General features: G+C 43.0%; 1 protein-coding gene and 1 long non-coding RNA gene across 5 annotated transcripts; one reads left to right on the forward strand and one right to left on the reverse strand.

Annotated features, from left to right (window-relative positions):
- Positions 1-15,687: 15,687 nt before the first annotated feature.
- On the reverse strand, positions 15,688-52,786 carry LOC148537990 (uncharacterized). The gene is made up of 3 exons (XR_015872756.1): positions 52,758-52,786; positions 17,085-17,143; positions 15,688-15,791 (listed from the first exon to the last, which is right to left on the reverse strand). It is a non-coding gene; the product is annotated as an uncharacterized LOC148537990 (long non-coding RNA).
- Positions 52,345-98,841, forward strand: FAM3C (FAM3 metabolism regulating signaling molecule C). 4 transcript variants are annotated; one of them, XM_088457666.1, is made up of 12 exons: positions 52,371-52,479; positions 60,624-60,726; positions 62,489-62,549; positions 77,415-77,463; positions 82,594-82,698; positions 85,130-85,162; positions 87,455-87,578; positions 88,167-88,225; positions 88,740-88,790; positions 89,144-89,228; positions 95,664-95,790; positions 97,405-98,841. In XM_088457666.1, exons 4-12 carry the CDS (start codon positions 77,451-77,453, stop codon positions 97,495-97,497), a joined length of 690 nt encoding a protein of 229 aa, XP_088313792.1. In that variant the 5' UTR covers positions 52,371-52,479; positions 60,624-60,726; positions 62,489-62,549; positions 77,415-77,450; the 3' UTR covers positions 97,498-98,841. The 4 variants fall into 4 exon arrangements, with proteins under 4 accessions (XP_088313794.1, XP_088313792.1, XP_088313791.1 ...); XM_088457668.1 differs by lacking the exons at positions 52,371-52,479; positions 60,624-60,726 and adding an exon at positions 52,345-52,364; XM_088457665.1 differs by lacking the exon at positions 60,624-60,726.
- The last annotated feature ends 35,263 nt before the right edge of the window (positions 98,842-134,104 follow it).

The following is a 134,104-nucleotide window of genomic DNA, read 5'->3' on the forward strand; positions in this document are numbered from 1 at the left end:
TTTTTTTACCAATTATCGGCCAACTGATTATGTTGTAGAGCTCTATGGACTGTTATCTATAATGGGATTGAGTGTGTACTCTGAATGGTGGGATGTGTATACAGCATACCAGCCATGACACTTTCCTTTGTTGTGAAATTAATATCTAATTTGATGCTACTAACAAGTATCTTGGGACACTATGGCTACTAGCTGGATTAAGTCTAACAAGTCTACCAAACCAGTTAACATAATTTACCTGTTAATGCTGGCCACACACATAGCGATATTTTACCCGATCCGGCCGATTCTGACAAATTGGTACGACAGATTGTGTAAAATATGGCCAAATCCTGAGTAAATCGTGAGTCCCCACTCACGATCACGATGCGATGCGCGTCCCCCGCTGGTCGCACATCGCATCTTCAGATCTGCCGTGCAGTAGGGTAGATCTGACAATCTAGGAGGCGATGCACTGTGACAGTCTGACTGCAGGAGAGATCGTATGAAGATTGGGCACCAAATTGTGTGCAGATCATGTGGAGATCATGTGCAGATCTGCCCGGGAGAGTTTCAAGGGAAATCGTGCACTAATCGTACACATCGGCTGATCGTGTGCAGATCGCCATGTGTGAGAGCTTGATTACTTTTCCATTTGCTTATATTAGGAGAGCCAATAAAACATCTAGCTAAGATATTACAGTAAAAACTCTGGGCCTGATTCAGAGCCGCTCGTAAGTGGCCGCTAATTCGCTCTGAGTGATGTTCGCACAACTGCGCATGCGTATGGGTCGTAATGCGCATGCGCAAACCAGTCATTGCGGTTGGAAATCGCGCGCTCGCAAAACAGCGAGGGGCTGATAATTTGATTGACAGAATCTACCGTTTGTGGGTGGTAACAGGGGAAGGTGCTTGAAAACCGTGGAGTGGAGATCCGAACACAGGCGTGCCTAATGGTCAAAAGGGCATTTAATGGGAGTGCATAATTAGTAAAGGAGCGTCATCGACCACGTCACTTGGTTGTCTTTTAGCCTGAACTGCTCGCAGTGATAGCGGTAAGAAAAACCTACCACAAGCACTGCGAGCAGTTCTGATGCCTTTCGATGTACCCAATTAATCCAATAAATAATGGGGATGACGTGTGATGCGAACGGCAAAGGGGCGTCTTTACAAAATAGCGAGCGCATTTTTCGTTCGCTCGCTCAGACATAGAGGCCCGGCTCAGATCACTTTTGGGTTTAGAGTAGAACAGAGTGCCGGCTCGGGTCTTTTCTTCGGAACTCAAATTTAAAAACCAAATCTCAGGTTTTAGATTGCATGTAAACTATATGATTTTAGCTATTTTTATCACTTTTAAAGAAATTCATAAGCAAAACTGAAACTGTGCTAAAAGACTTGAGAGTGGTTTTGCCAAAACCAAAACATGGAGGTCAGAGCACATCTCTAATATTAACAAGTACTTGCTTTATTGAAAACAATGGCCCTGATTCAGAGCCGGATTCTCTGACAGAGCGCACGCTCTGAATCAGGGCCGTCCCTCCTACTTTGTGGAGCAGCCTCCTATAGATGTGTAACTATAGATGTGTCCTCATACACCTAGCCTCAATATGCCATGCGGTGTGAGACACCTGGCATGAGTGAGCAGCCTAGTCCCATGTGACTCTGCTTGCGCAGGGGGGGGGGGTGTGGCTCGTGGATGGTGGGGGGCCAGGAGATAGAGAAAGAAAGAGAGAGAGATAGAGAATAAAGAAATTTTTAAAAAAATAGTTAATAAGGAACTCACCTTTCACCCAGTCCTTGTGCAAAGACGCTACAGTATCTACAGCAGGCATCTTCCCCTGGCCAGCACAGCAGGGCAAAGCCAGAGCCCAATGAGTGATGGAGGAGACCAGGACCAAATACCCTAGGAACACAGGCCAGACTCTTCTCAACTGCTTTTTACGCCGGGGCCGGTCACTATATGTGACGACAGGCCCCCGGCAACAGCAATGTGAGAGAGGAGAAGGTAAGAGGAGAGGAGGGGAGGGTGGAGGGGGGTCGGATCACCTCCTTCTCCTTTGTTATGGCCCGCGGCAATGTACTGTAATGAGTCAGTCTGACTCATTACAGTACTGCTGTCAATGTCGCTGCAAGAACCCTCATATACATTGAATGACCATCATCTTCCAGGCAGCCACAGGTCCTGCTGCATGTGAACGGGCAGTTGGCAGACTTGCTGATGGACAGATATGTCTGCAGATATATCTATTTTGGCGAGCGGCCAAAATGATGGTCGCGATGGTCAAGACCATCGCGACCATCGGGCCTGCAAGCCGCAAGCCCTGGAGTGCTTTTGGCTCTATCAGAGCCTAAAGCACTCCCACTGCCATCACTAGTGATGTCAGTGGGGCCGGCCCCAGACGGTAGGTGTTCCCATGGGAGCGCCTCCATCTGGGCAGCCATGCCCCCGGCACGCCCACCAAAGGGGGCGTGCTGTCAATCACCATCGACAGCACGCCCCCTTTGGTGCGAGACCCATAACGACGGCTTGGCCATCATTATTCGGGTCTATCGCATGCGCACGACAGAGCCGCCTCCGTTGGGCGTATGCGCACTTGGGCAACATCGACCTGCTTGCGAGCGCTCGCGAGCGGGTCTGAATCAGGCCCAGTGTTCCATATTTATTAACTACTTAAACTGGTTATATTAGTAATTATAAGTATTTCATATCTTGTGTCAGTCGTTATGAATGCTTATTATATTCATGTGTATATGTTTTATGTTTTAAAACACTGGCTGTGTGATCTATTGTATGTACTGTTGTTTTATAATTTTTATTTTAATAAGTATCTAGTGCTGACAGTGCTTCTATTATCTTTTTTATTTGTCTTTTTTGGGGTTCCAGTTTCCCCTTTTTGTTTTAGAAGCAGCAGTCAGCCTGTGTTGGTATAAGTTACATTTGACTATTGGCTTACATAGAAGGTTAGCGCCTGATTTGTTTCTTGCTTCTTTATTATGACATGTCTACATAGAAGCCTCCTACTGTCAGAGAGACTCCCAGTAAATAATTGGGAAGGTGTCCAGCAATATACAGGCTAAAATAGTATTTGTTATTACTGCAATTTATCAATGAAATCTTGCAGCAGCATTGGAGCTATACCCACCTGCCGTGGTGATACTGGCCTGTAGTGATAAGACATAACTTATTGTTTTGCCAGACCAGTCTCTGCCTATAGGTGAATGAGCAAGCGGTTTACAATTTCTGCTAAAAAAAAACTGTCACTGTGAAAAACATATTTAAAGAACAAATATTAGTTTCTATTATTGGCTAGATAATTGGTTGATTCTTGTGAAACATCTGGAACTCACAACCCTTAACAATGTTCCTGCAGTACAACAAACAATTTAATTATTATCCATTGTACTTCCTCCCTGTGTGGCTGAGACTAGCCCAGTCAGTGTACCAGGAGGTAAGAGTGCAGGAATAGGATGTACAGGGAAGAAGTAGAAGCAGGGCTAGGTTTCACATTAGATGCCTCTTTAATCCTCTATGTTGTTGATGTGCAACATATAGAGTTAATACATGTGTTTATACTTCCTACCTTATGGGAATATTGCCTGACTATTTTTCTATGCTGCTGATGTGCAATACATGAAGTTATTTCATGCATGTATACCTCCTATTTTCTTGGAACATTGTTGCAATATGAAACATTCAGGTTTGACCAGATACCTGATTATTCCTCTATGTTACTGATGTGCAATACATAGAATGAATACATATATTCATACCTCCTACTTTCTCAGAATATTGTTGCAATAGAAATATTGTAGTTTTACTGGCTAATTATAACTTTCCTTTGTTTTCAAACTTGGATACAAAGTCTAATACTGACAGTGTAAAAACTACAAGCATAAGACATTACCATGTATACTATGTTTATTTCATAAGTAAGTGCCACATTTTCTGAATGGGTCATTAGCCCTATGTTTGTATAAAAAGCATTTTATTCGCTATCAGTCAAGCGTTAGACAATGATTAAAACTAACAGATATAATATGCAAGAAGGCTAAATAATCAAATCTGAACCAAATATACCCAAACCAAAGCTCCATTGGGGATCCAGTTATAATCAAAAAACATTTTTGATATATTTATGATTCAGAGCTATATAGCTCCTAACACAATCCCTCTCCCTATTATATTTCGCCTGGGAAATATCTTTCCCTGATTGTGCATCTCTACTAAATTCCTCTTTAGGACAATATTGTGTAAATACCTAAGATTTATTTATTTCCTTTACACAATGTTTAATATATTTACACTGAAGATGATATTTTATCACTAAAAACTAATAAAAGTTACGTTTTAAACTAATTTAACAACACACATCACAAAAAAAACATTTCCTTCATTAAGAGTGTCCCCAAAAAGTCATCTTTTTTTTATTTTACAAATCTGTGATTACCTGACTCATGGGTGCACCACCAGCCCCTAATCACATGTTCAGTCATTTTTAAGTGAAATCTTTCTGTGCTCTATGTTGGTACCGTCTACAATGAACAATATTTATTTGTCTATACATTGAAGATCCTGTGTGGAATCCTCACCCAACCCTTTTTCATGTACTAACCATATCTGTTCCTCAAGCCCACTGCCTTGGTATCATCCTTCATTCCACCCTTAGCTTCACCTAACAGATCCAGCAGTCCCTTGCTCTGTATTGTCCCCTTACAAACTATGCCCTTTTATCAGGATGTTACTAAGGGCTCTATTTATTAACATTATTTTTACTCAAATAAAATGAAAAAGGGTGTTTTCACACCCTTTTCACATTATTTTAGTTTCACCTAAATTTACTAAAGGGAAATAGGAGTATAATTTGTACAATTCTAATCCAAGCCCTAATTATCAAAAAATTTTTGTAAGCAGATCGCATTTTCCATAATTGAAATGGGAAATGTGATCTGCCTGAGATTTACTGAAAATAAAATGTGAAAAAATACCGGGGGAAGCCCTGTGATAATAACGCTACCTGGAGCTGGCGTTATCCAGGCTTTCCCCCGGTTACCGGACTCCTGCTCAGCTCTAACAGGCAGAGCAGAGATGGGAGTCAGGCTCCAGTGATCTTCTGTGTGGTCTAATAGGCCACAAGCTGATCAAAACTAATAAAAAAAAAAAAGTAAAAAAAAAAACTTACCTGAGTCCAGGGCCGGTGATCGGTGCTCTGGTGATGTCCTCCAGGGCTCTGGTCAGCTGGTCTCGTGGCTCCTGCACTGTGACCCTGGTCAGCTGTTGCATAGAACAGCTGACCGGGTCACAGTGCAGGATAGGAGACCAGCTGACCGGAGCCCCGGAGGATGGACATCACCTGGGCAGCAATGTCCGGAGGTAAGTAAACTTTAGGGGAGGTTGCGGGGGCTCGCACAGGGGGGAGTCATGATCGTGGGGAGGGGAGGGGGGTTGGTGTATCGATGGCCGGGGATTCACAGGGACAGAGCTTTATCGCAAACTCTGTCCCTGCAAGGGATTTTTAATAAATCCCTGTCATATTGCCTGAATTCGCAATGCGAATTCAGTCGGAAATATCACACTACAATCTGCATTCTAAATGTGGATTGTAGAAAATAGAGCCCCAAAACTCTTAACTGATTCTCTCATCATCTACTGCCTTGATCATAGAAACCCCATTTTATCTGGCCTTTCTCTAACCAGTTTTTCATCATCATCATCTTCTCTTGCAACTTCACATCCGATGCGCCACTCTACAAATGCCTAGAATGGCTCCGCATTTCCTCCATAACTCAGTTCAAGCTACACGCACTAACTACTACATCTCTGACCTCAGCACAAGATAAACTCCATCTTGCCCAATGTACTACTCCTCTCCTCCTTCCCCCTATTTTTCCCTTATGTAACTATAGATGTGTCCTCATACACCAAGTCTCAATATGCCATGCGGTGTGAGACACCTGGCATGAGTGAGCAGCCTAGTCCCATGTGACTCTGCTTGCGCAGGGGGGGGGGGTGTGGCTCGTGGATGGTGGGGGGCCAGGAGATAGAGAAAGAAAGAGAGAGAGATAGAGAATAAAGAAATTTAAAAAAAAATAGTTAATAAGGAACTCACCTTTCACCCAGTCCTTGTGCAAAGACGCTACAGTATCTACAGCAGGCATCTTCCCCTGGCCAGCACAGCAGGGCAAAGCCAGAGCCCAATGAGTGATGGAGGAGACCAGGACCACATACCCTAGGAACACAGGCCAGACTCTTCTCAACTGCTTTTTACGCCGGGGCCGGTCACTATATGTGACGACAGGCCCCCGGCAACAGCAATGTGAGAGAGGAGAAGGTAAGAGGAGAGGAGGGGAGGGTGGAGGGGGGTCGGATCACCTCCTTCTCCTTTGTTATGGCCCGCGGCAATGTACTGTTATGAGTCAGTCTGACTCATTACAGTACTGCTGTCAATGTCGCTGCAAGAACCCTCATATACATTGAATGACCATCATCTTCCAGGCAGCCACAGGTCCTGCTGCATGTGAACGGGCAGTTGGCAGACTTGCTGATGGACAGATATGTCTGCAGATATATCTGTCCATTGGCTGTGCAGCACAGTCGACGCGATGTGTCTGTGAACGACATCGTTCACAGACATATCTCTGGTACACACTGGCCGACGGGCACCAGATATATTGGCCTATCAATTGATTGGCCAATATATCGGTCAGTGTGTACCCAGCTTATGGAGCTGACTAGTTAAGTACTTTATCTCTGTCCGCTTTATCTCTCTACAAGGCATAATCTGAGTTTAACAACACACTAGACAATACTGTATTACATTTATATTTGAAGGTTATTGTGACAGGCTGCTGTGAGGATTTGCCGCATCACTTCAGATAGAACAGAAGCCATTTCTTTGTGTAACGAACCAACAACCAAATTTTAACAACCTGCATCACAGCTTGGATTAAATTGTTTCCTGTAATTCAGATGGTTTATATGATTGGCAGGATTTGTCCCTTAATATATATGTTTTCGTATATTTGTCATTTTGCTGGAAATGTTTCACTTTTCTGCCTGACCTCTGTTAGTTGTATCCATTATGCATTGTATGATATATTTTCTACTTGTCTTTCTCATCCTTAGGTTGATTGATGCTTTATGCATGCTCTGTAATTAGGTGAAGGGTGCACCTGTTATCTTAATTACATCATCTCCAGCCGCGTCTGCGACGAACCGGGGGACGTCTCCTCACTCGTGGTGTAGAGCTTATAAGGTAAGCCATGTTTGTATTGTCTTTTATATCCTGACAAAAGAACTCATTAAAGTTCTGAAACGTTGATGCAAATTTGTGGGTCTGTATATCTGTTTATGTAAGACGTCCCGAGTGCCGTCTGCTGATATCACTATATATTTGTCCCTCACATCCGTGAGAGGTAAAGAGGAGGGCACCAGACGCAGCTGTCCCTTTGATAACACGGGAGTGCCAGTCGACTTTGCATATATATATATATATATATATATATATATATATATATGCATATATATACACATATACATATACAGTCAGGTGCATAAGTATTGGGACATTAACAGAATTTTCATATTTTGGCCTCTATTCACCACCACAATGGCTTTGAAATGAAACAAACAAGATGTGCTTTAACTGCAGACTTTCAGATTTAATTTGAGGGTAATTACATCCAAATCAGGTGAACGGTGTAGGAAACGGTTTCTACATGTTAGATTGCAGTTCTCACCAGCGAACACTATCTCCTGATTTGAATTTTATTTGTATCACATTTGAATTGGTCTCATAGATACATGCTTTTTTTTAATCCAGTGATACTTTTCTGATACTTCAGTTGCTGCTACGTGTAAGTTGTGTCCATCTATAGGAAATCAACTACACTCCTATTATGTTATTGGTCTATTTTGATCCATATCCCAGGTATTAATTTCTGGCATTATGCTATTACTATTCTAATGTCTTCAATTGTTATCTATTTACTCTTACAGCTATGTGAGATGATATAATTTGTAATTAGTTTGAACATTTTTCCTGAAATTTCCTGTCTCTCACTTTCCTCCTCTCTCTCTTCAGATCTTGCCCATCCTCTTTCAGCCTCTTCTACTCCGTCTCTCTCTCCCCACACATATTGTTTTTCTCTTATCATCACTTGATTTTATTATATATATATTAATCCTTTTCATTACTTTTTTTCTTTTTATCTGTAGTATTGTACTTTTTGGAACAACCTTGTTTTTTTCTCAAGACTGTATTTTCTTATCTGCATGCCATTTGTGTATCTGTGTACTTACTTTTATACTTTTATAATTTTCTTGTTGTGGAATTTGTTGTGATATTATTGGTTTAGTTTAAGCAGTTTCTATGCTTTTATCATAAGGTGGCAGTTGATGAGTAAGTATGGGAAATAACAGAAGTATTTGGAGAATGTAGATGTGTGTTATGCCATAACTCTCTAGAAGTAACATCACTAGAACAAGTGGGACGGGTAAGAATTTATACCACCTGACTTTAAATTCCAACGTGAATACAATTTTATATCACTACTTACCCTAGCTTGAGAAAGGAGTTTTTCTCCAAAATGTCGCTGCTGAGCCTTTTTCCATATAATTTTTATTGTAAAGTCCCTTTTGAGTGTATTCTCTTCTTAATACTATTTTAGTCACATCTATCTGCTGTGATATTTTGTGCACCAATGCATTTTTGATTGCTGGTTAAGTTGTGCCTCTCTCTCTCTCTCTCTCTCTCTCTCTCTCTCTCTCTCTATCAAAATAAATCCTTGCCTGTCTGGCACTTACTATATATACAGTAAGTCAGTGGCATAACTAGGGTAGGGCGAGCGGGGTACGTGCCCTGTGCACTGTCGGACCGGCAGCGCAGGGGGGCGCCGCCGGCCACGGTACCGGCCCGCCCTAGTTAGCCAGTGTAGCGCCGACCGCAGTGAGTGTGGTCAGCGCTATACATTTACACAGGACCGGCGCTAGGCATCCAGCGCCGGTTCTGTGCTGCACAGCTGAGCCCCTTCCCTCCCCCTGAGCGCTTGCCCAATAGTACCAGGAGGAGGCTGGCAGGCGGGCTCAGACTGTGCATAACACACACATCGCCACCAGCACTGGCGGTGATGTGTGTGTTAATCAGCAGCCAATGAGAGTCAGACAGACTCTCATTGGCTGCTGCTGCTGCACACACATCACTGCCAAGCGGCAGCGATGTGTGTGTGAATCAGCAGCCAATGAGAGTCAGATAGACTCTCATTGACTGCTGTGCGCCCACTGCAAGAGCCGGGCTTCCGTCCGGCTCCTGCAGTGGTATTGGGAGAAACATCATGATGTCATGATGTCTCACCCATAATGCAGAGCAGCCCGGCCCGGGAGGATGAACATGCGGACGGCGGCGGGAGCAGGAGCGTGGATACAGGTAAGTATTTTTCTTTTGTTTCATTTTAGTGTGTATTTCGGGGGGGGCGCTCTATTACAAAGAAGAGGACTACTACTGGGGGGGATACTACTGTGGGCACTGCTTCAGGTGGGGGGGGGACCAGTACTGGGGACTACTACTGGGTGGGGGATCTACTGGGGGCACTGCTTCGGGGGGGACCACTACTGGGGACAACTACTGGGGGGCGATACTACTGGGGCACTGCTTCAGGGGGTGACCACTACTGGGGGGATACTACTGTGGGCACTGCATCGTGGGGGACCACTACTGGGGACTACCACTGAGGGGGGGTATACTACTGTGTGCACTGCATCGTGGGGGACCACTACTGGGGACTATCACTGGGGGGGATACAACTGTAGGCACTGCATCATGGGGGAGCACTACTGGGGACTACCACTGGGGGGATACTACTGTGGGCACTGCATTGTGGGGGACCACTACTGGGGACTACTACAGGGGGCACTGCATCAAGGGGAAGTCCTACTGGGGGAACTATATAAAGGGCACTGTATAGAAGGGACTACTACTGGGGCACTGCACAGGGGGGTCCACTACAGGGGGCACTGAAAAGGGAGAACCACTACAGGGGCACTGCATAAGGGGGACAACTACTGGGGGCACTGTATAAGGGGCACTGTATATGGGGGATCACTACTGGGGGCCTGCATATGAGGGATCACTACTGGGGGCACTGTATAAGGGGAACTAATGGGGGGCTGCATAAGGGGGACCACTACAGGGGGCACTGTGTAAGGGGCACTGCATATGGAGGACCACTACTGGGGGTCTGTATAAGGGGAACTAATCGGGGCCTGCATAAGGGGGACCACTACTAGGGGCACTGCATAGGGGGGACTGTATAAGGGGCACTGCATTAAGGTGCAAATGGAAAGAAATGTTCCCAGTGACAAGAAAGGGGTGACACGCCCCATTTTTCAGTGGCCACGCCCATTTTTCGACGCGCGCAACTGCGGCGCATGCACATAAGGGGGGGGCTCCATTTTCAAATTTGCCCTGGGCTCCAAATAGCCTAGTTACGCCACTGCAGTAAGTCTCCCTCTCTAAAGATGGAAGAACCTAATGTTCAACTCCCACAAAACAGCATTTGTATACATCAGTTATATAAAGATATAGCAGTGTCTCTCAACAGGTATTTCAGCCTGCATCTCAATCAGTGAGAGACTGCCCAGACAAACTGGCGCACCCATTATCAGCCTCTCACAGGTGGTCTGGCACCTGCACTGCTCATTACCTACAAAATTACCACACAGAAGATAAGAATATGGGGCATATATACCTCCCATAAACAACTTCCACTTTGCTTTTGTTACGTATCCCTACCTCCTGTGGAGGAACACTTGTAATCCCTAAACAAAAGGCTTGGTATAAAGCATCTGCATTGTGGATTCCTGGCCTATGTTCCACTGAGAATTTAACATTTTGCAATGCCAAGAACCATCTAGTTATTCTCCCAATTCTCTCTTTATTCTCAGACATCCATTTCAAAGAAGCATGATCAGTAATTAACATACATTTTATTCCTAAAAGGTAGTACCTGAGTGTTTCTAATGTCCACTTAATTACCAATTAATCTTTCCTACAGTGGCATCATTTATCTAATGTACATTCAGTTTCCTACTTAAATAATAAGAGGATGCTATTCGCTGTCTTTGTTCTGAGACATAATAGCACCTATAGCTACATCCGATGCATCTGTCTGTACAACAAATTCATTTTTAAAGGCATGTGTCATCAAATCTGGTTAGGTGCACAGTGTTATCTTTAATGTTTGAAAAGCCTTTCCTGCTTCAGGATCCACTTAACCATGACTGACTATTTACTTTTGGTAGGGACAGCAATGGTGGTAAAATTGGGTATAAACTTTCTATAATACCCCATGATTCCCAAGAAAACTCTCACCTTTTCTTCTTTAGAGGTTGTGGCCAATTGTGTGTTGCCTCAATTTTATTAGATTGGGGCTTTATAAAACCTCTTCTCATGGTGTATCCAAGGTACTTCACTTTTTCTATCCCTAAGCTACACTTTTTCAGTTGGATGTTAATCCTGCCTCACAGATGAAGTCCAACGCTGCTTGTACCCTGGGTAAGTGAGACTGACAATCAGGACTATAGATGACTACATCATCAAGATAAGAAGTGTCATACTGTCTACGGGGCCTTGGAATTTGATTCATCATCCCCTGAAAGAAGGCGGGTGCACAATGTAACCAAAATGGCAACATCTTCTATTGGAACAGACCCTCTGGTGCAGAAAAAGCTTTTCTTTCTTTTGCATTGTCTGTCAACGGCACTTGATAGACCAGGGAGGCTGACAGTGTTACACTTTTCTTCAAAGATTTTATAACATGTACATGGTAGATCTGTTCTACAGCAGTGCGACACGGCTTTCACTGCCAACTACACTTACCAGGTGAGCAGATATATCTGCATGCAGCAACCCCCTGGTTATGGCCACTAACAGCGGGTTGTGAAGGTGATCATTAAACCCGGTCTCCCCTGCACTCTTAGGGGTAAATTTACTAAGAATCAAGATAGGTCGAGTTTGTTTGTTTTTTATCTCGATTTGCATCGCCTAAACTCGGGTGGGTTTTTTTTTTTGGCTTTGAAAATTTACTAAGAAGCGAGTTTAGCTGAAAGTCAGTTTTCCGATGGTGAAGCAAATTGAGATTTCTAGGGTCGGTTTTCCTTTAATTCGGGGGAGATCTCTCTTCTGTTGAAAGTTTGTTTTTTGGCGGGTTTTTTTTTTGTTTTCCAAGTTCCGTCTAATTAAGTGTAATAACTCGCCCGAGAACACCGGATACCTTTTAAATACACCTTTCATATTAGTTTTGATTGGTGAAAATGGTCACATGTTTTGGAATGTTTAGACAGAATATAAATACGCCCTGTGACAGACCTTGTGGGTTTGTGGCAGGAGTTAGAGAAGAGAGGGACAGTGAGGAGTTGGTGGTATATTGTAAGGAGTTGCTGTTTTTGATTGGTGAGTTAATTTTGTCTTGTGTCTGTTTGTAGTCTAGTTAATTTTTTGTAATTGTCTATATTTTTGTCTATTGTCTTTTTAATTTCGTCCTGTCAGTGGTCATCTGTGTGTGTGTGTGTGTGTGTGTGTGTGTGTGTGTGTGTGTGTGTGTGTGTGTGTGTGTGTGTGTGTGTGTGTATGTGTGGTACATAGGTAGTGGTGGTGGCTTTGTTTTGTGTTCGTTTGTCTTTTATTTTTAAGTGTTATTTGCATATTTGTGTAGACCAGTGTTGGCTAACCTTGACACTCCAGCTGTTATGGAACTACATAACCCAGCATGCACTGCTACAGTTTTGCTATTAGGGCATGCTAAAACTGTGGCAGGGCATGCTTGGATATATAGTTCCACAACAGCTAGAGTGTCAAGGTTAGCCAACACTGGTGTAGACGCTGATGTCTGCCCAAGCAGGAGAGCCAGGGAGAGATAGAGGGTCTGGAGGTGTCGTCTACCCTGCCTCATGTCACTTCCAGTGAGGAGAGTGAGGTTGAGGCACACCACAGGGGAAAGACAAAGACCAGCAGGAACGTCAAATTTACATTTGACCAGAATATGGCACTTGTGGGTGAGGTTCTTAAGCAGCAGCACTTGTTGTTTGGTAGACAGGCTGTCCGCACCTCTGCATGCCGTAAAGCTGCTATTTGGGCTGGAGTGGTGCATGCTGTAAATGCAGTGGGGCCCACTAAGCGTGATGCCAACCAACGCAAAAAACGATTTTCGGATATCAAGTGCCATGTTAAAGGCAAAATGGCGGATGAGCTGAGGTATGCCAGTGGTACTGGCGGAGGCTCCCCATATCATTCTATTTATTTAGAATATGAGAAACCTGTCAAACAGATGATCCCTCCTGAGATTGACACCGATGCCCATATGCAGACATATGAGTATGTTTTTTTTGTTTAATTTTTTTATCAATGTAAAATGTGTATTGGTTTCCTTAATGGTCCAGTGTAATTGTCTAATGTTTTTTTGGGTTTTTTTTCCAATATTAATTAATTTGAGTGTGGTAACCAACAGCAACCAATGTTCCTTTATTTGTTTTTTCCCTACTATCTCATGCATTGTCTTAGGTGTTTGCACACAGCTTGCTGTGTTTTATGCATTTTTTAGGTAGAAACATGTTTTCATTTCGGCATGTCAATTTAGGTTTGACACTATTTTAAATAACAAGCAATAAAGAAGACAACCACACATGTGAAATATACAAATTGGGTTACCAACATTTATAATGTTTTTGTAAAATTTTCAAGTGTACAATTAAATGGTCAAAACAACAGGTTCAATAATCCAGGATACGTAAAGTACATACCACTGCAACACATATTAAGAAACATGAATCATTTTCTTAAAGGCCTGTGTCATTAATGAGGCATCACTACACTATTTATTATGGTACATTCTTAGCACATAGAAATGGCATGCATTTGGACTTGTTTAGTGTAAAAATGTGTTCCCTTTTATATACTAGCAAAGAAAAGGAGAAAAACATCTGATCCACAAAGGGAGCAGCAACAACCCCAGCAAGAGCAGCAGCACCAACAAACACAGCAACAAGAGTCCGAGGAGGCTGGTAAGTTTTCGGCCCACTAGTTGTCTGTAGACACACAGTAATGTAAATGATACAATGAAAATGTTAATGTTGTTCTGTAGGACCATCAAATCTACCACCTAAAAAGAGGCGTCTAACAACCCAGTTTTGATGCAGCAAACACCACCAAAAATATGTGAGGAAGTTGTCTTGTTTTCTGGTGGCCCCTCTTCACCTCTTCTGGATGGTGAGTTTGTGTGGATCTGTTAATACAAATATATATGCATAATTATTAGTACATATTTTGATACTTGTTTTTTTTTATAATTTTTGAATAAATTGTCAGCTTAAGGAACACAAATGTTTGTATGTTTGCTTAGCTGGTTCTGGTTTTTTAGTGATTTTTATTTAACACTCGTTTTAAGGGGATTTTTTTTCAATCTAAAATTTTGGGCCTGGAAACACAATGATGATTATTGATTTGACTTCCACTTGCAGTATTGGGTTCGTTTGTAAACTTAGTTAGGTACTTAAATGTAAGGTAAAACATGTTAATTTAAGATTGTAAAAGGATAACTTTGTCTGTTTCCTAAAACTTTCCCTGTATAAAAACTAAAATTAGTTAGTATGTTTATGAGTTTATAATTTGATATGCGTATGAAAGCATCTTAATGTCTACACATATATTTCAGTTTCATACCTACATGATTAGGCTTAAAAAGCATCCCTAATTGGCAAGATAATTTGGTTATTTTATGGTGGTTATGTTACCTTTGTGACTTTTTTCGGTCATACAATAGAGTCGTATGTCCTGAAAACTACATCATATGTTGTTTGTGATTTTTGGTACTTGGGGATGTCCTGTTGCATCTGTTGAGGTGTTATTTTGGAATGTTTCTTTTGGGAGGGTTGTAAGTTTATTGGTCGGTACATAAACAATATTTGCATGGTGTAATCCACGTACCATTCACCTTCATGTATTTTAGCTACATGACATTCATTGTAATCCACCCCAAACAATAAAACACCAGCCCACAGGTGTAGATAGTCTAATTTGGACTTTAAATGAGTGTAATCAAAGATAATGATTTACATGTGTCAAATTTTTTAGGCCTAAATAAAAAAAAACTGGTTTAGACAAAAAAAAAGTGTGTTTTTAATTTTTATAAGAAAAATACATACCCAAATTTCTATTCTAGATTCGCCAGAACAACCTGGTCTTCCTACAGACACCTTTTCGGATGATGATGGAGTCTCTGAAAATTAAAACACGGTTACATTAACCATAATCCCTCCAACTCCAACGATGCCAGCATCAAATATTCTGCCATCCACTCCACCCATTTTGCTGTGTACAGAATCCACATACTGGCAAGAAATGTCTGTTTGCCAACAGCAACAAATAGAATTATTGCGGACACACTTTAACCAAAATTAAACCATAAACAAAATTGGCCATAGACATATCAAAAACCAGATGGCTCAGAGGGTGGAGCTTACACGTATGGCCAACTCGTTGGAACAAATGAGACAGAGCATTGGTAGATTGGAGGGTGCACAATTACAACAATCAGAGGTTTATAATAGGCATAGGGAAAATTTTATGCACATCATGGAAAACCAAACCTCTGCCTTTAGGGAGTTTTCTGCAGTTTTGCAAAATTTAGGGACCCAAATTTTAGGTCGCTTACCGGCAACAACAGCAGGTTTGACCTCGAGCAGCACTTGATAGGCACCAACACCAATTGCCAGAGGTTGCAGCAAACCAAGTCAGGGTGGCAGGGGTCACTCTAACTGATTTCTGGGAATAAAAAACAAAAACTAATTATGGTAAATATAAAACACATAGATTGCCATTACTTACATTCCAAAATAATTTTTATGTATGTTAAGGTTTGAAGGTATTTTGTATGTGTTAACCCACCCAAAAAAAGCAAAAAGGGGTGTGTCCAGTTTTGTTTTTTGTGTATGTGATGATTGTAATATATGTCACTTATTTGCACATTTTATTGGTAATTATGTGTTTTGTGAATTCACAAAGTTGTATTGAAATTTTATTTGAACAAATACAATTTCTAAAGAATTCTTTAGGAAAAGGACAAAAATTTAACTGAAAGTTAATTCTGCTTGTTTATGGAAAAAAAAAAAAACATTTCCAAAATAAAGTTTTGGAAATGCAAAGACATGTCTTTTAAAAAAAAAAAAATACTACAAAATAAAAGCAAATTACATTCTAGATATGTATTAAGGTTTGGTTTTGGATGTTAAAGTTACAGGTTCCTGTAAAGGTTGTGCAAAACAACATAGTACAAAATAACTGTACAAGAAGCAATGTTGCCCCACATGTGTGGACGGAACCCAGAGACAACACATATTTTGTGTTACAAACATGCACAAATAAATATAAAGCAGAAAATACAAAGCAAAATACATATTGTGGTATATTTTAAGTACAATTGTAAACATTTAAAAAAATAAAATAAACTCAAAAAAGACCCATGCAGGTATTTGAAAGGCAAAACACAAAGCATTTGGAACTACGGTCACTTTACATATGGCAAAACAAGACACTTATGCAAATATTTTGTACAAGTAAACATAGGACACATTTACTAAACAAGGTGAGGAATGACACTTACCAGTAAAATGCCCTCAATCAGATTCTGCCTCACCTGTCTTCCAGTTTCTGTGCTCATGCTGTCGCCTGATATGTCCAAAAATCCAGCCTGCTGCCTGTCCTTCACATAATCAGCGGATAAAGGCTGCTGCAAACACATATTATGCAAAAGACAGCAGCAGGGCACAATATCTGACACTTTATTGGGCGCATACAATAAAATTCCACCAGATTTATCTAGACAACAGAATCTAGACTTTAACAGGCCAAATGTACATTCTATCACACATCTGGTGGACTTATGTGCATCATTATACTTGTGCTTATCTGGAGAATTTGGCAGCGACAGTGGAGTCTGTAACCAAGAGAAACACCCATAGCCAGAGTCACCTATTGTGCAGAAGAGAGAAATCAAATGTAGATCAATGTGTGTATTTCAAATTAACTTTTACAAAAAGGTAAGTTCAAAATACTTACCCAGAAGCCATCCTTCCGGCATTTGACCAGCCTCGACTTTGTCATGGAGGGATGACTGACTGAGGACAAAGGAATCATGACATGAGCCAGGGTAACCGACTACAACACTCATGATTTTGAGTTTTGCATCACAAACCACCTGGACGATGGTAGAATGGGCATGGTGCTTATTCGAAAAAACATGTGCCCTAGCCAAGATGTGGTCTCAGCTTAATGTGTGTGCAGTCTATTGCGCCCAGGACATTTGGCATGCCTGCAATGTCATAAAAAGCTACCTTGACTGCATGCCGCGTGACTCTTGGTAAGGGAAGCAGATTGAGGCTTGGAACAGAGGCTGAAATGAGGCCATGACCTGTGTTAAATACCTGGAAAATGTGGACTGGGAAATTCCAATGACCCTACCAGTGACAGACTGAAAGTTTCTTGTAGCAAAAAAGTGCAACACACTCAAAAGCTTATGCATTCCTGAGACAGCAAGTGAGCAACCTGTCTCAGAGTCTATGTCAAGTTTGACAAGGTCATACAGATGGAATATGTTGGCTCTATTGAGCCTGAACATCTGTATGACCTCGCCATCAACCAATGCGTTCAGGTTCAGACACCCTCTAAAAAAACGCTGCCTGCGCAACCTCCGTAGTTCCTGCATAACCTCTTCAGCCTGCTCAGTTTGTTGCTCCATATCTTCTCCAGCTTGGTGGTAGAGCCTCTGGTATCCCAGCCACACACCCAACACACCAGCATTGACAAAAAAAGCCATCTTCCCTCAGTACAACCCTAAACAAAAACCAGGCTCCTTTTATAGTCTGCCTGTGTGTGTCCTCATTAATGGAAGTGCAAACACATGTTAACTTTTGAAAAACAGGTGCGAGTTTCGTGGCGAGTTTGCATTTGCAAGCTAATTTTCAGTGGTTTTGCTATAACCCGCAGCTGACAGGCACGTCTGTTTGAATCGGGAAAACTCGCCCAAGATAATGAATATCACAGGCGAGTTTATAAACTCGTTTTTTGGTAAATTTGCAAGATGTATATCTTTCATTTAAAAAATTACCGATTTTTTCGATGGCGAGTAAAGGCGAGATTGTCATCTCGCCGAGAAAAAAATGCGAGAAAACCAAACTCACTAAAAAACCCACCCAAGTTTGCACTTAGTAAATTTGCGAGATGAAAAACATGCCTGAAAACATCCGAGATTGTCATCTCGACCTATCTCGATTCTTAGTAAATTTACCCCTTAGTGTCTAGAGGCAGGATTAAGACCTTGGTTAGCCTCATGTAACCACAATTACACCTATATGAAACTTTTTATGGAGCGGCAGCTCATTAAGTAATAAAGAAGCTATTGGAGTCCCAGTAAGGATTAACCACTATTGGATACATTTTGTTTGCCGCAGCAATACAATGTTACATGCATATGCCACTTTCTATTTTATACCTTTTTGGATTGACTGGCACAACAGAGCTAATTTGAAGTTGTAACCCATATATTACTGGAGTATACAGCTGATGTTCCTCTAACACTTGTGGATAAGACCGTGATTTCTGTATTTGTTTTTGTTACATTTTTTTTTTGCATGCAGAATATGATTTCTATGTACTTTTAAGATCAATATACCATTTTTACTATTGAATAACCATCTAATGAGATAAGAATACCTAAGGAATTGTCTTTTCTATTGCAATAAATACATTGTTATATTTATATTTGTATATGTGTGTCCTTTGGGTCCGGTATAGGCTTATTGGTGCTACCATCAACTAGTAGATCTGTTCTATCTTTCCTTTCCCAGGCTCATACACATTATGGGTAAGGTGTTTTTTTGATTGCAGGTGTATGCTAAAGGTGCGTTTTTTATGTTTCTTATAACTCCACTTTGGCAACTTTTAAGTATAAACAAAAAATATAGTAGTTGCTCAATCAGCTTAATGATATACTACAGGTGCTTGTAAAGGGCGGAGTTTACACTGAACACAGAAAAAAGAAAATTTCCCCCCATCACACTGCAGATAAATCAAAAATACTTGATAATAGAAATTCAGAGGTATTGGTTTACATACATTTACAAATATATGAATAAGCGTTGGGCCGACGTCAAGGCTCCTCTATACCAGCGTCCCTAACATTAAGGGGTTCACGTCCGAGAAGCAAGGCACCCCAAAAAATTCCAGCCAAGGACCATCCCCAAGGCATCACACGAAAAGGGGAAAAAAGGTGATAGTGAAGTGTAAAAGGATAGATGTGTAAAAATAAATCAATAAGTATGCATCCATTTTCAAGTACCCCAAATTTGACAGGAATACTTATTTTCTAAAAAAATACTGCTTTATGCCATTCTTCACCACTTGTGCAAAGACGCTAATTAGTGACAATTGTGCGAACTTAAGTACCCCAAACTGTTTCATTAGGACTAATCGGGCACTACTACATTGATGCCCAATGTTTACGGATGTTTTTTGGGGGGTTCATGCTGATTTCTACGATTCAGACACTACTTTTCGCCTTTTCTGACTTCGCGTTGCTCCGTTTTCGTGTCTTTTGGAATTGAATAGGGCGAATTGCAGTACTCGCCCTATAAGTTTCCGCGGCTAAAAGACGCGATGTAGGCAAAAACTCCGGCAGGTGAAATTTTATCGCATATACAAAACTAATTGAATACGGGATTGAAGAGAGAGACAAAGTAGTGGGATCGGTGGTCGCGATGGTGATCCCAGCCTGCGACCTCTGTCCTACACCTCCTTCTGCATTTGCATAATAGCAAGGATCGCAATTGCAAATCAGCTTACATGCAACTTTACAATTGCGATCCTTGCTGAATCAGGCCCTTAGTGTGGATCCAACTTTTTCAATATAATTCCTGTGAAACTGGCTTTTTTTTTTATAAAAGCCTACTTTGTATGGATCTGGCTTTTACCCAAAGCCTTTGCTTTGTCATGTGTATGCAATTTGGTCCTACTGCTTCTAATTTCCAAATGAACTTACCTGGATATGAATATGCCAGGGGCATATCTATAATGGGTGTAGGGTGTGCAGTGCATACAAGCCCCTGGGTCCATGCAGACCCGTCACTAGGGTTGGTGTCAGCCGGTGCTGTAATGCTTGGTGACACCCCCTCCACCAAAAAAAATAAAAAAATCGAGACCAAGGTGTGCAGCTCCACAAACCCCTTACCAGTCCAGCAGTCACACTGTGCCCCTCCCAGAATGCTGGGCGCACCCGGCGGACATTATGACGCCACGCTCGGTATTCTGGGTAGCAGTGCTTAAAATGTTCGTAGAGGTGGAATGACCTCCCTTCCTTGGCAATATATCAATAAAAGGACAGTGTGCGCCTAAGGCACATGGCGCAAGACAGGGGCGTGATCTCAAAAGAAAGGGGCATGGTCATACAATACTATACCCAATTCAAATTCTGCTATTCATTAGCACAATCTTATTCACATTACACTGCACATAGTGCTCCTGATGCACATTATACCATAGTTTCCCTTATTTATGTTACGACACACAGTAGTGACCTCTTTTACACAATGCCCACAGTAGTGCCCCTTCTACACAATGCCCACTGTAGTAGTGCCCCTTATACAATGCCCACAGCAATAGTGTCCCCTCCCTCTTCCCACACAGTACAGAAACCGTAAGTCAGATGTGCGGTCTTCAGCAGACTACAGGTACGGCGTGAACCGACCCCAGACAATCCAGCCCTGTGCGGCCACACACACCTCTGCTTATGGCCCTGTATATCTTTAGATTTTAGTGTGTGTGTGTGTGTGTGGGTGTGTACCAGGCATGTGAAACTCAAAATACCAACCGGGCCGAATATTCAAGGTCTAAGAGAGTGTGAGCCACAAGAAAAAAAAAATAGTCTTATATGGAATTTTGAAAGGGTGAGTATAAATGAAAACCAATGTAGTGCCCCCGGTAGTAGTGCCCCTTATGCAATGCCACCTGTATTAGAGCCCCTTATGCAATGCCACTGCAGTTGTATCCATTATACACTGGGGGTATAAGAGCCCCTTTTGCAATGCTCCCTGTATAAGACCCCATTATGCAATGCCCTCTGTATTAGAGCCCCTTATGCAGTGCCACCAGTAGTCCATTATGCAATGCCCCCAGTAATGCCCCTTATGCAGTGCCCCAGTAGTGCTGCTTATGCAATGCCCCCGTATTAACGCCACTTACACAGTGCCCCCAGTAGTGTCCATTATGCAGTGCTCCCAGTAATGCCCCTTATGTAGTGCCCCTTATTCAATGACCCCTGTATTAGAGCCCATTATGGAATGCCCCCATTAGTGCCCATTATACAGTTCCCCTTATGCAATGCTGTCTTACCCTTCTTCTGTTCCAGGCTGCTGCTCCATAGTCACTGCGGCTCCTCTTTCTTCTCTTCAGTGCCGCTGTCCACCGTGAAAGAGCCGGGTGCCTGTCAATTCCCCTATACATCTGTATAATAAAGTTTATTATCCGGCGCGTGTGACATCATGATGTCACGTGTGCTGGGTAATAAACTTTATTATACAGAGGCAGAGGAGGAATGACAGGCACCCGGCTCTTTCACGGGGGACAGAGGGCTCCAGTAAGGCAGATTGTCTGGACAGGCAGTAGCGGCGGCGGTGGAGGGAGCGGCGGGCGGGTGGAAGGAGGTGTCAAAGTGCTGGGACAGTAATCCCGACTGTCCCCCTCTCCTGCCCTGGCAGGCAGAAGTGTGGCGGCGGGCATGAGTGTGTGCCCACACCCCCCGCACCCTCCTTGTGACGCCACTGGGTCCATGGGGACCCACACCACACACCCAGCACTTTCCTAATACCTATCTCTCTGAGGGCTCGTCGGATGTCTCAGCTCTGCCCAAATGACCAAAAATGGCCACAGCAGCCATATTCCTGGCATTTTGTCCTTGCGCAGTGAAGAAATTGCCAGGAAAATGGCGGCTGTGCCATTCCCCAGCGACCTGTGCATGTGCAGTAGACTATGGGCGCAAACTAGTGCCCAGAGTCTACTGCTGCTGCGGCTGCCGGCGGTCAGCTTTCAGTCTGCTGGTGGCCATTGGGGAGAGAGGAGGGGCCCATGTGCATTTCCCTCTTAATATGCCCCTGGAATATGCTATTAACATTTTGGATATAGAATGATTTCATTATTAAATTACATTGGGTATATTATTATACATTAATTTGAGTGTGCATTTTATACATTTTCTATGACTTTCTAGGTCATGCAGCTGCACGCCGTCCCGCCTGTAGTGTATTGTGTTCTGCAGAGACTAAAACAACTTTTAAACCACAGCTAAAACCCGGGTTATTGCAGGTTTAACCCGGGTTGCTGCTAGATGTAAAAGGGGCAAGGGTTGGACTCTCAGGTTGAGTGAGATATATACATTCATTTAGGATCATTAGTATAATTTCCCTGCATTGGTTATAAGGCACAATTATCCCTATGGCTACATGTATTTTCTGAATAGCATCAGTGTGTTTTCTTCAACAGGGAGCTCTTATTAATGTTTTGGGGCTTGTTTACATTTGGATGTAAGTCAACTTTCTAACACGCCTCCAGGGCTGGTGCTCGGTTTCTAGGCACCCGTGGAAAAGCTTCACTCTAGTGCCCCTATTTACCCCCGCCCCCCCAAACTGTTTTCGGGGGTTAATCACAATATTAGGTTTCCCCTAGATGCATTCCAGATATTGGCACCAGCAGCTAACGCCATCTGACTACATGACTGTCTACACTTTTCATAATTAGTCGAGAGAGGGTTACTCTGGAACCCTCCCCCCGCAATGGCGAACATGCATGTGCAGTCAGTGGGACTGCACATGCACAACAGCCCTGGGGCCACTCCAAGCACATCGCAAGGACAGGATCCTTTCAGAGCCCGTGTCACTGCATGTGCCGGATGGTACATTCAGGTGATATGATTGCATTTTGCAATGCGATCATGGGCGGTAATATTATGCCCAAATCGCATTGCAAATGCGATCAATAATAAATGGGCCCCACTGTATACATATGCGATGTCAGATTCCCCCCGAGGAAGTTTTACCACTGTCCTTGCTAGTTCATTAAAAATAAACAAATACAGACTGTTATTATTACACAGTCTGTTTGAGGACTGTTACTTTGCAAAAGTACACAAACATGTACTACACTAGCTGCTTATACTTAACTAAATCAGTGTGTCACTTATCGTATCCTCAGATTTCTTTCTTTCTACGCCAATCAGGACAGAGGATGACCTCCGCAGGCCGTGATCTCCATGTCTGTCCCACAGTCACGGAACTGTTGAGGAACAGAAACGGCCTCCTCAGTGCCTAGTAGCCGGCCCCGTTCTCAGCATCTCTGCTTGAGGTTATCATGCCGAGCAGCTGCAGCCTGCCGGTGGTCACACATTGGCGTGTAATAAGTACTACCTGATACCGGTGGTGATACTACCACCAGCTGCACAGTCTGACAGCTCTCAGTTACAGTGATAAACAGCACACAGGTGGCCACCAATAGGATATCCAGACCCAGTCCTACATGCCAAACCTGTTACTCTCGGCAACCCTGCCACTATCATTCTTAGCACTTGGTACATACACATTCACATTACATATATACAGCCAGGCATCAGTATAGCCTGCACAGCCCCTTACCACAGCTGTTGCACACATCTCACATGTCCCCAGGATAGCAGCAGCCTCTCTGACAAGTGACACCTCACACCTCCGGTACAACAGTCTTTCTTTTCTATCTTCTCTACTATGTCGAAGCGAAAATTTGTCCTTCTGTCTTTCTATACAATTCCACAGTGTACAAGCCAAGATTTACATATGAGCGTAATAAAACACGGCCGAGGTAACTAAAAAAAATTGAAATCGAAATTAATTACTGTTCATTTTTATTTAATTAAAAAACACAATTTTTGCTGGACGCTCATTGTGGGGCCTTGCACTCAGTACTGCTGGCTGCTGCCTCCAGTGGTGATATTTAAGAACTTTCTTATCTCTACTATTTATACTATTTCTGTCCTTCTGTCTAGGGATGGACATCGGAAGCCCACCATCATATGATGGCAGTGCTTCCACCATTGAATCTTTTGATGCAATGGCAACTAACCATCGCATCAAAAGCATTCCATGGTAAAAACTATTCATATGAATAGTAAAGGGGCTGGGTTGGGGGAGGGGCTCGGACACGAAGCAACAAAAAAAAAACCCAGGCAAGGCAGGCAGAGCTGACTGAGGATGAGGAGGAGAATGAGACACACTGTCACTGCCACGCTGCTCTTGCTGTGGGCACTTAAAGCAACAATAAACTGAAGTCTAAAAACATGATTAAATATACTTATAACACAAAGAATGGGAACCTCTTACAGCACCAGCAGAGAAATCACTCCCCATTCTCTGCTGGTATAAACGTTGTTAGCTGTCACTCTGTGTGTCTGTGAGTGACTGCTGCTGCTGGGCCAGGCCTGCACACTGATTGGCTCTCACAATCTCAGAGAGCCAATGAGAGCTAGCAGAGAGGGGAGGGAGGGACAGGTCTGAGGCAGTGAGAGACAACCTCCAACGATCCCAGCAGCATGAGCCAGAAAGGTTATCAGAGGCAGAGACACAGCACACAGCAGCCATGGGAGGCATAGCTTATAGTATTTAAAGAAAAGAAGCAACCATCGAAACACCATTGAATGATTACCATTCAATGGCAGCAAACATCGGAATGCTGCCATCAAATGGTAAAAACACTAACATCGGAAGAAAAACATCGAGGGTCGGCAAACATCCACCATCAAAGGGCCTGATTCAGAGCCGCTCGTAAGCGGCCGCTCGTTCGCTCCGAGCGATGTTCGCACAACTGCGCATGCGTACGGCTCGTAATACGCATGCGCGAACCAGTCAGTGCGGTCGAAATTCATGTGCTCCCAAAATAGCGAGTGCCTGATAATTTGAGTGACAGGATGAGGCGTTTGTGGGTGGTAACAGGGGAAGGTGCTTGAAAGCGGGGAGTGGTGATCCGAACGCAGGCGTGCCAAAACGGGCATTTTAAGGATGTGCATAATTAACAAAGCAGCGTCATTGACCACGTCACTTGGTTGTTTCTTAGCCTGAACTGTTCGAATGATTGCGGTAGGAAAATCCAACCACAAGCACTGCGAGCAGTTCAGATGCCTTTCGATGTACTCGATTAATCAAATAAATAGCGGAGATGACGTAGGATGCGAGCGGCCAGGGGGCGTTTTTATCAAAATAGCGGCGGCAGGTTTTGTTTGCTTGTTCAGACTTAGAGGCGTCAACAGACCGCAAAGAGCGAGCACTTCATTTAAATAGCCAGCCCATTTTTCAGAACGACCGTTTGCAAATAGCGTCCGGCTCTGAATCAGGCCCAATGTCCATCCCTACTTCTGTCCTTCTGTCTTTCTATACAAATCCACAGTTTACAAGCCAAGATTGTGAAATTTTACATACGAGCGTATTAAAACACGGCCGAGGCAAGTAAAAAAAATTGAAATTGAAATTAATTAATTAAAAACATAGATTTTTGCTTTACACTCATTGTGGGGCCTCACAGCATATGGGTAGGGCCTCAGAGCCAGCCTTTTGTGTTGTCATGTTTTGTCATGATCTTAATGTTTATTATCGAAGAGAGCTTTAGCAGGCTTTCCCAGCATTCTCAGCTCTCTGACTATACCAAATTACGCAACAACATTGATTTTTTTCTTCCAACTGTGTCAAAATGATGACTTTGCAAGGACCCTGCTGTACTGTGAGCTGCCAATATATTACACATGGAATGCTTCTGGAAAAGTTTTTATGCGCAGAAAACAGGAATCGCTGTAGATCAGGGGTGGGGAACCTTTTTTCTGCCGAGGGCCATTTTGATACATATAGCATTATTCGCGGGCCTGGTGCAGGCCTCACCCCGTCCATGTGACATCACATGGGGCGTGGCCATAATCGCCGTGATTACAGCAATTCCCAAAGCAATCTGAGGAAGCTCCGGGGAGCTGTAAGGGCAGCGAGGTGACCTTCTTAAGCATTCTAAGGATGCTCCAGGCAGCACTACTGTATAGATTCTGGCTGCAGGGTGCCATTCTAGGCACCTTGCTAGCCAAATGAGGTTAGCAGAGAAAAGCTCAGAGGGCCATACCAAATGATTCCGGGGCCCTTATACGGCCCCCGGGCCTGAGGTTCCCCATCCCTGCTGTAGATGGTCATCCTGGTATCAGAGCAGCAGAAGCTCTTGGCTGTGTTTACACTGTACATCCTACAAATTTTGAATGCTTCTATCTCCGAAGTTTTCTTTACACCGGTACAGGTCCTACTTCCTTCGAAGACCTAGGACTGTTGATGGGGAAGTTTGTCACACTTTTCGTGAGGCCTGCCTAAGGAGAGGTTGGTTGGAGGATGATGTGTAAACAAACATTCTTAAAACCATGGGCAACGCCGGGTACTCCAGCTAGTTCCATATAAAAGAAGTATGAAAGAAACTTTTTTTTTTTCTGTGGGTACTATGCCGCGCCCTCTGGTGGCCGGCGCTCTAGGCAGCTGCTTAAAGCTGCCTAGTGGTAGTGCCGGCCGTGCACGCCTCTCAGATGTAGCGGTACACGTCTTCTTTACCACCACACTTATAGTGTTGTTTTCACAATCTCCCTGAAAAGCTTTTTCAACAGTAGGCAAGTATGGCTAAGCCTCATGCTGCAATATTCTGTCTTTGGGCCTGATTCAGCAAGGATCGCTATAGCAAATGCAATAGCGATTACTCACGCAGTTCAACTGAGATAGTATGTTAATCCATTGCGATTTATACGCCGCTGCAGCACAACATAAGAATGCCCACTTTACCTTACACACATCTGTAATGTTTAGCAAGACTGCGAAACCATCGGTACAATCGAGTACCATCGCAGCCTCATGTACACTTGCACAAGGTCAGGCCTTACTCAGAAATTGCTAACTTCATCGCACGCTATGAGGCCTCAGGCTGCGTAAGGTATCGTAGATGATAATTTATGCAACAGTGTTCAAACGCACTGGCACTCCTGCGTTTCGCTGACCATCCCCCGTCACCACTGCCAAATGGTACTTCCTGCCAATCACTCTGTGATGGGTCTGCCTAGTCCCGATCGCAGTGACTGGTTCGCACATGCACACTGCGATGCATATGCAGAATGAAACAATCATCTAATTGTGTGTATATTAGCAGTTGTGATCCAAGCTGAATCAGGCCCCTTGTCAATTTCTTTGTGGGTAAGTAAACCACTCTTTGTTTTTGCACCTAATTTTTAGACTACCGCCTATAGTTTTTTTTTTTAACTTAACATTTAGGCTATTTCATAATTTGCAGTCAGATATAATTTGAGGTCACAAGGGGTAAATGAGTACCCAATACACTCTTTACAAATACCCTTTTTACAAGGAGCCTTTTCCACTATGCATGCGTATAGTTATAGTTGTGATGGAGGAAGGAGGCGCACAGTTTGCAGAGATTGACAGGACCTGTTAATATATACACAAAAAGAAATAAGAAAGTCCTCTCAGATGGATGCACCCATCAGATATGACTTCCTTGTTTCTTCTTTGTGTAAATAGCCTTTTTTTCAAAAAGGTTTGAATGAAGTGTGTCCAGTGATTTGAAGAAGGTGTAACAACCCCAGACACTAAGGGGTCAATCCAATTACCCGCAAAATGTGCAAGTTACCGTTGCCACGGTATTGAAGCACCAGCAGCGGCACCGCATATTGCACCTCTTGCGGACTGCTCTCAGCCCAAATTCATTCATTTTTGCTCGCAGTCCTAAGGGGCTGCTAGCAGTTTTGAGAGAGTTCAAGCTGCTGCCGCACTAACTCGCACCGGAGGTATATGTGCAGGTAATTGGATTGACCCCTAAGCAGGAATGTACTACATACAAGTGACAAGCTAGGTAGAAGGCAATTGCCCAAGGTAGCATGCACCACCATCAGGGTTGGACTGGCCCACAGGGGTACAGGGGAAATTCCCGGTGGGCCCCACTGCCTAAGGGCCCTACCACTTGCTCTAATGTCAGGTTTCACCACTTGCTCTAATGTCAGGTTCCAGACTGTGCACTTGAATTAAACAATGTTACTCTATTAGAGGGTCAGTTACATGGTCTCTAATGTCTGTCCAAACCTCTGTGGGGTCTGGCCTCATCCCCTGTAGCAACTGACCACACCCCAAAGCATGGGCACCTACCATTGCATTTCCCTGGTGGGGCCTACATGCTCCAGTCCAAAACTGACCCCCATCAATGCACACCGCCGTCTGCAGGGGCAGCCATCATTATGCTAAAATATTATGGTGATTGGCTTCAGACAGCACAAGCAGATTAATGGAAACTGCATTCATCAGTAGTAGTTGCGATACATCTTATACAGAAGGGAATACTATTAGGGGTGATTTGTTGAAGAGTTACTAAGTACATGTGCAGTGTATGAGAAATCCATGATGCATGTGTCAGAGCTGATGAAAGGAGAGAGTAACAATGTAATAAGAGAAGAAGAGGCTGTGGCTCTCACCAGTAATTTCTGAAAGTACTAATTACAGAGATAAGGCATGAATGAAAAATGCTGAGTGGCAGTTGCAGTTTCATTGTTGTTAAAATCTTTGTTTACAATATACAGTATGAAGACAGTTTAAACCTGTTTTTCCAGTGTGCAAATGCTGGGCTTGATTGTTGCCAGTACAGCTCAACAAGTACTGGCAAATGAAAATATCACAGCAACTAATTTGGTTAATTTTTTTTACATCAACCAGTTAAAAGATTTTTATTTTTAATATTTGTTTATAAAAAGGTTAAAAAATACAGTACATAGAAATTGCCAATACAAGGTAGTGGAATCAGGGGGTCATTCAGACCCGCTCGCGAGCGCAGGACGCTCGCAAGCAGGTCGATGGTGCCGAATTGAGCATGACGGAGGGAGCTCTGTCGTGCGCATGCGCGAGACCCGAATAACGACGGCCAAGCCGTCGTTATGGGTCTCGCACCAAAGGGGGCGTGCTGTCGATGTTGATCGACAGCACGCCCCCTTTGGTGGGCATGCCGGGGGCGTGGCTGCCAGACGGAGGCATTCCCATGGGAACACCTACCGTCTGAGTCCGAGCCAAAATCACTCCAGGGCTTGCGGTCACCGAGACCCTACCGCAGGGTCTCGTCGCAAGCCCGATGGTCGCGATGGTCTTGACCATTGTGACCATCATCATGGACACTCGCTATAGCTGTGGGTGGTAACCCACAGCTATGCGAGCGTCCATGAGGCCGCTCCAAGTTGAGGGAGGAGGGCCCTGATTCAGAGCGAGCGCTCTGGTCAGAGCGTCAGGCTCTGAATCAGGCCCTCAGTCCATTGTAACAAACAACTCAAAAGTGATAAACAACAATAGTAAAAGGAGAAACTGCAAATAACTGTGATAAAAGCATACTAGTATATCAGATGGGGGATGCCAGAGCCACAATGTTTGATAACACCAAGTAGCCAAGGCAAAAATTAGGGATTTAATCGGCTAAAATCTTAAGGTTATACCATGGCGGTAATTGGATCAATGCCCTTAGATAGACCAAATCTGGAATGGTAGGGTGAGGACATAGGGGAGCTGTACGGAGAAAAAACTATCAGCCCTGCCTTCATTGTCTATGGAAATTTTTGTCCAATCCATGTAAAAGAGATTGGATAAACAATGTAAAAGGAGACATGCTCGGTACATCTCGGGAGACAGATTAGGAGAAAATGGTCTTTTTTGCACTACTTTAGCAAGAAGGAGCTTATTACCATGGGTTAAGGGCAGGATGAGGGATATAGATTCAGTAGTGTTTCTGAATTTATTATGTCAAAATGGATTTTTAACTCACAGCGGATATAGGGCCTGATTCAGAGCCGGACGCTATTTGCGGACGGTCGTTCCAAAAAAGGGGTCGGCTATTTAAATTGAGCGCTTGCTCTTTGTGGTCTGTTGACGCCTCTATGTCTGAGCGAGCGAACGAAAAATGCGCTCACTATTTTGTAAAGACACCCCTTTGCCGTTCGCATCACACATCATCTCCGCTATTTATTAGATTAATCGGGTACATCGAAAGGCATCTGAACTGCTCGCGCTGCTTGTGGTAGGTTTTTTTCTACCACTATCACTGCGAGCAGTTCAGGCTAAAAGACAACCAAGTGACGTGGTCGATGACACTCCTTTACTAATTATGCACTGCCATTAAACGCCCTTTTGACTGTTTGGCACGCCTGCGTTCGGATCTCCTCTCCCCCGTTTTCAAGCACCTTCCCATTTTACCACCCACAAACGGTACATTCTGTCAATCAAATTAGCAGCCCCTCGCTGTTTTGCGAGCGCACAATTTCCATCCGCAATGACTGGTTTGCGCATGCACATTACGACCCATGTACATGTGCAGTTGTGCGAACATCGCTCATAGCGAATGAGCGGCCGCTTGCGAGCGGCTCTGAATCAGGCCCATAGTCCTGGATAGTCAGCCAGAACCTCTGTAGACTACCATAGGACCACATGCAATGCATGCAATTGCACCCCCAGTAATGTGCATTTAAAGAAGTTAGGGGGGGGGGGGGGCGTTTTAAATGTTTTCGCCAGTGGCTGTCAGTGCCGGACGCCTGACGGAGCAATTCAATGAACAGACCCCAGCGCAGAGGAGGCAAGCAGAAATGTGTGATCAATTCTGGTTTTGGGCACCCAAATGGGAGCTTAGGCACCCTAATCTGGACTTTAAACGGGTTTAGATGTATTACGCGGCTATAATTAATGGACACCCAAAACAATTGAACATTGGGCACCCATTAATTACCACAACTTAAAAGACAATTGAATCACCCCCTTAGGGGTATATTTACTAAAGTGTGGGTTTAAAGAGGTGGATATGTTGCTCTAAGCAACCAATCAGATTCTAGCTAGATGCTAGATAAATGATACGTACAATTTGCTTGGTTGCTATGGGCAACATCTTCACTTCTGTAAACCCACACTTTAGTAAATAGACCCTTTAGAGCAGGGGTGGGCAATAAGCAGCCCTTCAGGTGTTGTTGAACTACAGATCCCAGCATGCCTTGCAACCGTTTTAGCATGGCCAAATAGCAAAACTGTTGGGATGTGTAGTTCTCCAACAGTTGGGGGGCGCTTATTGTCCACCTCTACCTTAGAGTCAGGGGAAGGCTTCAATGAGACATCTCAACCTAGGGGTGAGGTAGGAACTGTGCAATAACTTATAATGCATTTCTTTTTCCTACCTTTTTTTTACTAAATATGTTTTATTCACAGAGTTACACATTAATATGGGCTTTTTCACTTTTATCACAAGAAATTATTTGAATAGGGCACAGTCAAATAATATATTCAAAAATCAGTTCCATGAATATCAAATAAATATATTTTACAATTACCACACTATTAACGAATGTTACGAGTGTAATATAATATCACTATATAATCACTTAACATCACGTTTATACGACACAGACACTAATGTTCTAAACACATATCACGATTGTCTGAGACATCTATATATTATACATGCTATATCTGTCTATAGACCAGAAACCTAATTATCTAATTTAAATAGGAGAAGAGGGATTACTTATCAAGAAGTAATATCGGATATATGTTGGATAATTACATATATTGACATATTATCCCCTAGACACAACTCATAAGGAGCTACATTACTAATATTACAGCATTGCTCCATAAATGTGACTGTACCTTGATTTAAAGGATGGTATCTAGAAGTACTGGAGCTAAATTTAAAAAGTGGGAGGCACATATAGAAACCGTTGTAATTCCTACACCGTTCACCTGATTTGGATGTAATTACCCTCAAATTAAATCTGAAAGTCTGCAGTTAAAGCACATCTTGTTTGTTTAATTTCAAAGCCATTGTGGTGGTGAATAGAGGCCAAAATATGAAAATTCTGTCAATGTCCCAATATTTATGCACCTGACTGTATATAAGTTCAAAACATCTAACGGCTTATTGTTTAGTAAGAACGCAGATGCCCTCCATTTAAAGCTTGGGACTGACATAGAATAAAGTTAACCACCTAAATTTGCCTTGAATAAACCGGGTCACATGTAATTAGTTTCATATGACTTATAGAAACCATTTCAATATGGTCACAACTAAAATCCAAAACTAATGATATAATTACAATATGCCAGGTCCATATTCATTTTAAGCTGACACTATATAATTAAAAAAGTGATCAATAAAGGTATTTATAAGTAAAATTATTAGAACTGTAATCTATCGATTTGCAAAGGGCTTAATTAGGTCTAAATAATGATCAAAGAGAAGAGGAAAATATCCATTTATTAAGGAGAATAATGGATATATATTCCAGCATACAAATAAAATAAGGAATACATTGTCTTTTATCATAATATAATAAAAAATCTGCTTCAATATTACGATCATACCTTAAATTGGAAGATTATATATACATGTTCCCCACTGGAGAGGATAAACATGCTCCCTTACTACAGTTGCCTAGGACAGGGATAACGCCCCCTAACAATAGCAACTGAAGGCCAGGTATTTAAACTGAGCGAAGCCCATCACTCGGCTTGCCCTGAGGAAGCCGGACATCCAGCGAAATGCGCATCGGTGCCTGAGACCGCGAGGTCACGATGACGCACATGTCCTAAGAGAGTGGCGCCTGAGACCGCTGGGCTATGCGGACGCATATGTCCCAAAAGAGTTACAAAAACGTCATAAATACTGTTAAACTGACCACCGTATGGTTACCCTATTGCATTGATAGAATCCCAGAATAGAGCCATAATGGAGCGGTGTAGAGATAGCTGGCTAATGGCATTTATGCCTCAAAGCTACATAATCAATCATTACATTGCACTACTATAATCCAGTATTACTGCCTCAATGTATGAAAAAGATTGCTTACATTTCTATTAAGGGATTATATTATGAAACACATGATGCATAATGCTATATGGGTATAACAACCTGATATAAGGCGCATTATGCACAGTAGGTGAATGATGTACAGTATTTAGACATACAAAACCAGTGTATTGACGAGTGAATCATTGCCTGAGCTGAAAAAGACTCATACAGTCTGTATAAGTAGCAGAATTGTATCAGATACATGTAAATATTTTGACTCACAGGCATAAGTGAAACAAATGTAGCTAATGATTCACAATACTGATGATTTGTTCTGTTCTGAGTGACAATAAACTGTGAACACTGATAACAAGATAACAGACAAATCTACATAGATCTTATAACTCTAAGCGACCACTCCCAATGAACACAAGTGACCGATGCTATAATCAGGATTTTTTTAATCACATTTTTTCCTACTACTTACACAATGTCTATCATTTTATGTATATAATTTTTTCTTTATTTTTTCACAATATTATATAGAGGTTTTAAAGAAAGAATTAATAAAGGTTAATTTTTATAAGAAAGACACAATAAAATTAAATAAAAATAATAAAAATAAACAAATATATAAAAACACGGCATCAGTGGAACCTTACTTTTTCTACATTTACTCTAGAGTGCACCCGACAGTCTCACTGTTTTTGCTTTCTGTAAATTAGTACACCTGTGACATTACCATAAGGCGCGCATTGAACGAACCATTTCTGCATGCACTACTAGCCACCTTCCAGTCACCGCCCAGGAGTGCTCATCACTTTTCTACTACCTTTCTGATACTGGGCCTGATTCAGAGCCGGATGCTCTTTCAGAGCGCTCGCTCCGAATCAGTGCCCTCCCTCTCTTTTTTTAGAGCGGCCTCCTGGCCACTCGCATAGCTGTGGGTGACCACCCACAGCTATGGCGAGCGGCCAAAAAGATGATCGCGATGGTCAAGACCATCGTGACCATCAGGCTTGCGACGAGACCCTTGTGGTAGCGTCTCGTCTGCCGCAAGCCCTGGAGTGCTTTTGGCTCTATCAGAGCCAAAAGCACTCCCACTGACATCACTTGTGATGTCAGTGGGGCCGGCCCCAGACGGTAGGCGTCCCCATGGGAATGCCTCCATCTGGCCAGCCATGCCCCCGGCACGCCCACCAAAGGGGGCGTGCTGTCACTCACCATTGACAGCACGCCCCCTTTGTAGCGAGACCCATAGCGACGGCTTGCCCGTCGCTATCCGGGTCTCGCGCATGCGCATGATGGAGCCGGGTCCATCATGCGCATGCGCACTGGCCCAACATCGACCCGCTCGCGAGCGGGTCTGAATCAAGTCCACTGTCTGTCTCCAACGCAACAGCACCTTTGTGCGCGTGTGCAGTTAAAATTATTAACTATGTGAACACTGGCATTGTGTGCGGATTTTGTGAGACTAAAAGTGCCCACCCACTAGACGATAAAGTAGAGCAATTGAATGATAACGATCGTTCAATCGTTCATAAATCGTTTGCAAAAATGTCTAAAACGACCAGCGATGTGCGTGCCCGCTGGACGTTTAGACATCTATCATTGTGCAAACATGCTGGACAACCTGACAATAACGTCAGATTGAGCATGTTTGCAGATGATTGATGAGCCTGCACTGAACGACTGCTCGTTCAGTGCAGGCTCATCACAGACTGACAAACGACTGCACGATTACAATGTCGTAATCGTGCAGTTGTTTTCTTGTGTGTTAGTGGATGGGCATCTTTAGATTCATGAGAAAAGTTGAGAAAGTTTTAGAAAAGATTAGAGAATACCAAGCTGAAAACATTAACTGATGGCTTACTGTAAAGATCTACTACTGTAAAGATCTAAGTTAAGATGTGCAGTCGCAATACAAATTTGACATGTCAGCCAAAAAAAGAGACGATAGAGTTGAGGATACAGTATGTCTAATGTTATTTGCAGGTCCTCTATCCAGTGTTGGACTGGGGCATGAAAGGCCAATCAGGGAAATGCAAACTGAGGTGTGTGGCCAGTTGCTGGAAGGGGTGTGGCTATCCAGCCTGCGCGCATAGGCCAGTCATTATAGGAGCGCCATAATATAGTATTTAACTACTAATAATTATTATTATTTATTTTTATTTTTTTTTAAAAACTCAATAATTTACTTTTTTTTTTAATTAATGAATTGTCTGAAGAACATGTATTTTAACATTATCCAAAAAGATTTAATTGAAAAAAAATAAATGTAATATTTGTAAAAAAAAATTGGGTTTTCAAACATCTGAACATCGTATCACCACCATCGGAACATCTGCAACATTACAACCATCGCAGCTTTCCTTTTGCCTAGCGGATGGTCCTGCAAATACTGTACACTGGGCCTGATTCAGACCCACTTGCAAGCGTATAGCGCTCGCACGTGTGTCGATGGCCGGGCGTGAGCCCCGGAGCGAGCAACAAATCACTTGCTCCGGCGCTCACATCCAAAAGGGGCGGCTGTCGATGTTGTTCGACAGCTCACCCTGTTTGGTAGGTGGGTCGGTGGGTTGGCTGGCCAAACGGAGGCGTTCCCGAAAGAACGCCTGCCATTTGGGGGCAGCCCCACTGACATCACGAGTGATGTCAGTGGTAAGCTTCCAGCTGTATTAGAGCTGGAAGCTCACTGGGGCTTGCGGAAGATGAGACACTACCACAAGGGTCTCGTCGCAAGCCCCGATGGTCGCGACCATCGTGACCATCACCTGGCCGCTCATTAAAGCTGTGGGTGGACACCTACAGCTTAGCAAGCGTCCTGGAGGCCGGACTCTAGAAAAGAAAAAAAAATGCCCTTCAGACCAGCGAGCATGTCTGAATCAGGGCCACTGTACTAGTGTTTTCACCTGGCTACATACTGGCACATACTGTATACTACTGTTCTCTGGGGGTGATTTGGCAAGGATCACAATTGCAAAGCTGCACATAGGCAGATTGGAAATTCCGTCCTTGCTAATATGCAAATGCAGTAGAAGGTGTATGTCACAACAATGGTCGCGATGGCGGTCAGCGCCGGGTCGCCAGCCAGCTGAGTAAGCCGCAGCTTTCTCAGGCTGGCCAGCTTGCGAGGCCAGGTCACTGCGTTGGTCGATGCAGTCCCTGGCCTTGCCACTCCCGGAAAACAGGGAGGACACACCCCTGTTTCCAGGAATGCCAGCTGATCCCTTCCCTGCACAACCCCTTAAATGCCTCTGCCTGTCAATCAGGCAGAAGCACAGAAGGGGCTGTGTGTGACTACACAGGACCCATTCTGCACACTCGCACTTGCGTGCACTGTTGAATCAGCCCCTCTATCCATACATCTGGTACATATGCCGTTACAGACATGGGGCCAAATGTAATTGGGTGAGAGTTTAGAAAATATGAGAGTTTGGCAGTAAACACAGTTGGAGATATACCCAGCTCTGCAAACTGCAAAAAACATACATCTTTTCTTCTGGAGCATTTTATGCTACATGTTTGGTGCAAAATCTGTCCAGCTTAACATTGGCCCCTCAGTATTGTATGGTACTCAGGGCCTGATTCAGAGGCACATGCAATCGACACGCAATGCCGATGTTCACGTAGTTGAGCGATTTTATGCTCTAAAACTTGTATGGCTCATGTATTACACAGAGTGTACACACAAAGACGCTGTTGCAATTGAAATGGACAGACAGAGTAGGACATGGTCAGCCAAAGGAACCGAACCTCTCTCTGATTATCACTTAGATTTAATTCAGCCCTCCCCCATTTAAAAACAAATTAGAAAGTTTTAGTTTACACAAACACTTTTTACAACATCATGTCTACATATGGGCAGCTTTCAAAGAGGAATAATGTCTCTGACAGGTGGAGACCGAGGATTGGGGAAACACTTGTTATTGGGATCAATGGTCAATTGAATAGAGAACTGTGGGCCTGATTCAGCAAGGATCGCAGTAGCAAAGACGCACGCAATTTTTTGATTAAATCACATTGCATATACATTGCAGTGGGCATGCGCGAACTAGCAATTGCGATGGGAACTGCATTTGCAGAGGGTACGCAGAACCAGAGCACATTGATTGACAGGAAGTGCCATTTGTGGGTGGTGATGGGGGGTGGTCGGGCGAACGCAGGCGTGCCAGTGCGTTGCAATGCCGTTGCAGGGGCATGCATAAATTATCCACTGCAATACCAAACACGGCATGAGGGCTTATAGCGTGCGCTGCAGTTAGAAATTCCTGAGTGAGCTCTGACCTGCCTTAGCAGTACGTATGGGTCCAATGTTACAGATTAATTTGCTATGTTGCCCAAGTATATGGATGTGTGTAAGGGGAAGTGGGCGTACTTATGGTAAGCTGTGATCGCAATGTGATTGCAAACATTTGCATTTCACTGCTAATATTTACACATTTACACAGTTCCGGCGCTAGGCTTCCAGCACCTGTCCTGTGCTGCACAGCTGAGCCCCTTCCCTCCCCCTGAGTGCTTACCCAATAGCGCTTGGAGGAGGGTGGCAGGTGGGCTCATGCTGTGCATAACACACACACTGCCGCCAGCACTGGCGGTGATGTGTGTATTAACCAGCAGCCAATGAGAGTCAGACGACTCTCATCGGCTGCTGCTGCTACTGCAGAAGCATCACCGCCAAGCGGCAGTGATGTGTGTGTGAATCAGCAACCAATGAGAGTCAGACAGACTCTCATTGACTGCTGCAGGCCCACTGCAAGAGCTGGCTCCTTTCCGGCTCCTGAAGTGGGTAATGGGAAAGATGTCATGACATCTCTCCCATAATGCAAAGTGCACCAGCCCGGGAGGACTGACGTGCGGCGGGAGCAGTGGCCGGAGCTGGAGCGTGGATTCAGGTAAGAATATCTATTTTTATTTTGTTATGTAACTTGTGTGTCTGCACTATGGAGAACGGGGGGAGATACTACTACTACTACTACTACTAGGGTCACCATTACTGGGGGGGGAGATACTACTACCACTACTGGGGGCACCATTATTGCGGGGGTAGCTACTACTACCACTACTGGGGGCACCATTACTGGGGGAGGAGATACTACTACTACTACTGGGGGCACCATTCCTGAGGGGGGTGAGCTACTACAACTGGGGGCACCATTACTGGGGGGACCTCTACTGGAGGTGGGGCACTACTGAGGACTACAACGGGGGGGGCTACTACTGGGGGCACTGCATTGGGAGGGGGAAGCTCTACTGGGGACTACTACTGGGGGGGGAACTACTACTCGGGGCACTATATAAGTGGCTTTCTACTAGGGGACCGACTACTGGAGGCACTGGATAGGGGGGATCACTGCTGGGGCCTGCATAAGGGGATCACTACTGGGGTCACTGCATGGGGGCTACTGCTGAGGGCACTATATAAAGGGCACTGCATAGGGGGTACCACTATTGGGGGTACTGCATAGGGGGGACTACTACTGGGGGCACTATATAAAGGGCACTGCATAAGGGGGTACCACTACTGGGGGCACTGCATTGGGGGGACTGCTACTGGGGGCATCATATAAGGGGGACCACTACATGGGCACTGCATAAGGGGGACCACTACTGGGGGCACTGAATAAGGGGACCTAATGAGGGGCTGCACAAGGGGGACCACTACTGGGGGCACTGAATAAGGGGAACTAATGATCGGCTGCATAAGGGGGACCACTACTGGGGGTACTGTATAAGGGGCACTACTATGAGCCTCCATAAGAGGGACCACAACTGGGGACAGTGCATACTGGGGGTACTGTATAAGGAGCACTACTGGGGTTAAGGTGCATATGGAAAGGAATGTTCAGAGTGACGATAAAGGGGTGTGTCATGTTGACACACCCTATTTTTAAATGACCACGCCCATTTTGTTTGCTGCACACATAGGGGGGGGGGGAGCTCCATTTTTAAATTAGCCCTGGGCTCCAGATACCCTAGTTAAGCCACTGGTATACACCAATGATTTTAAAACTTTTTCAACTTGAGGCACACCAAACAAGATTCTATCATTGCTAAGGCACACCATCAGTCTCACAGGGGAAAAAACATGCACACATTGGCCCACACGAGAAAAAACAAGCACACTGTCCCCTACGGGATAAAACACATACACATTCGCTCTCATGGGAAAAAAACATTGGCCCCCGCACAAAAAAAACACACATTAATTATTGACCAAGCCCCCCACAAAAGATCAACTTGTCAGTAGCAAAGAAGAGAGAAAAGCTTCCAGTCCATCCCTCAACTGAGATAGGGGGTAAAGGACTGGGAGGGAGTTGGGAGGAACAGCAGACTGGGAGCAGGAATACTGGGACTGGAGGAATACTGGGACTGGAGGAAGGAGGAACCAACCTGTCAGTAGCAAAGAAGAGAGAATACTGGGACTGGAGGAAGGAAGAACCAACCTGTCAGTAGCAAAGAAGAGAGAAAAGCTTCCAGTCCATCCGTCAACTGAGATAGGGGGTAAAGGACTGGGAGGGAGTTGGGAGGAACAGCAGACTGGGAGCAGGAATACTGGGACTGGAGGAAGGAGGAACAACAGGCTAGGAGTAGGAGCAGGGGTGCTGGGACTAGGAGGGAAAAGAACTTCAGATTGGGAGATGGGGTTCTGGGACTGAAAAGGGGAGGAACAGCAGACTGTGGTCCTGGGACTGGGAGGGGAAAGGACAGCAGACTAGGAGAAGAAATGCTGCGACTGGGAGCAGGGTTGTTGGTATTAGGAGAAGTGACAGCAGACTGGGAGCAGGGAAATAGCAGCAGACTAGGAGATGGGGTGCTGGGACTGGAAGCAGGGGTGCTGAGACTGAGACAAGGGTTGCTCAGACTGGGAGAGATAACAGACTGGAAGAATGTGTGCTGAGACTGGAAGCAGCGGTGCTGTGACTGAGAGAGGGGGATACAGCAACTTGGACAAGGGGTGCTGGGAGGGGGAGACAGCAGACTGGGAGCAACACTGTACTAACAAGCATGGCCGGTCTTCGACTAAAATTAGGCCCTGGCATTTAAAGCACACAGGCCCACCTCACGTCCGCACCTGGCTCCTGGCATAGACTGCTCCCCTTACTATTCCCAACTCCTCCCACTTCTTAGTTTATGCGTCTACAAATATAATTAATATTAGAACATAGGAGTGTACATCATTCTCTGTATTAAAGTACACACAATAGAGTTCATCCTGCAACGATTCAAATGTGCCATGGTTGGTTCTGTTAGGTAAAGCTGGCACTTCATTGGTGGAGGTCACACACAAAGAAAAGGGAAGGCATTTTCCCAATTGACCAAGCCATAGCTTAGCAATTGTAGAGGATTAGTCTTTACTGTAGGATTTTTTTTAGGGCAGGGCCCGGGTGTTGAACATATGTGCACACCAATGCAGTGCCATTACTACATATTTTGGTGCCCCTTCCATAACTGAAGTAGGGAGAGTGTGCAAAAAAAACAGGTGTGGTCTCACACAATAGTACCCTCAATGAAAATTATGATACTCAGTAGTGCCCCTTAGTCACATTACACCACACAGTAGTGCTCCTTAGTCACATGACATCTTACAGTAGTGTCACTTATTCACGTTACGCCACACAGTAGTGTCCCTTACTCTCGCTACGTCACACAGTAGTAGCCCATATTCACGTTATGTCACACAGTAGTACCCCTTAGAGCTCATTCATGTTATGCCACATAGTAGTACTGCTTATACACATTATGCCACACAGTAGTAGTGCCCTTTTTAACACATTATGCCACAAAGTAGTAGTGCCCCTTCTACATTATGCCACAGTAATGCCCATTATACATCATGCCACACACAGGGCCTGATTCAGAGATGGACGCTAATCCAATCACAACTGCGTTTCCATACGCAACGCAGTTGCAAAAATATGCTGTTTGCAAAAGATCACCTGAGCATAAAGACGGCCACTACTGCCTTCTCACCTGCGTGCAACTACGCATACCTACATAAACTTTGGTACTATTGAAGTTCATAAGTGGCCATTTTAGTAGTAGCACAGTAGTAGTACCCCTTATAACATATTATGCCACACAATAGTGCCCCTTATAGCATTACACAACACAGTAATGCCCCTTAGAACATTATGCCACACACTAAAGCCCCTTACATTATGCCACATTACAATGCCACTTACATTATGACACAAAGTAATGCCCATTACATTATGCCACACTGTAAAGTTCCTTACATTATGCCACACAGTAATGCCCCTTATAACAATATGCCACACAGTAATGCCCCCCCCGGCAACTCATCTCCCCCTGTGTCCCACCAGCAGCCTCTTGTCTCCCCCTGTGTGCCATCAGCAGGTGTGGATATGGTGTTGGAGGCCAGCCACAGGGTGTCCAGCTTGGGAGGGCTGGCTGGTCTTCAACCAGGAGAATGCCTTATTCAGCATGTGCATGCGGGCCCTCTCTTTGGCCGCGTTCGACTGGGACTTTCTCTTCTTGGAGGAGCAAGGAGGCTGCTTCTTGTCCAGGTGCTGCTGACTACCTCACTTCCTACACCAGCCGCTGACCAAGGGCCTGATTCATTACCGATCTCACCTGCGATTACACATGCAGTCGGCTGATTATGGTGTTCTACGCATGCATCGCAGTGCGTATGCACGAACCAGCCACTGCAATAAGGACTGCAATCGCAGTGACTACGCAAACCCATCGACAGGAAGTGACATTTGTGGGAGGTGCCTGGGGGTGGTCAGTGAAACACAGGTATGCCAGTGCATTTGAACGCCGTTGCAGGGCCATGCATAAATTATCCACTGCAATGCCTTATGCAGCTTGAGTACTCATAGTGTGCAATGATGTTAGCAATTCCTTAGTAAGGTCAAAGCTTGTGCAAGTGTGCGTGAGGCTGTAGTGGTACTCGATGGTACCGATGGTTTCACAGTCTTGCTAAGGTTTACAGATGTATGTAAGATAAAGTGGGTGTCCTTATGTTGTGCTGTGATGGCATAGCGATTGCGGTGGTTAGCATACTATCAGTGAGACTGCGTGCGTAATTGCTGTTGCATTCACAGTTGCAATCGTTAGTGAATCAAGCCCCATGTCTGCTGATGCTGCCGTGAGAGCTGTAAGATCTAATGACTGGACTGTGTCCTCGGCTCCTCGTACCAGTGTCTGGCCACGTCATAACGTCACTACACGGCTGCACATGAAACCCCACCCACTTAGCACAGTGCTGCCTATGAGGCGGTGCTGCCAGGCAGCCCTGCATACCAGGTCGTAGGAGGTGTCTGAACTTTTCATACCTGTCCCAGCTGCATCATGATGTTGCTACACAATAACGTGGCTGCACATGAAACTCCACACGCTGAGCATTGTGCTGCCTGGGCAGTTCTTCCAGGCCAGAAATGCCTGGCACTAACTAGGAGATGTGTAAAGCATGCACTGCTGAGGGTCCATGAGGACTGCAGTTGGGAGACAATTTTCTAGTCTCTGGTCATTTTAATTCATCTGATCCAAATTGCATGCAAGGAACATAAAAACTGTAGAAGTGCAAAAAATATCAGTAAAACCTGTGTGTGTTACTTTGTAAGTACAGTACTTCCCCCTTAAACCGTTGCTCCCACTTTTACTCTTTACCCTCTCTCCTCATGGTCATTGGCCCCTTCACTGCTGTCCCTTCCCTTATTGTCTCTCTCTTTATACCTTGCCCTAGGTCTGCCTTCTCCTTACTAGCTCCCATTCATATCTTCGCCTATCTCTTGGCTCACCTCCCTTCCCTTATTGTTTCTGCTGATGCATCCCAACCTATTCTAACAGTCTCCCTCACATACTCACTGTTACTCCCTTACACCACTCCAGCACATCAACCCTGTCATCCTCATGCCCCATTCTCACTTCCTCCCTGTCTCCTGTGCCCTCTGTAATGCCAGATCAGTTTGAAACAAACTGGCATTCATCCACAAACACTTTGTCAGACCCTCCTCACCATCACTGAAACTTGGCTCTGCCAGTCTTATAACACATTGCCCGCCGCTCCTTCCTTTCTCCCACATTTCTTGTGCATCGTAATGATGTGGCTGGCCCTCTTTCCTCTTGCTGCACATTCTGCATCCTGGCACATGAACTCTCTCCTTCTTCTAAGCCCACTCTACAACACTTTTTAACCCTATTCACCTTTGTGGCGTGATCATCTACTGCCCCCCACCCCTCTGTGACCTTCTTCCCAATCCCTAGATAAGTCTGTCATCTGACTTCTCCAATTCTTCTACCCATAATGGGGGGCATCCACTACAAGATCTGAAAAAGACTGCACGATTACGACATTGTAATCGTGCAGTCGTTTGTCAGTTGTGTGATGTGCCTGCACTGAACCAGCAGACGTTCAGTGCAGGGTCATCCATCATCTGGAAACATGCTGAGCCTGATGATATCGTCAGGTTGACCAGCATGTTTGCACGATGATAGATGTCTAAAAGACCAAATTTTCAAACGATGTTCAAACGATGTTCAAACGATGTTTGAACGATTATCGAACAATTTTATCGTTATCATTCAATCGTTCATCTTTATCGTCTAGTGGATACCCCCCTTGATCCTCCCTCTCTTATCCTTGGTGACTTCAACATTGCTCTGGACAATCCTAACGATGCTGCTATTTCCAAGCTGTGCTCCACACCTCTTCCTTTGACCTCATTCAATGGACCTCCTCCCATTTCCCCTCCAGCAATCACTAGCTTGATCTAGTCTTCTCCCACTATTGTGATATCTCAGACTTCAATATGTTGCCCATACTCTCTCTTACCACAATCTGCTTATGTGGAAACTACTGCTTCTGCATATATAACAGTCCTATTCAGCTTGATGACCAGCAGCTAACAAAGAACTTGCATCGACTCGGATTACCTGTTCACACTTCACACTGCCCAGTAACCCGGGTTGCTGCACATTCACATGCAATAACCCAGGTTATTGCTGGTAGTCTAAAAGGGGTATTATTCTGTAGTCTACAGTGCTATAAACTGCTCCTGAGTCCTGCCTCTAATTGTACAGTAGCCTCCATGATGTTGCATAAAGTATACAGATCAATGGAAATGATGAATAAATATAAAAATATTCAAATCTGGAACTGTGGCAGTTATATGTTTATCGAAATCACATATATAAATTAGTTCACAATTGCCAAGACATTAAGATAGCTTTCATGCACACTTCAATGTGAGACTGAAGGTAGAAGGGAAGCCAAAAAGGTGGAATCTTCATGATATGCTAGAGAAATGCAATTATCCATGTGGAAGTGACTAGTCTTCTGAAGCACTATGAAACCCCTGACCCTGCTTTGCACATTGCATAAGTGGCACTGGCAGGTGTGACTGGTACCTGTGCACTACTGTGAGTGGGACACATCTTCCAACAACCCCAGCAGCATTTGGAGAAGGAGGTGATGATTGTCTTGATAGTCCCCTAGCATTGGTATAAGCCCCCTAAAGAGAGACAGTAGGGAAATATGACAATACCCATCTGAGCCTGCCAGTAAAGCCCAGGGTACAGAATGGGGTGATTTGTAAAGTGTGCAGTTTATCAGTACTGAAAAACAGGATCAGACAGAATCTTAAAATCCTGTCCCTGGAAATGGAGGACTGTTGCAATCTATGGCATATACACCGATCAGCCATACTCTGATAGGTGAAGCGAATAACATTGATTATATTGCTACAATGGTACCTGTCAAGGGGTGGGATATATTAGGCAGCAAGTGAACAGTTGGTGTGTTGGAAACAGGAAATATGGAAAAATGTAAAGATCAGTGTGACTTTGAGAAGGGCCAAAATGTTATAGCTAGATGATTGGATCAGAGCATCTCCAAAACGGCAGGTCTTGAGGGATGTTCCTGGTATGCAACAGTTAGTACCTACCAAAAGTGGCTCAAGGAATAGCAATCGAGAACCGACAACAGGGTCATGGGTGCACGATGCTCACTAATGTACGCCCGTCTGTTCTGATTCCACAGAAGAGCTACGGTAGAACAAATTGCTAAAAAAGTTAATGCTAGCTATGAAAGAAAGGTGGCAGAATACACAGTGCATCTCAGTTTCCTGTGTATTGGGCAGCTTAGCTGCAGTTTCGTTCAGAGACCCTGATTCAGAGACGGACGCTCTGAAAGAGTACTTGCTCTGAATCTGGGCGTTTTTTTTGTGCGGCCTCCTGGCCGCTCGCATAGCTGTTGGTGACCACCCACAGCTATTGCAAGCGACCAGGATGATGGTCACGATGGTCAAGACCATCGCAATCATCGGGCTTGCGACGAGACCCTTGTGGTAGGGTCTCATGGCCGCAAGCCCCAGAGAGCTTCTGGCTCTAATAGAGCCGGAAGCTCTCCCACTGACATCACTGGTGATGTCAGTGGGGCCGCCCACAAATGGCAGGCGTTCGCTTGGGAACGCCTCCGTTTGTGAAGCCACCCCCCCGCTACGCCTACAAAATTGGGCGAGCTGTCGATCAACATCGACAGCCGCCCCTTTTGTAGTGAGCCACGCAGCGAGGTGTTCTCTCTCGCTCCAGGGCTTGCGCACACACAGTGCGGCCGCTGCGTGTGCACAGAGCACACCATCGACCCACTCGCGAGCGCTCAAGCGCTTGCGAGCGGGTCTGAATCAGGCCCAGAGTGCCCAAGCTGACCCCTGTCCATGGCCGAAAGTGCATCAGAACTGGACCATGGCAGTGGCCTGGTCTGATGAATCACGGTTTATTTTACATCATTTGGACAGCCGGTGCATGTGCATTGTTTACTTGGTGAAGAGGTGGCACCAGAATGCACTATAGGAAGGAGGCAAGCTAGCTGAGCAGTTTGATGCTCTGGGCAATGTTCTGCCGGGAAACCCTGGGTCCTTGCATTCATATGTTACTTTGACATGTACCACTGATCTAAGCATTGTTGCAGACCAAGTTCACCCCTTCACTGCACCAGTATTCCTTGGTGGCAGTGGCCAGCACGGTAATCTCCCAAATTTTTGGGTAGCCTCCCGCACCACTGAAAGAGTGTCTGGATCTCCAGCATCCCTCCCACTTCCTAGTGAAGTGGGCAGGATGAGAAGATAATTGTTGGGAATTTAGGCTCTGTATGGAGGGGCAGGTCTAAATGATGCAAAAGCGCGTTATTTATGCCCTTCTCATGGTCCCATGATTTGCAGCAGTTTATCGTGATGGAGGTGGGGCCTAATGACAAAGGACTTCTTCCAGAGAAGAGATATAAACAGGAAAGTATGAGGATAATGTGCCCTGCCGCACTGCAACACTTTTTCTTGCATGATTTGGAGAACATGACAATGGGTTCAAAGTGTTGACTTGGCCTCCACATTCCTCAGATCTCAATCCGATTGAGCATCTGTGGGATATGCTGGAAAATAAAATACGAGCCATGGATGCCCCACCTCGTAACTTACAGGACTTAAAGGATCTGCTGCTAACATCTTAGTGCCAGATACCACAGGACACCTTCAGAGGCCATGTGGTGTCCATGCCTCGGGTCAGAGCAGTTTTGGCGGCACAAGGGGAACCTACCCTATATTAGGCAGGTGGTTTTAATGTTATGCACACTTGCCGACTTATTGGCTGCCACCTTCAGACAGCAAGGTCGACTGTGTGGGGGGTATTTAATTGAAAAGTAGGAGAACTAGTAGTTTAATGATGCAATTGTGATTACTTGCATTGTGCAGTGGTCGGTGGGGCCACGATTCAGAGTGAAATTATTATTATTATTATTATTATTTATTTATATGGCGCCACAAGTTTTCCGCAGCGCCTTACAAAGTACATAAACAAATAGATTGATATACAGTGACTTACAGTACAATACAATACATTACAGGACATGGATAATGTACATTGCTACATTCATGACCATAACACCCAGATAAGCAACAATGCAAAGCAATCAAGTGTTCGGTGCCCTGGTAGAGAGTAAGAAGTAGATGAAGGTATAGTAAGGAGATGCACAAGAGGGTAGAGGGCCCTGCTCATAGGAGCTTACATTCTAAGGGGGAGGGACAGACAAACAGGGATGACACAGATTGGGTAGGCAGGGAGGAAGGAGTATGTAGCAGCAAGTTAAGATGAGAGCTGGAAGGCTTTGATGAAATAGTGGGTCTTGAGAGCCCGTTTGAAGGATTGTAGAGAGGTGGAGAGTCTGATGGGAACCGGTAGAGAGTTCCAAAGGTGAGGAGCAGCATGGGCAAAATCTTGGAGGTGGGAGTGGGAGGAAGTAATCAGCTGGCATGAAAGGCGGCGTGCATTTGCTGAACGTAGAGGGCGGACAGGAGAGTGAAGGGAGATGAGATCAGAGATGTAAATGGGAGAGGAATGGCTGAGGGCTTTGTAAGTGAGCGTGAGAACCTTAAATTGGGTTCTAAAGGGGAAGGGGAGCCAGTGGAGGGCTTGTAGGAGAGGGGAGGCAGATGCAGAGCGTTTTGAGAGGAAGATGAGCCGAGCAGCAGCATTAAGGATAGACTGGAGAGGAGAGAGATGGGATTTGGGGAGGCCAGATAGGAGAAGGTTACAGTAGTCCAATCTGGAGATGACCAATGAGTGTATGAGGGTTTTAGTGGCATCCTGGGTGAGAAAGGGTCTAATCTTGGAAATATTTTTAAGATGAAAGCGACAGGACTGTGAGAGATTCTGGATATGTGGTTTGAAGGAGAGGGTGGAGTCCAGGATAACTCCAAGACAGCGCACTTTGGGGCTAGAGGAGATAGTTGTGCCATCAATTGATAAAGAAATGGTGGGAAGTGTGGTTATGTAGGGGGGAGGGAAGTTGATTAGCTCAGTCTTAGACATATTAAGTTTAAGAAATCGCTGGGACATCCAGGAAGAAATGGCAGAGAGACAGTTGGAGACACGAGTGAGGAGAGAGGTCAGGGGAGGAAAGGTAGATCTGAGTATCATCAGCATAGAGATGATATTGGAGGTCGAAAGAGCTGATGAGTTCACCTAGTGAGGATGTATAGAGTGAGAAAAGGAGAGGTCCAAGAACAGAACCTTGGGGAACACCCACTGTAAGAGGCTGTGGGGGAGAAGAGGAGTCATGGGAGGAGACAGAGAAGGATCGGTCAGAGAGGTAGGAGGATAGCCAGGAGAGGGCAGTGTCATGCAGACCAAGGGAGTGAAGGATTTGCAGAAGGAGAGGGTGGTCCACAGTGTCAAAAGCAGCAGAAAGGTCAAGGAGAACGAGCAGAGAGTAGTGGCCCTTGGATTTAGCAGCAAGGAGGTCATTGCTGACTTTTGTGAGGGCAGTTTCAGTGGAGTGGAGAGAACAGAAGCCAGACTGAAAAGGGTCAAGGAGGGAATGAGAGGAAAGAAAGGTGGTAAGGCGCTTGAAAACAGCATGCTCAAGGAGCTTGGAAGCAAAAGGGAGGAGAGAGATGGGACGGTAGTTGGAGAGAGTGTTGGAATCAAGGGTTGGTTTTTTTAGTATGGGGGAGACAAGGGTATGTTTAAATGCAGACGGGACAGTGCCTGATGATAGGGAGAGATTAAGGAGGTGGGCAAGATGGGAGCAGGCAGGAGAGAGGTAGCGGAGGAGACGTGAAGGGATAGGGTCAAGGGGGGAGGTGGAAGGGGGGGGAGGACTGGATGAGGGACATGACTTCCTCTCCAGATACAGGGGAGAAGAAAGTTAGAGTTGGTAAAATTGAAGGAGAGGGGTGATCTGGGAAGAGAGGAGGTGGATGGCAGGGGGACTGGTGGGATATGATGTCCTGACATATGGAGTCAATTTTAGATGTAAAGTAGGTAGCAAAATCAAGGGCAGAGAGCAAGGAGGGGAGGCGAGGAGGGGGTGGGCGGAGGAGGAAGTTGAAGGTGGTAAAGAGACGTTGAGGATTTAAGGACTGAGAGGAGATGAGGTTCTTGAAGTATGACTGTTTAGAAAGGGAAAGGGCAGCACTGTATGATGAGAGCATAAATTTGAAATGGAGAAAATCAGCCTTAGAGCGTGATCTTCTCTACTGTCGCTCGGCAGTTCGCGAACACTTTTGCAGGTATCTGGTGCATTTGGAATGCCAGGGTTGAGGTGTAAATCTGCGGGGGTTAATAGTGATCGCCGGAGCAACAGAGTCCAGAGCAGAAGTAAGGGAGGTATTGTATAGAGAAATGGCTTGTTCAGGGCAAGAGAGAGAGAATAGGGGAGAGAAGTGAGTCAAGCTGGGAAGAAAAAGAAACGGTGTCAATAGCATCAATGTTACGCTTAGTGATAGTGGCCAAAGGAGGTAGAGGAAGGGAAGGAGAGAGGGATAGGTTAAAAGAGAGAAGGTGATGGTCTGAGAGGGGGAATGGAGAATTGGAGTAATCAGAAATATCACAACGGTGTGTAAAGACCAGGTCAAGCGAATGGCCACTCACATGGGAGGGTGAGGAGGTCCATTGGGAGAGACCAAATGAAGACATGAGGGTGAGGAGTTTGGAGGCAGAGGCTTCTGTGGGGATATCAATAGGAATATTGAAGTCACCTAGGATAATAGAGGGAAGGTCAGAGGAAAGAAAGTGAGGAAGCCAGGAAGCGAAGTTGTCAATGAATTTGGAAGGAGGGCCAGGGGGACGGTAAATAACAGCTACTCTAAGGTGAACTGGTTGGAAGAGGCGTATAGCATGAACCTCAAATGTAGAGAAAGTAAGAGATGGTTCAGAAGGTAGGAGTTGGCAGGAGTAACCGGGGGATTGAAGGACCCCTACCCCACCACCATGGTGACCCCCAGGCCGAGGGGTATGAGAGAAGATGAGACCCCCAGAGGAGAGAGCAGCAGGGGAAGTGGTGTCAGAGGGTGAAATCCAGGTTTTAGTAATGGCTAGGAGATTAAAGTTTTTAGAGATGAAAAGGTCATGGGTGGGTACGAGTTTGTTACATACTGATCTGGCATTCCAGAGGGCACAGGATAGAGGGACAGTGTTTGTGGGAGAAATGTGAATTAGATTATTTGGGTTGCTGTAGCGAGAAGGTGAGTTTAATATGGATGGCCGAGATGAATGTAGTGGAGAGATTATGTGGGGACCAGTGCTGGGAAGGGAGCCTGTAGGTGGTTGGCAGGGAGGGAGTTTAATATGATGGGGGTGGTATGGGGTGACATGGAGAGGAGGTTTGGAGGAAGGATTATCAGTGGGGTAGTAGGACAAAGGAGGGGGAGAAGAGAATTAAAGTGTAGTAGTGGGAGAGGAGAGGCGATAAAGGAAGGAGGAGGTGGAGGAGACAAGGGGGAAATGATATAGGAGGAAATAGGGGGTAGAGCAGAGTATTAGGTAGACAGTGAGTGGAGGGAGAGCTACACATGATAATGGTGTGGAAGAGTTGGGTAGGGGGAGGAAAACTAGATGTAGGAATAAAGTATGAGTGCAGAGAAGCAAGTAATAGTACAATGGAGGAAAATGTGCCTGCAAAATTTCCAAACTATTATTGAGCAGAGGAAAAGAGGAGAAATGGAATATTAAAGTAAACTGAATTAGAAGACAGATGACAGGCTAGGAAAAGAAGAGAGGTGGGAAGATATTATTTCTAATACATATACTAAAATTGGCACTGAATACAGTAAGCTATGAGTTGTTTGTGAAACTAGCGAGTCAGTACAAATAATAGCAGGTGTAAGCTCTTATAGTGAGCAAACAGAGGCCAGTGATGATTGTCCAGGTGATGAAGACAGCAGTTGCTTGTAGTGTAGATATCGTGAACTTACATTTCTTGATTATACTTTGTCCATATGTTCGTGTTAAAGAATAGTTTAAAGTTAGAGTGGTCTCCTTCAGTTTAACTTCGGTATAAAGCCGGTATAATGCCGAATTCGGTAAGAAATGCACTTTTACAAATTATGCACTTCTAATAATTATGCCCTACTCAGTCCAGGGGCCTTCAGCCTTGCTATGAACTTAAATAGTCAGTGATTGCATGTGTATGCAATGAATCCAATCATCCCCCAATACCCTCCCACTAATATGGCTAGCAATAAATGTCCTAACATAAACAAACAGTGAATGCCACAAGGCTAAGAAGAACTAGGACTAGTAATCTATTCAGTTTTCAAATAATTAAAAATGAGATGATCTGCAGAAATGAGGTTACCTGCCAATTAATTAATTAATTAATTAGTCATTGGCTGTCCGGACCGTCCACTTCACTCGGTAAGTAGATGGCTGCGGGCAGGTGGAAGTTGGCTCCAGGAGACTAGTCTACTCCTCCAGGTGTCCAGGAGCGCCACATGACTTTTGTGAGCCTCCGGGAGATTCTGGGAGAGTAAGTATGATGTTATGGCTGATCGGTGTACATACTAGTTACCTACAGACCATATCATGGCATCTCCCATAGATTGTAAGCTCCTAGGAGCAGGGCCGGCTTGAGGCATGTTCGACCAATGCAGTCGAACAGGGGCGCCACCTCACAGAGCGTGCACCCCTCCCAGCCATTCCCGAATTCAGTGTGACAGTCCCATTTTTCGGGCACTGCCCCGCTGTTCCCCCCGCGGGACAATTTGGTCTGGAGGTTGGACACCGCCACTGCTGCAGCAGTGCTAGGCCCGAAGAAGAGGAAAGGATGCCGCCCGCATATTCAGTGCAGGAAGAGGGCTAGAGGAAGCCCAGCTACTGACGTATTGCTGGGCTCGCATCCAGCCTGACGTTAACGGGAGGCGTGCCATAACGTCATTCAGGGGGTGTGGGCTCTGGTAATTAGGCCACACACCCATTTTCGCTCACACGCGGTTAAGGGGCGATGATTACCCATCCTGCACAGGGCGCGGCTCCTCCTGGAGCTGACCCTGCCTAGGAGCAAGGTCCTCCTCCATCCTGTTCTCACAGTATTGTGTACTGAGAATTGTGGCGCTAATTGTTATCTGTGCTCTGTTTATGTTTCGGCTATTGTATTGAAATGTAATGTTCTGTGTACCCTGTACTGTCCTTCTGTTGCTGTATGTATGGCACTGCGGATCACTTGTGGCGCCTTATAAATAAAGTGTAATATTAATAACACATACAATGCAAACATAAGTGGGAGATTTATCATATCTTGGAAATAAATAAAGTTGCTCTCAGCAACCAGTTAGCTTTTGTCAGTTATCTAATACTGCCTGTAAAATTATCATTTAGAAGCTGAATGGTTGGTACTTTATCTCTCTCCAAGATTTAATAAATCTCCCTGTAAATATTTGAAATGCAATTGTTCACATTGAAGCCTGCACCCCCGCTATGCCATGTAGTACAGCAGAATGTTATTGTGTAACCGTTCTGTACATTATCCTGTCATATTGCACATTAGGAATAAAATGGCGGAGAAAGAGTAGCAGCAGAAGGAGGAGAGTGATATATTATTGCTGTGTGTGTGTACTAGGGCTAATCTGCAGGAGGCAGCAGCATCACTGGGAGACAGGGGCGGGAGGGGGAGCTGTGTCTGTATGAATAATAAAGCTGGTAGAACAGGTCGGTGTTCCTGCTGGTGCAGCAATGGGTGATGGGTCTTGTAGTTTCTGTCCCAGTTAGCGGTCGGTAGCTTGGCGGATGGTGGTAGTCAGAGGCACCCGGAGCGCATCAGGAGGTCAGTAATCAGCCATTTACCGTCTCCCCGCACTAATAAGACATTACCAGCCCGGCGGCCTAGTTACATGTACAGGCGTACGGCGGCGCCCGATGCCCGTCATCCTTCCCTGCCCGCCCCGCAGCGATAGTATCATATATGTATATATTATATAGTGTGGCAGTCCTAAATCCCCTGTATGATGTCCGCAGCATATGTCGCTGCCCCGGGTCCCCGCAGGCTCAGTGACACAGCCAGCGTCTAGCACTGTGCTCCGGGACCGCTCTGCTGTCACTTACGCTGCATCATGGAGAGCTGTAGCCCGGTGCTGGCGTCTAACTTTGGGCGATGTCACGGGACAATATTTGTATTTGATGCTGCTGCCCCTCCTTCCCGGGGCTCAGGGCTTCTCCTTGTCCTGCGTGTGAGCACAAGCCATGGTAACCAGGAAGGGGGCACAGGGGAGAAAGCTGGGGCACATAGTATTATCACAGAGGAAGCCAGACTGCTGGTGTTAGGTAGGGGGGGAGGAGAGGCTGCTAATTATGGCTGCTTGATGTGCGGTAAGTGCACCTACCTAGCTATAAAGGATAGAAAGAAAAAGTGTTCTGTATAGACATATGTTCCAATTCTTAAGAATGATGACTTTTATGCAATACTTCTAGTGTCATTGATTTTACAGGAAATTTAGTTTCATATTTTAACTTAAAAACATAAAATAATTTAAAGTCTTACACTCTGCAGCTTTACATATTATTATATTTATACTAAATGGATTATTTATATCCACCACCTGTGAGAGGTGGTGAAACTTGTATAAAAGTGTGTTGGGGAAAAGAAACCTCCAGAAGAATGAAGGACCACACTAAAGTTTTCTACCTATGCACTAAAGTGGCTAATCACCGTTGCACAGTATACAGAGATGTACAAATTCACCATTTATCTCAAATTCACCAAGTGTCCTGCCAGAGACTTACTTTTTTTTTTTTTTAAATATGTCTAATGCCACAAAAGTACAGTGCAAGGGTCCCTGACTAGTGACACTGGCATGTCATGTACGTCTGTGTGTGATTCAGTCACTAATCTGGGTGAGAAGGCAAAAGACAGAGTTCGGATATAAGAGCTGCTGCACCAGCACAACTTATCATTATGCTTAATTTGCAACTTTTATTCCAGTTCCTTTGCAACAAAAATACAAATTTAGTGTGCCTGATACACTTTAAGCGACTTTGTATGTGGCTACAGTGTGAATAATACTCAAATTCAGGAAAAGTACGAATTGCTACCCATGGTGGAGCGTTTAAGTTGTGACAAGCGTCTAGCTCAAAATGCTAAGTGAATGAGGACACATCTGTAGCTCATAGTTTGAACGGTATATCCGCATTTGTATGAAACTGTTTCTTGATCCTTTGCCTCACATGCCTTAGCAACATGAAACAAGCCTTGCTATTGTATGTCAATTAATTAAGGAGTGTCCTTCCTACAGCAAATAGTCAAATGTTAGTTACATTTAACCAGTTTATTGAATTGAATCCATAAGCCTGTTTTAAGGTGCATACACACATGATTTTTTGAACTATTATCGATAACGATATCGTTCAATCTTTGAAAAAATCGTTCACTTTCTGAGTTAAAACAATGAACGATTATCGTTCATTCACGTTTGTAGTTCAGTCAGACTGACCAACTCAACGATTTTCAGTAAGGGAATATGCAAAAATCGTTTCTATTTAAAAAAATAAAATAAAAAAATCATTCATTACATTTAGTAAATGAAACTATTTTCGTTCATTTTTCCCTTGAAAAAATGAAAAATCGTTCATTTACTAAATCGTGTGTGTGTGTGTATGCACCTTTTAGAAATAATTTAAATGCTCCTTAATACACGTTGTATTATTCAGGACATTTATATACTTGTCATTCTCTTTCAGCTGTTTACCACACCCATTTTCTTTTAGCCTTACGTGACTGTTTATTGCAAATGAGCCTCACCTATTTTCAGTGGGTGTTCAATGAAGTAGCCGATTTTAAGATTTTTATTTAGTTTTTTGCCCCTTTCCACCCCCCCGCAATTTGTTCATGTTATGAGAGGTGTGTTTGTTTCTTGGTCTTTGGATTTGACTACAAACTATGGGCTCCATTTAACAAGTAGTCTTAATACCAGCGCATATTTTGTCTAGTATCGCAGTGATACTAACGAATGTGCTGTTGGTATTCAACATTACTTATCTCTGCGAGGTCCAGCGACAATCCCCTCTTCAGCGGCGTCTTCTGCTCTGTTGCTGGCAGCCTATTGTTGCCAGCAACAGGCTGCTGTGTCATGCACACAGGCGAAGGCCAATCTACACATGCGCATGACTTTCACCCAATGTGAATTCGGCAATGCCCAGAAGACTTCGCTGAAGCCAGTAAAGGCTGCTGCTGCCGGGTCCCCATTGCCAGCAATAGGGACCGTATCACTCTCACCATCTAAAGATTGTATAAGTGATAGTGACAAACAGCAATCCTAGTTTTTCACTGTTTGTTGAATACTGAAAGGAGGACATAAGCCCTTTAGTTAATGCTAAAAAGGTTGTCTCTTTGTTTAGTGGGCTCTTTGTTTCTGATTTACCAAAGATACAGTTGTGTAAATTTATTATAGAATATGTAGGGAGGTATTCAATTAGGAGCGAAAAGTCCCTGGACTTTTTGCTCAACATCGGAGGTTTTACGGGGATAAAGTATTGGCGCGCGCCCACTTTATCCCCAAATTCAATTGGGAATGAGCGAAAACGGGAGCCGGCGGAAAAGTAAGTTTCGCAAAAAAACGGAATTTCCAGACATGGGGGATCACTATGGGTACCCCCGTTTTGGCTGTTGAAGGGAAGACGGATTTTTAAATAGCCGCGGCAGGTGCTTTTTTGCGCCTGTGAAGAAGGGGTGAAGAATAGCACTTGGGGCATAGATTTTTTTTTATTTTTTTGCAAAAAAAAAAAAAATCAAATAGTGTTCACTCTAGCTCCAGCGGCAGACAGGACACCGGAGCTAGAGAGGGCACCTCTCGAGTGCGCGCGTCCGAAAAGGGGGCGTGTCTATAAGACACGTTCCCTTTTAGTTACTCATGGGGGCGTGCCCGGCACTTACGGACGTGCTGAGTAGCCCCAAGCGCTGCAGACAGAGAATAGAGGCCGGGCACATGCGTTCGGCGTTTATTCTCCGCCGATGACTGGGTCACCGCACATTTCTCCACCTGCGGGAAACTGCGACCCGCGGGTGAAGACTGCACCCGCACGCTGTGAGGGCAGGGTGCTTTTTGCCCTCCAGAAAGATGGCAGGGTGCCGCGCCCCACTAAAACAGCCTAGCGGGAACGCTATCAAATTTGGGGTATATGAAAATGGGTGCAAGCATATTTTTAAGTCCCTAAAGTGCATTTCGATAATTCTTCAAAAATGCACCTGCCACTACCACTCGCATTCTTTTAAACACCTGCCGCATACTCGGGAAACCCCCCCCCCCCCTGAATTACTTTTGTTATTTAAAAACTTGTTTCCCCATATTTTATTTTATTTTTTACCCCAAAATTTTATTTAAATATTTTTTCTGGGGTGTCCCTATTTTTTTTTTTTTGACAGTTCTTTTTTATGGGCTATTCCCAGGGGTGCAGGCTATTTTTTTTAAGCCTGCACCCCTAAACCCCAATTCTGCACTTTTTTTCGCCATGTTAAACATGGTGAAAACTTATCCCCGTTTTTTTCTCAAAGACTTTTTGCACCGAAAAGTCTTTGAAATTGAATACGGGGATAATTCAAACATGTGAAAATGACGTCATTGGCGATAAATTATTCAATTAGGCTGCGAAAAGTCGCAATCGGCGATTCCGACTTTTCGCAGCCTAATTGAATACCCCTGGTAGTAGTGGACAAGCTTAGAAATTTCTAGTAAAATGTAGTAGTCAGTCATTTAACTTCTAAAGGTGCATACACACGTAACGATTTTGTAACCAACGATTATCTGTCAGATTTTTACAACGATGAATGAAAAATGTTCCTTCCCTTAATGAAAATCGTTATGTTACACAGCCTGAAATGAACTACAAACGGGAGCGCGCTTGAACTATTTTCGTTCATCGTTATCACTCAGAAACTGAACGATTTTTTGAATGATAACGACATCGTTATAGTTAAATCGTTCAAAAAATCGTTGCGTGTGTATGCGCCTTAAGAAAAAAGTGCTAAATTCTGCAAATGTAAAGAAGAGTCTAGTTTCTCGTATGTATTTTGTGTGCAAGGTTGTGTTTCCCTTTGTATAAGTGTGTGGGCTTTGTACAGGATTCACAAATGTTTGTTTTTAGAATAGTTGGTATAAACATGTCAGTATTTTTGAAGTTTGTCTTTTCAGATCTAGCTTCGTCCATATGGGCAAAAATTACAGAACTGGGAGGGTCAACTTTAATGGCCTGTATTTCTGTACCTTCCTTAAAGCTACCAGTTGCTTTATTACACACCCAACATACATAAATACAGTCACAAAACTTGGGCAGTATCACAGTGCTAAGCACTTTTCCCTGCGCTATCTGGCAATGTGATGTCATCACTGTTTGCAGTTGCTGAGTGCTCTAAAATATGTAGTCACTATCCAAATGTTTGAACATGATAGGGGGTGTGTGCAGGAAGTGATGAGGTGGATCCTGCAGTGTGTGTGATTATTTGGAGGGCTGGGTGTCGTGATTTGGTAATGTTGGGGACAGATGAGTGTCACGTACATGCTAATATGTCCATGACGACAGCTTTGCTTTTAATTAAAATTTACTTCTCTATTGTGAAACAAGCCAGTTCTATCTGAAATAAGAAGCGACCAACAGTGTATGCCAAGACTTTTCAACAAATCCATCTTCTGCATTTTGGCTATATACAGTAACTGTTTTGTGATTATATACAGCTGATTTGTTTTATCTGAATAATTATGATTCTTCATTAACAACTTTTCTCCCAACGAGCATTTTTATTTTTTGCAAGGGGTGAAGCTGCAAGTTACTATTCACATGTATCTCTACACACATGCAAACCCAGGGAGAACGTACAAACTGCACACAAATAGGGGCTCTAGGACCAATTTATCAATTTTAGACTTGTGGTAAAAGTTGAAGATCATATTGATACATATAGGTGAACTGAAGTAATCTTTGTCGCAATGATAGTCAGTCATATATTTTGCATATTATTGCAATCTTTGATATAGCTCCTCACCAAATATGTGCGCAGTTGTACATCGCTGGGATGTTTGGTGGCACATTGGCAGTATTTGATGTGCCACCTAAATCTAAAGCTACCCTACACACGCTTTCAGTATCGCGCTTCCCTTTTTTATTTGATTAAACCTGGTCTTTTACTTAGAACTCCAGTCGGTCCACTTGTAGATTGTGTGTAATTGTACAGTTGAATCCTTGAAAATATTGTTAATGCAGACTGTAACCCCACCTATCATGTCACTGCCTGATGCCTGATGAGGATACATTTGCTTGCTGTTTTTGACCACTTCATGAAGTACTGAGAAGCTTAAACCCCACACCAATATTTGCTTTCATATCGCAGTGAAATCTCTTTCATTTGAGCACCTCTCTGGTATCACTTTATGAACTTTGTGTTATGTAGAGGTATACTGGCCAACTGTGCTGGACTTGGATACCAATGTCCAACATAGGGCCATATTCAATTAAGTGCGAAAAGCCATTTTCGGTGAAAGACTTTTCACCGGTGCGGAAAGTCAATGCATTGGAATCAGGGCAGTTTCTAGGGTCTGAGGCTCCCAGTGCAAGCAGTCAAAATGCGCCCCCCCCCCCCCCTCGAAGCAGTAATATTGTGGAGTGGGCGTGGCGTCATCGTGAGGGGGTGTGGTATCACAGTAAGGGAGCGTGATCTAGAAAGATCACAGAATGACAGCCACCGTGACTACTGAGTACAGGGGTGTCTAACCTGTCAGAGGCAAAGCGCTGAAAAATATATGTAGCTAAACAAAAGATAGACAGCATGTGCGTGCCGGAGGCGCGCGCTCAAAAAATGGGGTGTGGCCTAGCTGTCACAAGCCCACGCCGCATTTCTGTGTGCATGCCTGTGGTGTGACATTTGCAGAAGTATGACCTTGCATCACACCCGGTTTTAGTCGCGTTGGGAGCGAGCCCAGCCAGATCCACATAAAATACAATGCAACAAACCACTTCCACATAAAATATATTGGAAAAGCCAGAGGCACATAAACTACGTTTTAAAACCACATCCACCTCAAATACATTATTAAATCCAGAACCACATAAAACACATTGAAAAAACATGATTCACATAATACACACTTCATTCCAGCCCCCTCCCTTACCATTCCATCCCGACAGGTCTTAGGCTTCCCCCCCACTGGCTCTCAGGCAAAAGTGCCCATTATGCAGTGCCCCCTGTAGTTGTCCCCATATGCAGTGTCCCCTGTATTTATGCCCCTTATGCAGTGCCCACAGTGGTAGTGTAACTTATACAGAGCCCCCATTAGTAGTGCCCCCTGTAGTCATGCCCCCATCAGTAATGCCCCCAATAGTAATGGTCCCTGTTGTAGTGCCCCAGTAGTAGTGTCCCCAGTTGTATTGCCCCCAATAGTAATGCCCCCTGTAGTAGTGTCCCCTTTATAAATTCCCCAGTATTAATGCCCCTGTATTAGTTCCCCCAATAGTAATGCTCCCTTTGTAGTAGTGCCCCAAGTAGAAAAGCCCCAAGTAGTAGTGCCCCCAGTAGAAGTGCCCTTGGCCCCTGAGTAATGCACCCAGTAGTGGTGCCTCCTAAGCAATAACCCCAGTAGAAGTGCCCCCCGAGTAATGTCCCAGTAGTAGTGTCTCCCCCAGTAGAAGTGCCCCCAGAGTAATGTCCCTAGTAGCTGTGCCCAGGTGCCCCCAGTAGTGGTGGCTCCCCCAGCAGAAGTGCCCCCAGTAGTAGTGCCTCCCCCCAAGTATTGTCCGGGCTGCCTGCACACAAAAAAAAACAAAAACAGTAACACTTACTTACCTTCAGCCCCGCTCTGGCGTTCGCTCCGCTCGGTTGCTCCTCTCTCTGCACTATGGGAAAGACGTCATGACGTCCTCCCATAGTGCACATTGTGGGAGCTGGAAGCAGGAGCCTCCGTCTCCGTCTCCGGCTGCTCTGCTCTGCCGGGCGCCCTCTGGTAACTGAATCTCAGCGGGCGCCCGGCAGTTAACATGCTGTTTCTACAGCAGGGGTAGGAGGCAGCGCGCCCCGTGCGATTGCACGGGTCGCCTGCCCCTAGAAACGGCCCTGATTGGAATAGGCGAAAAAGATTGGTCTATGAAAGCTGTCGAAAAAAAAGTGCAGAATTGGGGTTTTGGGGAGCAAACTTGCGGGAACCACCCTGCACCCTTGGGACAGCCCCCCAAAGGTAAACTGTGTTTAAAAAAAATAAATAAAGTTTAAAAAATACTTAAGAACACCCCAAAAAAGTACTTTAATTTTTGGGGCGAAAAAAAACTAGCGAAATAGACTCCAGGGAGGTCCCCAAGTATGCCCCAGGTGTTAAGATTGCAGGTGCTTGTTGCAGGTGGATTTTTTTTTTTTTTACATTTGTTTTTTTAAAACTTCCCATTAACAACTTCAAAATATACTAGCACCCATTTTCATGTACCCCAAATTTGCTGGGACTAGTTATTTTGATGAAAAAATACTGCTTAATGCCATTCTTCGCCACTTGTGTAAAGACGCTAATGGCAAGCTTTTGGATACCCCCCCCTCCCAGAATAGCTTTATCAGGGGTACTAGAACACCCCTCTAGTGATCCCCTATGTTAGTGCAGCTTTTCAGGGGGTACAGACTGTTTTTCCAATTTTGACAGTACTTTTCGCCAGTTCTGAATTCGCCGGGTGCCGTTTTCACTGATTTCTAATTGAATACGGGGATAAGCAGGGATGCACGCGATTCTTTTCCGCCTGGAAAACCAGCGATGACTGCGAAAAGTCTGGCATACGAAAAGTACGGAACGTTTCGCACCTAATGGAATATGCCCCTAAGACTTGTTTTGCGGAGCTGTTGTAATGTGTAATATTTTCATGGATTCATAGATACATTTACACTCTCTAGAACATGTATCTGGAAATCTGTGTTGGTCAGAGAATGAAAATGTACTCTTATTTCTCTCTTAGGGGGCGATTTAATCCTTCACACCAGCAGGTGCCCGATGGAGCTATTCAGTTGTTTCTCCATTCGATAGTTGCCGGAATTTCTGCTCGCCCACTCCTTTTGGAGGTGAGCACAAATGTGCGATTAAGTCCTGACTTTTGGTGCCCAAGCTACTCTTTGGCCGCCCTAACCGGGACTTTAGACGGGTTTAGCCATTTTACGTTGCTAAACCTGACCTAATATGGTGCTTCACACATGATAATTAATGGGCGCCCCCCTAAAAACAATCAAATTGCAACAATGGGCGTCCATTAATTAGAGCACCTTAAACAACAATTGATTCGCCCCTAATAAGCCATTTCAGGTTGGGGCCCAACTTGTAACTTCTTAGGATGTTGGGGACTAGCATCCTGAACTGTCTGTGATTTATGCTGCATGTATATATTCGGTCTTTGTAAAAAAAAATACTACAAAACTGTCAGTGATAGCGTTAGCATTATGCAGAGGCGTGCAGAATTATTGGTCGATTCAATTAGTCGCAAATTACTTGAAGCCAGCCGCGGGTAAGTTTGGCTATATGCCGCATTTACAGTAACTGCGGAGTCGCAGAGTTTAGTTCCCAATAGTCCTGCATACAAAAATCCATGAGTCGCTGGCGAAATCAGGCCGCGAGGTGGGTGAGTTGCGGTGCTGTTGGCAGTAACTCATTCCCTTGCGTCTAATTGAAAATATAAATGGATAGGCAGAGCTTACTTACATATACTTCCAACCCATGGGTGCAAAATCAGGCCTTTGTGACCTGAGGTTAGCTTGGCTGTATGGTATTACAGTTTCTAGCAACACTGAGCTTATAACTTTTTGTAATATTTTAGCAAGCGAGTATAAATATGTAAAAACCCAAAGCTGTCATTACCCAGATCCCCTGCTAGCCTGAGTGAGATGCTATGGGCCTGATTCAGAGCCGCTCGTAAGCGGCCACTCGTTCGTTCCGAGCGATGTTTGCCCAACTGCGTATGCGTACGGATCGTAATACGCATGCGCGAACCAGTCAGTGCGGCCGAAAATCGTTTGTTCGCTAAATAGTGAATGCCTGCTATTTTGAGTGACAGGAGGAGGCGTATGTGGGTGGTAACAGGGGAAGGTGCTTGCAAACGGGGAGTGGAGATCAGAACGCAGGCGTGCTTAAAGGTCAAAGCGGGCATTTTATGGGTGTGCATAATTAATACAGCAGCGTCATTGACCAAGTCACTGGGTTATTTTATAGTCATAACTGCTTGCAAGATTGCGGTAGGAAAAACCAACCACAAGAATAGCGAGCAGTTCATACGCTGGTCGATGTACTCGATTAATCTAATAAATAGCGGACGTGACGTAGGATGCGAGCGGCCAGGGGGCGTAGTTTCCAAAAAAACGACCGCAAGTTTTGTTCGCTCGTTCAGACATAGAGGCGTGAACAGACCGCAAAGAGCGAATGGTTCATTTGAATAGCCACCCCTTTTTTCAGAACGAACGACCGCAAATAGTGTCCGGCTCTGAATCAGGCCCTAAGCTGTATATTTGTGAAACAGTCTTTGTTTGTTTTATTTATTTTTTTTTACACGTGAAGCAATAGTGTATATATTATATTTTGAGCTAGGACAAATCCAAACAGCCATGTTGCCTAGGAACCTAACCTTTAGAGGTCATTTCTATTGATGTTAATAACTGCATATATTTGCTGGCTACTGTAAAGATCCTACTGGCTTCTACATTTTATTGGTTCCTAAATTCTACAGTATTTTATTCACACTTCATGGGAATTAAAATTCTTGCAGAGTACACTAATTATATTACTGTATTAAAGAAATGTTTCTATTTTTGTTTTTTCTCCCACCCCTATCACAAATAGTGTGAGACGTTCACTTGGAATAGGAGCCTGCTGATCAGATTTCTTTTTGGAGGATCATAAGGTAAGCCACTTTGTGTATTTCCCTTTATAATCCTGTGTTGTTTTTTTTTACTAAGTGCTGTTTTTTCTTCTCTCCTTCTGTATATTACACTCTCTAAGCTTCGTTCTTCCTGACTACTTGTGAATTCAGTAGCACTTTATATTATATTTATGTACTCTTAGATTGTTTAAAGCTCATTTATACTTGCAGTACTGCAGGTACTAATGTCATATTCTTTGACATGTTTCATAATGTTGACACTGGTTCATAGTAAATGTCATTGTGTTGTATAATAATATAGAGGAAGTTACAATTCAGTTGGAGTAATCTTAATATAATGCAAGCAGTGTTACCCACGGATTCATTATGCTGCCTTAGAAGACTCTGTGGGTACATTTTTGCAAAGCCATTAAAACCTAACAGGTGTGTATGTAAGCAGTGAATGCAATGGGTTCAGAAGTGTTTAGTGCCTTATGTATAAGCAATGTGATAAGACTTACAGAACAGAATCCGCTTTGGGGAATGTTTTGTCATTTCAGTTTCATACCTCAAATAAACTATTCTTATGTCGTTCTACTCATTGTACTTCTGAATGCTAGTGTGTAGGTGGATATACAGGGTGGAAATGTTTTCACAAACAATAGTGTAGATTTCTTTAAGTTGCGCTAGAGCTTTTCCAAATAGATTGTGACTTAGAGAACCTTGTGCCATCTGTGACACACACATGTGCCCAGTATAGGCTTTATTATTCATGGCCTTAATATTTATTACTAATGCAATATCTGATTTTATACTCTTTACATGATTACTAGAACACAATAAATGTTTTTGCGAAATTCATCAGGATAATTGTAGGAATACAGTTGTATATAGTGTTTATTTTAGTGTTCTTTTATATATGAGTTGTTGTGGAGTAAAGGCACTTCAGCGTTTCTGTAGTCCACAATAGTTGTTGTTTGCTAATTATACAGCGGCTGCAGTAAGCGCACCTTCCACTTCAGCCACTGAGTCAGGTCTCCTGCTGCCTGGTTCAAGTCGGTGAATTAATTTGACCATCAGCCGCTAAATGAGAGATTTGAAAAACGCTTTTCCGACTTTCACATTACCAATCTCTTATATGAAACAATTCTGATATTTCAAGATTGATTTTCACAATGTTTCCATGACAATCTGGTACAGCTCAGTGGGAAATTGGTCTGAGGAAGAAAATGAAAGGAGATGAAACATTGTGGTACAGGTACATCTACTCTCTCTCCTTGGTGAGAAACAAAGAAACATAACTGGCATGTAAACCAGAAAAACTCAATGCAATTGAATGTACAATTTAACTCTTTATGATCATAGCCACTGGAACAGGGAAGCTAAATATGGCCGACCAGTTTTTATGCACAAGAGCTTTGTCTCACGTGTTTTAAATAAGACTACGAAAATCAATCATTAAACGGTCTTTACTATGGATTTATGTTAGTGGTACTGTATTTTAGGTACATGTTATAATTATATATCTATTTTGTATAATGAGACTTGTGGAACTATAGCCATAAAGCAGAATTGAGTTGTCGTTTAGGAAAAATTCAGTGGCTGAATATAAAGTATTCAGGTTGTAAATCAGTCACTTAGTCCAGCAAGGTGCATGTCTTACTGTCTCTTGCTTGAATCATTCTTATGTAAAGTAGACTGTAAATATCTTATTTATGTACAGGTGAGTTGGTAAGCTGTCATTTAACAGTAGGTTTTGCTGTATGAACCTTAATATATATTGTAAGCAAACCAGTTAAATGTTCACTTTTCTTTGGTCTACAAGATGTATGTATCTTCCATAGAAAGCATACAGAGCCCGCACTTAGAGGGCCTAATCCTGATGCCTGCAACAGATGGCATGCTAATGCGAATCTATGCCAATGTACCGTCCCATTCTTCCATTCACAAGAGCAGCTATCATCCAGATTTACACCTACACCATGGTAGTTTCAGGAGATCCATCTGAGTATGGCTTCCACTCAGAATAGTAACACTGGCAACACACCTACAACACACCCACGGAGTCATTGTTGTGTTTGCTAAAGCACCGTTGTCACCCAGGAACGCCATTTTAGTCATTGCAGTGAAACTGCTGAAATGCGTACGACTCCAATCGCTTGTAAGTTCACAAAGATGCATATACAGACCGCCATGCAGTTTGCTAAAAATTCCTAGGTGTGGCTGCATTAACACACTGCATCAGATCCAGAGTGTGCATATGTCCAAATTCTATGTGTGAAGCAAAGTAGTGAATTACATTTTAATGCTCTGAATAATGGGGAGTATGTGTGGCTTTGTCGCTTTTATCCTGGACCAAATAAAAAAATATTTTTGTTGCTTTTAACATTGCTAGCTGAGTAAAATTGTAATCCTTTTTAAATTAACCATTTCATGCTACCATCATTTTCCTGACCAGTATGGAATGCTTTGAGAAAATTCTTCCCTTATCTGAATTCTATTCAGCTAAGCATAAGATATGGAGGATAAACATTGGAGGATGGTTCCAAAGTTTTTTTTACACAACAACCAGTCTCTCTGTGGATGCAAACTATCCACAATATGCCACTCAGAAGTGCATTTTGGGGGGTATGAATTGTTTTCTTTGCGGATTTAGCTAATGGGTGCCTGACAGAGCAATTCAGATCGGGTGCGAGTGCTGCGGGCGCACACAGCTGCTCGCTGCCTCCTGAGGTGGTGAGCGGGAATTTGTGAAAAGTCTGTGTTTTGGGCACCATAACCTACACTTTAGATAAGTTTGGCCTCTTTACGAGGCTAAACCTGGCACTTTTGGGTGCGACAAGCGCGATAACTAATGGGTGCCCTAAACAATTTAATTGCTCAGTTAGGAGCCCGTTAATTATAGTCATGAAAAAGCAATTGAATTGCCCCAAATATGCCTTTCACACTTCTTTAGCTGACCAATGACTAATTATACCCCAAATCTGTGGTTCCCAAACTTTGTCAAATCATGGCACACTAGTGCTTCAGCATTTTTTTTCACAGCACCCCTGCGCCAAATGTTTCTTGTTCAGATAATCAATAGAAATGTTTAAATAAAGTAAATAGTGCTTACCTGTCATCTTTAGGTTCAGTTATGCAGTTGCACATCTGTTTGTCCACCATTGGCAGCCACCAGCACCAGTTTTGCCTATACTAGTGTTCATTCTAGCACCCTACACCTGTTACAACCCGTGCAGTTCCTCTTTCCTGCCTGGAGTGTCGGTCTCTGTTCTGGTGCTTCTAGCACACTTTGGTCTGTATCTCAGTGGTTTGCTGCATTATCTGAGTGTGCTAGAAGCATCAGAGCAGAGAGCAACATCCCAGACAGGAAAGGGGAACTGCACAGGTCGTGACAGGTGCAGGGTGCTAGAATGAAGATTACCTATACCATTTACCATAAATCATTTGATTTGTGACTGGATCACCTACCCGTGGCACCCAGTTTGGAAACCTCTGCCCCAAAATAACTTCTTGCAACTTTTCATTTATAACCCCAAATGAATAGTTCTCATAATGATCACTATTTATATAGAGGGATATGTACAGTGTAGATTAACACAAGTTAAAACATGACAATATGAACCCTTTCATACGTGTATTCAATGCCTGTTTATTAAGGTTTCAACTCTCCCAGCACTGTAGCATACAACAATTTTTAGAAACATACTACCCAAATTGCCTTTCTAAAATAATGTATCTTAGTTTGTTTTAATTACCATTTTTGACAGTTTCTATAATTTTATTAACATTGAGGTTGGAACCTATGGCCTTTCAGGAGAGTTCTAAATCCTCTCTTAATACTGTCCTAAAATATAGAATCAAAGTTCTACATTCTATCCAAACCCAAAAGTATGGTCTGTCCTCATACGCAGATACTGTTCCTGGTTCTTATTCCCCACCAATAATAGACCTGGCCTCAATCTCTCCTCCTTAAATTATGTTCTTTGCGGGATACTTGGGCAAGCTGCTACTTCTACTCAGGTGGTGTCGTTCAGTTCTGCCTTTCCCGCGAGCATGGCGGGTGCACACCCAGTGGTGGGGCAGCAGGGGTATAAGAGCAGATTGAAAGATGGCCAGAGGGCTGCATTGAAGCAGGCGGCGGGCCATGTTTTCCCACAGGCCGTAGTTTGGATGCCCCTGGTATAAAGGAAGGTTTCAATTAATGGCTTAGTCATGCACGCTGTTTAATATATGCCAGGGGTAGGCAAGCTTTGACTTTGTGTGTCAGACCATCGACATTTCAAGTTCTAAACGTTTTCTGAGTACCAACCCATTCAAAATATTGGGGGCATGCAGTCTCCCCTTCACAAGCAAAAAGGTGTGAAGCAGAACGTAAGCAGATCAGTTTCCCAAATTCGTTACTGCTGTGCCAGATTCAGGACAGTTGGCGGTGTTCTGCTCTTTTATACCTATTCTTGTAGCTGCACTAAATGCGGTTCCTCTTGTCTTATGTGCGGTTAGTGATTATCTAGGTCATGGAATATTGGTGCCAAGTTTGCAAAAATAGGCTAAATACATGAAACATGGACATCTTAGCAATGAGTGAATATTATTGCCCTCATCAAGCCCCATAGTTCAATCAATAACGCAGGAATCCCCTTTAATAATCAGATCTCACCATTAAATTAGTATATATCCCTGTCCCTCTACAGCAAATCCATATGAGTCTTCCCTCTCGCACTTACCTTCTTTTCTTGTCAGTCTGTGTTGGAAAAGCAGACTTCTCTGCCTCTCTTGCTCCCAGGAATACCAGCAGTACTGTACACCTGAATGGCGACAGGTCAGGTGGTGTGCACCATCACACAGGTGAGCTGTCTGGCCAGTTGGTGGAGAGCGGGCGGGTGCACTCAGATTGAGTGTGAAAGTTAATGGAGGAATGGCTGTTAGAGTTATTATGCCACACAGTCGTATCCCTTTATATGACATCAGAGCCCACTCAGTCATGCCCCGTTATATGCCTGTCCTCAGACCCCGCTTCTGTCATGTCACTCTATATGCCTCCTTAGAGCCCCCTCATACCCTTATATGCCAGCACAGAGCCCCCTTAAGTTCTTCTGTACCAAGGGGGCTGTAGACTGGCCCGGTCCCGAAGTGTCATCGCCGGGTCACGCCAAGCATTTTCAACTTTGGACAGAGGTTTCCAGAGCTCCGTAAGAATGACCAGATTTTAGCAGGGGATGGAACCTGTGTGCTTTTGTGTAATACTTGTGACTAGTGCTGTGCAGGAAATAAAAATACTGCATGTTGGGTTGTTTTATGGCACTTATTGTTTGCTGGTAATAAAATATGCATAGTGTTTTTTGAGAGCCTATTATAAATCTCTTATACAAGACAGTTTTGCAGGCAGTTGAGAAAAGACTGTCTATATGTGTGAATAGCATGCAAGTATGGTAATAAAGAGTGTGGTATGACTTTTAAAAGTGCTTTTACAGTATTTCATAATTGTGCATAAGCTGAGTGGATGAGTATTCTTCTCCGTATCTCTGCTATGAACTTGGATGGTGGGCTTAAAACCTTGAGCAGGCTTAACTGCACTAAATTTCTACCTAGATACCATTTCCCCTGTACACAGTATCCAGTCAATTACATATTTATCATGAAACCTATTTAAACTGCACATAAAATCCTTCCTGAAATGCACACAGACTACACAGCGCTCCAAATAAATTGAAGACCTGCTCTCTTCTGTATACATTACTGACAAAAGTACAGTAGCACCTTAGGGGTTTGTTTAAAAACAGAAACTCAGTAAGCCTTTTGAAAAATACCTCAGGGTATCTTGACACATTACAAAAATGTTTTCGGGATATTTATATGAAATGACATGCTTGGACAGACCTTATGCTAAAAATCTGATTTGGTGAATATTTCCCCAATGCCCAGAGATCCTCTTCACAGTTGCAAAAGTGCTTAAATCTGCATTACTCGTGCACCTTTTAAGTGCATGCGCAGTTTGTCCATATGCAGGGGCACCACAACGTTTTTAGGTTGGGGGGCCAAGATATCATTTAATTTTGGCGCCCCTAAATTGCTGAATATCACCCTGGAGTAAACCTGCCGCATCACCTGCCTGATGACAGAGATCAGTAAGCCCTGAGGGGTCTTTACTATTGCTGATTTGGCCTTGGTATGCAGACATCACTGTGGCTCTCTCCCAGTCTCCTCACAGGACAAGGGACTCCCAATCCAGCAATTCATGCAACAACGAATAATGGATGTGTATTACACCACATGATTTTACCATTTTATGCCGTGACTTTTAAAAACAATTTTTTGTAATTGAATTGCTTTCTAACGCATGTGCACTTTTTTGACGTGGAAAAGGTTGTGTGAGGCATTAGCAACAAAATTCCAGATAATTGACTCTTCCCTTATGTATATAACATGGCTATATTTTGAATCTAGTACTAGCACAATTACATAAAGCGACTCTTGATTTTCAATGTGACCATGGTAATAATTGCAGTTAAATCTAGCTTTGACGGTTGTTTTGTACTTGTTCCCAGTAGCGGCTCCAGCCACGGGCATGCCGGTCCGTCGCCCGGAGCGCCACTGTATCCGGAGGGCGCAGGAAACTCCCACCCACCCTCCCGGCGGTAGAGGGATAATTTAAGCTCAGCGGGAGGGAGCGGAGGAGGGAAGGGGCGGCAACTCAATACGGCGCTGGGCGCAGCACAGCCTAGCGCCGGCTCTGCTTGTTCCTATACCATCTTAACAAAACATTACATACACACTACCCTTCACACAGTTATAATGACCTCTCCTGTTGGTACTTTAATGTGATGTGATAAAGGAATGAAAGAATTGTACCACTTCCAGTAGCAAACGCAGGTTTTGAAAGAGGGGTTTCCAAATTCTTGATTACCGAACCAATGAAAAAACATCTAGACACAAATAAATAGATAGAAACAGCTTATACAGGATTTAGGACGACTACAGTAAAATATACTACTCAGCCTACGAAGGGGTACACACACACACACACACATGGGAAGCAATCGGGAAGCCGACTGCCTATATACCGGCAGCCGGCTTCCCGACTGTCCTATGACGGGCGTCTAGATGTAGACGCCCGCATTTCCCTGACGCCGGGAGACCGGCGCCCAGCATCACGATCGTAGTGATGCCGTGCGCCGCGAGCGGACAGCCGTGGGGGGGGGGAGGGTTAGGTTTAGGGCTCCCAGAGGGGACTTAGGGTTAGACACCCCCCTCCCGGGAGGGTTAAGGTTAGGCTAGGGGGAGGGAGGGTTAGGGTTAGGCACCCCCCCGGGGGACTTCGGTTTAGGCAGCGGGGAAGGGGGTGGTTAGGGTTAGGCACTTGGGGGGGAAGTTAGGGTTAGGCACCCCTAAGGAGGGTTAGGGGGGTTAGGTTAGTGGATACTTGCCTATCCACGATCGGGATTTCCAGCGCTGTCGGGCTTCCGCTGCGTCGCACTCTGCTCCTGTCGGGCTGCCGCTGCCGGGAATCGAACCCATTCCACACGCACGCACGCACACGCATGCACAAAAAAAGTATGACTGCAGCAGCATGATTTATTAAAGGACCCTCCCCTGTCCCCAGTAGTTCCCCTTATATAGTGCAACCAGTAGTGGCCCTCCCTATGCAGTGCCCTTTACATAAATAGGATAAAAAGACACACAAAGAAAAACGCCTGAATCCCCGCTCCCGCCGCTGTCCGCTCCTCCGTCCTCCCGACCCTCTCTGCACTATGGGAGAGATGTCATGACGTCTCTCCCATCGCCCACTGCGGAAGCCTGGGTCCCTCCGTTGTTGCAGCAGCCAATGAGAGTCTGTCTGACTCTCATTGGCTGCTAAAACGAACTACCCGGCGGTAGTGTGTTTGTTACTGTCTAGTGCAGACAGCACTCACTGCGGTCCGCACTGCACTTACTGTAACCGCCACTGATTGGCGGGCAGGGGGGGTTTATGGGTACTCCGAAACCCCCCCTGAGTGCGCGCCTGACTTCAGCAGTTTCTCTTCTAGAGTGAGGAGGTTCGTGTGCGTTTGCAGGGAAACCTCCTCAGACCATAGGCGTCTTTATAATGGGTGCAAGGTGTGCGGTGCACATGGGCCCCTGGGTCCAGGTGGGCCCACACTGCACACCCTGCACCCATAGGTAATTATTCTTACCTCTCTGCCGATTCCCGAAGTGCTGCTTCACAGCATCGGTCGGCGCTGCAGAACAGCAAACACTCACTGACAAAATGACGGCACCCATTTTCCCAGTGATCTGCGAATGCGCAGAAAAGATGTCCCTGGGAAAGTAGGCGCTGGCGACATTTTCCCAGAGACCCGCGCATGCGCAGAACATTCTGGCATGAAGCCAGAATCTACAGCGCTTAGTGCCGCTGAGCCGACGACAGAGAGGAGGGGGCCCAAACGAAGGCTGCACATGGGCCCCCTCCTCTATTAAAATGCACCTTAGTAATGCATAAGCATATTGCCAAGGCCTAGTGTTGCCTTTATTAAAAACATATCTGTATAACACGTTTCTTAATTTGTAATTGAAAACTGACTGGATATTGCATAATTAAAAATTTAAAACTCATGCATTTTGCAAATGGGTAAGAGCTTAGATGGCTAATGTACACACTGGGCCTGATTCAGAGCCGGATGCTATTTGCGCTCGCTCATCCAGAAAAAGGGGCTGGCTATTTAAATTGACCGTTCGCTCTTTGCGGTCTGTTGACGCCTCTGTGTCAGAACGACCGAACAAAACATGCAGTCTTTTTTTTTTGTAAAACACGCCCCCTGGCCGCTCGCATCCTACGTCATCTCCGCTATTTATTTGATTAATCGAGTACATCGAAAGGCGAATGAACTGCACGCAGTGCTTGTGGTTGGATTTTCCTACCGCAATCATGCGAGCAGTTCAGGCTAAGAAACAACCAAGTGACGTGGTCGATGACGCTGCTTTGTTAATTATGCACACCCTTAAAACACCCGTTTTGACCGTTTGGCACGCCTGCGTTCGGATCTCCACTCCCCGTTTTCAAGCACCTTCCCCTGTTACCACCCACAAACGCCTCAATCTGTCACTCAAATTATCAGGCATTCGCTATTTTGCGAGCACATGGATTTCGACCGCACTGACTGGTTCGCGCATGCGTATTACGAGCCGTACGCATGCGCAGTTGTGAGAACATCGCGGACGAGCGGCCGCTTACGAGCGGCTCTGAATCAGGCCTACTATTTACTAAATAGAGAGCGAAGACAAACCACACTATAATATTCCTATTGTGTGGACCTAAAGAGTATTGCAGGTAATTTAATATACATGGTATTTTCAAATGTAGAACATAGATTAAGTTACATATTTATAGTAATAGATAATTATGGAATAATAAAATGAAGATAAAAAAACACCTATTGGTCACACACTATTACAAACAGACTGCATGTCTTATGGTGCATACACACTGTCAGGTAAAAAGGACGATATTAACGATATCGTTATATTATATATATTTTTTTTTTATTTATTTTTTTTAAACCCCCCCTCCGAGAACCATACGATGGTCGATGCGCGGGCACGGATGGTCAATATCGACCATCGCCCGTGCATGCAGGCCAACATGGTTGATATCGACCAGGTTAGCCTGTTTACTATAGGGACCCGCAATCTTTGATTGCCGGTCGTTACGTTGTTTGGGGGTTGGTGCATGTTGCTGGATGCTCGACATCGAACATGCAGGGCGATCAGACGATGTCTGATCGTCCTGTGTGTGTGTGTGTGTGTGGGCCATTAGTGAGTGGCTACTAGAGTATAGTAAAATGTGTACTTAAATACAATATGCAATGTAGTCCTTTTTGGATATTAGAAAAAAATTTTTTAAGATCAATAAAAGGATGTTAGAAATGGCACTGATATGTTCTCAAATGTTTAAAGTGAGCTCATTAATGCTGGGTACACGCTGGCAGATATATTGGCCGATTAATTGATCGGCCAATCTGTGTTGTGTGTACCAGCTATATGACTGTGAACGTCGTCATTCACATTGCTGTGTGTAAAGCCACACATCCACTAGGTGACTGCGGCACGACAGTACGATTACAACATTGTAATCGTACCGTCATTGCTGTTCCCCTGCAGTGCCTACACTGAATGATTTGTCAATCAGTGTAGGCACCCTTCATCATCTGTGAACATGCCCAATCTGTTATCGACAGATTGACCGGCATCTTCACCCGATGATTGATGTCAGAAACGATCAGCCGGAGCGCACATCGCTGGTCATTTCAGACATTAGAGTGCACGTTTTGTGCACGATTAATGAGTGATTGCACGATTACGATGTTGGAATCGTGCAATCGCTCATTAATGTCTGGTAGTGGATGTGCGCCTTTAGGGCGGTCAGCCGACCACCCATTCACTTGAAGCAGAGGCCGTGAGGAGGGGGGGCGACACGCTCTGCCTGTGGTTCCTGGCTAGAGCACAAATGGTGCAAACAGCCGGCAGTGTAGATATTCTATTTTTGTTTTTGTATTCAGTATGAATTATGTTAATTTTACTTGCGTCCAAAGTAAGATGAAGAAATAAGACTTCATCTGTATGTCTAAAACAGTGGTCGGGGAACAGGGGTAAAATACCCCATTGGGGTAAAACTGAAATTCCTGGGGGTAATGGACAGACAGCCGGGCATGCATATGAATCATTGTATGCCTGGCTGTCCGTCCATTCCCCCCAGGAATGGAAGTCACTGGTGCCGGGTGCAGCGGCGCACACGCTGGACCCGGCATCAGTGACCTCCAGCCCGGCGCTGCAGGGAGGCTCTAAGCCGGACACTTGATGAGATATTACCAGTGGGCGCCCGGCTCATTCCCTGCAGCGCCGCGTTAGCCGGAGGCTGGAGTTCTCTTCTGAACTCCAGCTTCCAGCTCTCCCCATGCGCACTATGGGAGAGACATCATGACTTCTCTCCCATAGTTCTGAGGAGCAGCCGAGCGGACAGGACGGCGGCGGATGCAGGAGCAGGGATTAAGGTAAATTGTTTTTTTTTTTTTTTTTTTTTTTTTTTTTTTATATAAAGCATTTTAACTGTCGGCAGTAGAACTGTAAGCATGCTACCTTACCAACAAACACTGACGTCACTGTTAAAATGCTTTAAGCTGCATTTTAAATTTGTCGACTTAGTGCCATCGACATACCCCTGCCGATCTCATGCTTGTCAGCGTAATGACTGTTGATCAAGTGTAGTAGCCTTTTCCCGCGAGTCTCCTTCATCCTGTTTTTTAACTAGCTCCACTATGGTTGGAAATAACCTTTTTTTTTTTTTTTTTTTTTTTGTTGATGAACCAAAGATAATTAATTTTTCATGGCTGTGCTCATCGTCAGCCACAGGATCCCAGTCACATTGTTGCTTTTGCACAGTATGAATGTGTTTAGCAATAACCACTAAGTTTTTGCGTAGTGGTGAGACAAGAATCCAATGTTGAAGTCTACCTCTTACAAACACCTTTTGTAAATCGGTAATTGTTACAATGTCCATAGGAATGTGATCACATAAGGGAAGTCCCTGGCACTTATAAATCGCTAGGTTGCCCCTTACCTGCGTCCCATGCATTGTGTATGCCATTGGTTGATGTGCACAGTATTTGTTCACCACTACTGTGTAGAGCAGGGGTTTCCAACCACGGTCCTCAAGGCACACTAACAGTCCAGGTTTTAAAGATAGCCATAGTTGAGCACAGGTGACTTAATTAGTACCTTAGTTATTTTGATTTAACCATGTGCTTAAGCATGGATATCACGAAAACCAGGACTGTTAGTGTGCCTTGAGGACCGAGGTTGGGAATCACTGGTGTAGAGCATTGATGAATGGGCCTCACATCTAAGCATTCCTCATATTAGAACTGTCTTGCCTAAATTGGGGCAGTTGGAAGGTGTGCTGCACATTAAAGATGTGAGCAGTCTATATAATTAAACCGGTGTATGCTTACTTTGATACCGATGCTAAATTTATATAAATGTAATAATTATACAGGTCTGTGATGGTGGCTGCCTCCTGTGCAGCAGACACTATTCTGAAGCATAACTGAATGGGAGCAGCCCCTGTACTAGCAGTAGTATGCTCAGTGTGCTCAGTGTGCTTCTGAGAAACCCTTATTGACCTCCTCAAGATTTCTGCTTTCAGTACATTGGCCCTGAATGAGGAAATTAGATTAGTGCCACATATTAAGTGTTTGTTTGTTTTTTTGTGAGAATTTCTATTTGTCATAGCTACATTACACTTAAGTTCTTACTCAGGCTGTAGTTATGTTTTTGAAGCCTTACAGATAAGTAGAATAAACACTGACGTGTTAGCATATCAAAGTTCCATTGTGTCACTGCCTATTACTAACAAAATTCTTTTTTTTACTTCTAGCCTCAAGTTTCTCAATAGTATCATATAGAATATAGCAATAAATCAGATTTCAGTCAGTTGATAACAGAACAATAAGATGATTGAGGTCTAACATTAGATATAGGACAAGTACTTTGTGACCTAGACCTAACAAACGCTAAATCTATGGTTAGGAATGTGCTACAGCGCAGACTGGTTTTAGCTGTTGTACTGCTCACTTTCTGTGACAGGGTGCCCAGCTTCCCAGATTACCTAGTGTAACAAGTATAACTTGTTTTAAAGTATAATGGCAGATAAGATGAGCTCCTTCGCCTCTCATTGTGTGGGCATATTCATAACTGAGCATTCTATATCAGTTTTAGCTACCTGATCTACTTTTACAATAGAAGAAGGGGCCGCACAGGTGGATGGTATACAGTGCTAACCACAGATCAAATTCAAGTCTTTCTACTTTCCGACTGTCTTGGAATGTCCATGAGACTCACATATTTAACAAATTCCGCCGGACTCCTGTGAGAACCCACTCTACTGGATTCCACCCACTTTCCCAGTGAAGTGGGTGGGATGGGGCATGATGATGTGATTCATGGCAGATTGTCATTATATCCCCAACCGTTGCTACATGATACTGTCAATTGTGGCATTTTGTATATCATCTCCGTACCTGTCTCTACATAATAGAGTATAGGCATACTGTAAACAACCATTTTTCAAATGCAATCTACTGCATCTTGCTTGACTACATTGATTGTGGGGGTTCCAACCCTGGTGCCCCCTGTCTCTGTGCTGTTTGGGATCATGATTATATCTGGCAGATGCTTAGATCGTCATTACAATGGTCCTGACTGTCAATTACTTTTTCTAGGCCCCATTAGTTATCATGGTGGATGGTAATTGCAATGTGGTCCGAAGGTCCCAAAATGATGACTGATAATGTTGTGCTTTTCAAAACTTGTAGAAATCTAGTAATACTGTATCACTCTAACAATTTTTGATGAGGAAAGAGGAGTGGGCTGCAGCATGGGGGAATAAAGTCACTGTTGGATATCATTTCCCTTACTAGTTTTCCTGTGTGCTAGGTTTTATTGTCTAGAGACAAGTGACTGACATGGCAAGTAATGTGAGGTGTTTAGTAGAATGACTCTGAGGCACTTACTATATGAGTGGAAAGGCTGTACATTACTTCCTATTCCTAAATACAGGATCATTTATGAATAAACATATATTTAAGGAGGTACTCATTTTATATATTTTTTTCAAATACTTGCATTGCCTCTTTTTCTTAAACACGGACACAACATTTGTAGATTTTATTTTTATATATGCACATTGTTAGTTTTACCACAATTAAGATGGGTTTAGGTTATTTCATAGATTCTTAAACTCTGTCCTCAAGACCCCAAACAGTACATATATTCCAGGTTTCCTTACAGAATCAAAAGTGAAATAAATAGCTCCACCTGTGGATCTTTTAAAAAGTGTCCGTGAGTAATGAATACACCTGTGCACCTGCTAGGTGACCTGGAAAACTGTATCTGTGTGGGGTCCTGGGGACTGAGTTTGAGAACCACTGGGTAATTTGTATATTCGCTTGGTGTAAATTCAGCAGGTCCTTAAATATTTTTCTGTTTTTAAATGTTTCTCTTCTCTTCTCTCTTCAGTTGAGTGTTATGGTATTGAATGACGGGGGGCAAAATAAAACCTTTGGCTGTGTGGGTTCGTTTCTTTTATTCTATAAACTGTATATGAATGGGTTGAGTACGCAATCCCAGTGCACACAATGCCGGCAGTCGGAATCCAGACACCTGTAGCTAAGTAATTTCACCCTAACCCACCTTTCCCCTGCCGCAGACTAACCGTAACACTCCCCCTAGTGCCTAACACTAATATTTACCATCTGGATCACAGCCGCTGAGATTCTCGAACCAGGATTCTGACCCCTGTCAGGACTCTGGTGCCTAGGTTGTGGTCGCCGGCATTCTGTGCACTGGGATGCCAGCTACATCCCATAAAAACAGCTCTGGGTTATCATGTATTTACATAGCAGATAGGGATCATGATAGCAGCTTTATAAAGACAATGTTTATGAAGAAGTGAAAAAACTCCCTGAACTTTAAAGACCTTTAAATTTTATTTAACTTTCTTTGATTTATGATCTTGTGAATAAGCAACCTTATAAAACATAAAAGCTTTTTGTTCTGTGTTCACCAATTGCCAATTTAAATAATACTTTAATACATTTGACACAGAAGGAATGGCAGATTTTCATAATTATTGGCATTTTTCAATAACTAAATTGAAGCAAGAAACTCTGGCAGTTTGGTTAAAACATGTAATCCATGAATATGGACATTGGCGATGTTTTATTCACTGCACTCAAACTCTGGAAATAAACATTACGGAAGTCTATGTACTTAATTATAAGGACGTTAACTTTTATGTGATTTAAGTCTGTTCCTCCATATATAAATTGACCACATGCCTCTCTCTTTTTTTCTCTTTTTTTTTGTATGTTACAGGCAGTTTGGCAGAACTCTACAGCATCTGGTGTGAACATGAGAATAGCAGGTTGGTTGGTTTGTTGTGGCTTTGGAAATGTAGAATATGAATTATTCAAACGTTGAATGTTTTCATGATTGATATTTGTTGCAGATTGTCATTAAGTAACAAAATTATTAGACCAGGAACAATCTATCAGGTTGCTCTGTGTCCTGTTTAAAGCAGGATCATAGGTTTGAAGGTAAACCTTGCATAGCAAAACGGATAAGTCTTGCTGCTTTTCTCACCAAAATAGTTTGAATAAAGCATATATTTTCCATATATTAAATTACTGAAACTGCTCAGGTAAAGGTTAGTAAACCGATGTACAGATGTGTCCTTGTACACCTATCCTCCTTGTGCATGAAACAGCCCTTCCAGTCGCACCATGCCATAGTGTGACTCTGTAGAGCTGAGTGTCTTTTCGTGCGACTTTTTACCTTCAAAAGCATCTTATTCGCACAGCGATGCACATGCAGCTTCTACTGATTAAAATGATACACTGCATTCCTATATTCTGTGTGTGACTGCGGGTGTATCTGCATGCGCAGTGCTATGTTAATGTCACAGCTGCTGACACTGTAGTGTAGCATGTTGCATGCAGATGCACCCGCTCTCACGCGTTGTGTAATGCCACTTGCAGCGCATGGAGAATAGATGTATGTGGACACATCTGTATACTTGCCCATGTCACCTAACACATATAGACACACAAGGTTACCTCTATGAAAAATTTAAAAACTGAAACCTTTAAAACATTAGCAGGGAATATACTGGCATGGATTATGCCAACATTTCAAGATGGTTCTGACCCATTAATTGGATGCCCAGTCAGAATGGCACCAGGTTAATTATAGACCTGTTTTAAATAACAAATGTGACAAGGCTATTGGTAAGGCTTGTGCAAACATTTGATGACATTTGTGTCACCTGCAGCTCTTCTTCCTTCCCTGATAACCAGCCTAGTCTGTAGTGTAGTCTGTGTGTTTTATTTAATAAACCATCGGCTACCTCTGTAAATATTACAGTACTGTAAGAATAGCTATTGTCCAGTGCAACAAATATATAGAGGAATAATAATAACTTTTGTAATAGAGGGTTTAGTGCCCTATAAAACCTGAGCATTTAGCAATGCGGTCACAATGTTTGTTGAACATTTTGAAGCTCCTTTAATAGCAAATATTGAAACATGAATTTCCTGCTGCTTTGTAAATATTGAGTTAGTGATGGCTTGAAGATATTGTCGCTGAAGTACAATAAATATAAGACTTGTTACAGATTTATTTATTTTTTTGTTCATGTTTCCTTTGATTAGGTTAAGGTAAGTATGGTTAAATGAACTTAAAGTGCACCATAAAATGTTTAAACTAGAACACAGCAAACTACTGCAGCAAGAATAAAGGAAATGTTTAGCATACATTGTGTGGCATAAAGAATAAACTCTGTGCACTATAAACAGTCCATCATATCACACCTATGACCTGATTCACAGATAGTGACAGCTGCGTTTGCTCTCGTGTCTGAGTTTATACAAGTGTTTGTATGAGCGCTTCCCCTGGTGTACAAGCGTGCATCTGAATATGCCTGCACTGAGACGCCCACTTTCAGCCTCTCTGCACGCTGTACTACTGCCAGTGTTTCTGTAGATACCGCCATCGGCGCACCGTAAACACTTGCACCAGCCCTATGGCAGGTGCAGTTTATCTGTCTGATCTGGCCTCCTATATCTGCAGCTATGGGTCTGTGAACACAGCTGCCTGTATTGACGCGCTCTTGAGACAGAATTTTTTATTTTTTTTGCATTCACTTCTAGCCACCTCCCAGGAACGTCCATCAGTTTTCCGCCCCATTTCTGATACCGACTGAATCGATTGCAACAGCACCTTTGTGCATACTCCCTGTGTAACGTATGCACCATGGGGGTTTCGTAACTTTTTGCACTTGCGCAGTTGCAAACAGTCGTTCAACTATGTGAACATCGGGCTTATGTGTGACTCAGAATCAGACTCCTAATGTCCACCATTAGTCTCCTCATGTGCATTCAATGTCCCTCCATCCATCCATCCATCCATCCCATCATGACCAGAGATGACTCCCCACCATGCTGCTGCCACTGAAAGGACTGGAGTCGGCATCACCTTTGGCTACACTGGAGAAACGTAGAGGTTCTGGGCCTGACTCAGAGGTGGATGCAATCATGTTGCCGCTGTGATCCTGTATGTAGCGGTTGTGCGAAAGTATATAAATATCGCAGCCCCTGGGATTTGTATCGAGTCGCTCAAGTCCGCTTTTTTCGGTCACACATCAGTCGCTGCATCAATGTCCTGAGCATCCCATTGGTCACTCAGAATGTCCGTCTCAAATTAACCACAGGAGCCTTAACCATTGTGTATGAATTTGCAGTCCTACACATGCCTTCAATATGGCCGTGACACGTTGCAGCTGTCTAGCACATTCCCAAACAAATCTGTTAACTGGTCAATGAACTACTGGTTTGGTCAAACACCTGTGCTGTACACTACTTATGATTATTCTAGAGCAGAGATTGCCAGTCTACCGGAACCCCACAATATCAGGCTTGTGTTACAAATATTTGTGATCTAAGAAATGTTGAGGTGTAATATGTAGACAATATAGGTATTTGTTTTTTTACAGAAATGTCCATTTTAAATCATTCATATAAAAGATAACTTTGGTTATTTAAAAAATAAGAATATTTAAAATTCAAAACAAACAGTGGTCAGGTATGTCTGTAGATGTGTAAAGAGGGGGCTGGACTGCACACTGTAATTTTAAATGTAATATGTGGTGCTGCCATGCTGAGACAATGCAAGGGATAAAGAACACAGGTGCACACACACCTACTCGGTCCGGTACTCCCCAGTATAAGTATCCAATGGCTTCAGGTGCCCGAATACGGGATAGATGCAGGCAGAACAAAAAACGGCACTCACAGGATCTTAAATGCATAAATACTTAAAAGCATTTAAGATCCTGTGAGTGCTGTTTTTTGTTCTGCCTATATAGGCGTTAAACAGTATACACACAAAGGCGCTGTTTCGAATTAGATGGACGGTATCAGAAATATTTTGGAGAACTGGGAGGTGGCTAAACGGATGCATGGAGATGGTTCGTCTTATGGGCGTGTTCGTGGACGTGTCTGTAAAGTATTTACATGAACAGATGCTGAATCTTTTACTTTTGGAGGCCATACTCAGGCAGAGATACTGCAGCTGCCATAGGGTTGGTTCAAGTTTGCGATGGTGGCGTCTAAAGACACATCAGGTGGTATAACAGCTTCTTCAGTTGTTGACAGCGAGCGTCTCAGTCCTTGCACATTGATACACACGGATGTTCACCAGGGAAGGACATTCTAACTGCACTTGAATGAAGTTGCAGACGGACGACCACCAGAAGACACCGCCGCGCCTGTGGCCTCCTCTGAATTGGGCCTTATATATGTAGTAACAGTTAAGCTCTGTTAACTAAGTGATCACGACACAAACCAGTAAAGCACCCTTGTGTAAGAGACTTTACAGGACTTAGGTGCCCATCTCACGTATAAAAGTCCCTGGGAAAATTTGGAAATTTTGTTTTAGCTTTGTACATCTCTCAATATAAAATGTACATATGTATATGTTAATAGCTCTGTTTACATAAGGAACCGTGTATAACTGGGCTTCTGAACGCCAGACATCAGGTAACAGTTCATGCTTTGTGGATGTCTGTAATCGTGCACAGTTGAGTTAATCTATTGTGCTGGGTCGGTAATTATCCCACCTGCATCCACAGACCAAATCCCCAAAACATGGTCTTTTGGGAATATTTGAGGTTGGAGGTTGAGAACCACTGGTGAATACTAAAGGACAAATAAACTAAAAATCCAAAAAGTGCACTGGAAGCAATAATACAACAGCGCACTCTGCTGGTCAGTCACCCAAATAAGTGTTACTAAGATGTAGATACATGAGCATCATGATTTTTCAGGTGCACAGGCTCATTCTTGGTGTTGTGTTGGTTGCAGAAACATGCAACTATGTATACTGAAAAAATGGTAGATTCCATGCCCCTTAATAAACCGCTGGGTTTTGGACTTCACGTCAGTTTTATTTTTTCTCAATCAGAACGGCAGAATTATTGGAAATGGATTTCTTTGTATTTTAATTTTCTATCGGGTGGAAAAATATGATTGTTACAGCAAGGGGTATATTTACTAAATTTAGGGTTTTTAGCAGTGGAGATGTTTCCCATAGCAACCAATCAGATTCTAGCTATCATCTTCTACAAGGTGCTAGATAAATGTTAAGTAGAATCTGGTTGCTATGGGCAACATCTCCACTTCTAAAAACTCGCACTTTAGTAAATATACCCTCAAGACTCTCTTACTATAATAATTTGGAGGCAAATTTACATGAATTAATCGGGTTGGGTATGGAATACCGTCAGTCGGGATACCTTCTGTCAAAATGCTGACAGCGGCATCCCATTGTTCGATATCCCGATGGGTTGGGTAAATATTCTAACCCTCCCCCTTAAGTGCCTAAACCTAACCCCTCCCCCTCCTGGTGTCTAAACCTAACCTATGTCCGGGATTCTATCCGCCGGCATACTAACTGCATCCCGAATTCATCATGTGGTCACATTATTTGTAATTAATAGGTAAATTGATTACAGCCAAACATGGGAACATTAAGTACTATATAAAGTATCATGCCTTTCATCATTTGTATGAACGTCCATTGATGGCTTAAAATTATTTTGGAGGTGTGAAAGCACAAATGCAAAGATAAAATTAAAGCCAATGTTTATATCAATAAAATAACATTATTGTGGAGAACAAAATTGTGTTAACTATCCAACCATTCGACAATTTCTTTTAAATTTTCTAGTGCAATCCATATTCCATCCTATCTATATACCACTAACTTTTAAATGAATGTCATAAGTCAGATGCTTGCCAAGGACTTTGATAATTTTACCTAGAGCTGAGTTGAGCTTGCCAACAACTTCTCCTTCAAACTTTCTCATTAATTAGCAGTGGCTACAAGTCTAGTTTCGAAAATCAAATGTGTTGCTTAATTTTATTTTAAATGCTGCAGTATGCTAAAGAAAATAAGTAACCAACTTACTCCATCTTTAATATTTTGTATTCCTTTTTAGGTGCTATAAAATTTTTTGTAGCGGTGGCAGCATTTTTACTGACCTTTTACGTGATAACTCAAGTGTTGGATTTAAAGATGGTTTCTAATTTAGGGACATTTTTGGGTGAGTAATTTCTACCTTCCTTTATGTTGCTTAAGAATTGTATTTGTGGTTTGTGTGTTTCTGTTTGGTTAATAGCAGGGCTATTACTGACCCAGGCAAAGGAGTAGCTAGGTGCCATGGTGCCCGGAGCAAGGGTATGTTTCGGCGCCCCCCCCATCCCATGTATTGAATTGGGGGCACGGCCAACATGTGGGGACATGTTACATTTGAAAATAAAACCGATTTTAAAATCCTAAATTGGTCACAAAGGGCCTGATTTAGCAAGGAACTCAATTGCAATGCTGCACGCAGGCAATCCTTGCAATAATGCAAATGCAGCAGGACACCCCCTGCTGCATTTGTGATCCCAGCACTGTGACCGAGGTCGCGGGCTGGGAAAACCCTCGCGACCATCAATGATCAATGGTTGCAATGGTGAACGGCGCTGGGCAGCAAGCCAGCTGAGTAAGCCTCAGCTCACTCTGCCTGGCCGGCATGCGAGCTCCAAAGACTGCGTAAGTCCATGCTGTCTCTGGACTGCCCACTCCCGGAAAATGAGGCGGACACACCCTGTTTCCGGGAACGGCAGCCGACCCCGCCCCTGCACCACCCCTTAAATGCCTCAATCAGGCAAAGGCATTTAAGGGTCTGCGTGTGATTAAGCAGGATCAATTCTGCACACTCACAGAATGGGTCCTGCACACGCACAGATTCCCGATAATTGGGAATCGGCGTTCAGCAGTGCATTTATTTTCATATAGTACAAACATTTTCATATAGTAAATGCATTTTTTTTTTCTTTTTTTATATATAGTAAAAAATTTTTATGAATGTCAGTAGCAGTGCCTCCCCCCCCCCTCACTGATTGTAAGAGGTTCCTGATTCCTTTTATTTATTATTGCACCCATCAGTCAGTGACCTATTAATTATATTTCAGTGGTCTACTGATATATAATCAACAGGACACTGACTGATGGGTGCAAAAAATAAATGTAAGGTATGGGGACCTGCTACAATCAGGGGGGGCACTGTCATTGACTTTACTCCCCCTCACTGACAGCCCCTATAAATTATATGGTACATACTGTATTAGCCTATAAACAAAGTGCAGCCAGACCCAGAGAGCCAGAAGTTTTTTGTTTTTTTTTTGGTTCCCAGTTCGGTGCTGTACGCAGTGCCTCCTGGACATCACCTCTCTCCACACTCCCTTCTCTAGCCTGTCTCCCCGCCTGACATCATTCTGCGCTCCTGACCCGAGTGGTACGCCCTCTATCCTTCTCGGCGCCTGGAGCTTGCGGTCCACCGGAGCCGCCCTCCCTACGCCCCTGGACCCAGGCAACCTATTATACTGTGCCCCCAACTCCAAACAAGTTCTAAAGGTGGCGGAATTTATTTTCGCCCCTGGTTGTTTCGATGTGACCTGGCCTACATCAAGCATTCCAGTTCCCCACCTCTATCACTGGCACACTTTTTTCAAGGTGATGTAGGAGTAAAGGTGCCTACACACACAGCGATGTGCTCACGATCCTACCTGAGGCACAATTTCCCCTGAACTCTCTCCAGGCAGCTCCCCGACAGTCGTGGTCACGATTTGGAGTAAAAAATGTCCAATATGAATTAAGAACTATCGTGCATCCAGTGCATTGTGTCCCAGATTGACAAATCTGCCCTACAGCACGGCAGATCTGAAGATGTGATGTACGACGTGCGGGGACGCGCATCGTGGTAGTGAGTAGAAACTCACGATTTGTGCGTATTTTACACGATTTGTCACGATTCGTCGAAATCTGGCAAAACGTGTAAAAAATCGCCATGTGTGTAGGCACCTTAAGCATGCAGTGATGGATGAGTGAATAATACTGTAGCTGCTTATTTCCTACATCCATGTAAGAGGAGCACATCAGTGAAATATACATACTGGGTGGGATTGGATTTATTTACGAACCACTGGTGCAAGAGAAGGTGCATAATCTTTTAATTCAGACCTACTGTATATCTCTGCACTTCCTCTTTAAGCTATTAAGAATGTGCTTGTTACAAGTAAGGACTTGTCATGTATCCTGCTTACAGAAAACATTGCGTGGCCAGGACCCTTACTTCAAGCTCCAAGCCACCCCCTTTTTCTGCCACCTAAGGAAATGCCCCACTGGTAAAACGGCAAATTAAATAGAAGGGAAATGTGTTTTGTACATGGCACTTTTATAAATCCTCCTGTATTGCCATGCTAACTGGATTTTTTTTTTTTTTTTTGGGGTGGGGGGTGTATGTAAGTGGCACATAGCTGCTCTGTAAGTTTTATGGACTTTATTATATAGCATTATTGCATTGGCTTTGTGGACCACTTCATGGAGTTACTCCATCCTGCTAAACGTTATTATGTTAAGCTGTTGGGAAACACATTTTTATTTCTTATGTACTGCTTCTAATACATATATTTGTTTGTCTGCTTTAGCTGGATCATCACTGGACAGTGTGCCACATCCTAGTAAGTAAATGTACAGTAGGTAGACCTCTGTTTTAAATTATTAAAAATCTGGCACCTGACTACCATCTGGTATATTTTGTAATCTAATGAGAGATGCACTCTCTTACTATTACAACAAAAATAAATCTCATGTGATTACAAAAGAAATCAGATGGTGGCTCTAGTGTGTCTCCATTCCGTATAGTTCTAATAGTGATAATTTATACCCCATTTCCACCAAAAACCCAGCTCCAACCCAGGACACTGAGCACTGGTCAGAGCCAGGTTTTACCACTTTCACCCAGGAGGCTGGACTCTCTTCACACCGGACCCAGGTCTTCAGTGACCCTGGTCTTCCAGCATTACAGTGGACGCTTGGAGATTCATCTCCAAGTGCTACTGAAGCCAGCCGATCTGCTAGTCTTAGGCATGACCCGGATCATGCCGTTCACACTACACATTACCCGGGTCCTTTCCGTGTTCGACCCTCGTAGCTACCAAGGTCGGATTCCTGAATCAACTCTGTTTGTTTTTTAAGGACCCTTTTACACCAAGCCGCACAACTTTTAGGTTCTGCATCTATATAACGTGTAATTTACCGTCTCTCGCATACCAGTTTATTTTAGTCTGTCCTTGAGGCTTCCTTTGTCTACTATTTGAAGTCAAGTCTTGGTTGCTTTAATTCCTGCTGTCTTTCCCTCTTTTGTCTCTACATTGGATGATTGTCTCTGGTCTCAGGCATATAACTTTTAAAAAACTAGTCAGTGCTATACATTTTCAAATGTAATAAACAATCTTGAAACCGTTGTCTGTTCTACTCAATTTCTCATCTTGGTTTAGTAGGGCATGGGGGTTTGAGAGGTTCTGAAGGAGCTTTGCGCATTATGCACCCACACTGTGGAATGCCCTTTGTGGCACAACAAGACTTTCTTCTAGCCTCCAAACCTTCACGTCCTCAGGCACGCTTTATCAAATTCCTCAACCACCCAAATTACGTCCTATTTTACCCAATTACCTCCCTTCTACACAGTCCACACATAACTTTGCTGTGTGACTGGGTCATACAGCCCACCAAGAACCTCTGCATCTCGGTGGACCAATTTACCATACTGTATGTAGCACTTATCCTCCTCTACCAAATCCCCATTTCTCTATATAGTGTAAGCTTGTGAGCAGGGACCTATTACCTCTTTGCGTTATTACCCAGTCTTGTTTTATTACTGTTGTGATCCAAATTGTTAAAGCGCAACAGAATATGCTAGTGCTATCTAAATATTGATTTTTATGTGAAAAATAATGTAAAAACTGTAATGAAAACATTGTTGCTTAAACATCATGCAGAAGTGTAACCCACAAAGCTACTGCGGAACCTCATGGTGCCATCCACCTCCCCATGACTTCGTACATGTGTTCTTTTTATTTTGCCGCCACAGATAGTAGAATGTTAGGGTTTTTTGCTTCTTTGAACACACATTTCTCAGTCTAATATTAGAAGAAATATTCCTCCCTTCAGAGCATGCAGCTACAGGTTGAGTCTCCCATATCCAAATATTCCGAAATGCAGATTATTTTTTTTATTTTTTTTTTAGCGTGACTGAGATAGTGAAACCTTTTGCTTTTTGATGGTTCAAGTTGCACAAACTTTGCTTAAGGCACAAAATTATTAAAAATATTGTCTAAAATTGCTTTTATGCTGTGTATAAAGTATATATAAAACATAAATGCATTCTGTGTTTAGATTTGGGTCCCATTTCCAAGATATTTCATTATGGTATGCAAATATTCCAAAATACGGAATATTCCGTTATATCCAAAATACTCTTGGTCCCAAACATTTTAGATATGGGAGACTTAACCTGTATTAATAAGATATTCCTTTTTTTTTTTTTCTTAAATAAAGGCAAGGGTTGTTACTAGACTCTCATTCTAGTCTAATTGGCCTAAGAGAGATTTCCACACTTAGGGGTAAAGTGAGAGTTTTTAGAAGTGGAGATGTTGCCAATAGCAACCAATCAGATTGTAGCTATTATCTTCTAGAAGATGCTAGCCAAATGTTAAGTAGAATCTCATTGGTTGCTATGGGCAACATCTCCATTTCTAAAAACTCTCACTTTAGTAAATTAACGCCTTAGTTTCTCCTGCGAGGCACATACATGTGATATAAGGGATACTGATAAGAGAACTTACTATGGTATTGAAATCATGTGCTACAAGATAAGTTGGCCTTTACTTAAGCAACACCCCGTTAAAAGGCTGATGTAATCCTTTGCAAAATGTATTCTAGATAACCCATTCTTTTCTTTTTGCTTGCAGCTACTAAGGCACCAAGATACCGATGTGGAATTTCCAAGAGTTGCCCAGAGAAGCACTTTGCCTTTAAGATTGCAAGTGGTGCAGCTAATGTGGTTGGACCCAAGATCTGTGTGGATGACAATGTGTAAGTCAATTTATTTGTTACTTTACTGTCAAACTTTGCATTTTAATTCTTTTTCCCTCTTAGTTGGAATCAATGATGGCATAATATCTTGTATGTGATACTTGTTTCCTATTAAGATTTCCATTTGACCAAATATTGGAAAAGAGAATCTGTAATTCTTGTTTTTTTGTATTAAGCGTTATCTCTTGCTAGAAGTTGGCCAGTTAGTAGATCAGTGTTTCCCAACTCCAGTCCTTAGGAACCACTAACAGTGAGATCTCCTCAGTATCACTATAGAAATAATTAGCTGCACGTGTGGATCTTTTAAAATGTGTCAGCCAGTAATGAATACACTAGTGCACCAACTTGGAGATGTTTAAAACATGTGTAGTTAGGGGTTCCTGAGGAATGGTGTTGGGAAACACTTTAGTAGATAGATGATACCCTTTTTGCCTGGATTCAGGAATACTAGATAAAAGGCCTACCAAAACAAATGACTATGTTAGAACTACAGGGGAAGTTCATGAGGCCCTGTGTTGCCTGATGCTAGGGTGCAGTATACCAGGAACAAACAATTGATAAGTTCTGTACTAACTTTTTTTTTTCCAGTTTAATGAGTGGCGTGAAGAACAATGTTGGTCGTGGCATAAACACTGCCTTGGTTAATGGTAGGTTTTGTTTTTCTATTTTAAATGATCTGCTAGACTGTGGGCTGGAATGTGACTCTGAACCATCTCTACATAATTTAATGAAACCAACATTAATTTTTCATTCTTGGCACTATTAGTCAGCACCTGTAAGGTCTTCTACTGATGTTCCCTGGCTCCCCTTCATGCCACTAACACCACAAATAGTTTAGCTACTTGTAGTAAGTAAGCTCATAATCTATAATACTTCTCCCCATGGATTGATTAAAATTATAACTTCACAGTTGAAAATGCTAAAAACTGCAGAATTGCCCACTTTGGAACTGTGCTGTGGATTACAGTGCAATGTTTCATATTGTGTTTAAGCTTTTACCCTATCCCTAAAAATGGGGACAACAAATTTAAATTATTGTTTATTCCCCAACTACTGAGGTATAAAAATACACAGTCCTGTAACCTCAAAATCCATTAACTATTTTACAGTGAAGCTTTGTGTCTGTTAAAGGTTTAAGGAATTTCAATGCTCTGTTTCTAGGGAAAACCGGAGAAGTTATAGAAACAAAGTATTATGATCTGTGGGGAGGAGGTAAGGATGACTTATCAATTTTAATTGTACTAATCAGTCAAAGTTTGTATATGAAAATGTCAAAGATTAGTTTTTGACTGCTGACAAAAATAAAGAGTTTTTCCCAGGTGTAAACCAGTTGTGGATTTGGAGTGTATGTACTGGTTGGATATCGGCTCTAGAAGTTGTCCATTTTGCTGTAACATCTTAACTAGAGTTGCATTCTAATGTCAAAGAAAATGCAAACTAAATCATCCGCCTGTTCAATACCTCTGTGTTTTGTGTTGCCCAGATTAGTTACACATTAATATGATAAACTGTATTTAGTCATTTAATATACATCTAGTTGACACTACTTCAATTTTTTTTTCTAGATGTAACCCCTTTTATAGAATTTCTTCAGAAAATTCAAGATGGTACAATAGTTCTAATGGCAACTTATGATGATGGAGCTACAAAGTAAGTATATAATTTCCTGTTTTTTTTTTTATCAGATATTAGACTTTAAATGACTGTTGTAAATTCTAATATTACTGAATATTTGTCCCCTTTTACTGTAACAATTACCTCGACAGGGGCAGTTTACTCTGAATTCATTTTGGTTAATTTTCTTGGCTTACGTACTGTAATTCTGTGTTGGTGTCCATAAGCAATCAGTGAGGAAAAAGGGGTCATTGCTTAGCCTATTTCTGATGCTGAATCTTCTTTCGTTTTTTTTTTTTTGTTTGTTTTTTAAGTCCTTTCATCAGTACATTAGTGATAGTCCTGCAATGTAATACACTACAAAAGGAGATCAATATGCTGGAAAGTAAGGGTTTGGTGGTGGATCCAATCCAAACATCAACTAAATAACCCTTTTTATAGCAAAGTAGTGTGCTGCATGAGAAATGTAAAATATTTTGAGACTTATGTCTATATGTTGTAATATTGTTCTCTACCTTCTACTGTCACCTGTTACTGCTGAGTAGGGGTGCCCCAAAAATTTAAAAGCGAGAATTTCACTGATACAGTGGACATGTACATAATATGGAACAATTGCAATTGAACTCCGAATCAAATTTGTCGCTCAAGGTTAGCTGTTTTTGTTTAAATGAGTGTTTAAGCGTTTCCATTTTTAAACGGGATTTAAAAAAAATCTTAATTAAGTATTGTATTTTTTTTTTTTTAAATTGCACCTCAAACTATTCTTAGCATGGAGGAAGATTGTATGCTTTAACACTTGGCTAAAGAATAGGTGGAAGGGTCTGGACATATTGGCCATGAAATTGGAAGGATAGAACTGCTTACATCCTATGTTCTTGGTCAGGAACTCACATGTTTTTCATGTAGTGGTATTTAATCTAAGTATGGGGGACAACAAAAAGGGATTTGGTTATTGTGGAACGTTAAGGAGAAGCAGTATGGTGTTACATGCTAGCAGTTTCATAATAAGCCCCTTTAACTGATTTCAGACATGTCAAGGAATAGTTTAGCTGTGAATTATTGTACACTGATAACAGGGACGGGGAGAGTTCTACCCTGTTTAAGAAAGCAACGCTAGAAATTAATGCTAGTTTTTGAAATAGTGGCAACTTATAGACCATCAGAATAATATAATTCTAAAAATGAACAGTGGAAATTATTAACAGATTAATAGGACCTGTGATCCAGACCTCAGAACATATTAACAGGATGGATGCGCAGTGAATGTGCGAGTGGCGATTAGTGTACACAAGAAGTAACTTAACCAGGTGAAAGGCTTATTAGTATAAACAGGTGACATTAGACATACGGTTTATCACAGGTACAGATTGCAGATATAGTGTCAGATGCATCTTGGAGCGTGTAATGTGCCACTCCAAGATGTATAGATATATCTTGGAGCGACACACTACATCCTGGCGTTGTAGTGTGACGGCTAATATTAGCTTCTATGCCCTGGTGGTGTGCAGCAATATGCTCCCTATGGTAAGCGGTGGATATTGGGGCAAACTGTAGGGCCTTCTATGGCTCTGTGGAGTGGAGAGTCTCAGGGGCACGTCCATACAGCATGGAAACCAATGGAGAAGGACACTCTGTAAAGGTGCGCATACCAGAAGTCAGTCCTCTGGGAAAGAGCCATGGTGAGTCCTAGTGCCTGATGGTTCTCTGCCATGATCAGAGGTAGCGCTGAGCGCTACTCATCTAACAGAAATCACTGAAATGTCATTTACATATATGGAGTTAATTATAGTGGGGTTTAATTTTTATCCGATGTGGACTGGAATTTGCCATATTAGACAGAAGTATTACTTTTAAGTTATTTAAACAGCACACACATATACAGCGTTTTACAGAGATTGTCAGTCATTCACATAAGATCCTGCCAGAGTGGAGCTTACAATATATATTCCCTATCACATGGATGTATATACACACTATTGTTGTTTTTTTATTTTATTTTTTGTGAGATGCCAATTAACCTACCAGTATATTTTTGGAATTTGGGAGGAAACCAATAAAAACATGAGAAGGACATACAAACTCCACACATATAATGCCTTGGTCAGGAATTGAACTCATGACCTCAGGGCTGTTCTGTATTATTGATAACCACTATGGCAGGACAATTGACATTGTGGATTACTGTCATGGGGACGTCATCAAATGATTGGAGGCAATCCTAGATTTCGTACTAACACATGAAGATGCAGGGCCAAATGTAATAGGGTGAGAGTCTAGAAAATGTGAGACCTTAGCAGTAAACTCTCACACTTTTTAAATTCTGCCAATGTAATAGAGTCCGAGAACAGGCAAACTCAACATGTTTTTACACTCAAAAAACCTCACGATTTAAACTCTCATCCAGATGTTTTCCCATTTTGAAAATACAACTCCACCAATGTAATAGTGTGAGAGTTTACTGATAAACTCTCTAATTTTCTAAACTCTCACCCTTTTACAAATCTAAAAACAATTGTCACAACTTGTGCCCTGGACTGCCTCTTCGTCTTACTCCTAGGTACACCCAACCTATACCATTTACACCAAGGAAAAAAACTTTTGAAATAATACACAAGTGCTATCCCAATAACTCCAAAAAATGTAATAAGTTGGAATTTTTCTATTACCGTATATACTCGAGTATAAGCCGACTTTTTCAGCACATTTTTTGTGCTGAAAAAGTACCCCCTCGGCTTATACTCGAGTGAAGTGTAGCGCTGACCGGACGGAGTTCGGTCAGCGCTATACAGCACAAACACACAGCCGCCGGAGCCGGCAGCTGTGTGTTTGTTGTAATCAGCAGCCGCTGAGAGTCTGTCAGACTCTCAGCGGCTGCTGCTGCTCCCACTGTGGGAGCCATCTTCCGGCTCCCGCAGTGGGTAATGGGAGAGACGTCATGAGTAATGACGTCTCTCCCATACAAAGCGGCCGGAGGAGCGGATAGCGGCGGGACCAGGAGCGGGAGTTTCAGGTAAGTGATTTTTTATTTTATTCTTATTATGTCTCTCTCTACTGGGGGGGGGGGGACTACAGAGGGCACTACCAGGGGGCGATTACTACAGGGGGCACTAAAAGGGGTTATTACCACTGGGGGAACTACCAGGGGGGGATTACTACAGGGGGCACTAAAAGGGGGGATTACCACTGGGAATACTACCAGGGGGGGATTACTACAGGGGGCACTAAAAGGGGTTATTACCACTGGGGGAACTACCAGGGGGGGATTACTACAGGAGGAACTACCAGGGGAGGATTACTACAGGGGGCACTACCAGGGGAGGATTACTACAGGGGGCACTAAAGGGGGGGATTACTACAGGGGGCACTAAAGGGGGGGATTACTACAGGGGGCACTAAAGGGGGGGATTACCACTGGGGGCACTAAAAGGGGGGATTACCACTGGGGGCACTGAAAGGGGGGATTACCACTGGAGGCACTGAAAGGGGGGATTACCACTGGAGGCACTGAAAGGGGGGATTACCACTGGGGGCACTACTAGGAGGGATTACTACTGGGAGCACAACCAGGGGGAATTACTACTGGGGGCACTACCAGCTGCTGCCATTTCCCACCCTAGGCTTATACTCGAGTCAATAAGTTTTCCCAGTTTTTTGTGGTAAAAGTAGGTACCTCGGCTTATATTCGGGTCGACTTATACTCGAGTATATACGGTATATACAGTCCTTTCCAGTACTATCCACCAGTCTGTTCTCCCTCCTGACGTTCACTAAAGGTTTCTTTAATATTCACTCTCCGAGTTCCTTCCCTCCCTCCTTTATCCGGTTCATGGACAAGTACACTAGTTTTATCAATTTATATTGTATCACCTACTATACAGCCAAAGGAGAATATCCCCACATACCCGGTAGTCCTTGCCAGTTGTAAAAGACAATAGGCTGCATGGGTAAACTACACATCAAATTAAATAAGCTAAATCTACGTGTTTCAAACAGCAGTCCTTCCTCAGGATGTCTCACCCTATTACATTTGACCCGCAGTATGTAATGCGTCTGTTAGCTGAAACTACTGGTTTCCATCGGTTATAGTGGTTTAATATGGGAGCAGTAAGGCACAAATGCACTTAAATGTTTAATAAAAGCAGAGTTTAATCAAATGAGAAATCCTTTATGTGGAGTGGGCATTGATACTGTAGGTGGGACTCGGGAGCATTGCCATAAACTAAAGCATAAATTATCAGACAAAGAAAGCTTTCTATCAGATATGACTAGATATGTTCACAAAGTCAATTGAAATAGAAAGCTAATCTGGTTCTCCAAGGAGTGACCGATATCATAAATGGCAAGAAAATTACATATAAGAATTAGACAGTCCCAATAAATATGCAGATAATCTGAGACTAAACTACTCTTTCCATATTGTAACAAATTACAAAATTCAAGGCAGATTTGTCGCTGGAGATAATGTAAAAGAAATCTAATCTAGCGGAGGTGTTTTTCAAGTGTATATAACATGATCAGGGTGGATTAATGGCTAGAGTATTTTAGGTTTTAGCAAGCTACTTTATATGTATCTTACACCAAATAAAATAAAAACTTAAATTACTTTTTGCCTCCTAGTGGACCGGATCTACCGGTTGGCCAGGATGGCACTTGCCAGTGGTGTCGGTTGATGGGGGTGCCACACAGCAGAATTCCTCAGGGATCAGGCGTGTTTGTATTCGCTAGTGGAGCTTTGTAGCTTTGTAACAGTTGATACTCCAGAGTGGAGCAAATAAAGGGACTGATTCAGAGTTGGGAATAGAGAGAGATATCTCTCTCAACTGATCATCTTGGTGAAACCATGCTGCACTGCAGGTGGGGCAGATTTAAAATGTGCAGAGATATTTAGATTTGGGAGGGAGGTATCCAAACTGACATCTAAATTATAGAGCAATAATAAAGCTGTGCAGTATTTGTGGGCTACATGTAAAAGCAGCCAGTATTTATCCTTCATGCAAAAAAAAAAAAAAAATTGTGTTTACACCCGTTGCATTGCAACATGGTTTGTCCAAGCACACAGTTAAGTGCTATCTCTCTCTATTCCCAACTCTGAATCAGGAATCAGGCCCAAAGTGCATATTGATTTAAATAAAATAGAGAAATGGACTGAAGTGTGTGATCTTAAATGTAATACATCAAAATGCCATTTACGTGTGGGACACCCGACTCTGAAAGCCAAATATATATATTAAATGGTAAAGTTTACTATAGAAGAAAAGGACATTGCATTACATAGTTTTAGTTGAAATAAAGGTAGTAAAGCAGGGGTAAAAACCAGTACAATAGTTGGTTGCATAGCAATATGTAATGGTAGCAGTAAGAGCAGTTGTACAGTATAGTCACTTTATAGGTCACCATGAATACCACGTACAGTTCTGGAAGACCGAAGACCGATCAACAAAAAATTATTTAATGAAATACAAAAAAAAAAGTCTGAGAGTGTTTACTAGAATGAAGCATGGGCTGCATAATAGAATTTGATCAACAAATACTTTAAGAGATGAACCTGTAGGAACAGAGATAGTTTAGCAGATAAAAACATTTGAATATATAAAATGTAATGGTGTTCAGAAAGGCAGTATTTTCTAAAGCAGACTTGTAGGGGGAACACGTTGAAATCTGGAGGTAATGCATAATGTAAAAATATTATTTTAGGTCGAAGTCTAAGCAGACCAGGTTATTTTCTGCTCTTTCCCTGTAAACACCACCTGTTTATAAAAAGGTTCACATTGTTTGCTTTAAGGGTAATGATTTATGATCCTCCCCCAGTGACCTGATTGGCTGGGAGCCTGGGATGTGAGTCACATGTCAGACCTAAAAGAGAGAACTCGCCAGGAGCCACCACTGAAGTACCAAGCTGTGTGCCACACATTGCTCCCTTTGCAGCTCACTGTGCTCCCCTGCAAGTGTCAAGCCTTGGAAAGAGATAAAGTGGAAAGAGATAAAGTATCAAACAATCAGCTTCTAACTCTCATTTTTCAAACGCAGCATTTAAAATGGCAGAAGCTGATTGGGTAGTACTTTATCTTTTGCCACTTTCTCTCTCCACAGTTTGATACATCTCCACCATAATATTTTTGTCGTGTTTTTATTTATTATTTTGTGGGAGATAGCGTGGCCGACCCAGATTTGGCCGTCCTCCCCTGTACTTTAGCCCGCCCCCGCTATTTACTGACCTGGTTGAGTCACACCCATCCCCATCATAAGGGCCAATTCCGCCCTACGCCACCCTTTGGTGCCTCTCACTATTTATATCATACGGATGTTCTGTACAGTTAAATATTAACATTTGCTCATAATTAGGAGACATAATGAATACAATGCTATAATGTCTAGGTGTCAATTGTTAGTGTTTGTGTGTCTCTTTCTTTAGTTCATTGAATTTCATGCAAGTGTAAATATATTGAATTAATTGTGTTTAACAAATTGCAGGCTCAATGATGAAGCACGAAAAATTATTTCTGAACTTGGAAGTACAGTCATCAATTCTTTGAGCTTTAGAGACAACTGGGTCTTTTGTGGTGGAAAAGGCATAAAGACAAAAAGTCCATTTGAGCAGGTTAGAATTGTAAATGTATCCGACTTTCTTTTTCTTTTTTACTTCAGTGCTTATTCACCTGCAGGTTAATTGATTTAAATTTCAGTAGGTGGAAAATGTTTGGAAAATTCTGTGAGCCAATCATAAAGTAGGGTTCATTTTCAAAGTTTAACAGAAACCTTTTTTGCTTTTACTCCTGTACGAAAGTATGATCCATTGGTTATCTAATAGAACCTCTTATCTTATAGCATATATTTATATCTTAGTGCAGCTTTGATTAAGTGCACCAGAAATGGTTCCAGCCCACTCCTTGTAGTACAGCATGCTATTGCCAAGATACAACATGCTTTTGGTTTTTTGCTCCTCTTTTTATTTGCGCCTGTAAATCGTGAATACAGGAGATAGCTGTTATGCTCTAGTGGTAGCTGTTAATTTTACGGCTTGTTCTATCAGAATTATATAGCAGAAAAAGACCTTTTAATATCTGTAAAATATCATTATATATATATATATATATATATGAACTCCGCACTCGCATCCTCATAAGGACACATAGGCAGGGTGCTCCTTTTAAAGAACATAACTTAAATGTTCCAATAATATAGTCCAGTATTGAGGGCATGAAGACCCAAATGAGGGCACTCACTGCTATCGGAAGAAAAAAAAAAAAGTTTTATTGTTCAAACATCACCGAAGTCTTTGGTGCTGTTTGAACAACAAAAGCAGAGAATACTTCAATAGTTGGCACATATTGTCCAATATTAAACAGCCTTCATAGGGCACGGGGAGCCATGCTCAAAACCTGGCTGGTTCCAACAGCTGTTTTGGGTCACCTTCGTCAGGGAACCACTTTGTGGACTTTGTTGGACCTGCTGCTACAAATGTTGTTGTCCTAGCACCTGCAATATAGATTCATCTAAGTGATGCGTGCGATCTACATATATATATATATATATATATATATATATATATATATATAATTAAACTATACTTTTTATTTCTAACATATAGGTTATATATAAATATTTAAATAGAACATGTAGGTAGTCGCATTATTTATAACATTATAGAAATAGTTGTTTCAATTTATGAATCATAAACATACAAATGAGCTTCTATTTGCAGGTGGTTAAATTAGATGACATATAATATTATAGTAGTATGTGTGCCGCGCTAAGTTACTAGCATCTCCGGGAAGGTTTGTAAATAATGTGAACAGAGAGGGACCACTTGCAGGGTGTATATGAATAATGTCAGTAAATGGATGTAAATAATAAAATATATATGAAAATAAATGAAAACCTAAATAAATAGAAGCAGAAAACTTAAAAATAAAAGTGAAGAGTACAACCAAGATAAATAAAAGAGAAGAAATTCTGAAACACGGTGGGAACTCTGGAGCGGTGCCGTAATTGAGAAACTTGCATTTTGTATAGCTTGACTATACACATCACTTTTGTTAAGTAGAATCCATGGAGTAGATCCTGATATACAACTCTAGGACTATATTTGGTGATAAACAACTATTTTAGAGTGTCCATTTAGGCAAGGTGCACATACAGTAACTATCAAAAATGTTCTTTTTTCCCAGAAGTACAGAGATGCTGCAGTTGTAACTCTGTTTCTTCTCTCTAGCACATAAAGAACAATAAAGACACAAACAAATACGAGGGCTGGCCAGAGGTGGTGGAAATGGAAGGCTGCATTCCCCAGAAACAGACGGACTAAACAGCTTATACAACATATCCAAAATAAACTTGAAAAACCATGCATCTTGGAAAAGCCAACAACATATAATGAAATATACTGAAAGCTTTCATCCATCATTGTTGATGTGAGCATGAGTCTACATGAGATTTATTTATTGCTAACACAAATAGGTATTTTTGTAAAGATTTTAAATGGAAACAATCAAATCTTCTGGGATGTGCTTTTTACCTGGGCTTTGGTGCATCTCTGCTAACAGCAGCTGGATCGGAAGCCAATACCGGCACTCTTGTGATGACATTAATTTGTTCATTTTCCTTCAAGAAAAATATAAGCTTTTCACATTTAGACTTTATTCCACCAAAGAAAAGGAATTCTCTCTCTCTCTACATGGATGAAGAAAGAAATTCCGAATTGTAGGCTAGAAATACATCTTACACCATAGTTGTCAAATTGTTCTGTTTCGTGTTTTGTTTTGTTTTTTTCTCCCTTTTTGTAATAGAATTTTAACAAACCGTTGTATGTTTATTTGTTTCGTTATTATTATTACTATTGTTGTTGTCCAATCTACTAATGGGATTTCTATTGAACAGTGCTTCAGGACACACTATCAGTTTTTCAATGGGCTCCAATGAATATGGATATATTCGGTGCAATGTCACAGCGCTGACACTGAAGCTTTACTTTTGGTCTAATGCAAGAAGCACAATTAGGAATAAATGTGGATGTATATACAGTATTTGGTGGCTAGTTAATACCTACACACCATAATTACCATATAGTAACACATACAATAGTGCTTTAGTAAATGTAATTTATACAATGTTTGTTACAGTAAACAGTTTTCAAGTCTAAGATGAATTTAATACTTTGTTTTACAATTAAAACAATTGCATTCCATACTTGGCCCCTTATATTGTTTTTCACCACATTTCGCTACTACGGCTAGTAATATTTTGTACTGTTAATGACCTTCATGATAATGGTAAGTTCTATAACTATTTATAAACTGTTACACCCCAGCCTTCTGTTAATATACAATGTCTTCATCTTGAGAAGTGCGATATGCAATGAACTGATAAGATGTGTTGTAAAATAGCAATGTATATATGATGAAATAAAACCTTTTACCCTATAAATATTTTTTGGGTAAGCACACTGCTTGCAGACTCGAACTGTACTTACATGTAGCATGATACTGTTATATTGAAAGGGAAATATAGAATAAGCAATATTGGTAACCACTTGTTTGCCATATCCACAATGATAGACTCCTTTTTACCAGCTGCTTTGGTTTACAAAGATTTAAATTATCTGCACTATGTTAGAAGTCATTTCAACTCAAATAAACCTATAGTAAACTTATTGTATTGGTTTACTTGCTGTCTAAATATGTTTTTTTTTTCATGTTTTGCATTCCTCCTTTATTCCAATTGTTTATACAGTATGTTTAACTTGTAATTTGTTTTTCACAGCAGAGGTCAGTGACAAAGGTGTTAGTAATTGAATCCATTTCTCATCTTCAGAATTTATTTGTGGCTGATGCTAATCATATTGATGATGGGGGCTTTAATAGTACTAAACAGTTATATTAATTAATCCCTAACCATGATCCTCACAAGTGTGGTATGATTAAAAATATAGATATCTAAACACAGCCCCAAAAACAATGCTGAAGAGGTAAATTACAGTACAGGTTGAGTCTCCCATATCCAAATATTCCGAAATACGGAATTATTTTGGCATGACTGAGATAATGAAATCTTTGATTTTTGATGGTTCAAAGTACACAAACTTTGTCTAAGGCACAAATTATTACAAATATTGTATAAAATCACCTTCAGGCTGTGTGTATATGAAACAAATTTCCTGTATGTACACAAACTTTGCTTGAGCCACAAAATTAATGACAATATTGTATAAATTGACTTGCAGGCTGTGTGTATAAGGTGTGTATATAACACATACATGCATTCTGGGTGTATATTTGGGTCCCATTCCCAAGATATTTCATTATGATATGCAAATATTCCAAAATACGGAATATTCAGTTATCCAAAATTCTCCAGGTCCAAAGCATTTTTTAATATGGGAGACTCAACCTGTATATGATTATTCTTGTGGCTAGTGTCCTACTGCTCAATCCATAGGCTTCATCAGATTATCTGGGGTAATTAAGGAGAATGGATTCACAATGGCATGCCATTGACTTTAAAATAAGGGTTTAAAAGTCTTGTGATTGGTTATTGTGTAGTGACATCAACATACTAGTGATGCTCTACTTATAAGGCTATACTCCTAATAAAAATACAAAAATTCAATAAGGAACAAAAAATCTACAACATGCTTATGAGTATATTATATATATTTTGACCTAGTATGTTGATGTAGATTGTCTATACTTGTTATAATGTAATCTTTACAAGTGTATTACTGTGAAAAGCGCCGTAATTTCAAAATGAAACTTATAACAATCAAATTTTTATTTTATTTTTGGTTAGAAAAGAAGAAACACCTGGTGGATATCTATAATGCCTCTCCACTTAATTCACATAGGAAAGAAGAAACACCTGGTGTAAACCTAACCCCTTCTGCAGCCTAAACCTAACCCTTCTTTTCCCGCAGCCTGACCCTCCCTCTAACACCAATACTTACCGTCGGGATACCGGCGCACAAAAGGCCTGGCACTCCACTTGAAGAATCAGCATGTCTGGGAGCCAGTCCTAACCTAATAAGTCCTGTGTATGTACAGCATTCCTGAATTATCAAGAAAATCTAAGAAAAAAATCCGGACCACACCAGTGTGTTCAACGCTTTATGATGGGATAATTTCCTGACCAAATGATTCCCATCATGAAATGGTGAACACCCTGGTGTGGTCCGGCTCTTTTTTCCTCTCTCTCTATGTAAATATATACATGTAGCCTCTTCTCCTTCATTCAGATGACTCGCAAGAGTCGGGCAACAAGTTTTTGGTTTATTTATAGGGGCTTTTCTGCACATACAACATCTGCTGCTAGTAGGAGATTGACCTCTAACTCTGAAGACTTGGTATCATACCTTTTAGCAGTGCTCTCCCCAGACTAGTTTTTTTGCTTGGCAGCCGGGTGGCAGCCAACATTCTCCTTCTGGCAGATGTGGCTAAGAGCATGAGCTGCACTGTGACGCGGCCAATAAGTTGTGTTGTGCTAACATTTATATATGAAACCTCAGTGCAGCACGACTTTTAGCAACGTCTCAGGGCCAGCTGGCAGGGGAATTTTGTGGAGTGGATCGCCTAAGAAATATAACGTGGGTAGAACACTGCTAACTGCAAACAAAGCGAGACAGGTTACTGGCCTCTTGTGGAGATGAGTTTTGCCAGGCTCCAGGCATGCAGCGTCTATATCTCCAAGAAGCCGCAGTGTAAGAACGTGTGCATGACGTGCCATAGCCTGATGCATCTGAAAGGATTTAAAGCGAGAGAAGTTTGAAACTTGAAATCAAACACTTACTTTTGTGTAAGCTTGTGCATGTCCCAGCTTCTGATTCCTGCTCTGCTAGGATGGAGGAAAAAAGGGTCCTGAGGCTGGATTTCTGGGCAAGCTTCAGGGAGTCTTCATTTAATCTTTTACTTATAATGTTTGTGTCGTAACTTTTTTTTTTACTATCTAGTGGAACCCCTAAGGAAAAGGGTATGAAATATTTAACAGAAAAACCTGCTAAAAACCAAAAGGCATTGGTCTGTGCAGCTTGCGATAAGAGCCCTCCTGAGGGATATATGCTAATTGTAAACACAAGGAACAAAAATCGCAACCTCTTTTGTTGGCAGAACTAATTAAATGCATGAGTATTGTATTTACAGATGCTTTGAAACCAAAGTGCCTCATTGCCTATGAAGTTCTGTAAGCAATAGCCTCCGCATTGGTTAAAGATGTAATATTTGACTAAATCACTAGATGGGGCTGGTGTTTAATGGACAGATTAAATAAGTTAGGAATTTTAGAAATACTTTAATATAATTGGTCAGAGTGAGGATGTAACGCTGCATAGATCTCTGGAATTAGGTTGTGGCACTTCATGGTAATTGCTAGCCATGCTGTAACATATGCCTGCCTTTCCAATGTGTTACATGCATGATATATGAAATATTGTAGCAATAAATATAAAAGAAACGCACCCTGGTGCCATAGATTGGAACATACAGGTTATTACTTTTAAAAAAAGAAAGGGGGGTTGGGGCTGCACATCCTAATTTAAACACAATATGAGGTGCTACCTTGCTGAAATCTGTAGTTCTACAGCAGAAATAGGAGGGAAAAGCAGATGCACACCCTAAACACTTGATATCACAAAATATATAATAAACTGTCAATAAACATGGTTTTAAATTGAGGTTCTTAGTACATATTTGGCCAAAGATGTTTGCCCACCTACCGCATCAAGCTGAACCTCATCAGGTGGGTCCCTAACATCCCTAATACTGACACATTGTATACATTTATCTAGGACTTGCCTGTAATAGCGCCGATTACATGTGTGTACTGCAATGCATAGGACCCATACTAATTAAAATCACCTGAGGCAGGTAGGAAGAGTGCTAGTACAAACAAGTGTACCTTAAATACACGCATATACAGAATTTCCCTCCTTCTATTTCTGCTGTAGAACTACATATGTCAGCAAGGTAGCACCTCATATTGTGTTTAAATTAGGATGTGCAGCATAACCCCCCCTTTCTGTGTATGCGTGTATTTAAGGTACACTTGTTGGTGCTAGCACTCTTCCTACCTACCCAGCGGCGTATTGGGCCGCCGGCAAGCCGGGCCAGTTCCCGCTGGGCCGGTCCCCTTGGAGGCCGCCAGCCACCGAACCCACTCTTCAATTACTGTATCGCATCCCGCTGCCGCGATTAGGGCAGCGCAGCTGCTTAGTGACGGCGGCGCCCCCCCCATCAACAGTCTAACCCCTCCTCCCCCGGGCCACCGCTCCTCCGTCCCGCTGCCGCGATCGGAGCTTAGCTTAGCTCCGGTCGGGCAGCTGAGCAGCACAGCCCCTGCACAACTGCAGAAGCTTTAATGATGGAGGAGCTGCAGTTTTTGCGGAGCCCGGGGTCGTCAGTCAACACTGACGGACCCGCCTCCAGCCCCTCCGCGGCCCGCCTCCATCACAGTAAGCAGATGCAAACCAGAAGAACTCCGGCTCCAGTATGTGTGGTGTCACCTCCTTCCCTCATCCTCCATTGCCCGCTAACAGCAGCCCCTCTTTTTCTTTGGGCCATCCCATCCTGTCCCCTGGGGCTGCGGGAGATGATGAACTGGACCACACAGGGAGGCTGGGTTTGTGCAGCTGTGCATGGGACAGTGAGGAGCGGGACACGGATGGCAGAGTGAGGATGATGTCATCGCTGAGAGAACGATTGATGGCGGTGAGCTGAGCTGACCCTAGAGTGTAAGTGATTATTGTTCAGTTTCTTTCACTCCTATCCAGCCCGTTTATTCCCACCACAACTCCAATCCTGCCCCCTGCTCCACACCACTACTCCCATCCTGCTCCACACCACTACTCCCATCCTGCCCCCTGCTCCACACCACTACTCCCATCCTACCCCCTGCTCCACACCACTACTGCCATCCTGTCCCCTGCTATCCACTATTACTCCTATCCTGCCCCCTGCTTTCCATTATTTCTCCTATCGTTCACCCTGCTTTCCATTATGACTCCTATCCTGCCCTCTGTTCTGAACTACAACTACTTCCAGCCTGCCCACACTATTATTACTCTAAGCCTGCACCTGCTCTGCCACTACTACTACTCTTATCATGACCTCAGAACCACACTACTACTACTCCCATTCAACCCCCTGCTTCTCAAGGCTACTATTCTCATCCTGCCCCATGTGTCCCACTACTATTACTACTCGCATCCTGCTTCCCACTACTGCTACTCCCTTTCTGACCCCAGCGGTGGTGGAGTTTATGAAGTTTGTGCTCCAGGTTCTGGAGGGGATGTACACTGCGCACCCTATTTTTTTTTTTCTTGTGGAGCACAATGTGTTTTAATATTTTTCCTGCAGTGGCCAGTGTGTTTTTTTCTTGTGTCGTCCAATGTGTTTGTATTTTTACCTATGGGGGCCAATGTATTTTGTTTTCTGTAGAGACAAATGTATTTGTTTTTTTGTTTTTCTGTTTGGGGCCGATGTGTTTTATTTTTTTCTTGTTGAAGCTAATGTGTTTTTATTTTTTCATGTGGGGGCCATTGTGTTTTATTCTTTCCTGTGGAGGCTAATGTGTTTTTTTTTTTTTTCTGTCGGGTGTCATTTTGTGTATTTTTTTACTGTGGGGCCCAGTGTGTTTTATTATTTCCTGTGGGAGATAATGTGTTTTTATTATTTTTTTCTTGTGCATTGTTTTGCGCATGAGTGAGTGGCAGTGCGGATCAGACGCATGCACCAAGTAGTGCATGAGAAATGTGTTGGGTGTTAATGGGCGGTTACAGGGGGTTGGCTATAGGGACGCTGAATTGCTCACAATGCAGGCCATACTTACTGTACATGGATGATCTGCGCCTAGCTCAGGGCTGTTGAAAGTTCCAATGGTGCAACCAATGGTGGTGTCTAAAGTCTTCGGGGTCTATTCACTAATCCTTGGAGAGAGATAAATGGAGAAAGATAAGTCTCAGCCAACAGCTCCTAACTGTCATTTTTCAAAAACATCCTGTAACATGACAGCTAGGAGCTGATTGGCTAGGACTTATCTTTCTCCATTTTATCGCTCTCCATGGATTATTGAATAGACCCCTTAGACACTGAAAGCGGGCGTCTCAGTCCTTGCATATCTGGACTGTTCACCAGGGAATGACATTGTAGCAGTGTTATCTTAAAGTCACAGACGAAACTGTAGCAAAAGACGCAAGGACGGCTGCAACTATTTCCAAATCAGAATCAGGCCCTATGAGAAGGGATCCCTCCCCCTCGACAGACCCCGCCCCCATTAGGGCTGCTTCCATAAATTTCCCGGGCTGGTTTTCCATCCCAATCTGCCCCTGTACCTGCCCCAGGTGATTTTAATTAGTATGGGTCCTATGCAGAGTCTCCATTGTAAATATGTAATAAATCGTGTGTGTGTGTGACTTTGGGGACAAAAATAGTTGAAACCACAAGGTAAATTATATATAAACATCAAATTTAATAAAACACTTTGGGCGCGGTTAGCGGGAGTTGAATAACGCCGGGAAGTTGGTCCCGGAGCTATTTAATTCAGGTGCTGTTAGGTCGACTAAATGATTTCTTCTCACACCATTCTGAGGGTGCGAGGAGAAATCTGACTAAAGTGCCGACATGAGGCTGTTTTCTGGCTCAGCGTGGCACTAACAGATTCGCGGCTGGCACATTAGTCAGAGAATACCTGTTCTTGTGACTAAACATCTAGGTTAAGTTGCGAGAACCGGAATTCTCTGACTTTAACTTGTAATAGTCGGACTAAACAGTGTACTGAATGGAATAGCTCCAGGACCAACTTCCCGGCACTATTCATCTTGCGCTAAATTGAATCTGCCTCAAAGTATAATGAATAGACAATAAAATTCGTAACAAATATAGTTAAGTATATAATGTTGTACACAATTCATAGACATCTGTAGTTGAATCTGGCAACGTAGAATCTCAAAGTTAAGATAAAAATGTAAATGTCAATTAGCCTCCAAGAAAACAGAAGTATAATTACCTGTCCGTAAAAGACCTGTGACTGGTCCTGTTTTTTTGCTTTTTTTTTCTGTTCCATTTAGGCATATCCAACTGGGAGTGAGGTTTGCCCCACAAAAATGTATGCGGGCATCGCAAGCAATTTTCTATTGCTGTGGATATGCACGCTCCTGATACCAGTGGTATCCAATAGAAAATATGTGGTTGCAAAATTTGGGAACAGCATGTACCTTAAAAAAAAATATTGGTTAATAGTAATAATGGTTATTGTCCCAAATAGAAATATATTATTTTTTAAAAATGCATTATTATGGCTGTTTTGTGTATTGTTTTTTACAGTAAAAAATTATAAAAATGTAAAAAATATTTTTATTTTTTTACAAATGAATAAATTGAAAAATGCAAAAAAAAAAGTAGGTGATTTTGTGGGGTTATTTTAGGCCAATTAAAAAAATGAAAAATGTTAAAAAAAAGCAATTTTTGTGTTTAAATGATTGCTTTAATTAAATTTGGGGTACATAAATTAATGAAAAAAATGATTTTAGGGTAATTTGAAGTCATTATTGATTTTTAATAACAAATTAAGACATGTAATTATTGGACCAATTAGGCTAATTTAAAACTTCCAGATGCCTAATTAGTCATTAGAGGGAGCGTCAAAGAGGTTCTGAAGGGTTCCCCAAATTTTTTTTTAGCTAATAGAAATTTTTTTGGACCTGCTGTGGGGCTGTGAGAATATAGCCTTGATTCCTATAGAACATACAGTAACTGAATTTCCACCTCTCAATTGCATATGAAAAAGCTTGCAGCTGCAGGAAAAATCCCACCTGCAATTGGATATGCCTCAATATAGTCAGCGCTAGGATTATTGGCACCCTTCATGAAAATGAGCTAAAATCAACATAATATATATAACACACATGCAATGAGTGATATTTTAGGCAAAAACAAAGTGGCAAGCCGTATTGTTTTTAATTTCCTACTGTGTTTTAGAACCAAAAAGAGCTTATCTTTTGTAAAACAATTATTTGAAAATACATTCTAATAGCTTTGGCACCACTTTTATTAATATTTGGTAAAGCCTCTCCTGATGAGAAAAACAGCAGAGTCGATAATGCTTAACAATGTTGAAGAACATTTGTTGAAGGATCCAGGACATCCTCTATGCAGAACATTTGTAGTTCCTTCATGATGTTGGGCCATTGTTTGTGAACTCTTAAATACACACCACAAGTTTTCATTTGGGCTCAGCCTGGACTTTGTGTTCCTGCAACCATTTCAGTGTGGATTTTGATGTGTGCTTGTGGTTATTATCTTGTTGAACTATCCACCAATGGACAAATTTCAGATTTCTGGCAGATGCAGACAGATTTTGATCTAAAATCTAGTCAGTGAAGTGCTGTGAGGTAAATGGCTGGGGAGGCATTGACTAGTATCAGAGCCAGATTTACAGATACATATATGAACCCAAAGTAAGAGATGAGCATTATATAAAGGTGCAGCTGTACATAGTGCTGGAAATTTGGTGTGTTTTGATCAGAGATGTGTGGAAAAGGTAGACAGGGGAGGCAGTGCCTCACCTGCCATACACTTTTTACTCCAGAGTTTTGGTGTACACTTAAGTATGACAGTAAAGGCTCTGCCTCACCTGACCGCACACCACTGCTCCTAGTATAGAATGGAACTCATTGTGCATTTGGTCCCAAAACATCAATGTTTCACTACCATATTCAATTGAGGGTATCAAGTGCTATTCTTTGCACTCAGTCTCTTTTTTTTTTTCCAAAGTGACAATGATCAAAATTTTTTGTATCATGTGACAAAATCACACAAATCGATTTGTAGTTCCAATTACATTTTTTGTGAAGTTCAGGTGCATGTTTTGTTTTCTGTCAGGTAAGCTTTTACTTTTAGTGGAACTTTTCCAAACATATTCTAGTCACGGATCATGTCTAATGATGGATTTTTGACACTTTCAGACCCCAAGATTCAACTAAGTGGTTCAGTTCTGGAACTATGATCTTGTGTTTATCTTTGCCTTTCTTATGTGGGGGCAGTATGCTCATGCATTTAATTCCTGGTAGATTGTCAACTGTTCTTTGCTTTTTTCCTTTTTTATTACCACCCTAGTTGTGATTAATAGTAAATGCAACTGACTATTTATAACCATTTCCTGTGCAGGCCTACAACCTTTTGCCTCATTTGAGTTGCCACAATTTGGTTTTAGCGACGTTGATGGATGACAACAGTATTTTTGCATGTGTGTAACTTCATAACTATATCCCATGGAAACAGGAAATGGTCATAACCAACAATGAGGTTCCTGGAGACTAGGAGTATTTTTTCACTAAATTGCAAATTACTTTGATTTTATTTAAACTATTCTTTATTGGCCCCAATATGATTGCCCATATTATTATTTTTTTGTTTTACACTCTTACTACTGTAAATTGTAAGCAGTTTCTCCTAACATTTTTCATTAACACTTGAATCATTATATGTATTGTTTACTTTATATGATTGTTTTTACCTAGCTTCTTGAGAGGTGACTGTATCTCTCACTACTATCTCGCTGTATTTAGTCTCTTCCTTCTGCCCTTCAAGTATAGCAGCAGTATTTGCTTCAGGTCAGTTCAGGCAGCTGGTACCAGATTTATGATGAGACAGTTAATTCCAAAAATAGAAGACTTCAGTTCTAGAATCACTAGTAAATGTTTCTAGCTAGATCTCCTGCTGGAGAGTATATTTTACCAACACTTATAGTAGGATACATTTTTGCATGTATCACCCCGCGACTGTGTAAGCCTGCCAAAGGAAGGACGACATTGATCTTAACCCTACCACATAGGGTAGAGAAGTGAATAAGCTGGTGAGGTATAGCACTGTAAATTGCAGTGTGGCGAACCCTTTGGTATTGCAGCATTATGCTACTGGATTTTGTTGTTAGTTTTTAGACCATTGAAGAGTAAGTAAGGTGATCTATTAAACCCATCCTGAGGTACCTGGGAGGCCAGGGGAGACACATAAGGCTGACCTAGAGTACAGGCAGATGAGTCAGTTGGCAGAGCAGAGAGAGGTAAATATTACCCTGGTATCCTAACACTGACCAGTTGTCAATTAAAATTGACAATTATCACATTAAGGCCCTGATTCAGAGCCGTTCGTTAACAGCAGTACGCTCGTTGCGTTCTGATGTTGAGAAACCGCGCATGCGTCGGTGTAACTGCGCATGTGCGTACGGCAGATTGCGAGCTTTTTTTGTCTCGTTCGTCAAATAGCGTACAGGAAGTGACATGTCAAATGTGATTGACAGAACAGGGCGTTTTTGGGCGTTGACGGGGGTGGAGATGGAAAAACGCAGGCGTGGCGAGGCGTTTTTTGGGGTGTACATACATTATCAGATGCGAACGTCAAATGTGTTCGTACCAACTCATACGTCACTGGATGATCCTCTTTCCGTTCAAAATGCTCGCACAGCTTAGGGTCTGGATTACTCGCCCACATTGGCGATGGCCTTCTCCGTCCCGGCACTCCACGATGTTGCATCGATTAATCACGGCTTGTCTGAAAATCAATTAGTGTTGTATTGAAATCCGGCTTGGTATGTGTTTTGAAATCAGTTTTTTGGGTTAGCACAAAACCGTACGCAGGTGGAAATCATAGGTGCTAATGTCAGGATTACACAATCAATTAGCGTACATTTGTGGGGGTTTATTTTTGGGTTGATATTTGGTTTTTGGCCTATTGTAACAATAATGACATCATGTTTGTGTGTTTTTGGCCATTTTGCTTTTGCCTGGTGAATTTGCATCCTTATGTAAATTTTAAAACGTTCCTTAAAGAGCCCTTTTTTTTTCTCATGTAAAATGTTGGTGTTGCGCGTTTTTACCTTGTGGGCCAGGATTAAATGTAAACCATTTCTACAATAATGTCAGAATACAATGTCGTACATTTTTGGCAAATTTATTTGAAAAAAAAATCATTTTCATGCACATTTTTTCCCCAAACATTTTTTGCAGTGTTCATTCCAACAATTTTAATAATTGTGCAAACATAAAAGTTATGGAAACGTAAAGCTAAAAATTAAAAACAATTCACAAGAAAGGAGAGGGAAGTTTTGGCCAGAAAGGAATATGGGGCAAGCACAGAAGGAGTGTGGGAAAAGTAGCCAGTGCTGTCAACGTTTTTTCCCCCGTTTGGCAGGGGGAGGGAGGGCGCCAGACCGGGTCCGGGATGTCATCGGGCTGGCCTGTCCAGAGGCAGATGTTGTGGCCTCTGGACTAGGCACAGGGCTAGGCACATTTGGAGGATTGGCTGATGTTGTGCCAGAGGTGGAGGATCCTGATGTTCCGGCAGGAAAGGAGGTCGGCTCCACCATGTGCTGGCGAATGAGCTGCTCCAGGGCATTGGCGATGCGGATGTTGGCCCTGGTATTTTCCGCCAGGGCCTGACCAATGGTCACGTTGGCCGCAGCATTCTGCTCCAGGGCCTCAGCCACCCGTACCAGACTGGCGTCCATCCTCTGCAGAATCTCCGTATGGAGATCCGATTTAAAATTGAGTTCTGTGAGGAGGGACACTGCCTGCGAGGGGGATTGCCCAGGACTGGCTTCTGCAGGGTCCTCAGCCGGATGTACTGGTTCCTCCCCTGCAGAGCCTGCAGAAATTCTGCGGCCAAGGCTCCCCTCTGGAGCAGACTCATCCGCCTGTGTCTCTGTTAGAAAAATGAGAAAAGAGTCACATTAGAATCTACATATTGGCACATTAACATTTCAGAGTTGGTGACATCACAATATTTACCTTGGACAACATGAGGAGCCGCAAAGTCTGGCATGTCCGTATCCATGTTGGACACACCAAACACCTCCACAGCCTGCACACACCCCTGTGCCAGCTCTTCTAAATCATTCAACTCCAATGACACAGGGGTGGGACCCCCACCTGTTCCCTTTGCATGCCTAGCCCTGTCAGCCATTTTTTGTTTCAGGCGATATTTGAAGTCTTGCCATCTGTGGGTGAAAAAGTAGCCATTATTCATGCATTCTTTCACCCAGTTTTTTTGGGTGGTCAAGTGTTTACTTACCGCCGTTTGACATCCCGGGCTAGACAGACAAAATCACCCACCCTATTGACAGCAACGGCTACCTCCTCCCACATTCTCCACTTCTGGCTTGCCTGTGGCAGGATGTCCACACACTTCTGAACCAAAACCTCCATCTCCTTTCTTGTGAATTGTGGCTGCCTTTTTTTTTTGCCAGCTTTGGCCGGAATACTGGGCCTAGCAGCCTCTTCCATGTCATCCTCCTCACCTATTTGTTTAAATTTTGAGAATTGTAAGCTTCACAACTTGCACTATATTATGTTTGAAATTAATCATTGTTTACAAATGCCTGAAATACTTACCGCCAGACTGTTGCCCATTGTTTCCCTGGTCTGTAGCCATGTCTTAGCTCCAAACAAGAAATACACCAGAACTTTTTTTTTGGCTCGTGACGTATTTATACATGCGTCCTTATTTTTCGGCCGCATCATTGATTGTGCGTTCCTATGATCCCTCCTTAATTTGTGCGGGAAACTAAACCCTATTTATGGCTTGGGGCGTCTCGAGTCGAGGTGGCGTTTGTTGATTGTTGGAGGTTACGTTGGTCGGAGTTGATTGTTGGCGGGTTTTGGATTTGGCGTTGGTGGGAGTTGTTTTTGTTTGCTTTTTTTCTTTATTTTTTTTCCGTTCGCTTTTTTTCTGGTGTTTTTTTTTTTTTGGTGTTTATTTATTTGGTAAGTTTTTGGCAGTCTAACTTTTGATCAATTTGTGTCTCCTTCTTTTCCTGAATTTTGGCTCGTTAATTTATCCAAATTTCATCTTTGTTAGGTTTTTTTTGGCTCTGCCCCAACGACCTTTTGATCCGGAGACTTATATATTATCTATTGGTAAGTTTATTTTTTCACTTGGTTATTAAATGTTCATGTTTGTCTTTACGCAACTTTGTTTGACCTTCACACTTGTAACCTTTGTTTTTATTAGTCAAAAATGTTTCAAATAATTCGTGTTTTTCTATCTGCGTATTTTTGTACTTGTATTTGCGAACTAATTAGCGCATTTTTAACTGTTTCTATTGTGACTGGTATTTGCGAACTAATTAGCGCATTTTTAACTGTTTCTATTGTGACTGGTATTTGCGAACTAATTAGCGGATTTTTAACTGTTTCTATTGTGACTGGTATTTGCGAACTAATTAGCGCATTTTTAAATGCTTATTTAGACCCGTTAAATTGGTTGTGTTTTCCCTTTAGCATTTGTTGATTACATTTTGGCCCAATTTGAGGTAGTCTGCGCAATGTCGTTTTGCTATTTGGGCAAATGTGTGTTTCTCCCCTTTTATGTTTTGTCTTGCACCCAATTTTGATTCCTAAATGCCCAGCCAAAATTGTTGCATTTTTATATTGTGATTATTTCGAATTTGGCCCAATCATGACAATACCCCGGCATGTAAGCATCAATGGATTGTATCATCAAGCTAAGTAAAAATCTATTTTTTGGGGGGGGAAAAAAAGCCTTACATTCAAATCTTGCCATTCAGGTTGATCTGGGTCGGATTGTTCTGGCCATGCTCCCGGAAGCCGACCAACCTCAATCTCGTCCCAGGCGTAGGCATCGTAGGCGTGCGAGGCCCCAGATATATCGAACACATGTCACCCTTTTTGGAATGCCCAATGAAGAGGTTTTAAGATGCTACCGTCTTCCTCCCAAAATCATCATAGACACTCTCTCATTAATAGAGAGTGATCTTGAGCGGCAAATTGACAGTCCTACAGCAATACCACCACTTACGCAATTTATGGTGGTGTTACATTTCTGTGCCTCAGGATCGCTTAAAACAACGGTGGGAATAGTGGCGGGCATCTCCCAATCCTCCTTTTCCCAGATCCTGAGGGCAGTGATGGAGGCACTTTTCAAGCACCTCCATTATTTTATTCAAATGCCTTTGGATATGGGTGCCCTTAGTGTGGCCAAGGCCAATTTTTACCAAATAGCTGGCTTCCCACACATCATAGGGGTTGTGGATGGTACTCACATACCACTTCAGCCTCCAGCACGGCTGGAGGCCATATTTCGCAACTGTAAACACTATCACTCACTGAATGTAATGGTGGTATGTGATGCCTCCCTTCAGATCCTGTCCCTGAATGCAAAATTACCAGGAAGTGCACATGACTCATTCGTCATCCGGCAATCAGGGATATGGCACAAATTAAACAACCTACAAGCTGGTGATGCGTGGCTTCTGTGTAAGTGGAGACCTTTAGTACATAACAATGTTAAGCTTGATACATAGTGATCCTGATGTTGTCACTTCTTTTTCACAGGAGACAGTGGCTACCCTTGCATGCCCTGGCTGCTCACTCCTTATTTGGCTCCCACACCAGGGCCACAAACTAATTTTAATGCCGCACTTACAGCCACCAGGCAAGTGGTGGAACGCTGTATCGGCCTTTTAAAAGGCCGATTCAGATGCCTCCACTGCTCTGGTGGCGAGCTCATGTATTTGCTGGATATGGTTTCGAAAATTGTGGTCCTGTGTGGGATATTTCACAACATTGCCATAAGGAGTTGTGTCCCAATGCAGCCAGAGGATGCCTTACCTGAGGATGGCCCCCCCGAGGTTGGTCGGAGGTCAGTATGTGGGGGGGCCATACGCGATGATGTGGTGTCCAGATATTTTAGGTAATTTTTGGCAACACAACAGTGTTTAGACACAATGTGGTAAGGATTGTTTGAGAACATCTAATTATTTTGTGTTTTTTTCTCCATCTTCTGTTTGTTTTCATAATCTTTGGGACTCCAACGATGACTACTTCCTGCTACCCTAAAAAAACCTTCATGGGGACACTTTGGGAATATATTATGGAACCCATATTGCAACGCCACATTTGTGGAATCATGTTGGCATGGTCCTTCGTCAACCAGTTCTTGATTTTTTGTTTTAATTTTAAAAGGTTGTTGTATGTGTTGTATTTATGATTATCACTGTGTGTTTTGTTTGTGAGTGAACACTTTGTTATTTTAGTTATGTTGTGAATAAATGTTTTGAGAGTGTAATTTTGTACCTTTTTTTGCCCATTACAAGCAAGTGTAACCAGGTTCACACACGTTAAATTGCCTAAGGGGTAAGCCTGTAATGACGCAAGTTGAGCTAAAATGTAAGATGTTTTCTGGGTCCAAACCAACACCCAAAGGAATCCTGTACAATCAGTTGGCTTCGTAATATCGGCCTAAGCAGGTTGCCCCCCAAATAGGAACCTGTAAAATGTAGTAATATATAATTTGTACAACACCAAAAAAGGCCAATCAGATTGTTACTGTTAGGTGTTTCTTGTGCCTGTTTTCCTAAAAAATACAACACACAATCTTAGTGACAATAATTGCAAATCCTTGCTGGAAGAGTCTACTTATGTCAGTGTAAACAATCTCTGATTTGGAAACAAGGAATGAGACAGAATGTTAAGTTTAAATTTTTAATTTATTTAACTTGTGTAAAAAAAATCCTAAAACTTGTTCCTAAGGAGGACCAACATATGGTCAAGGACCACCAGCAGCCCGATGACGTGGTCACGCATACGCCCCACACATCCGGCTAATTCAGCCATACGCCTCTGTTCCTCTGTGGGTTAGAAAAGTGTGGGGATTAATACATCAATAATGAAACCACATTAAAAAACAAGCCAAACCAAGCTACCAAAAAATGTCAATATTGTGGCCCAAAGCAGAATTACACCGAAAATACCAAGCACCCCAAAATGGTCTACCCAAAAATTCAGATTCAGATCCAGATTCAGACAGGTGTGATATGTGTATGGTGAAATCAGCAGTAACAGGTAAAGACAAACCGAAAACTCCCAAAAATTCGACAAAACAACACAAAAAAAGGCACAGACACATGATTACATACAAACAGTTTTTGCAAAAAAATAATCTAAAAAAAACCATACCGTTCAAACTAATGGCCGCTCCAGAAGACACTCCCTCGTCCTCCTCGGTGGTGCCTCCATTCCCCAACGAGGTTGGCGGGGTGATTTGGGATTCAGGGGAGGGGGTAGTTAGAAGAGGGGTGGTTGGAGGAGAGGGGGAATTGGGATGGAGGGGAAGGAGACCCAAAACATCCTCCACAGGGTCTGTGCAGGCTGGGGAGGAGGGGGAAATAGGGGAATTTGGGGGTGTGGAGGTTTGGCTTGGGGTTGGGGAGAGTGGGCGAGAGCGCCGTCTTTGATGGCGATGATGCCGTAGTCTTCGCTGTGCCCCTAAAAGATGTGAAACAAATTGTGTTTAGTTTCAACCAAAACCGAGTTAAACACTAATTTATGACAACAAAAATATGAAAACATGGCCATGCAGATATGAGTACAATGAATAAATAGGACATACATGAAAACATGGCCATGCAGATATGAGTACAATGAATAAATAGGACATACATGAAAACATGCACACGCAGTTAGGGACACAAAGATAAACATGAAAACCACAGTCCCAAAAACTTACTTTCCGCGATCTGCATGCGAAAGCATGCCAGCAAGCGGGGCGTCCGCCGTTCCAGGTCGGACCACCTGCGCTCCAGCTGGCCGATCTGGCGGCGTGAGCCAAAGGAACGCAGGCTGCCACATACCTCCGCATATGCGGAACGCTTCTCACTATTTGTGATGGGTGGAGGCTGGCTGGTGATCCGCCTATCCATCACCTCGGTTAACACCAGCAGCTCGCGCCTGGTGAATGCCGAGGCTCTCATGATGGCAATGGTGTATTTGTTAAAAATAATTTTTAATAAAGACCCGAAAATAAATTTGATTGGCTAATGTATTTGGGTAATTAACAGGACCAATTCTATTGGTTAGTGTATGAGTCATGTGTTCGACAGGGCCAGAAATCTCTTGAGAGTTATGATAGGCTTGATGCAGTGACATGCGTAAGCAAATTTAAATAAAGATATGAACCCAGGAAAATATGCGTGGTTAAAAACAAATAAAACAATTGTTTAATTGGCTCTAACATGTATTTTGACAAAGAAAAGCGAATGTTTAAGCCGTACGTATTCTGCGGGTAAACACAAACACGGACAAGATTAAAGTTTATTGCATTGTAAAAAAAAAAAAAAACAAACAATTAAGCTAATTGATATATTGATTGGCATGATACGATTGAGGGAGGTAGGCAGAACAAAGGAGCAGGTAATCGGAATCTGACAGTCCCACTTCCGGTTTGTACTTGTGCGTGCGTTCCCTTCAAGCCACTTTGGGGATGTACGCTCGCTATTTGGCACGCTCGTTAGTTAGAGGAGGGGTCGGTAGAGTTTGGGGAGGATGTTTAGCTGCATTCGAAAATAAGAGCGAGTGCTTGAATTTACATATTTTTTTACGTACGCCGAACGTACGAACGGCCACTTGCGTCCGGGTCTGAATGAGGGCCTAAGTCTGTATCTGAATGACCTGATATCAGCAACATTCTGTAGTGAGGAGTTTTACAGGCAGTATATATATTTGTTGATTGGAGTTGGAATATTGCAGTTATAAGTGGACATCCTGAGAGTTCTCAGGCTTGATAATTGATAAATTGTATGTGTGACCCCAAGTATATTTGAAGATGTTACAATAGAGATGGTTACTACAGCCTTGATGTTACTTAGTTGCAGCAGTATATGAGGGTTTGATTCTGACACCAAACTTCAGCAGTGTCCTCGTAATCACTTCCTCCACATCGCAATGGAGACGCAAAGATTCCCACCCTAGACACAGGAAATAACCTGGTCTAAGTGCAACAGGTTTATATTTTACTTGTATAAAACATATGTTGGAGTGGATATGTATTTTACAAATTCACATGCTTTGAACACATACGCATACAGTAAAACAAAATGGTGAAAACACTGCAGTCTGACTTACTACTACCACAATTTACTGCAATGATGCAACAATATAGGTAATTATGGGTGATAACCCCTTTGTCCACTAACATTCTATAACTATAAACCTCAATGTATACTTCCTTCTCAGCATTAATAATTCTCTAATCCTACATCTCCATCATCTCCAAGCGTCCACTTTCACACCAGGAAAGCCGGGTCTATGCAGACCCGACTCCGGTGTGAGTGGCGCCAACACGGGAATATCCTGAGTCGGTGCCGGGTAAATTCCGGGTCTGATTCAGATAGGAACTCTGTTCCAACTCCGGGTCAGACCCGGAATTTTGGTGGAAAAGGGGTATTACACTGTCCATCCGGTAGGTGATACCTCAAACTGAGCAGCCCTGGTAACAATTGTAGTAAGGCCTTTAATGGATTCAATTGGACATTGGTAACCCAGACCACCTGTGAATATTTAAATAATTGCTCTCTAAAATGCCAAACAGCAGGCACTTGATTCTATTGTAGCACTACATGTCCCAGGACTTTACAGAGGGCCTGATTCAGAAATGGAGGCGATGGCGATGTATACACAGTTGAACGATTATTGTAATCTGCGCATATATCTGAGTTACACTGCACATGCATGAAGGTTCATTACCGATGTTGCTTGCAGTGAGTATTTATTCCCAAAGTGATTGACACGCAGGGACTGTTCCTTAGTGGCAACATGGGGTGGTGATTGAAACGCAGGCGTGTCATGACTGCTTTCAGGGCGTGTCTCAGCCTGCAATCCTGTGTGCAGTAAAAATGGCTCTGGTGTCTCAGTACCCACGGCCATTCTACATGACAATAGTGTTACTCGGAAGTCTGATTATCAACTGATCTGTGACCAAGCTGTGTCTTTGTATGCAGTCGCTTGGATTGTGAAGCTGCTGGTGGGCGTCTCAATACATATCCAGGGAGCTGCGACATTTGCAAATATTCGCACAACTGCTGCGCACAAATTTGCAGCTGCGGTAACATTAGTGTACATCTATGAAACAGGCCCATAGTTTGAAGAGTCACTTTAGCAGCTGGTCTCTGTATAAATTCATTATGCAGCAAAAGAGACACTCACTAGCACACACTCTGTGTCACTGGTCTGATGACAGAGCTCTTGTCTTGCAGCCTTCACCATTCACAAAAGCTTGCTTCACTGCAAACAGCTTCCTTCCCTCACAACAACTCTGGTGGGGTCCTTTCAGCACTCCCCTAAACTCAGAGGCACCTTTGCAGTATGCCAGCTCTGAAAAGCTTCTGTTACTGGCAGGGGCTGGCTGGCAACTTTTAGCCTGGGGGGCATGCAGGCGGCCCTGGCAGAGGAGTAGCGTGTAGCCAGGGTGCCCGAAGAACGTGCGTGCTACGGCGCCCCCCCCCCCCTCAAATGTTTCAGGGAGGAGGCAGGTCCATATGGGATTAATGTAAGGTAAAAATAAAGATTAGGGGCAGCCCCCTGTCATAGTGCCCATATGCAGTGCCCCCGTGTGCCACAGAAGAGAACACCCTTATGCAGGCCTCCAGTAGTGCCCCCAGTTGTGATCCCCCTATGCAGTGCCCCTTGTGCCTCCAGTAGTGGTCCCCTCTGTGCAGTGCCCCTTGTGCCTGCAGTAGTAAGCCCTTTATATAGTGCCCCCAATAGTGGTACCCCCTATGCAGTGCCCCTTATATAGTGCCCCCAGTAGCAGTCCACCCCCCATGCAGTGCCCCCAATAGTGGTAACCCTTATGCAATGCCCCTTAAATAGTGGCCCCAGTTGTAGTCTGCCCCCTATGCAGTACCCCCAGTATTGCCCTTTATATAGAGCCCCCAGCAGTGGTCCCTCGATGCAGTGCTCCCAGTGGTAGTCCCCTCCCTCTATGTAGTGCCCCTAGTAGTAGTCCCCTCCTCCCTATGCAGTGCCCCTAGTAGTAGTCCCCTCCCCTTGTAGTGCCTCTAGTAGTAGTCCCCCCCTTGTAGTGCCCCCAGTAGTAGCCCCTCCCTTGTAGTGCCCCCAGTAGTAGTAGTCCCCCCCCTTGTAGTGCCCCCAGTAGTAGTAGCCCCCGCCTATTTAGTGCCCCCAGTAGTAGTAGTCCCCCCCTTTGTAGTGCCCCCAGTAGTAGCCCCCCCTTGTAGTGCCCCCAGTAGTAATAGTCCCCCCTTGTAGTGCCCCCAGTAGTAATAGTCCCCCCTTGTAGTTCTCCCAGTAGTAGTAGTCCCCCCCTTGTAGTGCCCCCATTAGTAGTAGTCCCCCCCTTGTAGTGCCCCCAGTAGTAATCCACCCCCCTGGTAGTGCCCCCAGTAGTAATCCCCCCCTGGTAGTGCCCCCATAGTAATCCCCCCCTGGTAGTGCCCCCAGTAGTCCCCCCCCCCCAGTAGAGAGAGACTTAATAAAAAAAAAAAGATCACTTACCTGAAACTCCCGCTCCTGGTCCCGCCGCTAACAGCTCCTCCGGCCGCTTTGCATGGGAGAGACGTCATTACTCATGACGTCTCTCCCATTACCCACTGCGGGAGCTGGAAGATGGCTCCCACAGTGGGAGCAGCAGCAGCCGATGAGAGTCTGACAGACTTTCAGCGGCTGCTGATCACAGCAAACACACAGCTGCCGGCTCCGGCGGCTGTGTGTTTATGCTGTGTAGCGCTGACCGAACTCCGTCCGGTCAGCGCTACACACGCGGTGCAGTCTGTGACACAATGACACAGACTGCCCGCGGCCCACGGCCCGTATGACGCTGCGGCCCGGGGGGCACATGGCACCCTGCCCCCCGGCCCAGCACGCCACTGGTTACTGGTGTATCTCTGTTTCTCTGCAACAGCCTGATCTGTACACTGCCATCTGACACTAGCTATACTCAGAAGACTCTGCCCCCCCCCCTTGGGTTCTAGGGCTCACAGTCACTGTTGTCTCTCAACTTCCACTGCACAGATGCCTGGCCACCCCTTAGCATTACCGGTGCTGTAGTTTCTGAATGCATGATTATCGCCCCAGCTATTCCTCTGCCTGATTCAAAGGCGGAGGCAGGGACGGCCGGCGTATCACCCCTATTTTTGCGTCCATGGATGCAGTTTCCTGGCCACACAAGCCGGTCAGCCTGTATAAGCAGAGGCTTACTCAGCTGGCCAGCACCGTCCACCGCTAATTATCCCAGCCTGCGACGTTGGTCACAGTGATGTGATCGCAAATGCAGCAGGGGGTGTCATACACCTCTTGCTGCATTTGCATATTTGCAGGGACAAAATTGCAAAGCTGCTTGTGTGCTTTGCACTTCTCTCCACTGTTGAATCACCCCAAAGACTGTAAATTACTGTCGGTGGACTGTATCTCATGGACAGCTTACCTGCCAGAAATTAATTGAGCACTTAGTCAGTCCAAGAGCATAGTTCAAGCTCTGGTTGAGAGAGTGCAAATAATAATATACCTCCAGGAGCTTTACTTTGTTCTGGAAGGAAGGCTGTGCTGTCACTTATTTTGTTGGTGTACTAGTTAACAACTCTAATACCAGCTATAAAAGCCTGCACAATTCCATACTTTTCAGTCATTTAGAAGGATCCTTTTATATACAGTAGTTATTTTATAAAGTAAAAATAATTTCTGCCATTATTCTATACGTTCTTCAAGATGATTATTTTAATGGCAATCTCAATTGTAGTCAAGCCACGGTGATGGATCATACTAGATATGTAAGTACAGTACTTGAGCCACATGGTTAAAAACTAGATGAATTCATACACAGAATGTTTTCTTATACATCCTTAAGAAATCCTCACTTGACCCTGACTGCTTGCCTACCTTTCTTTCTCTTCCATATGCCATCAAGCTTATTGAGAGGATTGTTTATCTGCACCTCATCACATTCCTCTCCTTCCACTCCTTACATGACTCTCATCAACGTGGGGTCCGCCCACTTCACTCCAATGCAACTGCCCTCAGCAAGGTCACTAATGACTTTCTCACCACCAAATCTAAGTATCCTTGCTTCTTTGCAAGATTCCACAGATGCGGCATGGCTTGGTAGTTGAGTGCTGAACCCTTGTGCAGTGTACTGATTAGCAGTGGAGTTCTGCTTATTTTTTAATAGTGTTGGTGATACCAAAGAATTAAGCTAAATTGAGTGGATACTGCAGAGCCTAAGTTAAGCTACTATCCAATCTAGAGTAAAGTATCCTCGGTTATACTGGTTAGTTGCTGTACCTAAGATCCCAAGTATTCTCACCGCTGCTAAATACAAGTGTTCAGAATTAGGAACAAAACGGACCATTCCTGCATAAAGTCGTATTTTCTTGTGTCGGTATACGTCCAACATTCACTGTGAATGTCTGTTTGTGCTTTACAGTGCGTATTAGGTTGTGCTTGCCGGTATGCAGTCAGGACGTCGATGGTCTAAATGCCAACCGTCAGCATCCTGACTGTCTAATCTCAGCAAGTGTCTAATGACAGGCGTCTATATCCCAACGCCTGTCATTAGACCTACACCGGGAGGCCCGACACCCGACTTACCAACCGAAGGTAAGTCGGGCACCCTGCGCCGACAGCAGCGGGGGGGAGGGTTAGGTTAGGGGCTCCCGGGGGGACTTAGGGTTAAGCAACCACACGGGAGGTTAGGGTTATTCTAGGGGAAGGGGGGGTTAGGGTTAGGCACCCCTCTGGGAGACTTAGGGATAGGCTGCGGTGAAGGGGGGGTTAGGTTTAGGAACTTAGAGGGGGTTAGGGTTAGGCATCCCTAAGGGAGAGTTAGGGGGGGAGGTTAGGTTAGTAAATAGAAAAAATAGAAATAGAAAAAATAATTACCTGTCGGGATCTTCACTGCGGCCAGCGGTAAATCATACTGATCCCCAGCTTACCAAAGCTCAGACCAAACATACTACATATGCATTAAGGCACTTGTGTGTAGTTACTTGTGTTGGAGTATAGCAACAGCTGTGGGATGAGTGTTATTGGAGGGACAGTAGGTGGCACTGTATTATGCTGCCACTGTGTAGTTTATGTTGTAAATTCATTTATTATTCTCCATCTTATTATCCTGCCTCCGTGTTCTTATGTGTCTGTACCAGAAAAGCTTACAGTTTGTTAATGTATTGTTGCCAGGAGAGCTTACACTCAGATATTTGGGTAATCCTAATTTTCTGCAAATACTGTATAAAGTTCTCTTTTTCTGCCATATTGATGAAGGTGCATTCTTTCCCTGATTTTACCTGCTAATTTAAATTCAAATGTGAGAGGTTTATGTTCTTGTCTTATTATAATGTGCTGCTGAAATTCCTGATTTTTATAGTACATGTATTGAACTTTTTATTTATTTATTTTTAACCAAAGACCTTTGTATTTCCCATAGCTACCTTGGTGCACGTAAATAGTTTGCATGTTTGGAACTCTTGATTGTCGAAACTAGATTATTGGCTGAGACAAGATCAGTTTAAAATTGAATCGCAGCGACACCATCTTGCGACTGGCCGCAAGACGCCATTTTGTGAGATGGCCGCCTAAGCGCCATTTTAGATAAACTCACACTTTAGTACATGTGGCGATAATACTATTAGCAAATTACGGCGATTCACCAGAAGCCTATTTCATGACTTTACTTATTATAAAGGATATATTTCACAAATGACTTTACAGTATGCCAAAATTGATTGCATTAGCTGAATAAAGCAAATGACTACGTGACAACTTGCTTGTGTAGATAAGCTTCCTGGACAGTGTCTGCCCTCACTACAGGTGGTCTGGCTAGAATACACACCTACATTAGCAAGCTTCTTGCAATGACATGACTTCAAAGACTAGAGTGTCATCTTAGGTCTGTCTCTTGTAGCTGGGCTATTTGCATTTCACACAAGAGACTGGGAGAATAAAGAGTTTTTCTTTTGAAGCCTGGGACAGGTGGGGGGGGCTGCTGGCAGAGTGGGCATGTGGAACTATCTGGCTCAGCATGTCGCACTGCTAAGATGTTCACTTAAGTGAGAGTTAAGTGCACCCTTCCTCATACACACATTAATACGTCTTTATATCAAACCCCGAATACTCACACATTACATATTCACACATAAGGTTTAATAAGCTATAAAGTGTATGATTTAAGTTGGATAAGTTAGTTTAAATACTGAGAAATAAAGATATTTGATAACGAAGTTATTATACATGCTAAACAAGTCGTGTTTGGTTTTGTACTGATGCGTACTCTTTTTACAGTATTCCGGTGTAATCGGTGGGGAGATCGCATCATGCATTCTCGAGTTATGGATCGCAGAGACTTCAAACAACAAAATGTATATTTTATGAACAACTGTTAGGATGACTGTTAGGGGGCGGGTGGGCAGAGACCCCTAGTTGTTGAAGGCTGGGTTGAGTCTATTTGAAGCAGCCTGTTAAACGCTCTGTAACAGATGGTTCCCCCATGGGAACCAATGGGATAAGCAAGAAACTTCTCTATTGTCCTGTCTATTCTGGGGGGGTATAAACATGTGTGCTCAACACTGGGTCTTTAGTCTTCTTGCTGAATGCTGATAGACGGAGGTTTTCTTTCTGAATGCCGGGATCTGGTCCAGAGCGCATGCGTATGTATACTGTATTTGGGGTCTGCATAATTCCTTTGCGCTAAATTGTCCACAGATCATAGCGTGTAACTGACTGTACTTTTACTTGAATAATACTTTGTGCTTCGGAACCACATGTTCTGAGTCTGGAGTCTCTATTTATTGTATGACTGCGTATGCAAATTAGCGTCATCCTTCGAGGTTTATAGGAAGGATTTTAGAAGGTACAGGCAGGGGTATATAGAGGTTCATTTTAATATCGTCAGATGGGGGCTCATCGAGTGAAGTCACTTACCTACTCACACGGCACATACGGCTATCGATGTCTCAGCAAAGGGTGGAGTGGCCACATGCAGGGTTTTCCTGCAACCGCTTTGTGCTGAAAAATCGCTATCCGTTTTCGTGTGAGCAAAGGAAGCTGACTAGAATCCAGGGACAAGAAAGGAAAAAGTTTGTTTTCCTTTGTTGATAGAACCTTATGTTTAAAGGGGTGCCACAGTACTGAGTACGCGACTAAGTTGCAGGTTTGCGCATAGCAAAGACGCACTTTTGTGTACGCAGTTAAAAAGTCATTATACGGTTGTGTGGTAGTCACATTATTGTGTGTGCGGCTGGTCGCACAATAGCGTATACGCACTTCCGGTTCTGCTGCCACGTGTTTGAACAAAGCCATTGAGGTTTACATTTTTTTTTTTATTACCAATATCTTGGTTAATGTGTATTTTTCTGCGCAGGAAAAAGTGTGTAACAGTGAGTGTATTGTTGGTAGGGGTAATTTGTTCCCTACAGTTAAAGGTACCGTATGACCTTTAAGGGCTAGGTGCAAGGGTTAGTCTAGCCGCTCGGTAAGCAGCTTTACCATTCTATACACAGTAGCAGGTGTACATGTTGTCTTTGTTGTAGAGAGGTGCGTGAGAGTAGCCGACATATAAACTCTCATAGGTGTGGAAGTTGCCTTACTAAATCTTATCCGGGTGTGGAAGTTGCCTTACTAAATCTTATCCAGGTGTGTGGGCGCCGCCGACTTAAATCGTCCACAGGTAAGTGAAAGTATCTTGATTGTCTTTCACCAGTTTAAATCTTTATTGAAAAGCGTAGGAGTTATTTGAAGTTTTATGTATGGCAGTAGAACCACCAAGACACCTTATTTCTTCCATATACCAAATATGTCTTGAATGCTCTAACCCATCTCTACCTTCTTATGTCTCTGCTTGGCATAGTGAACTAGGAAGGGACCTAACTGAGGATCAGTGGTCACAAATATTTGATTTTACTTTTGCTAGTTCTTCTTCACTCCAAGTTTTAGAAACCCAATATAAGATTCTGGCAAGGTGGTATAGATGCCCTGTTCACATCCACCGGATGTTTCCAAATTTACCTGATTTATGTTGGCGATGTCAACAGGTGGTGGGCACTCCACTCCACATTTGGTGGCAATGCCCGGTGATAGCTGATTTCTGGAGGAAGGTTCGACAATTATCGGAATTGATCACTGGTCTTCCTTTATCTGATAAACCTGAATTTTGGTTGCTAAATTTATCTGACCTTCCAATATCCATATATAAAAAATCTGTGTTGCGTCATCTGGTGAATGCTGCGAGGGCTACTGTACCATGTTATTGGAGGTCTTCGACTTGTCCTCCCATCTCTCGATGGTTCCAGAGAATAGATCAGTATATGTATATGGAAGACCTCTCATTGTCTAAATCCTCTCCCCTAGATTTTACTGACATTTGGTATTGCTGGCTGAATTTTAAAGAGACTGCTGAGTACAAAATAAATATTTAAATGCTTCTTAATATATTGCGACATCCTCTTTTATTTTTACCTACTATTATTTTGTTATCTTTCTTTCTATATATTATTATTTACTTAGTTATTTTGATTTTTGTTTTTATATTGATTGTTTATTTTTGTTTTTCATTCTATTTCAGTTAGTAATATTTGAAGGCACGTTCAAAATTAAGCGATTTGAGATTTATTCTTTCTTGCTCCTATATTTCATGTTGTTTGAGTATATTTGTCCACTGAATCCATATTGTTACTTGATCTTGTTTGCTGTTTCTGTGGGCCGTTGTAGGCCATATATGTACTGTGCTGCTTTCTTTTTCAATAAAAATAGATTATATAAAAAAAGAAAAGCGTAGGAGTTGTCTCAGAATGGGAGCCGCGCAAACAGTAGAGATGTTAGACAATGATGTGATGCTAATGAAGGCGCCGATCGGATCGGCCCGTCGTATCAAGCATACTAAGTATGGTACTTATGCAATAAGGTACTGTGATTTATGGTTTAATATGACGAGGAAGAGTGTTAGACCGTTTCCCAGAATTGGTAGTTTTGATAAAAATGTGTTAGACAATGTCCGGGATCACATCAGTTTGATGCGCTCCTGAGAGAAAAAGGTTAAATATTTTGAATGTTTAAAACTGTGGCAGCATGAAGGGGATGCGTGGCTTAAAAATGTTCAAACGACGCAAACTAGCGTCGTGAGCACATTCCTAGAAAATACATCCGCAATGCTAAATTGCAAAATGGCGTGCCCGTGCAGCAAGGTAGTGTCGTGGAGAGTATTTCCAGCAGTTCACGCTCACCTCCCCCACCTTATGTGGATGGAGGTGCAAGTACCGTTACCAAAAATACCCATAAAAATGTAACAAGCAACTTGTACCTTCTCTTAAACAACTATAAAGAAAATGTTCATGATGCGGATGATGAGCCTATTGTAATGTCTGCCATTTCCCATGCTGTGCAGATGATAGATGCTGCATCACCACAATCACGAGTGGTGCCGCCATCTCCATCGGTAACAGCAAGGGCAGTGTTAATGCCCTCTGCACCCGTAGAGGAAGTTGTTCATACCATACGTAGCAGCAGCAGACTAAACCCCCAGCCAGGTAATCAGGTCAAAGGTAGCAGCGCTACCGATCTGCATCCCATTCGGACAATAACTGTTCCAAATGGAAATGCAGATGCAAACGGTATAGTGCCCCATGAGGGAAGTAGTAATGCATTGTCCTTGGACAAGAGCAGAACAAAATTCCATCATAAATGATTTCCCCGATCCCAAAAAGGAATTAGCCAAATGTCAAAGATTTTTGAGAAATTTGGGTAGTTCACATGAACCCACTAATAAAGATCGGCGTGTAGTGTTAAGGGCCTGTCTGCCACGCAATACCGACGTGACAAAATTTATCACGGATTGTGTGTTGGATGCTGACGTTCCCTTAACAGATCAAGTAAACCAAGGTAACATTTCCCGCATTGTAACTGAATTGGGTATATATTTTCCAGTAGTAGTTAACTGGAACAAAATTTTCACCATTAAGCAGAAGGAGAGTGAAATTATTGCGACCGGGCTCTGCAGGCTATCATCCAGTACACTGGGATAGTGGATATTAAAGATAGCACTCACCACCGGGGAATGATAGTCATGGTACTTGTGGACGGTCTGAAAGAGAGTTTTAAAACTCGGGTTCAGACCTCACAGCCTGGCTGGCGGGGACTCACAATAGATACCCTCATAGAAGCCGCCATTGAACATGATAAAAGCATCTCCAAGAAGAGAGAAGCCCACAGCGAAAAACTAATGGCTGCCAGTATACAAGCTCTGGAGGGAATGACAGTAACATCACAGCCAACAGACACACTTGCACTTGCACACACAGTCACTTCTGAACAAGTATGTGCTCTCACTAACCCCACGCAACAACAAACACAACTCTATCCCACTAACCCGATGCAACCACCGGTCCCAGGCTACCCACCAACTTCTTATTCCCCACAATACCCTTACCCTCCCAATCCTTACCCATATCCACCACCTTTACCCTCTGTGCAAACGTCACAACACCACATGTCTTCACCCGATACACAAACATGTTTTAACTGTAAACAATCAGGACACTTAAGTAGAAACTGTACAGTAAAAAGAGTAGGGATCCCACATCAGGGAAGACCTGGATATCCCCATAAGGGATATGCACAGAGGCCAGCAAATGTTCAGCAGGCACCAGCTCCAATTGTAACCGTAAATGCTTTATTGGAGAATGGTAGCCAACACTAGGGGTCAGGTCATACCTGTAGTCTACAGATAGTCAGGTTAACGGGAAGTACTAGGGAAGAACCGGTCATGATGGTTGATGTAGCTGGTACTGAATATCCTTTTCTTGTAGACACAGGGGCGACCAGGTCAGTGATAAAATCTCCCGTTAATTTGCAGGTGACCAACAAGACAGTACCAACAATGGGTGTAACAGCTAAAGTGGAACTTTATCCTTTAACAAAGTCCACAGAGGTTACAATTGGGCCGTTGCATACCAGGCATTCTTTTCTCCTGGCTGCTGTGACTCTGACTAACCTACTGGGCAGAGACTTGTTATGTAAGATGGGATGTGTTATATATTGCACCCCTGATGGTGTATTTTTAGATATCCCAGAGAGAATGGTATACGAGGTGTGGGATATGTTAGACACTCCTCAAAAGATAATGTATCACTCTACAGTTTTAAATGAAACTCCATCATAGGTAGATGAAATGTTGTCCCTAATTCCAGATTCCCTTTGGACGAAAGATGGACAGGACACTGGATTAATGGCAAACATAAGCCCCGTAATGGTAAATTTAAAAAGCGGTAGGCAAGCTCCAAAAATTCCCCAGTACCCACTAAAACAGGAGGTAGAATTAGGGGTTTTTCCAATAATTGAGCGATTATTGCAACAGGGAATTTTAGTTCGTACAGCTAGTGTAGCCAACAGCCCCATCTTCCCGGTGAAGAAGAGTGGTGGGAGGGGTTATAGGCTGGTACAAGACCTTAGAGGTGTTAATAAGGTAGTAGAGAGCCAATTCCCGGTAGTGCCAAATCCAGCTGTCATTTTGATGCAGATCCCACCAAATGCAACCCATTTCACTGTCATTGACCTCTGTTCTGCTTTATTCTCTGTGCCCCTCCATCCTGACTGTCAGTATCTATTCGCATTTACATACAGAGGTTTATAATACACATGGACACGATTACCCCAAGGTTTCATAGACAGCCCCAGTATCTTCTCCCAGGCATTGCACGACTGTTTACAATCTTTTCAACCTATCAATGGATCAGTTCTAATGTAAAATGTGGACGATTTATTGTTGTATTTTAGGTCATGTTTAAATGATATTAAACTGTTGTGCTTTATCTCCCACTCATAGGACACAAGGTTGCTAAGGATAAACGGCAGCCATGCCAGGCTGAGGTCGACTACTCGGAATACTATTCAACCCAGTGGCACAGGCATTATTTAGAGCAGTAGCTATTAATAACAAGATTTAATTGCAGGAACCTGTATGCAGATACTATATCCCTAGAATTATTAAAAATGATAGGGGGGACTTATTTTACAGGTGACATTTCCAAGAACATGTGTAAGGTGATGGGTAACAACACTAAGATTATCCCAGACTGTCTTTTCCTTTATTTGCCCCCACTTTGAGATACTGTTCAAACAGGCAGCCTCATGTGAAAATATGATAATGAGGTTACTGTAAAGGGTCTCATGAAGATGAATGCGAATAACAGAAATTGAAAGTGTTATTAACTAACATGTTTAATGCAAACTGTCATGATGTCAAATCTGGAGAATTTGTTATGATCCAAATTTTTTTAGCTCAGGTTGTTTGACTGATCAGTGGAAAGGTCCGTATCTGACGATACTGCATCCACAAAGGGTAGCAAAGGAAGATACGTGGGTCCATTCCAATCACTAAAGGGAGGTTAACCAACCGGTGGAGATATAAGGCAGAGACAAGGCCGATAATGTGGACCTGTCAATTGCGAGCTTGTGCCGGAAGGATTAAAAAGGTGATGGTGAGATATCTGAGCTTTTGTCAAGATGATCTGTTTGGGGATACTCAGTGTCTGTGATGGAGGACCGATAAAGGAAATGTGAGCTGATGGCAGAGCTGATGGAGTGGAGTCAGGAGGAGGAGTGCTATACCAAACCAGGGGAGTGTCTGACCAGTCTTAGTATTGTAATTGTTATGTTATTTGGGAAGAATACTTCCAGAACTTATGACCCTCACACATGTTGAAATGCTTGGCATACATAAAAAAACCATACCATCACCATATCTTCACACGCAATATGAACACAGAGGCAAAAGAAACATGATACCTGGTGATGTGCATAAAACCGCTCAGTTAATTAGTGAGACAACTGGCTTTCAAGTTTTAGTCGCATTGGATCCCACCAGGATTGCTCGGGGTACATTAAATTTTAGATATATTCAGGAACTTGCTAAATTGATAGATAATATCACCGAGATGTACGATGACACATTCAGGTATACAGGGAGAGAATTGCATGCGTACAAGAAAGAACTGGTGCAACACAGGCTAGTGTTGAATTATTTAACTGCTGTTACTGGAGGGTATTGCGTAATGTTAGCCACCCAATTTGGAGTAAAATGTTGCACCTATGTCACCAATGATACCAGCGACCCTAAGGAGGTGATAGACCGGAAGATGGATGAAATTCTGCAGCTAAAGTGGGAATTTCGCAAGAACCATAACGCTTCAGTGGCTGAAGTAGGGGAGAAGATAGAAGGATGGGTTTCATGGCTGAACCCAGTGAAATGGTTCTCAGGTCTAGGGGAATGGGTTCAGGAAGTGATCGCCAGTATATGCAAATTCTTGATTCTTCTACTGATTGTCATCATAATAATTGGCATATGTGTTCCTATTGTGTTAAAGTGTGGAATATTTTAAAAAATAGAGTAAAACGAAAGAATGAAATTATGATAGTGGCCAGTATGAATACCGAGGTAACTACAGAACTGCATTACAACCCTGAGCTAGGAAATACCATCATTTAATGTATTATTGAAATGTTATTTTTAAAACACCTCAGATAATGTAAAGTCTCAATTCCCCTTCAAGACTGCTTTTATAAGACTGGTGCATCCCCACACCTTTCACATGATCTTCCAAGATCCGCGGTGTGCGTATAATAGTAGTTTTATGTCCCCACTTAGAGACACATTATTGATGGATTAAGAACCACCTTGTGCCATCCCATAATAACACTAAATAATATTTAAATGTAAGCCTAAATTAAATTTTAAGATCAGATTGTGATAGCATGTTGTTAGCTATCAAAGGGTGGACTGTCGAAACTAGATTATTGGCTGAGACGAGATCAGTTTAAAATTGAATCGCAGCGACACCATCTTGCGACTGGCCGCAAGACGCCATTTTGCGAGATGGCCGCCTAAGCGCCATTTTAGATAAACTCACACTTTAGTACATGTGGCGATAATACTATTAGCAAGTTACGGCGATTCACCAGAAGCCTATTTCATGACTTTACTTATTATAAAGGATATATTTCAGAAATGACTTTACAGTATGCCAAAATTGATTGCATTAGCTGAATAAAGCAAATGACTACGTGACAACTTGCTTGTGTAGATAAGCTTCCTGGACAGTGTCTGCCCTCACTACAGGTGGTCTGGCTAGAATACACACCTACATTAGCAAGCTTCCTGCAATGACATGACTTCAAAGACTAGAGTGTCATCTTAGGTCTGTCTCTTGTAGCTGGGCTATTTGCATTTCACACAAGAGACTGGGAGAATAAAGAGTTTTTCTTTTGAAGCCTGGGACAGGTGGGGGGGGGGGGCTGCTGGCAGAGTGGGCATGTGGAACTATCTGGCTCAGCATGTCACACTGCTAAGATGTTCACTTAAGTGAGAGTTAAGTGCACCCTTCCTCATACGCAGATTAATACGTCTTTATATCAAACCCTGAATACTCACACATTACATATTCACACATAAGGTTTTATAAGCTTTAAAGTGTATGAATTAAGTTGGTTCAGTTAGTTTAAATGCTGAAAAATAAAGATATTTGATAACTAAGGTATTATACATGCTAAACAAGTCGTGTTTGGTTTTGTACTGATGCGTACTCTTTTTACAGTATTCCGGTGTAATCGGTTTGTAGATCGCATCATGCATTCTCGAGTTATGGATCGCTGAGACTTCAAACAACAAAATGTATATTTTATGAACAACTGTTAGGGGGCGGGTGGGCAGAGACCCCTAGTTGTTGGAGGCTGGGTTGAGTCTATTTGAAGCAGCCTGTTAAACGCTCTGTAACAGATGGTTCCCCCATGGGAACCAATGGCATAAGCAAGAAACTTCTCTATTGTCCTGTCTATTTTGGGGGGGTATAAGCATGTGTGCTCAACACTGGGTCTTTAGTCTTCTTGCTGACCGCTGATAGACGGAGGTTTTCTTTCTGAATGCCGGGATCTGGTCCAGAGCGCATGCATATGTATACTGTATTTGGGGTCTGCATAATTCCTTTGCGCTAAATTGTCCACAGGTCATAGCGTGTAACTGACTGTACTTTTACTTGAATAATACTTTGTGCTTCGGAACCACATGTTCTGAGTCTGGAGTCTCTGTTTACTGTATGACTGCGTACGCAAATTAGCGTCATCCTTAGAGGTTTATAGGAAGGATTTTAGAAGGTACAGGCAGGGGTATATAGAGGTTCATTTTAATATTGTCATGGTGTACTCCAAGGGCCTGATTCAGATATGGACACTAATGCGATTGCAGCTGCATTTTCGTACACATCACAGCTGCGGAAATATGCTACTGTTTGTAAATATCACTCGAGAATAAAGACGCCCACTGCTGACGCATACCTGTGTAAATATCTGCAATATCCACACAGATTGAGCAGCCATCTTGCCCTTGTGGCAGGTCTGACTAACCGCAGACTTGGCAGCACTCCACTCACGCAGATGGCTCTTATGCCTCATATAAGATCACGAAAGCTAATTTATGCACGCCCATGTAACGGCGTTTTAAACAGTCAGACATGCCTGCATTGTTCTGACCACCCCTGTTGCCACCCCCAAATGCTGACAACCTGTCAATCACTATGAGATGTATTCCTATGTGCGTCCGTAAACACAATGCTATCGCAGCGTGTGCGCAGTGCGGCTTATCCAAATGTAAGATGGCAAACAATTGCTTGATCTGCATATGGAATCGCCATTGCGTTCATCTCTGAATCAGGCCCCAAGTGCTATAAATCCCTTGCATGTGTTCAACAGAATCTTGAACCTGTTATCCAGCCCAATTTTTTTGGGGTACATGCCTTAGTGGTTGTTTTATTTCTTTCAGAACAATAATAAATACTGTACCTTCGGGTGCCGGACTGTAGATAGACAGTAATTAGTTAGACAATGTCTAGATCGACCCCAGTTGTTAGACAGTCAATAGATCGACAGGTACAAAAGGTCGACAGGTACAAAAGGTCGCCACACTAAAGGTCGACAGGTACAAATGGTCGACATGGTCAAAAGGTCGACATGAAAATGGTCGACACAAAAATGACCACACCCGTACCTTCAAGTGAGAAATAAAAATAGTGTTGGACTCCCTTCATTGTGAAGTCATTGTGTCTGCTAAAAAGGGGGGCCTCCTTGGACAAGTAAGGAGTGCAGACCAGGGTACCTGCCCCTTGTGAGTACCACAGAAGAGCCACCAGGAGAAGAGAGAGCAAACAAGGTTACCGCAACTAAATTCAGGATGACTGCTTGTTACCTGTTAGTTACCTGTTAGTTACCTGGTGGTGTGAGTGAGGAAATCACAGCATATTAGGTCCTGTCCTGTTTGGCTGCTACTGAGGCAGTCTATGTTATGATTTTCAGCCCATCAGATGGTCTTCTGTCAGGTAATGCAGAGAGGCATTTATACTGGGATATATTATTAGTTTTAGTTGTAGTGGGGATGTAGTCATGCCAACATGATGACACCACAATGTCAACATTAAACATGTCGGCGTCTGCTGAATGTCGACATTTGAAATGTTGACATTCTGCAGTGAGTACGGCAGCAGAGGGTTAGAGTTAGGCTGCTGGAGGAGTGCGTTAGTGTTAGGCACTAGGGGAAAATTTAGGGTTAGGCTGTGGAAAGGGAGGTTAGGGTTAGACAGTAGGGGGATTGTTAGACAATAACGATACTCACCGCTGGATGCAAAATTCAGCAGTAGTCATCATAGTTTCACTGCCGACCCGGAAGACAACACTGGTGCTGCCTTACCAGGTGAATCACCCCTAGACCTTGAGGGACATTTTGAAGACATTCTAATCATGTTGACATTTCATCAGTGTCAACATGAAGTTGATGTAGTCAATGTTAACACACTGCATGTCGACAATAGGACCATGTTGAGATTATCATGTTGACAGTATTAATGTCGACAGTATAAATGTTGACAAAATATACCACACCCATTGTAGTGTGTGTATGCATGTATTAGATTGCATTTCCAAGATAATACAGTGAAAAGGAGTTAGCGTGCATACTAAAAATAAACATGTGCACGTCATGAGTTTGCTATGCATATATTTCCATTTGCATCAGCAGGTGCCTACACTTCCTGGCGGTCCTCAAAACTTTTCCTGTATGTCTGTCACTTTTACCTGCAGCATCTCTCACAAGGCTACTAGGAGGAAACTGCATTCTTGGAATATAATGGGACAAGCGTACACTGCATGTATTCATAACGCTGACTTGATGTGCAGACCCCTCATCCAAAACACTGCAGCTACTGTATTAGTTGCAGTGTTACCTCAGTGAAAGAATTCAATCAGTACACTCTGTTATTAAATGCACAATACACAACACCCATTTAGGGAGTCTAGTCCTGTCTGCTCCCGGAGATGGAGCTATCCCTTGTCAAAACACTATCACCATCACATTATTCTGCAATGGTGTGTTCCTTAACACTTTACCTTCCATTCTTGCCCACATATCTGGCAAATTATTGTTTTCACATTTCGACTGTTCACTAATATTGCTCAAATTCATGTTTTTTTATGCTTATATTCTGCTGCCCTCTTGTGGACATCTACGACACAACAGAACATTTCTATCAATCAATAGTCAGAATGGCATACAGGCAAGTCACACAAGTTCCTGTTAATCGTATTAGTTGCTGTACTAAAAAGTTGGGACTTACTGCACCATCTTTGTAGGTCTGCATGTTTTTTGAATTTATGTTAGCTCCATCTTACTATCTATGTCCTCAAGCAGTAAAAAAAAAAGAAAAAGGCAATTGATGAAGGCTTATCCAGGATACCTGGGAACTTGCTTACTTTTGTTGTGAAGTAAGATTATTATTATTAGTTTAATTTGTGACCAGACTAGTAGTGTAACAAACAAGGCAATGTAAGATACTACTACGAAATCCACCGCCCCAAATATAGTCATTACATAGGTAATATATGATTCTAAAGTTTAAGCTTAATAAACAGCAAAGTGTGTTTCCAAAGTCCATAAAGAAAATCAAGCTGTTGTAAAAGCTAGCTACATGTGGTTAAAAAGATTTGGCAAATTCTAATTGAATCCGTGAAACATTGCATTGTAAATACAGCTGAATGTGCCCTAATAAATCATATGCCATAATAAAGTGTAAACTTTCAAGAGATGACTTTGTCGAGGAAC

Source organism: Taudactylus pleione, unplaced genomic scaffold (genome assembly GCF_031769625.1).
Source record: "Taudactylus pleione unplaced genomic scaffold, aTauple2 ptg000041l, whole genome shotgun sequence".
Classification (NCBI taxonomy): Eukaryota; Metazoa; Chordata; class Amphibia; order Anura; family Myobatrachidae; genus Taudactylus; species Taudactylus pleione.

Coding starts and splice junctions, on each gene's coding strand:
- FAM3C (XM_088457668.1), top strand. Junction 88,791..89,143: donor TTATGATCTGTGGGGAGGAG/GTAAGGATGACT, acceptor TTTTTTTTCTAG/ATGTAACCCCTTTTATAGAA. Junction 95,791..97,404: donor CAAAAAGTCCATTTGAGCAG/GTTAGAATTGTA, acceptor TCTTCTCTCTAG/CACATAAAGAACAATAAAGA.